This window comes from Erpetoichthys calabaricus, chromosome 8 (genome assembly GCF_900747795.2).
Source record: "Erpetoichthys calabaricus chromosome 8, fErpCal1.3, whole genome shotgun sequence".
NCBI classification, from domain to species: domain Eukaryota; kingdom Metazoa; phylum Chordata; class Cladistia; order Polypteriformes; family Polypteridae; genus Erpetoichthys; species Erpetoichthys calabaricus.
In genome coordinates, this window is record NC_041401.2 from 68,728,844 (window position 1) to 68,864,130 (window position 135,287).

General features: G+C 38.7%; 1 protein-coding gene across 2 annotated transcripts; it reads left to right on the forward strand.

Moving 5' to 3' along the window:
- The first annotated feature begins 20,997 nt into the window (after positions 1-20,997).
- slc43a2b (solute carrier family 43 member 2b) lies at positions 20,998-97,867 on the forward strand. 2 transcript variants are annotated; one of them, XM_051930966.1, is made up of 15 exons: positions 20,998-21,111; positions 25,578-25,787; positions 58,951-59,137; positions 59,871-59,926; positions 60,240-60,316; positions 74,162-74,254; positions 75,428-75,561; positions 79,153-79,355; positions 80,422-80,568; positions 82,239-82,256; positions 86,230-86,368; positions 86,726-86,858; positions 87,373-87,446; positions 93,094-93,217; positions 96,412-97,867. In XM_051930966.1, the coding sequence occupies exons 2-15, from the start codon at positions 25,628-25,630 to the stop codon at positions 96,571-96,573; spliced, it is 1,707 nt and encodes a 568-aa protein (XP_051786926.1). In that variant the 5' UTR covers positions 20,998-21,111; positions 25,578-25,627; the 3' UTR covers positions 96,574-97,867. The 2 variants fall into 2 exon arrangements, with proteins under 2 accessions (XP_051786926.1, XP_028662547.1); XM_028806714.2 differs by lacking the exon at positions 82,239-82,256.
- The last annotated feature ends 37,420 nt before the right edge of the window (positions 97,868-135,287 follow it).

The window sequence follows — 135,287 nt, forward strand, 5'->3', positions numbered from 1 at the left end:
CAGTCTTTTTCTTTTCAGATTCCATTAAAGGAATTTGCCAGTACCCTTTTGTCATGTCAAGCATGGTAAAGTACTTAGCCTTCCCAAGCCACTTAAGGAGAACAAATTTGCATTGAAATTAAGTTTGATCTGAGCAAAGAAGGAGCAAGGTTGTCTGGAGTAGGGATCAGGGTCCCTTTCCTTCCACAGTTTCAACAGGTTCACTTGATAGACTCACTCAGTTGGTTGATGATTTGATTGACGACCATTCCCTTCCTCTCCTTAATTTTACAACAGATTTGACTGCAATGTTGAAATGAGGACAATGACACAAATCCCAGGTTAAAATTCATACAGCGTCATACCATGATCATACCATGCCTGTGCTGACTGTGCATGCTCAGTGTTTTCTTTTATAATAGGTCTAATTTTATCAAATCTATTGCGTAACTGTGCAATATATTCTAGAATATTAGTGGAAGGGATTGCCTCCTCTTCTCAGCCTTCTTTCAAAATGTCTGAGATTCCTCAGGGTGGTTGTCCATATAACAGTTCAAAAGGAGAAAAACCCGTGGAGGCTTATGGGACCTCCTGAAAGGCAAACAACAGGAGGGGGAGTAACTGATCCCAGTTCCACCCATCCTCACTGACCACCTTTTGTAGCATTTGTTTGAGCATTTGATTAAACTGCTCCACCAAGCCATCATTTTGAGGATGATATACTGATGTCTTTAAATGCCTAATCTTGAGTAACTTGGCAACCTCCTTGAACATTTCTTAGGTAAAAGGTGTCTCTTGGTCCATTAGGACTTGTTTAGGGATACTGACTCATGCAAAGACCCTTACGAGTTCCCGTGCAATAGTTTTTGAATTTGACACTCTCAATGGGATGGCTTCTGGATAGCGAGTAGCATAATCCATGAGTACTAATATGTACTTGTGTCCTCTGGCAGAGGATTCAAAGGATCCGACAATATTGGCCCCTATGCGCTCAAAATGAAAGTCAACGAGTGGGACAGGAATGATAGGAGCATGGTCCTTCTTAGGAGTCTGTCTCAATTGACAACTCCAGGTTGGAAGCGGAAAATAAATGGACCTCCTCATAAATTCCTGATCAATAAAATCAGAGCTTAATCCTTTCTAAACCTTTTTCGGCACCCAAGCAGACACTTAGGAAATGGGAGTTAGATAGCTTGCAAACCTGCTGCCGGAAGGTCTGTGGAACTAACAACAACAACCACACATCACATTCATGCTCAGCTACAAGATATAATAAATCGTTCTTTAATGCAAAGTGCAGGCATTGGAGCATGGGAGAATTTGTGCAGTTCCCTTCAATCAGTATTACCGCATTTACGGCAAATTTAAGTGAGTCACCCTTCCATTGTTCCCTTTTAAATGATGCCGGCATTTTCCTAAATTGGAAATGTAATTCTGAGAGAAGATGGAGTGTTCAATGGGTGGGGCAGTGCTCTGCAATGGCTTGCCTTCTGCCTCTGTGGAGGCATCAGAACATGATGTGAGGACATCACTGTTGTCCCACTGAATAACTGCATGACCCCTCCCAGAAACTGGCTGTAAGTGTAAGACTCAGCACCTTAGAAGGGGTGGCCAGTGGTTTTCCACTTTTATTTTGTGACCAGTCTCACCTGATGAACTACTCTCAGATTGGCCAAACAACTTTCCCATTGTCGCGGAAGCACATAAAGTGGGCAACAATAGAAATGTTGCTGCCAGAGTCAATAACTACAGATACTCTGTGCCCATTCACATCCACGTTCTCATTATGTGAAAGAGACAGAGGATTAGCAGTAAAACAGTACCTTTCTCCTTGTGCTCAACTGTAGTCCATTAGCTCACCAAAGAGGGGGGGCAGTTGGGGATTGTATGGCCCAACTCCCTTGGTCGAACCACAAGTTTTGTATCGCAACAAGTAGGTCCAGAGTGAGATTTATGGCTATCAGCCAACCATTCTGCACACTCTACTTGTGAGGCTGCTCAGTGTCACTCAGGGGCTAACAAGAAGTCTAGGTTCATATGCTCTTGTCTCCAGACCAGCTGGGCAAAGTATTTGGGGAGGACATTACTGAGTAGACTGAAGATGACCATCTCAACGATTACCTTAGCTGAATTGACCTCTGGCTTTAACCACTGCCTGACTCTGCCCCAGAGTTTGTACATTTGGGAGTGGGATGGTTCCTCTGGGTCACACACCCACTCATGACATACCCTAGCGAGCTGATCTGGATTGATGACATACCATAGCAGCACCTCGGCTTTTAGTTTGTCATAATCACCAGCCTTCTGCTCACCGAGGTTGTAATAGGCCCGCTATGCCGATCCCCTCAAGTACAGCACTAGTAGGTGTGCCCACTCTGTACACTCCCAGTGATGACAGGTGGCTGTGTGTTTGAACATCAGTAAGTAGGCCTCAATATTGTCATCCAGGTGGAATGGCAGCAAAACCTAGGATAGTTCCATGTGGATCTCTGGCTGGAGGGCAATATGAGTTTAGTTACACACGTCCTCTTCGATAAGCTAGGTCTGTTGTTCCCCCATCTGGACTTTTAATGCCTGGATCTCAGAGGCCATGGCTTGGATGACCATAGAGTCATCCTGGGGTCATCCATCTCTGATACTCCACTTCAAATCTTGCCAACTATGTCTGTAAAAGAAAGCCAGACAATGTAAGTGTTTTGGGGCACCTTGCAGTCAACCCTGTATAATTGAATAAATGATTTTAAAGAAAACACATGTAAAACTCGAAACATGTTTTTTTGTGTCACTCAGGTCAACTGTCACGAAGGTGGCTCTTCCACTTATGAGCCATTTTGCGGGGAAGAGGTAGGTCCAGGTAAGCAGACCCCAGATGTGACATCAAAGGTGGAAAAGCAATCAATCTTCAATCATCCTTTCTGCAGAGGGAGGAAAAGAGAGATTGTTATTACCCTGTGTCACCTTCTGTTTCGGTGGAGAATTACCATCATCCAAGCTGTTAAGGTGTCTCCCATGTACACGCATGTGATAGTGTATAACTGCTGAGAGTTATCTTTATAAGTTTAAACAGACCAATTCAGAAAGCAAGCAGGGCAAATAATAAAAAAAGCTAATTCAAAGAAATACGGCAAATGCCAGTCCTTAAATCTCATTCATGTGACTGCATTGGGAAACAGCACCCAAGTGATACTGGCTAAATAAAAACCCTGTCTACAACTAAAGCTAACTGAATAACGGCAAGCATGGTGCATTGGAATAGCTGCTGCTTTGTAAAAATAGAGACCAGGGTTCAAATCCCACTTGGTCCTTGTGTGGAGTTTATATGTTCTCCCCTTATGATCACTCTGTGATGGGCTGGCACCCTGCCCAATGACTGTTTCTGCTTTGTGCCTGGTGCTTGCTGGGATCGGCTCCCTCTTCCCTGTGAACCTACTCCAGGAAACTGGGTTTAGAAGATGGATGAATGAGGAAAACCATAAAATGTTGGACTCAGGAATGGAGATGGGACCAAACCATACCACTCTTAAAAACTAAATCAATATGCGGACAAAGGTGATCTGCTTTTGCAACCCCTAACGGGAGCACCCGAATGAAGAAGAAGAAGAAGAAGTAGGAAAAAATCAGGTGTTGACTTTAGTCTTTTCTGACTTCCGATTTTGTTTCAGTTTGGTTAAAAGGTAAAACGTTTTCCCGTACAAAGACATTTGCCATGACTTGAATCATACTTTTTTGCCTTGCCCTTAAAGAACACATTAGTTATACTGTCTCTGCAAACTTAAACATAATGCATAGCCTCCCTAAACTCACTTTCACTTGGCCCTTGCTGTATTCTTTTCTGCTGGTCACTCTCAGTGAAAACCATAGGCTGTTCTGCTAATATTCCATGGGATTCCTTTTTCTTTCTCTTCATGGCTTTTCTATTTTTAGTCTTTACCTGCAGTACTAGGGGTGACATGGCAGGTTGTGACCATTTTCCAGCTACCTTAAATAGTGAGATTCTGTAGAAACTGCATGCAGACTGTATTTTCCTACCATAACCCAAGAAGCAAAAGAAGCTCTTTTCAAGGTAACAGTCAAACTACCTTATCAGAAGTTTCCACTGTTCATCTTCAGGGTGTATCATCACTACCCATCCGCATGTTCTGGGATTTGTTAATTACATTCTGGCCTTCTGAGGCAACTTGCCAGCAAGAAATGATAAATTAACAGTGCATAATGTTCTTTTACCTGAAAATATAAACTTAAAATAGGATGCATGCATATAAAGTTGATTTCCAGTCTTTGGCCCAAGGTACAATGATGAACTATCATGGTGTGGTCTTGGTGTTTGTTATGGATAAACAATGGTAACATGAAACTCTAAAATCTATTCACTTCTCTGAATCAGGTTGGGCGCTGTGTCCTTCCAAACACATCTATGTAGAAACATATGCCTGTCAACCACAAGACTCTCCCATATGCCATTAAAGTGCACATTGCTGAACTTAAGGGTATCTGCATACATTTCAGTCACACCATGTATAAATTGCAACACTTTTTATACATGGTCCAGCATTTCAGGGCACTATAATGTCTGGGACAATTGGTGTCAGAGGTGTTTGTGATTACTCAGGTGTATTTCATTGCTTTGTAAGATTCCTAGGCTTGCTTCTACTTACAGACTGACTTTGCAGCTGCCATTGCTCAACATAAGGACAAGAGTTGTGTGAATGAAAGTCAAAGAAGCTATTATGAGGCTGGAAAACAAGAATAAAACCTTTAGAGACATTAGAAAACCGTAGGATTACCTAAATCAACTGTCTGGTATATCATTAAGAAGTAAGAATGCACTGGTGAACTCAGTAATCACAAAGGGACTGGTAGGTCAAGAAAGCCCTTCACTGCTGATGACAGAAAAATTCTCACTATGGTAAAGAAAAAGCCTCAAATGCCTGTCCAACGGGTCAGAAACAGTCTGCAGGAGGCAGATGTGTATGTTTAAGAGATGACTATCTGCAGAAAACCACTAGTTTGCTACAAAAACAGGATGGCCAAATTACAGTTTGAGAAAAAAAGTACTTAAAAGAGCCTGAAAGATTTATGGAAAAAGGTATTGTGGACAGATGTGACAAAGATGAACTTATATCAGAGTGATGGCAAGAGCAAATTGTGGAGATGAAATGGAACTCCCAAGATCCAAAGCATACATCTCATCTTTTAAACATGGTGGAGGAGGTGTTATGGCTTGGGCATGTATGGCTACCACAGGTACTGACACACTTATATTCATTAATAATTTAACTGCTAATGGCAATTGCACATTGAATTCTGAGGTGAATAGAAACATATCCTCAAGTTCCAGTAATTGCCTCCAAATTCATTGGTCGGTGTTTCATCCTAAAACAATTTAATGATCCCAAACAAACTGCTAGGGCAACACAGGAGTTTTTTAAAGATAAAAAAATGAAAAAGTCATGAATGGCTAAGCAACTCACCCGATTTAAATCAAATTGAGTGTGCTTTCCATATAGTGACAAGAAAACGGAAGGGGACAAGCTCCTGAAACAAGCAGAAGTTGAAGATGGCTGAATTAGAGGGTTAGCACAGCATCACCAGAGAAGATCCTCAGCACTTGGCGATGTCTATGAATCGCAGACTTTAAGCAGTCATTGCATGCAAGGGATATGCAGGAAAGTACTGTACTAAATATGAATGATTTAATATACCTGCCATTGCTATCTCCCAAAATTTATTGTGCCCTAAAATGCAGAGACCATGTAGGAAAACTTGTAATTTCTACATGGTGTGATCAAAATGCATGAAAATACCCTTAAATTAAAGTCTGCAAAGTGTGCTTTTATCACATCTGAATTGTTTGATTTGTAATTGTAAACTGTGGAGCAATGGGGTAGGTAAAGGAAAATGTGTATTTGTCCCAAATATTATGGAGAGCACAATAGGCTTGGATTTGGAGTCCCTGGAGGGGGTGCTAGAGGGCATACCTTCTGGGGACTCCCTCGTTCTGCTGGGAGACTTCAATGCTCACGTGGGCAATGACAGTGAGACCTGGAAGGGCGTGATTGGGAGGAATGGCCCCCCCGATCTGAACCCGAGCGGTGTTTTGTTATTGGACTTCTGTGCTCGTCACGGATTGTCCATAACGAACACCATGTTCAAGCATAGGGGTGTTCATATGTGCACTTGGCACCAGGACACCCTAGGCCTCAGTTCGATGATCGACTTTGTGGTCGTGTCGTCGGACTTGCGGCCACATGTCTTGGACACTCGGGTGAAGAGAGGGGCGGAGCTGTCAACTGATCACCACCTGGTGGTGAGTTGGCTTCGATGGTGGGGGAGGATGCCGGTCAGGCGTGGTAGGCCCAAACGTGTTGTGAGGGTCTGCTGGGAACGTCTGGCAGAGCCCCCTGTCAGAAGTAGCTTCAACTCCCACCTCCGGCAGAACTTCGACCATGTCCCGAGGGAGGTGGGGGACATTGAGTCCGAATGGGCCATGTTCCGTGCCTCTATTGTTGAGGCGGCTGACCGGAGTTGTGGCCGTAAGGTGGTCGGTGCCTGTCGTGGCGGCAATCCCCGAACCCGTTGGTGGACACCGGTGGTGAAGGATGCCGTCAAGCTGAAGAAGGAGTCCTACAGGACCCTTTTGTCCTGTGGGACCCTGGAGGCAGCTGATAGGTACCGGCAGGCCAAGCGGAATGCGGCTTTGGTGGTTGCTGAGGCAAAAACTCGGGCGTGGGAGGAGTTTGGGGATGCCATGGAGAACGACTTTCGGATGGCTTCGAGGAGATTCTGGTCCACCATCCGGCGTCTCAGGAAGGGGAAGCAGTGCAGTGTCAACACTGTATATGGTGGGGATGGTGCGCTGCTGACCTCGACTCGGGACGTTGTGGGTCGGTGGGGGGAGTACTTCGAAGACCTCCTCAATCCCATTAACATGCCTTCCAATGAGGAAGCAGAGCCTGGGGACTCAGAGGTGGACTCCCCCATCTCTGGGACTGAGGTCACCGAGGTGGTCAAAAAACTCCTTGGTGGCAGGGCCCCGGGGGTGGATGAGATACGCCCGGAGTTCCTCAAGGCTCTGGATGTTGTAGGACTGTCTTGGTTGACACGCCTCTGCAACATCGCATGGACATCAGGGACAGTGCCTCTGGATTGGCAGACCGGGGTGGTGATCCCCCTCTTTAAGAAGGGGGTTCGGAGGGTGTGTTCCAACTACAGAGGGATCACACTCCTCAGCCTCCCTGGAAAAGTCTATTCAGGGGTCCTGGAGAGGAGGGTCCGTCGGATAGTCGAGCCTCGGATTCAGGAGGAACAGTGTGGTTTTCGTCCTGGTCGCGGAACAGTGGACCAGCTCTATACCCTTAGCAGGGTCCTGGAGGGTGCATGGGAGTTTGCCCAACCAGTCTACATGTGTTTTGTGGACTTGGAAAAGGCATTCGACCGTGTCCCTCGGGGAATCCTGTGGGGGGTACTCCGAGAGTATGGGGTACCGGCCCCCCTGATAAGGGCTGTTCGGTCCCTGTACGATCGGTGCCAGAGCTTGGTCCGCATTGCCGGCAGTAAGTCGAACCCGTTTCCAGTGAGAGTTGGACTCCGCCAGGGCTGCCCTTTGTCACCGATTCTGTTCATAACTTTTATGGACAGAATTTCTAGGCGCAGCCAGGGCGTTGAGGGGGTCCGGTTTGGTGGGCTCAGGATTGGGTCACTGCTTTTTGCAGATGATGTTGTCCTGTTTGCTTCATCAGGCCGTGATCTTCAGCTCTCTCTGGATCGGTTCGCAGCCGAGTGTGAAGCGGCAGGGATGAGAATCAGCACCTCCAAATCCGAGACCATGGTCCTCAGCCGGAAAAGGGTGGAGTGCCCTCTAAGGGTTGGTAGCGAGATCCTGCCTCAAGTGGAGGAGTTCAAGTATCTCGGGATCTTGTTCACGAGTGAGGGAAGAATGGAGCGTGAGATCGACAGGCGGATCGGTGCGGCATCCGCAGTAATGCGGGCGCTGCATCGGTCTGTCGTGGTGAAAAAGGAGCTGAGCCGCAAAGCGAAGCTCTCAATTTACCAGTCGATCTATGTTCCTACCCTCACCTATGGTCATGAACTATGGGTAGTGACCGAAAGAACGAGATCGCGAATACAAGCGGCTGAAATGAGTTTCCTCCGCAGGGTGTCTGGGCTTTCCCTTAAAGATAGGGTGAGAAGATCAGTCATCCGGGAGGGGCTCAGAGTAGAGCCGCTGCTCCTCCGCATCGAGAGGAGTCAGATGAGGTGGCTCGGGCATCTGATCAGGATGCCTCCTGGACGCCTCCCTGGTGAGGTGTTCCGGGCACGTCCAACCGGGAGGAGGCCCCAGGGAAGACCCAGGACACGTTGGAGGGACTATGTCTCTCGACTGGCCTGGGAACGCCTTGGGATTCTCCCGGAAGAGCTAGAAGAAGTGGCCAGGGAGAGGGAAGTCTGGGCATCTCTGCTCAAGCTGCTGCCCCCGCGACCCGACCTCGGATAAGCGGGAGACAATGGATGGATGGATGGACAAAAGGCTTGAACATTTATTTAGCTTTGCAGGATAATGCCAGTGAGAAGAAAAAAGTGCAAGATTACAAGAAAGTGATGTTCAAGAATGGACTGCTGTCCTGGTGTCTTGCTTGAAGAATATATTGATAAAACAACTGCTGCTGGAAAACACAGTGACATTTACTTCTGGATGTGCAGGCATTTGTTTTATAAACTAATGTGGGTTCACAAACATTTATTAATAATTTCCTTGTGTGTTTATAAAGTCTAACTAACGTGAGTTCAAAAATGTATATTTTACATTTCCTTGTGTATTCGAATACACTAATGCTAAGCCAAAATTAACAATAAACACATACCACTGTTTTCTAATGACTATAATACTATTTAGAAAAAAAATGTAAGAGTTGAACCAGTTAAAGAAATGATAATTTTTTAAAATACTTCTCAGTGTGTGATTTATTTATTTATTTTTTTGGATTTGCAATTGTGCATTACAAAGCATTGTTAAAATTCTTTTAAAGTACAAATAGAAAAACTATGATCATCACTTCTGATAACAGCTTAAATTGGGTACAGACTGGCTTGTACCAGCTGTAAAGCCACGTTTTTACAACTTAAGAGTCACACTTTAACTTGGATGTAGTAACACAAACCGGTTTGCTTTCTACGCTGTCAGCTGAATGAATTGCTCAATTGACAATGTTGGCAAGGCTGCTGTAGTCTGAACCTGTGGGCGTGTAAGTTTAACAGGGCATCACAGCCCACAGTCTCAGGCTTAATAAGCCACATGAGATCAGGCAATGATTCCTTTATTTCCATTTTTGTAAGAGCTTGCTTTCCAGATCTTTCTTGGAGGTGGTCAACTTTAAGAGCTTGGTTTGTGGAGTGAATGCAGATGTCATATCCATCTGTATGTCCATTAAACAGATCACTTTCATACTCTTACTCCATTAGGTGCTTGCTAAAGAAGGCATAAAGAATAAACTAGACTGTAACCATAGGAACTGCATGAGGCAAATTATTGATGTAACCAGGATGAAATTATTTAAAAAGAGATTATGGGAAAGGGAGGCTGTACAAGAAGTGCGAGGCTAAGGATGTGGTTGAACAGTATCAAGGTATTTTACTTTCCCATTTTATAACTTGCCAGCTTAACCTGACAGATTAATTCCATTACACCACTCCTCACCTCCCCATCTTGTCATATATTTGTAGTCTTTGTGTGGCACAAATCAAAAGAGTTTCTAGGGCTGTTCTCCCTTTAGTGTATCTTCTTAACATTTTTATTCCAGCCTGTTCAAATTCAATTTCAATAGTCAACTATTACCAGTACATGTGTCATTATTTTTTTTTTGATCTCATTCATTCATTAATATTCCAAAATTGCTTATTCCAATAAAACAGATTATATGATTTTTTAAGTTTTTAAAGATAAAAATTGTTTATATAGTGACTATAAAATGTATTCAGCCTCTTCAATCTTTAGAATATATTATCGTGCTACAAAATAGAATCTTAATGTATTTTTGCCATTGTCCAATATAAAAAGCTAGTATCAAAGTGTATACAAAAGTCTATGATCCTACAGATCAGTTTAAATAAATTATAAAAACCAAATAACTGATTACATAAGTATGTATTCCTCTTGAATGTATTAAATGTATTTTGGGAAAGGTGGTAAGGCTGCTTCCTCCCAGCTACAGAATAAAAGGTATAAAGCCTAAACTGAGCACTGCCTGTATAGATTTTACACGTCCTCTCCATGTCAGCATGATGTTTTTTCAGGATACTCCAGTTTACTCCCACATTTCAAATAATTGGTAAATTTAAACTTGCTCCCTAAGAGTGAATGTGCGTAAATGTGCATACAGAGAGAACAAACAAAGTTAAACAGGACAAGAATTTAACCTCAGTCTCCTGGAGCTACAAGGTATCAGTACTAGTTATGGGCAGTCATAAAAACATTTATTATTTAATAAATCAACTACTGTGTAACAGAAATACTATTGCTAATTTACACTTATCATACAGTAATCCATAGCAGTCATACCACATGCACTTCAGAACAGGTCATCCACCTGAAGCTAAGAATGTTCAGTCCTGGCCAGGATTTGGATGGGAGACCATCTAGGAAAAGTTTGGGTAACTGCTGAAAGAGACATTGGCATGGCCAGCAGGGGGTGCTTACCCTGTGGTCTGAAGGTGGATCCCAATGCCCCAGCACAGTGACGGGATACTGTCCATTGGATGACATAAAATTGAGGTCCTGACTCTCTAGCCATAAAAGGTTCCTGTGCATCCTTGGTAAAAAGCAGGGTATATCCCAATGTCCAGCCTAAATTCCCCACCATGGCCTAGTTATTCTGGCCCCCTAATCATCCTATGTCTCTAATTGACTATCTCTCTCACCACTTCACCACCTAACAGCTAATGTGGGGTGAGCATACTGGTGCAAAAAATGGCTGCCATCAGGTCATCCAGGTGGATGTTGAACATTATTGGTGGCTCCGAACTCACTGAAACACTTTTGAGTAATGAGAAAAAGCGCAATATAAATGTAAAGTATCGTTATTAATCAGATGAATATTATAACTAGTAAAATCCTTATTAAAGAATGTCTAATATATGATGTTTTCTTTCAGATTCCATGTACTGTAATGGGAGGTGTTGTTCTATTTAGTATCCATAAACTCTACAGTTCAAAATTGTATATAGGCTTCTCCAAATGAAGTATACATCTTAATTGTTTTCTAAAGTCATGTTCTGTGAAGCTTGTTGAACCAAAGTAAGTTGCCTTTGGATAAACATGGTTGATTCTATATGAACTACCTGACATCAGTAATTTGCATGATACTTTATCAATAATTTGCCACTGTTCTACTTGTGTCTAGTTTTACTTACCCTTGCCATATATCTTGCTTGTTGTTATTGCAATACTGATTATTCTGGCCAAGGATTGTTTGTAAACTATTTGTCAGCAATCATTAAGCAGGTTCTTTGGGTGACCTGCAGTACAGGTGATATATGTGCTAGCTTAGGTCTTACCCCCAGGGTGACAATGCATATAGCATAGGCAGTTTAGAACATTAGGCTCATAGTGATGATGAAATGTTTATTCCACCTCTACCAGGATGAGGCAGTAATTCAAAACTTGATCAAAGGGAGATGTAAATTTAAAATTTTGAATAGGTCAAGCACCCAACCCATCTACAAGGGCTGAAGCTGTTAAACCAGAAGCCAAGAAGAATCACAGTCTAGCTTTCATCTAGGGTAATTACTGTACTGCAATGATACTTCTTTGATGTTCATTTTTCAAAATTAACAAAACATTGTCCAGCATACAGTATATGTTAAGGCAGCAATAAGAACACGAAAATGTATCTGAACATTATTAACTTGTCATTTATAAATAATACATAATGTGTCAGAGTGAAATAATTTTAAGTTTTGAGTTTCTTCCTGCGGCAGGGAACCTGGTTATATAAATGTCGTCCCAGTAGAAAGAAGCTCTTAGTACACTTTTAATATTCATTTGCAGAATCTTAAACCTTTCAATTTATTCTTCTGATTTAAGCAGAATTGACTCCTGCAAGACTTTATTGTTAACATATTCAAATAGTTAACTTATCTCTCTACAGTTAAATCAAAATAAGCCAGGAAGTATCATACCTAGAACTAAGAAGTATGGCCATAACACTCTCTAGTCACATTGATGGTTTATTACACTTGCTTATAGCTATTTTTAAAGACAATTTTAAAATTCTTCTTTTGACATATAAGTTGTACATGGCCTAGACCCCTTACTTTAGTGCACACATTAATTCCTTAGAGTGTACATTTGAATCACAAAATGCAAGGCTACCTGAACTTTTAAGGAGCCAGAGCCTTTAATTATAGGGAAACCAAACTGTGTTATTGTCTACTTACCAATTTTAGAGAAACCCATCAGTCTCAACATTTAAATGAAGGCTGAAGACTCAATACTTAAGCATATTTTTTCCTTCAGTTTCCTTTCTATGCTCTGAATCCTACCGTGGCACCTGTTTTTTCTTGGAGTGGAAGTGTCATTGTCAATAATTAACCTACGGTCAGATCGTCATAGTATTCTGGGCCTGTGCTATGGTCCACTGCAGACTGTTGCTGAAGTTGCACACTGGAATGTGGGACTCATAGAACAAAAAGGCTACATTTTAATTATATTTTTTACTAGTATCACACACATATGCTGTACATATAAAATATACACAGTATTCTTAGCAATCATTTTATAGATGAGTTACAGAGCCCTCACCTCTTGCTAGCCCATCCTTAAGTTACCTTTGAATGAACACCTTGTCCTCATCTATTAGCCAGGTGCATTCTGCCTGTCTAACAGTACGTCCTGGAACTTTTTGCCAGGATTAGTCTCACTCAAATCTCTTAACATGGTTGTCAAGCTATCACTGTCCTCTAGAGGTGCCTGTTAGACCAAAACTTGCCGTGTGTTACCCAGGAGGTGCACTTACCTGAGGGGACCTTTTAGCGCACTATATTTAAAAATCAAGCATTCAAAGCAGAACTCACTGCATATGAATGTGGGTTTGTTTGATGAATAATACAAAAGTATCACATAAAACAGGAAGTCAGCTATCCTAGCATTCAATTTCCTGGATTTTTAAGTAATCTTTTTTTTTTTCTTCTTATACAATTTCTTGTATTAGGAATTTGTTAGTTTTTGCATACCCCTTGGGGTCAGAGCGCAGGGTCAGCCATTGTACAGCGCCCCTGGAGCAATTACAGGTTAAGGGTCTTGCTCAAGGGCCCAGCGGAGTAGCATCTCATTTGGCAGTGACGGAGATTCTAACCGGCAACCTTCTGGATACCAGCGCAGATCCTTAGCCTCAGAGCCACCACTCCACCCAATACAGTATTCCAAGTAATAATGTAGGAGAAATAAAACAAAATATAACTGGAGTGGAAGGAAAGATGAACACAAGTTGAAAGGTTAGGAACCAACACAGTATGCCCTGTCTTAAATATAAAAACAAATTGTACAAATAAAATATTGTACCACTGCCATTAAAAAATATTTGCCCTCTTTCTCTCTCACACCTTATTTGGAAACTTGCCCAAATAAAAGACACCGACTTCTGTCGGACAGCTCTTTATATATCCTTGAGGGACTGCAGGGCGTGGTCAGGCTACTGACAGCTGTCCTTTGGAGCTGCAGAAGCAAATACAAGGTCGTAAGCCACAGCGCCCCCTCCATTGGTAGTATTGCTTTCATTATTATCACCTTGTAGACGCCCTATATGCTCATGTGTGACACTGTGTGACGCTGAAATCAAATCAAATACAGTAATATATTTTAAACAATTTAATATTAATTATACGGTGATGCTGTGGTTAGCAATGTTGCCTCAACGTTCCAGTATCTTTAGTTCTGGTCATTATTTGTGTGTAGTTTTCATAATTTCCTTGTTTGTGTGAGCAGTTTCTTCCGGGTACTCAAGTTTGCTCCCACATCTCCAGGGATGCGTTGATTAAATTGAATGGTAATTCCAAGCAGTATTTGTGTGTGTGTGTTTGAGTGGGCAATGTGATGACTGGTGCTGTCTAAATATCTGGTTCCCGAATTATACCCAGAGCTGCTCAAAAAGGCTGCATTCCAACGTATTAGACAGGGAATTAAGTTCGCCATCGCAATGTTGTTATATTGTAGTTAGGAACACATGAAAATAAGTGGTTACTGTTACAATTGATGTTTCCACTCTCTCTGCCAAAGGTGACTTCAAATTTCATCTGTAATTATATTCCGTAGCTGGAAAAACAATGGTGATTCGACACAAATCAAATCATTTCAAGATTTTGGGGTTTAGGCTTGGGGGTTTGCAAGCCAACTGTAAAACAAAATTGCATTTTTTGGAGACATGACCATACTGCTACATAAGGTCACATATTATACATTATTCGTAATATAACGTTACAATAAACCCAAATTTCACTTAAAATAACACCTTTAAAACTTTCAAATTCTGAAAAGTACACAAGTTCCGCTAACGATAATGAAATGAGAGAAAACGTTTTTGTCTGCTTATTGTAGATCTGGGTTAATTGTTTTGACAAAGATGCAGTTTAGGTGGGTTGGCGATGCTAAATTTGCCCTTGATGTGTGTATGTGTGTGTTTTCCCTGCGATGGCTATCGTCCTGTACAGTGATTGTCCCGGTCTTGAACAAAATCCCTGTGTCCTTGCTCCTTATAAGTGCGTTTAGACGGATGGATTGATAGAAAGTTGAAGCGATTTACATTCCTATTTATTTCATCAAAGCGATATTGTTGTTTATTAAATATTTCGTCACGGTGGTTTGTTCAAACCGTAGCACCGCTGTTTGCACAGACAGCACATTCAGCCATGAGACGCGGACACACACTTGCGCGCGACTTTGCAGACAAGTACATAGCGGCTCGAGGAGCAGTCTGCCGACGGGAGCGGCTATACGACATGTATGACATGTGAGCCATTCTCCCCCACCCCCTTTAAACTCCACCTATTACAGCTAGCCAAGGTTCAGCTCCTTCTTAGAACTACTACACGATCACAATCTTTGTCCTGCTTTGCGTCTTAAAAATGACTCTTCGGCAGGAGGAGATTCTTTAAGTTTATGTAAAAAATCCATTAGCAGACTCCCGACTTTCGATCCCTGAGCAGACACTTCTTTAACAAAACTGTTTTTTATTGTATGGGGTAATGGAATTTTTGTAGATTGTATTTTGTAATGTGTAAATAAAACTTACTTTTGCAAAAAATGTATGAGTGAGTGACAAATCCATCGTGTTACTCCGCATTATCAAATTATTATCAAACCACCCTTCATAAAGTAAACAGTGTGAGAAACGGAGTCTGTGGGATTAAGAGAGTAAGTGTTGGAAATTGTGTATGTGTAATGTGGAAAGTTGGGAAAACATCTGCATTCTGTTAAAGGTGCTCCGAATTGACGTCCGTGCTGTTGCCCACTTTCATACTCTTGGTGCTCAGGGATACTGTGTAGGAAGCTTAAAACGGGGCTGTGGCTACTTCAGTGTCTGACACGCGCAGACACCGAAAAACACAGAAATATCCAAGGGCGTGGACACATACGCGCAAACACGAAGCACACACACACACACAAACTGCCGCGGCAGAAAAACAGCAGTGACTGCCAACCCCCAGAAGGCGGCGTACTTTTCGCGTATCTGCCATCGCACTGCCCCAAACAGAGTTTTTACATTAATCTTACGAAGATTTCAGAAACCTAAGCAATTTTAGAAAGTAAGATGATCACGTGAAGCAAAGACATCATTAGTCACCCAGGAAAACAGGCAGTTGAGGGTAATGTTCTGCTGTTATCCGGATCATACCAGAACACTGCTTTTGCGGATCAGCGTTTTTTTTTTTGTCATGCTGAAGCCTTCTGCTAAAACCGTTTAAATGTATTTTTTCCATTATCTGACAACACTCAGTACCACAGAATAACAAAGTGAAAACTGGATTTTAGAAATGTTTACCATTCATTAAAAATAGAAAAGTGAAATATCATATTGACAGTTAAGTATTCAGATCCTTTGCTATGGCACTTGAAATTTGGCTCAGATGCAGCCCATTCTATTGATCATCATTGAGATGTTCTGCACCTTGATTGAATTCCACCTGTGGTCAGTTCAATTGATTGGACATGATTAGGAAAGGCACACATCCGTCTATAGGAGGTTCTACAGTTAGATAGATAGATAGATAGATAGATAGATAGATAGATAGATAGATAGATAGATAGATAGATAGATAGATACTTTATTAATCCCAATGGGAAATTCACATTGATAATAATATGATAATCAGTTGATAATGTTAACAGACCAAAAACCAACCCATGAGGTCAAGGGCACTGCCAGCAGAGCTTAAAGACAGGATTGTGTTGAGGCTCTGATCTGAGGAAGGCTACAAACAATTTCGGCACAACTGAAGATTCCCAAGAGCACAGTGACCTCCATAATTCTTAAACAGAAAAAGTTTTGGACAACCATAACTTTTCCTAGAGATAGCTGCCTAGCCAAACTGAGCAATCATGGGAGAAGCATCCTGGTTGAGCTCCAGAGAACCTGTGTGGACTTTGGAAAAACTTCCGGGACAACCACTACTGCAACACCTGATTAATCTGGGCTTTGTAGCAGAGTGTCAGGGTGACACATGAAAGCCTGCTTGAAATTTGCAAAAAGGCACACAAAGGACTCAGGAAACAAGATTATCTGTTCTGTTGAAACAAATAATTAAATTGTTTGGCCTTAGTTCTAAGTGGGACATCTGGAGGAAACTAGGCACACCTCATCACCTGTGTAATACCATTCCAGTGGTTAGTGTGGTGGCAGCATCATTCTGTGGATTTATTTTTGGGAGTGAGAGACTAGTCAAGGTAGAGGGAAGGCTGAACAGAGCAAAGTACAGAGATATACTTTATGTAAACTTGCTCCAGAGTGCAGTGGACCTCAGAATTGGCCGAAGGTTCATCTTCCAACAGGATAATGACATAAAGCAAAGACATCACAAGATTGGCTTAGAGACAACTCTGGGAATGTCTGTAAGATGCCAGCAGGGCCAGGACTTGAACCCAACTGAACATCTCTGAAGAGACCTGAAAATAACTGTCCCCTAATGATCTTCATTCACCCTGGGAGAGTTTGTGAGGATTTTCAGAGAAGAATGACAGAAAATCCAAGTGTGCAAAGCTTGTCACGTCATACCCCAGAACACTCCAGATTGTAATTGCTGTTCAACAAAATAGTAATTATTGGCTCTGAATACTTGTGTCGCCATGATATTTTTTTTAATTCTAAAGAAATTTGCAAACATTTCTAAAATATTACTTTTGCTTTGTTATGCTGGGGTACTGAGTGTTGCTTGATAAATGAAAAATGAATTTAAATGATTTCAGGGCAAGGTTTCAACATAACAAAATGTGTAAAAAGTGAATGAATGGGTCTGACTATTTTCTGAAGGCATGTTTTGACCACTTTTAGGTCTAGCTTAAACTATTAGTATTTTTTTAGCACTTGTTTATAAATAAAAGTTTTAGCAACATTTCAGCCACTTTGTTCACTTTATTATTATTACCATCTTGTTCAAATCTGTTTTGTCTTTATAATATATAACAGTATACCTTTTTTATTGAAACACATCAAGCTACATTCAATATATATGATATATAAATTAATGTAATATTAATAAGCACTGATTAAAATTAATGTTCGATTTCATATTCAAATCTCTCTATATTCTGATCCCTCATTTTTAATAGGTAGGTTATGGTTAGAGTGTCTTGGCAGACTGAGGGGCAAGACAGCAGTGAGCTTTAGATTAGTCACCAGTTTCTCACAATAAAGAATGTAGGTTTAGATTTATGACTTTATACTTGTAAACACATACATAATTTGAGGCTAAAAAGAAAGTAATTAATTTGCCATATACAGATTTGCTTAATCCGGCCTTAGTCGTACACCAGTTTGCCAGTCAGTATAAAGACTATTAGGCTTAAAGTGAAAAAACCTTGAATCCAAGAAATGACACAAAAAATAGTATAGTAACCCAGGACTAAAATATATTATTCTATCAAAGCAGTGCATAATGTACATTTTTAATTTATGTAAATGAACTTTCTGCCTTTGCACCACAAAAAAGAAAATCAAAATTTTGCATTAAATAAAATACAGTGGAAGATATTGTCTAAAATGGATAAAGGAACAATGCTTAACCAATTATATATGTAAAAGGGACTTCACACCTTCTACACGCTTAAAGTTCTTCCTTCATCCTTCCTACGAAATGATATAGTACATCCTTGTTTTTGGCCAAATAAAATGTATACCATAACCCAAAATTTTACTTTCCTATATCTCCTATATCTGACAACAGTTTCAGAAATACCTTTATTTATTTATGTGATGTTTTGAGCGGCAGGTATCTCTTTTAAATAGTCAAAAATACTCAAGTATATGCTGCCAGGCACCACTAAGTCAGCATATTTGGAAGCCTGTTTTCTTGTGATTTTTCCAGTTAGCCGCTGATGTAGTAAACATGTATAAGAGCATTTTTTCCCTTTCAAGAGTTTTACGGACTTTTACATTTTTTTGCCAAAACAAACAAGCGAGGAATGATCACAGGCAGAGCATCCAGCAATAAAAGAAATGACAGGACCACAAGTTAAAACCTTCTTTTACACAGGACCCATCTGCTGTATGCTGGATCTTCTTCTGACTCCCTGATGGTGTACCTACTAACAAGGCTGCTTCATTTTCACCAGTTTCTCATTTTCTCAGATGATTTTTTTTTCACCCGACAGTCAATATTTACCCAAATCATCATCCACCTCCTGAATCTACACTCACTCAAGTTCCGGTTGGTTTTGTGGTAGTTTTTAATCCCTATCCAGAAGTAAACAAGAGCATGAGAATCAAAAGGCTGCATGGCCTTCAGATCACAGCATCTTCTAGAAAGTTCTGGTGTCCCTGCACCCCTCAACACTAAACAACCCTTAACAGTCTGCCTTTTTTTCCCCTACCATCTGCAGCATGTGACGTCTCTTTCAGCTGCTACCAGTTCACCTATAATGTAGATTTCTGCTAACCTCCAGCCTGAGCTTCCTTGACATGCTATGTACACTCAGAGTCTAGCACTGTCAATATACATCTTTCAACCCTGCCATGAGCAGGTACCTTTTAGTTAGCATCTCTCTTGTTGGCTTTGTACCCATTTCATGCTATGTGATGTTGCATGAATATCAGACAAAATGCTTATTTTGTGTGTGACTGCCAATCAATCCTAGGTCTAACTGTGAAACTTCCATCAGTGGTCATGCTGAGGTCACTCTTAAATACTCTTTTTGTTTTCTTTTCTAGTGTAATCCTTTAAATCTGTAACTACATTCCAAGTCTTCTGCATAAACTGAAGAGACTGATACATTGCTGTCCTAGAAATTATCTAAGATACTGTATATTCTTTTTAAACAGTCAAAAGCGCTGATTCTCACTAAACAATTACTGTTACTTGAATACCATGGTACTATAATGGTTGGTGCTGTAGGCTGTTGTTTCCTGGGAGCTGGCTTTGATTGCTGCCAAATCAATTTAGCAGTAGTAGTAGTAGTATTATATAGTATCGTGAAATTCTTAGTTGCAGGACTGATCAACATGCAATATACCACCATTTTCTGGTGCAAATGATAAACAAGAATGTACAGTATTAAAATACAAAACTTAATTTTGTCAAATAGAAAACACAAATCATACCTGATGGATGTGTGTAGATAAAGCTGTGAACCAGGTTGCTGGTTGTCCTCTTACAGGTCACAAGTTTGCTTAAGCTTGTCTAATACCACTAATGATTAATTACTTTAGAAGTCTTACCAGTTTATCACCTATGACACCTATGACACATGTGCATAGGTGGTCTGTGGATACTTTGATTTCCTCCATTGTCCCAAAGAAATCATGTCTTGTTATTTGGCAACTTTCAATTAACCACAAATGTGTGAACAGACTGTTATTATTAAATTATTCTTCAGGTGCCACATGTTTTTATCCTATAATAGAACGTTTCACAGTATACATTACATGAAGTGTATGCAGAGTTAAAGTTCTAAGTATAAAGTAGACAAGAGCATCAGCGTTTGGCTTGGTAAACTTGACAAACTGGGAATTTATAACGACTTGTTATTTTTTCTTCACATATAATGTAATTTTAAACAACAATGTGAATAATAAGGCAAGTAGAAATAAAAGGATAAAGCCAATGTGGTAACACAGGCAATGTTTTAATCAGATAAAAATTAGATTAATGTAATAGTCACAGTCCCGGCATTAAAACACAACAGAAATAAAAATTAGATACCATAACTGCTAGTATTAAAACAGAACACCTTCAAAATATAAAAGCGAAAATATATTTATGAAAGATTTGTGTTAATAATTTTAGCACAGTCTCTTTGGTCCTAACGTTTTATTTTCAATTTGGTTTACTTAATTCCGTGTTTTACTCCGTGACAGAATATATAAAGATAAAGGTGAAATAATACATATTTAGGAGTCTCGGGTTTCTTTCATTCATTTCTTTAATGTAATTGAGCGAAGATTTGCAAATTGACAGATGCATTCCAATGGGATGTTGTATAGCGCACTCTTTAATGCACAGAATATTTCACCCTGATTACTCTGACTGTTCATTTTCTTACTCCAGTTAGAATTGTAGGTGATTTTACTGGGTTTTTTTTAAATATACATTCCACACATACGTTCCAATGAACCAGGAGCCAGGGATCAGATGCCACATAAACATGATTTTAGGCGAAATCTATGAAATAGTGGTCCCTTAGTACATACAAGTAAGCCGAATCCTCGTGTAATGAGTAGTCCTTCATTCATGTCTTTCTTTTTCATTGGCTGTGCCTTGTCTCTGGCTGTTCCTTTCAGCCAATGGGGTCGCCTTCGTGTTTGTGCAACAGCTCGCTCTGCCAAATAAAACCGACAGGCGAAGCGCAAGTCGAGAGAACGGGTATCCGTCTGGTTGGGTGCAAGTGGGTATCAGCGAATCCGCACTGCAATCCTGGAAGGGCAGCCACAGGTAAGAGCATCAAGATGTAAAAGCCACTCGTTAAAAAATCCTACGAATGTAGACATACACAGGGGCGCATGCATTTGGTGTAGCCGAGCAGCGCAACAAAGTGTACAGTCGTCCAAACAGTTGTCATCAATTCCTCTATAAAAGCTCGAACCGATGAGAGAGCTGTTTTTATTTATGACAGAAAGCAAAACCAAACGGAATGTCTCATCCATATTTATAACTGAAATGTTCATGCATTGATAAAATGTGCCATGTTAAAAACATTGTATGAAATGTCAGCGATTCTCTTCAGTAAATTGAGCGGTGGTACCTTTAAAACACACGGCTGCTAATATGTGGGTAACGGGGCTTTCCACATAGATGCGGAATTGATTTCTTAATATTAGCCGTCAACATGATCTTTGTTTTAGAAATGTGTTAAGTCTATAAAGGGTAGTGTGTTATATACGTGAGAGCCTTTGTAAATAAAGTGTAAGGATGTGGCTGTCTTTTAATTTTCTTATCTTTGATACATTCTCTTGAAATAAATAAGGTGAAGCGGGTTTACTTGTTCGTTAAATACACGTTTAAGCTGCTCAACTGACAGCAGAACCGACTGTTGTGAAAACGCTCTGGGCGCATAGAACTCATTAGAACCGTTAAGCGAGAGTTATCTAAATGCGAGCCCGATACTTGTTGAAAGACAAAATGAATGAATGCTGAGGCTTGCAATGGATATTATGCTTCTTCAAGTCATTATTTAATACTTTTAATTTGTTATACTTGTAAGATTTTGTCTCAACACGTCCCATTTCACCCATTACAGAATGCAGTCCGAAAAGACAAAGTCATGGACGAAAACTAGAGGGAGGGAGGTAGGGAGCAGATAAAATAGCAAGGAAGCGGTTAACACAGGGCAAAAAAAGCAGAACCACTTCTTGAAGAAGAGAACTGGAAATCTGAAAAAAAAATCATAGTATCTTGCAAAGCTAAGAGTGTGCTAGCCAGGGTGATGCAGCCCGCCACCAGATGGACTGGTTCAATACTCGCCGATTTAGTACTAGTATGTCAAAAATCCAAAGAAATAAGCCATCGTTTAGAGGCGCATCAAATTTCTAAAACTAAATAAATGCCACTACTTACTCGGATATTCAGTGATGTTCTCCTTTATATAAAATTCAAATCGCACCCACATTTTCTATGTCTGCTGCAGCTACAGTACTGAGGTTGACTTTATTCTGCTTTCTATTAAGTTTTAATATCGCTTAACTCCAACTCGTGCCGTTGACTTATTTAAATTTGGATATTTGTTACAATATTTCTATCGCACAGTTTTATCACATAACGACTTATTGTATTGTCATTCGTTATCATATTGTCTCTTAATTTTGCTCTTCCGTGCTTTCTGAAGTGCCTGAAGCATTACATACAATAACAAGAGGTATTCATCAAAAGCTTCCAGCTGAACAACACAGCGTACGAAAAATACGGTGTTTATTTGTATGTGGGATAAAAAAGGAATACAATAGTCGAAATAGTTAACTACCAGCTCAGTATGCGTGTATTTTACCGGCTTCCAATATAAAGACCGACAAGTATTGCTGTCTACCTAGGCAGCGTTTTGTACTTATTCTCTGATTTCTGCACGATTATATGTCGTATTGAGGTTTGTGTAATGCAAAACCTATTGTCACGGAAGTCTTATTAATAGACTTAACGCTACATTTTTTTACACTAATACACATAAGGCTGCATCTATATTATACCGTATGCTATGTGTAATCGATTTTTGAAATGCTAGATTTAACATTTCGTTTAATTATGAATGTAGAGAAAAGCCAAGCAAAATGACACCTTTTATTGGCTAACTAAAAAGATTACAATATGCAAGCTTTCGAGGCAACTCAGACCCCTTCTTCTGGCAAAACGGGTCATTGTTCCTTCTACTATATTCTCTTTCAGCAGGAGAACAAGCCGATCACACTGTACATCCTGCGATCGGCAGCTTCCTTAAGAGGAGTGCTGGTTTCATAAGCCGCAATTGCCGACGTCCAGATGTGTGTGCATGCGTCATGTACAGCCGCACTCCAATTGTACATGGCGTACCTTCTGCTGTTTACTATCCAGAACTTGTCCGGTTCAAACCAGCTTGTCCACATTTTTAGTTCCCATTTAACTTTCGTATCTCTTGATAGCTTGTCTTCTGTAAACATTGTCATGATTGGTAGTAATGGACATAATGCATTTTGTCAAAAAAAAAAAACAAGCTCCAAGGCGTCTATCAGTTTAACAGTGTTCTCGTCTTGCAGGCAGAAATGGCAACAGAATAGGGCAATGTACTGTACTAAGCAGACGGCATTTTTAAACGCGGCTGTTTGGGGAAAGAAACCATACCAAGTTCCTATTATTGAGCTCCGTTTGCAGACAATATTTACCCAATGCAATTATGAAAACGCACTGACGAAGCTGCAAAGGTTGTCAGAATCTGCTGAATTCACAAAGGCTGGCTTATGAACCTACTTACACCTGCCCGCATACTAGCGAAGAAAGATCTCGCGCCGCGCCGGTTTGAACCGGCCACAAACAAAACGTATTCTTCTTATTACTGCAGATGAAGTTAGCCAATTGCGACCATTCTGAGACACGACCAATGAAAAGAGAAAGGGGGAGGAAGTTTAACAAATAAGAATTGTAAGCTCCCTGAGACGTGTCCAATTGAAAGAAGAGAAGGCGGGACCTTGCGATGTTTATCTCCTTTGCTGTGTAACATGCGCTTACTTGTAAAAGAGTGTCGCTAAATAGGGAAGTGGACAATATGATCAAAAACATTTCCTGTAACGGAAGCTCCTTATACGCATCAGCTTGATTTATCAAATAAAGTCCTAAGCACATCCAGTGCAAAGGTCATAAATTATGTTTCTATTTAGGAATTTAAAATTGTAATAAGATTGGTTCGCCCGTCTTTAATTAAGAATATATTCTACACTGAACGCAATGCAGTGTAGCGGTCCTGCCTAGCATACGCCTTCTCGCCAGATGAAGGCCAGAAAGGCTCTGAAACAAAAAGGGATGTGTGCCTTTACATTGTTTGGAAATGCAGCTGTAAATGAAGACCTGAACAAAAGCAATGTGTCTGTGGGAAACAGATGACAAGTGGTTGTGCACGACAACCTTCTGGTATTTACCATGTAGGATGTTGGAATGGGATTGCAGATGGATGGTGATGATGATGGTGGAGTCATTCCATAGTCTTTTAGTCAAACAGATTATAGGAATTTATCTCATTTTGATCTTTTCATGTGGCAGTATTGACCAGTGTTAGACCATGTTAAGTAATGATGAGACATCAGAAGCAGCCAACATATTTGAAATTCTTCATGAATATTGTGCTCTGTGAATTTTAAACAGAGTAAGGCCTGGGTAAGGAGAGTTTTCCATTGTGCCATTTTCTGCTAAATGCTTTTTAACTATTATGGAAAGAGAACGAAATTCCTTATTGATCTCCATTTTACTTTTTTGTAGATTTGCAAATGTATACATGAAGGCACTGTTGGTCCACCCAGGCTTTGTACTCAAAACTACTGTACATGGATGTTCTGTCTCTATGTAGCTCTATAATAGAATACCATCAATCCATAAACATATCAATTTATATTTTATAGTTATCTAAACATGTTTATAAATGTTTCATTTGACATAAGTTGGTATTTTATCAAGTGTGTAGTTTCACAGCATGCTTTGCAGAGCAAACAAGAAAACAAAATAATTATCCACAGCTCAGCCATGTTAGAGGAAGTGTAAACCACCCAGTGTGTGTGATTTGAGGAGACTGTTAGTGTGAGTGTGTACTGCTATGGTCTGGCGACCCATCCAGTGTAGGTCCCAACCTTCAGGTTGATGGTACCATGATAGGTACTACATCCCCTGACCCTAAACTGAATAAGTGGGTGAAAAAGTGGATGGATGGTGGATGAATGGATAGATGTATGGGAACAATAATCCTGCAAAAGGCCTGACTTCAAAAATAGAGATGATTGTCTTCTGGAAACCAAAAAATGTGTCATGTATAATTCTGTAAAATTGAAATAATCTTGTAATTATTTGCATGGTTTGTGGAGTAGCTAGTCCTGCTACTATCTTACAATGCTGGTAGACATGAGTTCAAATCTAAGCTCAGGGGATGACTGGGTGAAGTTTGCGTGTTCTTTCCATGCCTGTTTTTTCCAGCACTCTGGCCTCTTCACACATCCCAAATAGTTGCAGGTTTGGTTTGGTTGAATCTTGCAAATAATTACATGTTGAAGTGAAAACTGCACTAAGGACAAGGAGTACAAATAATAACTTAAATCTCTCTGACTAAATATTGCCAACATTAAAATAGACATTTAACAAAACTGTTCTGAATATTTATGGAAAGGCATTCATTCATCAAATCTAACTGCACCTAAATATGTCTTCTGGGATTAGCTTTTGGTTCTGTTTTCTAGGGTATTGCGGTATTATTTATTTGAAGAAGGCTCTTCCTGAAAACACTGCCATGGCTCCCACACTTGCCACAGCCCATGCACGACGATGGTGGATGGCAGTCACAGCTGTCATAGAGAATCTGCTTTTTTCTGCAGTGTTACTAGGATGGGGCTCCTTGCTGATTATGTTGAAGTCGGAGGGATTCTACTCCTACCTCTGTCATGAACCAGGTAAACATATGTGTCAATGCTTTGTTCCTTTTTAATTGATATACATAATGACAGAGCAGCAGACACGCAACAGCTACTATAGTGTTTGAGTCAGACTTTACTTATAAGTTGTTCTGAGATCTCTATCCATTCATTACTCTCTTGTCTGCAAAAGTATTGTTATTAAGGGAGCCATGCAGATAAGATAGCAAGTGCACCTTATTATCCAATGGCCTGTGATTTTGAAGCATCAATTAATCCTTAATTTATCCTAGTCATGTTCAGTATAACATTAAACTATAGTAATTGTCATGATAGGCACACTTGTGTATTGTAACACAATGATAAATCCTATTTATTCATATATTTTATATGCACAATATCACTTTGTTTTTGGTAAAACATTTACTGTGCCCAAATCTGCCCTTGATGAGGCACTGGTTGTGGCAGGTAAAAACAGATTTTGTCAATGAGTTGTCCTTGTGACTAGCTTGAATCTGAAAGGCATGTTTATATCAAAAGTGAAATGAGAAACATTCACAGAATGAGAACAGCATTTACGTATGTTTTACCCATCTAGTACACTGGGCTTCTGTGACGTTTCTGTAAACATGTAATTGTCATTCTTGTTCTGTCACTGAGTCATTATTACACTTTAGGTGTTTCTTAAACTTCTGTAATGCCCAGGTTGTGTTGTAGTTTGTTGTATGCAGTGTTTCTCATGTTAGAAATGCCAGGTAACAAGACAGGTGTTTCATACAATAAACTGAGCAAAATACTTGTAATGGTAGTGTTTAGTGAATCAATTCTATATTATTAACATTTCTTTTCAATATTTTGCTTTATGTCCCTTAACTGAAACGCATACTTCCTTTCCCACTGTGTTTAGCATATGTTCTCTTTTTATTTCATATATCTTCTAAATGTATCATAAGTTTGGTTCCTTAGTTACTGTATATGATTCTGTTTGATAAATCTTTCAGTATTTTGCAGATGTTGTCCCAATAAATTCAAAATGCAATGATTTTTATTCATGTTCACACTTTAGCTCTTAGGAAACAAAAACTATTGGCATGTCTTAGTAGTGCTTAGTAATGTCTCTGTAGTGCTTCCTGTGTTCTTGACATTTTTCAGTTTGTCTTTTTGCTTTGTCCTTTAGCTTAATATTTTTGACCATTCAGTGTTAATCTGTCACTTTTATGTACAACTGAAGGCAGCATGGTGGTGGAGTAGTTATTGCTGCAGTTACCTTACAGTGCTGGTAGTCTTGAGTTCAAATCTAAGCTCCGGAGATGACTGTGTGAAGTTTGCATGTTCTTCCCATGCCTGTTTTTTTCCAGCACTCTGGTCTCTTCACACATCCCAAAGAATTGCAGGTTTGGTTGAATCCCAGCTCAGAATTGTCCACTCTGTATGGAAATCTGATGAAGTTTCATTCATTCCTTAAACTTGATGTTACCAGAATTGGCTCTGGTCCTCAATGACCCTAAAATTGGAATACAAATGTTTAAAAATGAACAGATGAATAAAACTATGACTTTGTTTGCATGCTGGTTGCTCTTTTTCATATATTTTCATACCAAACATGTTTATGATATTTTCTCAGTCCTGTTTTTGTCTGACATATACCAGTTTTGTGATGGCCTAATAATAAATATTGTTCACTATATGTCTATCAGTCAGCAGTTTCAAATTCTTTAAAAGATGTTTTGGAAACACATTAAGATACATTAATAATAAATCCAGCAAAAGTAATGTTAGACAATAAAAAGCCTGACTTACTTACAAGTTCTTCTAAATTATTTCAGTTAAATACATACTCTTCTTCCCATTCAAGGCTGGTTTCTTGCCTTATGCTCAATGTTGTCAAGATTGGCATGAACATCCCACCCCACCTCCCTGGACTGTATAAGTGGGTTAGAAAATGAGCTGATGGATATACTGAATAGAGTAATAAAATTCAGGGTCTTAATTGCCTTCCAGTTTTTGCAAACAAGATAATCTAATTTTAGGCATTTCTTAATTATGGATCTTTGAGTCTTGAGGGTTGTGCTGAATTACATACAGAATGCTAGTTTATTCAGCTGTTTTTGGCATCAGACCGTGTCCATGTACCAATATTTGCCAGACACATGCTTCTTCTGTATGTATATTTAAAATTAAATTAAATTAACAAACTGAATGATATGGAATTCAGCTATGTTATGTATGTACTGATTTCACATCAGCAATTTTGTTTTGCTTCTTTCTGAGTGCTGTAACACTACACTTAATATGGTCAGCTGCAGTTAACTGTAAACACAAAGGTATTCACTGCCCTTCAGAATACAGCTGAGTAATCCTGTGTGACATTTAAACTACTGCATCAAAAAATAAAAATAAGTGGCAAGCTACAGTATATATCTGTGAAATTTGCTGTATAAAATACATTTTCTGTGAGCTTACCAGCTATAGTAAAATAGATGTCTCTATGTAAATAGTTGTTAGTAAATCATTGAGCTACAGCATATCAAATCTGGAAAGAATTACAGTGTACAATGATAACACTAGGCAGGGGAGCTTATGTTGCTTCCTACTTTCCCCTTGGTCAAAAACTGGTTTGTCTTTATTTTACAGTTAACAAAATGCTGTAATGGATACTGTTTTCAACCCTGAACAGCAGATGGATTATAATTCAGCTTTTGTTTTGGAAATACACTTTGACATGAGCACAGCCTGTCAGCTGTACAATTGTTGCCCATCTGATGCTTCACCAGAGAGATATAGAGCCACCCCTTGTTTCAGTGTTTCTGCTGAGCTGCTTTTCCAGGGTATGGTTTACTCATGTGCTTATTATGCAAAAGGCATCTGTGATCAAGGCATGCCTGGAGAATGTTCGTTTTATCATCACTGTCAGAAGGTTGGGTGAAACTCTAAGCAGTGCCTATAAAAGTATAAGGCATTGCATTTTGCATTTTAATTACACTTAAACATTTGGGGACAAAAAATTGACATTTGAAAAGAGTTTTTGCCTTTCACTGTGAAAATGTGGTGGTATAAGTATCTATCTATCTATCTATCTATCTATCTATCTATCTATTCACTCAATTTGTTTATTTTAAATCATGGGACTAATATTTGTTTTTTTACATCTCCATAATATATAGCTCTTATCCTAAGGATAATAATACAGATACAGAAATGTAAGTCACGTTTCTGTGAGCTTATGATTTGGAAGAGATCGATAAAACAAACTCTGGTGAACCCATGCCCTTGCTGATGCCTCCCACTGTAATGAGAATTCTTTTGCAAAATAGAATATGCTGTGGGAAAAAATATGAAGGCAATAAATATGAAGGCAAACTAAACCTTGATGGGGACTCTTCTATCAATAATACACCCAATGTCCGAGCTTACAGTCTACACTTACTGTGGCTCTTACCCAGTAGATTACTGAGCCCTCCTTTCTTGAACATCATTGTGTTTTGTATGAATTTAGAAAGGTGGAAATAGGACCAGAAAGTCGACTCAGTGTTGTATGTTACAAACATAGATAATTAAACAACACGATGCATTGCAAGCAGAAATGTTTTTTGAACATTCAAATTAGAAAATGGGGTGGCACGGTGGCGCAGTGGTAGCGCTGCTGCCTCGCAGTAAGGAGACCTGGGTTCGCTTCCTGGGTCCTCCCTGTGTGGAGTTTGCATGTTCTCCCCGTGTCTGCGTGGGTTTCCTCCGGGTACTCCGGTTTCCTCCCACAGTCCAAAGACATACAGGTTAGGTGCATTGGCGATCCTAAATTGTCCCTACTGTGTGTTTGGTGTGTGTGTGTGTGTGTGTGTGCGCGCCCTGTGGTGGGCTGGCAACCTGCCCGGGGTTTGTTTCCTGCCTTGCACCCTGTGTTGGCTGGGATTGGCTCCAGCAGACCCCCGTGACCCTGTAGTTAGGATATAGCAGGTTGGATAATGGATGGATGGAAATTAGAGAATGACATTGTGCCAGTTACTTTACAGTACTGACTAAATTATTATGTACTACATACAAATAATTGTGTTGGTAGAAAAACAAAGATAAAGGACACAAGAACATTTGCAAAAACTCTCGTCGCCCTTATCTCTCCAGTTCTTATTACTGTCCCATAACATACCTGTTTTAACAGCAAAAATAATTGTTTGTGTTTGTTGTTTGTGGGACATAACAAGGTGGCCTACACTGGTAATAAGATTGCTCCTTTGCATACCAGTGATGAAAAACATAGCCCTGTCATGCAGGTAATGTAAATCCTTACAAATAACAGAGCAGGAAGGAGAGAGAAGAGAGAGAGAAAGATTTCCCATGAGGAAACCAGCAACCCACCCCACCATATATACTACAGAGAAGATGATAAAGAGATGCCATAAAGATCTGTAGGAAAGTTTGGTTTGGGGGAAGGGCAGATTTAGTGTCAATGGAGAGACAAAGAAATGAGAGGTGAAAAATTAGTGCTTAGTGAAGTGGAACAGCAAGTGGAGCATCCACCCCACTAGAAAACCAACACAAAGCAGGATCTATTCCTGAGTGGGAGGCCAGTCCACTACTTTGCATAATAGTTCATGCTAGAATTTTTAGATTTAGTTCACAGTAGAATTTTACAATCTACAGTCATAGAAATGGTAGGTTTTTAGAGCATGGAAGGAAATCGACTTGAATATTCACACTCAAAAGTGAACTTTAGTTTTAAAAAAACTTTTTCACAAAGCTTCCAAAATAGAACACTGAGCGTTTTTTTTGTTAAAAGCATGAATGTACAATACATTTACATCTGCATGCAATTGACATATGACAAAGGCCATATTGCTAAAGATTGTGTCACTAATCTCCTTTTCTATTTTTTTTATTTTCTTCATGAATGCAACTGCAGTATGTAAATCTAAAAAAAAGTCAATTCTTACCCCATTGCCGAAACTGCTAATAATAAAGAAGTCCAGTTTCTCCCAGTTTCACCAGCCCAAAATCCTGTTTTGTTGTAAACCATATTGTCCAGCAAAGGCTTATTGTTTAACTTCAGCTCTGAGGGCAAGCAACAATGCTTGAAAGACAATAACCTGTTTATATACATTTGAAGGTGTTTGTCTTTAAAGCTGTGTATTTTCTAATATTTAGTTGATTTTTGAGGATTTCATTGCAGTGAGTGAAGTACATCATAGTAAGGTCTTGTTCAGAACAGATCTTTAAACTATGAGCAACATTTAAATATACTGTATTGACATGAACCGCCTTTTCTGTTTTGGACAACAGAATTTCTTTTCTAGCAGTATTCATATTACTCCCATTTTTTATTTAGACTGTCCTGAATTCACTAATAAGCAGGAAATAATCACTAATTTCCCTGTCAGTCCGATCTCACATATACACACACATACACATATACACACAGTGTATTCTCATTTTATTTTTCGGGATAGTGTATTTTATTTTTTTTTTAATCTCTTGCTTTTTTCTTTGCGAACAAACAAGTTTTTGTAATCTGCTTTTTTTTAAAAGAAAGTAGCTGACACATAATTTTTACCCTTGTCATCAAAATGTCCACAAACATCCTCGGCAGTTCTTCAGTTTACATATTTTTATTACACACACTTATTTATTTAATAAAACAGTTTTATTGCAATGGTGAAAATACGTTTTAGCATAACACATACCCAGGTTTTTCTGCTTTTTTACAATTACATAATCAAGTACATTTTCTATAGCACACATCATCCCCTTATATGTACAGGTAATAGTACTGTTTTACAGTTGGAGCACACAGTTAGACTAGCTGACTTGCTCAGGGTCATAAAGTGTTTCAGAGGCAGGAACTGAATTGGCAACATAAAGTTTAGAGATCTAGTCCCTTAACTGCTACCCTATGCCGCCAACTTCTTACTGTTTTGAATCAATCATTGTTGCCGTCCAGGATCCCGAGTGGCTTTGCTTCTTGGGGGATGCAACAATGTGCTGTATCAGTGCATGCTTCCCAACCTGACCTGATAGAGTCATGTTGGAGCCTTTCCCTAGTTTCACTTAGCAAAAGGCAGAAAGCAACTCTTCAATATGGTTGCATATGGGCAAACATTCACTCTTACATAAACTGGCCCAGTTTTGGGTCACCAATTAAACTAACAAATATATTATTTGAATGTGGGTAAAAAATAGAAAAAAATAGAATGCGGATACTACATATACTTCCGTATCCATGATTGCACTTGAATCCATTGCGCTATTGTGCAACCATCATGCTCGTATAAAAGTCAGACTTGCTTAGATGCTTGTCTTTAAATCTCTCAAGCTAAAGGATAGAGTAAACCAAAGTAGAAATGGCATCTTGCTAAAACTCAGTGAAAATAGCTGGCTCAGCTAAAGGAAAACATATGCTAGTTACACCTCTTCCAGTCTGTGCAAGTTATAGCAGAAAACATGCAGAAAAGCTAACTAGATAGCATAGGGAAATTATTGATAGATCCACATGTAGGTTATAATTCTTCTGTTTGTTCTGTATACATCCCTTGTCTATACTACAGTGACCAAACATTTCAGACAGCATGCTTGTTTATTTGTTTCTGTTAACTGTTACACTAAACAGTTATTTCAAAAGTGTGTATGTCTCTTTTTCAGCATACAACCAGTGAGATCCATTGTTCAACAGGGCAGGACTGTGCCAACCTGAATTAAAAGTTTAGCATGGTTTTCTATCTTCAGCACAGCAATAAATCTCACACTATTTGTGAATCTGGTGCAGAATGTCCTGGAGAAGGAAGGTTTCTTTAGAAAGAAAAGACAAAAAAATCAGTAATTCATTAAAGCGGCATAGTAAAATGCTGGCTATATGGGTCAGACAGCATTCACTAAGAAGATAAAGCACCTCATTGATAGTGAACCCCAATGGATTTGTATTCAGCCTCACTGCATTGCTACCAAATTCCAGGTCTTGGGTCATTAGTTTCCCCTGAGATAAGGCAACAAGTAAATCTGTTTCATCTGTTGGGGAAAAAAAAATCTTATGTTTTTTTGTTCATTGCATGTCAGGATCAGGAACTTTGACTGGGTGCAAAAGGCATTTTAGTGATGCTACAGAAAACCTCAGTTCAATCATAGTACATACACAATTAAAATATATTTGGACTGGCTGGAAGTAGGAGACTCCTTTGATTGTTATGTACAAGAAACCTTTAATGATGAATACTTTTTCTAACTGCTTTATAGACATACTTCTAACATAAAACTGTTCTATCTATCTATCTATCTATCTATCTATCTATCTATCTATCTATCTATCTATCTATGAATTACAGTGAAAATGTATTTATTTTTGAAAGTTAAAGTAATAATACATGTTTTGAGCTAATAGGAATGGTTGATAACATTAGTAATTTTAAAGATAGCACATAAACATTGCCGTGGCTAAATGACATCTGGGTGTTTTGGCCAGGATCAAGTATGGAGTGTGGTGTGGTGAGGGTAATCATTGCCATCTCACTAATCAAGCATTTTGTTTTTGACTCGTGTATTTGGTTGTTGCCATGTTTACTTTTTACATGACGTGTGGGTTTTCCTTCAATTTCAACATCCCTAAAGACAAGTATGTTAGGTTAATTGGTAATTCCTAATTGTCTCTGTATGGGACTTTCCCTGAGTGGGCCCTATCATGGAGTAGCACCCAATCCGGAGTTGTTTTTTGCATTGCTCCAGCCCCATTGTGACCCCAAATTGAATTAAGCTGCTTTTTTTAAGTTTGAGTAATGTTAAAGTAACCCCTTAAAGTGTGTTTATGGATACAGTGTTTTCATGTTTATTATTTCCCATGTGAATGGCTTCCTGCTTGTAGACTACTTTCTTTTCCATAGGTATTTATTTATCAATAATTTAGCTAAAATGGATGTGTTTTGCCCATTCTGAGCATAGAACTGGAAAACCCAACATATGGATTATGTGACACGAGTAACATGAGATTTATTTTTTCAGAGAGTATTTATGTAACAATATTTTAACAAAAAAAGGATGTGCTTTGCACATTCTGAGCATACAACCGGAGAACCTGGCATCACTACAAACCATTTGGGTAATGTAAGATATAATAAAATATAATTTTTGGGTGGCATATTCCTTAAATTTAACAATGGTGAGATTGCTGTGAAGAAATCACACTGATCTATGTGATGGATATTGTATAAGTGCTGTTACCTACACTCTATATACATGACAGTATTACTACTACTACTACTACTACTACTGCTACTACTGCTATTACTACTACTACTACTACTACTACTACATTTTCTTCAGTCATTAACATTAACATTTGTGTGCAAAGCTGTCCATGAAACTTGAGTACAGCAAAACATTCAAAAACATATTGGTGTGTCTTCAATAACCTTCTTCAGATGCTATGAAAAAAATACTGTATGTTATACATACAGAGAAGAATTTGTTTCCTTCTTTTAGGGGAGATTTACAGGTATATACTCTCATTTTGTCTGCTTCATTGGCATACTCTTCAACTTTTCCATAAGAAGAGAGTACTTTGCAGACTATAAGAGTACCAATGTTCATCTTTGTCACTATTTAAGGTTCTGCAGTACAGAGCAGCTTCTGTTAAACCTTAGTAAATATCTGCATCAGTTTGCCCTGAGTTGCAGGTACTCAGTTTTCTAAGCTATGTTCTTTTGTTGCTTCTTGTCTGGTTAGTTGTTTGCTATACCTGTAAATTGTCACTATTGGAAATTACCAGTTGTCCCTCTTTGTCCCAAATAGTAAATTGCTACTGTGTACAGGACTAGTTGCCAGGTTGCATGTTTAGGTTGCAAGTGAAATTCTAAACCAGTACAATTAGATAAAGGGTATTCCCTTTTGAAATGTAACTGTGCTGCATTGCTTATTCAACTGTTGAATCTAACTGAGACCTGGGGTTGAAACAATGGCCTTTTCATATTCTAAATAAGTTTTATAGCTTGACTCAATACAGGTTGCTTAGCTATTCATTATGTGTGAGTTAAAGTAACGTTACTTTAGTCTGAATGAGAAATCTATATGAATCAAAGCCAAAATGGTGTAGTCTGAGCAAGGTAGCAGCCAATATAATGCACTCTCACTTCATTTGGTTTAAAGCAGTTTTTGTTTGTAGACATTTCATATGTAATTTAGAATAAACACTACAGATTAAAATGTAAAACTGTTAAAATGTAATGCTTCATACTTCAAACAGAAAAGTTAAGAATGTAGGGCCATAACTCTAACTAAGAATTTTGCTTTAGAAACAAGTTAAAGCAAAAATAAAAAGCAAAAATACCAAGATTTTTAAGTATTTGTTTTATACTTTATGAAAAGTGTGGAGGAGCCTTGATACATTCATTTCAGAATCCCATTTTTATTTTCCCCACTTTGAATGAAGAAGTTTTACTATTTCATTTGTACGGTGGCTGTTCCACCTTCATTCGCTACATGACTTGCAAACCAGCCTAATCTAGAGTAACATCCTTGAGCAACTTTATCTGCCCTTGCAAAAGTATATCTACTTTTTTTTACTATTCAGTTCAGTTTTAAAATAGTCCTGAATTCAACCTACCAGGAGAAAAGAAGAAACAAGTCTTAGCACGCTAAATTAATCAAACATGCTGCAACATTCTACCCCCTTATAAGCACTCCAAAGAGGATTGCAAGTATATCAAAAGTATTGTTTTCAGCAAAAGCTCAGGAAAGGATGAGCAAATGAAGGAACTAATTTTATCAGTAAAACAACACTATTGTTTTCTGCACCAGTGGGTCTGAGTAATAACACTGTGGCTTGCCTATTTACCCACTTTCATACACCATAATCTATCTTGAACTGTTAATATCTGGTCTCTCTACCTTTCTGTCAAGGAATCTTTGTTGCATACTCTCCTTCTGTGTTCAGATATAATTATTAAGCTGACCTCTGTTCCCACATTACCCCACAAAACCCACTGTATACATATAGTAGTAGCTTTCCAGTTGCCATTATGATTTACTCTTTAAATTAATGGCCCTTGCTGTAATTTCTGATGCCGTTTTGCCTTCTTCATAGGCCTTTTACCTCTTGCTCGCGAGGCAACCCATCACCACACAAATACCAATAACTAATCATACCTACGTATATGTGCACACATACCTTATGGGGCACTGGTACTTTGATATGAGATGTACAGTATTTTATACAGCTTGTGTAACATACGGCTATCATAAAACAAAGAATTGCTGATCTGCCAGAAGGCGGGTGTGCCTGTCTTTGAGATTGCAGTTACTGGTGGGTGCGGTTGGCAAGGTGGTTCAAAGGTAAGTAAGCAGTGCCATTTCTGATTGTGAAATTACTTAGCTCAGCAAAAAAGTAACTAGGAACTTTTTGTCTGCATATGTTTGCACTAAGGACTTCTACATTCATTCACTATAGTGTACATTTTGTACTGCATACTTGTTTTCTCTCTCTCTGTCTCTTTCTTTCTCTATCTACAATCTTTTTCTTTGGACATGACCCGATTGAGTATGCAAGCAGAGATAACTGTCACAAATCAAATTTGTATTTTTTGCATTGCTGAAAGGAACTAGTGTTGAACAATGAATACTTTCACTGCCAAATACCTTTAGATTTCCTAGTTTGAATAAATACTTCCTTGGGATATTTACTCCCCTATTTAAGTGATACATTGTTTGTTGGGTTGAAAAGTGAAAATTTCAGATTTGACAGGGTTTATATATTTCTATTTTGTGTACCTCCATGATAATCTGGTTTCCCATTCAGGGTGAATTCTTACAAATTCCACTGCATTTTCTGGCATAGGTTTGACACTCCCTCAGTCTCTTAGTCCAAAATAAGTTAAAGTAAGTAAAGTTAAATTAACAGATTCATAATAAACAGGGTATAAGATTTTTTTTAATTTTCAATGACTTTATTTCTAAACTGAAATTCCTGTTAAGGTATACTTGTGAAAAAGAACAGATGACCCAGCAGCTGAATTTTAAATTTGATAAAAGATGAATAACAGCCAATATTAGGTGTTCACTATTTTTCTGAAGTACCACCGTGTTCTTTCACTGCTATACAGTGTGCAATTTACACCATTATTATTTTACTGGATTAGTATGAATTACCAAATCAACCTTCTGTGGTTAGAGTCACAGATAGTTTAGACCTACTTCAGCAGTAATGGGCACCAAGCAATACATATATCAGGGTGCATACAATCACAACGGACAGAATTTCCAAACTCTAGGCTCCATTTGTTCGGTTATGACCGTGATACCCATTGTATTACTGTTTGCTGTAAGCTGGAATCTGCAGAATGATATTCTATATTTTCACTTTGCTTTTGATAGAAGCCCAGACTTTCTATACACATTTTCATGCTGCATTTGTTGTTGCAAACCTAGCTTCAAGTGCTACTATCTATACATTTAAGTATTTTCCCACTGGCCCTTTTTAATTGGTGAGGTGTGTTTGATGCCAATGGATCTTTAAATCTTTAAATATGCTTTATTTGTTCCAGTATTGTTTAAGTTGCTTTACAGTACGTAATTTATTATTATAACCTGAAAATTTTTAACGTACAAATTCAGAAATACAAAGCCTGAAATGTTGGCAATAAATACATAACATTTTCAAAGATGTGACAGAAATGTAAGCTTTTCTAAATAGAAAATCTTAAAGGGTGTCTGACAGATAACAATTTCAACCAACCTAAGGCCAAAAGAAAATTCTGGTCATACTTTAGCTACTTATATTCTATTTCCAAATGTGTCAGGAAGTAAATATTTAAGAAACTAGGGGACTCCGCCCCCTGCTCGCCCACCCCCGGTTTGGTTTACCAGATATACAATTTAAAGAGATTGTTATTTTCATGGGAATTGTTACATATGCATTATTTTCACTTTTACTTTAAAACTTTTGTAAAAACAATACTTGTCCTTTATTTCCGGCCCCAGGCATGGTTATATCTTTCTCGCAGCACCTATAACGCTGCTTGTGTTGTGAAGGGTGGCTGGCTGAACGCAGGCTAAGGAGAAGTGGTCGGATCATCTGCTGGCTTCCTGCTGCTGGCAAGCTGCGTGTTCTGCTTGTCGCTTGTCGTTGTTTTAAGAGCTGGGAGCACATGATGTCTGTCTGCCAAAAGCATTCCAACAACTGCTTGGTTAGATGTCCGTGAACTTGTTTTAAATGTTGTCTAACTGCCTTGTCTCGCGTGAAGTTTAAGTGTCTCTTGCGGGATGTCAAATTGTCTTTGCGTGACGTTAAAGTGTCTCTCACCGGATGTCAAATTGTCTTCCAAGAAGATCACGTCTCATCCCCCTAGTCTCCCTCCCAGGATTTTTTTTATAATGGATTACAATTATTGTATTTCTGTCAATAGATGAACATGGAACAAAATATATATGCATGGTTGAACCGATTATTATATAGGTGTTTATTTCCTTTTACAAATAAGTAGTATCACTAAGTATATATCTTTACTGAATCAATAAATCACAGTTGCAGACTACCATTATAAAAAGCATGAACATTCATTACATAATCTACAAGGCGATTCTTTTTTTTCAACCTGTTAGTTAAACTCCCTGAACTGCTGATTAGGCATCTTTCTAATCTGTATTAGGCTTGCTTATCAGCTGAGAAAAACCTTACTCAGAACAGTCTGCTCTACAACTTATGAACTTTCAGTTCTTCATGTTCATCTTTTGTATTTAATGTAGTTCTAAAATGACTAGTGGATGTTTTTTTAAAAGATTACTTTCATTTAACATTTGGCTTGACTATAAAAAGTTTCTCTTCAGGGGTCATTTAAAAATGTGAATTTTGAGAATACAAATACAAATTTCTCTTTACACACACATACACATCAGGTTAGAAAGTGGAATTGATACGAGTCTCTTCTGGTTCATATCAGAACATTGAAAAATGTAATCAAATATATAAGGCACAGTCTCCAAATATTAATCAGTTAGATGTTAAGATGTTTTTCCTTTTAAATCCCTCTCCATATTATAACCCTGAAAACATTTTATGGAGAATAGATTGGTGAATAATTTAAGATCAGAGGTCATTAATTACAGCCAAGTACCTTCCTTCAAGAACTTTTACCTTTGCCCATCACGCAGAACAAAAAGGAGAAACTAATCTTATGGAAACTTGCAGACACATTTAAAATGCTCTTTGAAATCACAAAGTATAAATTTATCTTTAAAAGATGTAAAATGTTAAAATTAATTATAGGAAAACAAATATGTGTTCAAAATTAGGCTTTGTGTTTATGCATTTCCACTTTACACATAGAATAAAACTTAAATTTCCATAAAATTAAATGTGCATTTATTAGGTATACTTTTGCCCCTTTATGACTTTGAATTGGATTCTGCAAAGTGAAGAATGCTGTTGTGTAACATGTAATCTCAGTAATTCACTCAATATTCTTAAAAATCTTGTCAGAACTAAAAACTTTGGTTAATAATAATAAAAGTATACCAAAGGTCAGGCCATCACACATGTAAATGGTTTAGAAGCTGGGACTCGGGTTTTCCAAAATATACTCTCTTTATTTTTATGTTTTTGAATATCAATTTCTAAAGAGCCTGTGATCCTACAGACACATTAGAATATAAATATGTATACCTAAAACACTATAGAACATATAATAACACTGAAAACTTGTATCTTTTTAAAGATATATATCATACATAGACAGTATTTCTAAGCGTGATCATAATTTAAATATAGCAGAAATAAACTCTGCAGGAAGACAATGCAAGCCTGTATGTGTAGTTTTCTGTCAGCTCATACAATAGTTTGATTGGCTGATAGGGATTACATTCAAAATGAAGAGGTGAACAATAGCTGAAATTAAAAGAAACACATGCATATTGTCAGTCTGCAGACAAATATGACATAAAACAGATGTAGTTACAGACAGGAGTGTTGCCAAAACAATAAGAACTTAATGGTCTCAACAACTTTCTTTAATTGCTCTATGTATTTATATTTGTGGTACTCTGTATTCAACCAAGGACTCTGTTAACGTGACTATGTTCACATGCATTGTACTTTCTGTAGCTCTCTTATATTTTTATAAGTACACTTTTCTTTGATTTGACAGCATAGACTTACTTTTCAAGTTGAACACTAGGGAGGAAGAAACCCTGAATGGGGCAGAAGTCCATCACATGGCTCATTAAAGCACACATCTACATGGGACCAATTTAGAATTGTCATTACCTAATAGACTGGTCTTTGTTATATTGAAGGTAAAATATCCATATTACTAACCGAGAATGATAAACCGGATATGGACGCAGGTACATGGCATGCCCATGGACGCAGGAGACATAGTGCGCAGGCGCCGAAAGCGAGCGAAGTCTGATCCACCAAGAACGAAAGAGTCACAGCTCAATGATGAAGGAGCTCAACTGAGCACAGACAATACGGAACCCTAACCGTCCACACTACACAGCATAGTCAAACCCGACATAGTACAAGAAGGTGCGTGCGCCTACAACGCGCGTCTAACACACCGCAGGCAGACCCCCGAGATGTTACAGACGCCCCAGAGATACGGACTCCACAGCATATGTGAATCACATTACAGTAATACAATAATATGAGTACTCACAGACAAAACAAACACAACAGGCTTCGGCGTTCTGCCCCACAATCAAACCGGAGAGAGTATGGCGTCCCCAAACGTCCACAAAACACAGCATAGTCAAACCCAAGATAGTACGGAGGGCGCATGCGCCTACAACGACTACCACATGAAACACACACATGGCACTGGAGCTATAATATTAGCTCAACTAACGTAAATAAGTGGCTACAACGCGTCACGGCTCAAAAACAAAAGGAGCTCAACTAACGTAAATAAGAAATGAAGCAACGTGCCCATAGGTAATGACACAGCCACACAAAAAAGAAGATTCAGCCCCCCACCCCAGAGTGAAACGGAAAAAAGTACGGAGTCCACAAAGGTCCACCATACACAGCATAATAGTACGGAAGGCGCGAGTTAGTACGAAAGCCAAAGGCACCTACAACGCGTAATAAGAATAAACGAACGCTCCGTTTTAAACGTACGTCATCCTCACATGTCCAAACTATACAGCATAAGTGAATCACATTACGGTGATGCATTATTAACAGTACAACCACAGAAAACGCTCCGTATTAACAGTAAGTGCAATTATTCATATTACTAACGGTAAACAACGGAGAACTAATGGAGTCAAACTCATTCAAGGACAACACACCATCTTTACTACAAATGTTGTTCATGAAGACATATTCCAATAAATCTTTGTAATGTGCCATGCTATGTGTTCTTTACTTCCTATGTGCGTCATCTACACCTTTACACTCCGATCTATCTCATACATACATCAATGTATTTCAGGATACCCAACACCAGGGGTTGGCGAGCGAAGCGAGCAAGGGGCGGAGCCCCCTAGTCATACTTATGAACAACAAATTCAAGACACCACAGCATTAACAAATGCACCAGCATTCTATGCAGTTTAACAATCTTCTTCTTCTTTCGGCTGCTCCCGTTAGGGGTTGCTACAGCGGATCATCCAAAATTGTTGTCTGCATTTTGATATGGCAAATGCCCTTCCTGATGTAACCCTCCCCATTTATCCGGGATTGGGACCCGCACGAAGAAACACAGTTTGAAATGAATGAGAATCCTCTACCAATCTCAACCATACCTCAGAAGAAAATATGCAACTGTTGTCTCAGTAAAAAAAAGTGTATAGTATGAAAGTGCAAATAGACAACAGCTTAACCAATGTTTTATTTTTCTGTCAAATTTCAGCAGTATGCTTCAGTTGTGGCAGAGCGAAGATTTAGATATGGTGGAAGAAATTAAAAAGCAAAATAGAGTTAAACATTACAAATTAAACGTGGAACAAGCATTTTCACTACATAACTCCCAAATAAGTTATAGTGGTGTTGTATCAACCCTGTCAATGTCTGTCAGTCAACTTTTACATTTGATGCATAATTTCAGTTTGCCTCTCTCATAGCATAGCAATGGTAATCTGTCTGTAAGAGCTAATAAGTCCAGCAACCCACACTGTGCTTTCTAACAGGTTCCCAAAGCCTGAAGGGTTCTTGGGGCTATAAAATCATAAATTACTTTCAAGTGTACTTTTTTGAAAGTCATTTTCAAATATGTAAGCATGAATGTATACAAAAACAGTCAGCCACTAGGTACAAGTAACTACTGTTTTCTAAAGAAATTGTCAAAATGAAATACCAATTTATTGATTCAAGAAAAAAGGTGTCTCTGGCTTAGATGCATATTAATATTGAGATTGTAGTAGCTTTTGTGTTGTGACATGGTCTATAAAGAAATAAAATAATGGTGGCAGAAGATGTGAGGCAATGGCCTCAATGTGCCTATACTTTCTGGAAGACCAAACTCCTTTTTCTTCACAGCATTAACCAAGGTTAGTTAAGCATGGACTGCGCAAATCCTTCAGTACTGTACATAAAAAAAACAAATGGTGCGGTCACCTTCTTCAGTTGAGTAAGCTCTTATTCCATCTGTGACATTTGAAGATAACTTGGTTTTAGTGTTTAATAAAATCAAATTAGCTTTAATTAAAAGGATGCTATGAGGGAGCTGTATTCTATAGGCAGTATAGCTGATGATAGTAGCAAAATTTAAGACAAAACTTGCAAATAGTTGACAGATTACTACTGTAAATGTCATAATTACATGGGTTTGTTTTTTCATTCCCTATAGCAAGATTTTGAAGGTGACTTAAGTTTTGCCTTCCAGGCAGTACTGTAATTGAGTAATTAATAATAGGTTTATCTAAGGGAGTCACATGCTAGTGGAGGACATGAGGTCTCCATGGCAATGTTTCATGCTGTCGACATGGTAGTGAGTTTCTGTTATGCTGTTGGGGGTCAGAGGTGAATTATTGCAAGCAGTTTCTGTTTTAAAAACTTTTACACTCTGGGTAAACACTTTTACTAGGCTTTTGACATTAACGAAGGCATAGTAATAATATTTTTCAGTGTTTCAATAGAAATAATAAATATTTGATTAAAAGAGCTATACACAGTTTGAAATTCCAGATTCAAATGGTAGAATACTCATACCAATTGTGGGCTTAGCAAAGAATGGTTGAAACTGATAAATCACTGAGTAATTTACTGTCCAGTAGAAGAATCACTCCAAGGAAGAAACCTATAGAATCATTCACTAGTTTCAAAAGCCACAGACGAAAATCTTGGTTCCAGTTTCATTTTCCACATGTCAAAAGGATATCAGAAATTTTACTTAGACTAGCCCAATCATTAAAAATTAAAAAAATAAATATAAATAGAAGAACTGAAGAGAGCAATACAGATTGAATATGTTTCATCCATTTGTTTTCTAACCCTGTTTAATCCAATCCATGATTGTTTGGCTAGATTATACTTAAGTAGCATAGAAATTAAAAAAGAACAATAACCTGAACCGAGTGCCAATCCATCCTAGGTTGCACTTGCTCCCACATCAACATGTAGTGCTAAAAAACTCATGTGGGAGCATGTGTACAGACAAGAGTTTGGGCTAGTATTCCAACTAAGGACTCAGCCTAACACAATTTATGCAATGTCTATTATAATACAGGGTGTGGAATAATAATCCATCAAATGTAAAAGGCATTATAAGGTATGAACAATATATTATTTAATCACACTTTCACTACTGTGGTGTTGACAAGAGATCTGTAATCCAAGGAACCAGAGGTAGCCAGTAATTTCACTCTGTGCTGATTAGGATGCTACGCTTGGTAATCTGAAGCAGCCAGCTGTCTCCAACAATGCTAATCGATGTGTAATCCTTGGAAATCTAAAGCAGCACATCATCTCCATCAGAGCTTAGTGAGGCATGATCCATGAGAATTTATATTAGCAAGCTTTTTCATTTATTGAAAGGCTGTGGTATGTTTCTACACGTAATGGTGTTTAGGGCTAGATTGTTGTTCCAGATCCTTTATTCTGTGAACTGATATTATATAAAATATAATCTTGGCAGTAATGGGCAGAAAAAACATTGGATCCCCAAAAGATATAGCCATGGATGATGACCTGTCCAAAATGTAAAGTTTTGAAATTGCACTTTCTTGCATCAGTTTTTAAGGCGAGGTACTCATAGGTGTCATTCATTATTGGAAAAAAAGTAAACATTACCAAGGTAGCAAAAGAAGAAATTTTGAAATAGAAGCAGAGTTTCCTACCAAAGCTGTTTTTTGCTTTACATATTAAGTTGTATGTTGTGTTTTACTTATGATCATAAAAGATGAATGAAAGGGCAGAAATGATCCTCCTCCTTTCACTTACTCAGTCTGGTTCAGGTGGATTCAGCATTTGAGAAAAGTGCCACGTGGGTGTCTGCCATGGGAGTTGTATCAGGCACAACCTGCTGTATTGAAATCATAAAACACACTCACAATACTTAGGAGGAATTATATCTCTTAGTGTACTGCAGACCATCTAGAGTGACCCTCTGAACAACTTACTCATGGCTTTGTGGAAACAACTACAGCTTTCTCTTGAAGTTTGCTTGAGATACTACCATTGTAAGACAGATTATAAAAAATGAAAAGCCAGCCTACAGAGAGGAAGTGGCAGATATTTTAACAGCAAAAGTAAGAAGCTGGTAGTTGACTTTAAAAAACAGGGGAGGGTGTTATGTTTTATATCATTTGAGTTGCTGTAAAAGTAGGTGGTAGTTTAAAGGTATTTGGACTCACCAGTACTACGATATAACTTGGATTTGGCACATAACTCAATTGATCAACGAGGTTTTTAAGTTCCTCCACTTCCTCAGTTGTCTGACATGTGTTCACATATCCTTTTTTCTACAAATATATAATAGAAAATATACCACTACTCTTAAAGTCTCAAAAGTCAATTGTATAAATCTCTATGTATATAAAATCTAACATCCTTCTGTCTGTCTGTCTGTCTGTATGTCTGTCGACTTTTCATGAGAGGACTACTAGACGGATTTAGATTGGGCTTTTTTCTTTAATTTGCTTGAACATTCCGGTTGATCTGATCGCGCCAAGTATCATAGTTCGCTTGCGGTACCGATTTATTTGCGCAAATCCAAGAGAGACACAGAGGGGAGGGGGGTGGGGCCCTCCTCACTCATGCACCAGCCTTGGGGTATATCTTACATCTGCTTAGCTAGTGAACGAGAGAACTACTTAACAGATTTAGATCGGGTTTTTTTCTAGAATTTGTTTGAACATTCCAGTTGATTTTGTGATTCTCATCGCGCTAAGAATCATAATTCACTTGCAGGAGCGATATATTCACGCTAAGGGAGTCGGTCTACCAAGAAGAGTCTAGCTACAGGTTGCAATGCTTAAGACATACATCAGGTAATGCCCACAATGTCAGTCACAAAGCACCCTTTGACTCAGATAACCCTCCCACAAACCTAACCTTAACCATCATGTAATGGGGCCCTAATGTTAATCATAGTCTAATGCGATGGGTGTTACATGACTGACGTTGAGGGCATTTCGTGATGTTGGGGCATTACATGATTGACCTCATAGGTACTGCGGTCTGCAATTACACTCTGTTGGGTCTACCTCTGTGTTTTGGAGTGTAACCTGACTCCGCTTAGCTAGAGATACCTTTTTGTTTATTGATTTTTAAAGTTTGTCCTATTTCATTACTATGTGGGCAGTGCCGTTCGGAATGACTAGTTTGTAATATAAGAAATTACAGGGAGTGCAGAAAATATTGCATGTAATTATTGAAACAGATTATTTACCAATTTACAGTTAGGTCCATAAATATTTTGACAGAGACAACTTTTTTCTAATTTTGGTTCTGTACATTACCACAATGAATTTTAAATGAAACAACTCAGATGCAGTTGAAGTGCAGACTTTCAGCTTTAATTCAGTAGGGTGAACAAAACGATTGCATAAAAATGTGAGGCAACTAAAGCATTTTTTGAACACAATCCCTTCATTTCAGGGGCTCAAAAGTAATTGGACAAATTAAATAACTGGAAATAAAATGTTCATTTCTAATACTTGGTTGAAAACCCTTTGCTGGCAATGACAGCCTGAAGTATTGAACTCATGGACATCACCAGATGCTGGGTTTCCTCCTTTTTAATGCTCTGCCAGGCCTTTACTGCAGCGGCTTTCAGCTGCTGTTTGTTTGTGGGCCTTTGTGTCTGAAGTTTAGTCTTCAACAAGTGAAATGCATGCTCAATTGGGTTAAGATCAGGTGACTGACTTAGCCATTCAAGAATTTTCCACTTCTTTGCTTTAATAAACTCCAGGGTTGCTTTGGCTGTATGTTTTGGGTCATTGTCCATCTGTATCATGAAATGCCGCCCAATTAATTTGACTGCATTTAGCTGGATTTGAGCAGACAGTATGTCTCTGAACAAATTCATTCAGCTGCTTCTGTCCTGTGTCACATCATCAATAAACACTAGTGTCCCAGTGCCACTGGCAGCCATGCATGCCCAAGCCATCACACTGCCTCCACTGTGTTTTACAGATGATGTGGTATGCTTTGGATAATGAGCTGTTCCACACCTTCTCCATACTTTTTTCTTGCCATCATTCTGGTAGAGGTTGATCTTGGTTTCATCTGTCCAAAGAATGTTTTTCCAGAACTGTGCTGGCTTTTTTAGATGTTCTTTAGCAAAGTCCAATCTAGCCTTTCTGTTCTTGAGGCTTATGAGTGGCTTGCACCTTGCAGTGCACCCTCTGTATTTACTTTCATGCAGTCTCCTCTTTCTTGGATATCGATACGCCTACCCCCTGGAGAGTGGTGTTCACTTGGTTGGCTGTTGTGAAGGGGTTTCTCTTCACCATGGAAATGATTCTGCGATTATCCACCACTGTTGTCTTCCGTGGACGTCCAGGTCTTTTTGCGATGCTGAGTTCCCCAGTGCTTGCTTTCTTTCTCTCGATGTACCAAACTGTAGATTTTGCCACTCGTAATATTGTAGCAATTTCTCGGATGGGTTTTTTTCTGTTTTCGCAGCTTAAGGATGGCTTCTTTCACCTGCATGGAGAGCTCCTTTGACCGCATGTTGTCTGTTCACAGCAAAATCTTCCACATGCAAGCACCACACCTCAAATCAACCCGAGGCCTTTTATCTGCTTAATTGATAATGACATAATGACGGACTTGCCCACATCTGCCCATGAAATATAGCCTTTGAGTCAATTGTCCTATTACTTTTGAGCCCCTGAAATGAAGGGATTGTGTTAAAAAATGCTTTAGTTGCCTCACATTTTTATGCAATCCTTTTGTTCACCCCACTGAATTAAAGCTGAAAGTCTGCACTTCAACTGCATCTGAGTTGTTTCATTTAAAATTCATTGTGGCAATGTACAGAACCAAAATTAGAAAAAAGTTGTCTCTGTCCAAATATTTATGGACCTAACTGTAGATGAATTAATTCCTTCAGGAGAGCAAGTAGCATAACAAATATATGGTTCTACTACCTCATTACTATTTTTTTATTCACCAGTAGCTGTTTTGTAGTGTAAAGACTTTTACTTTCATTTTTTTATGAATGAATTGTGGCTTATTATCTTTGGACACTGTTTCAAATACCTATGGTTTATTCCAAATAGTTCTGTCTGAATATCTGAATCGTTACACCTCTAATGGGGAATGCATTTTTCTAGTTAATCATTTCAAAAGTGCTAGGTCACAGAGGATCTTGCAACTGATGATCAAGTAAGAAATGCTGCCAAGGCAGCATTTAATATTGCAATGTGGTCAAAAACTTTTTTCATAATATGTTTGGGGAGAAAAAAATTTATGCATACCAGTGAATAGTCATGGCAAAATTTATGGCTCATGCCAGTTTAAAATTGACTTCCACTGACTTTTCACATGTATGCAAACATGTAAAGGATGGACATTTTCTTGAGGTTTATTACTTCTTTCTTTGACCCAAATACAGTTGTGAATTTAGTCATCTATGATATGTAACCTAAATAATACCAATACGGAAAATATCAATATGCTTTAATAAATAAAGTCCACATGGAAAGGATCCACAATAACAGTGGACATTGCAAAGAAACAGGCAAATCTGTCAGATATATTCAAGAAGCTCTTTCAGGCTGCTGTGTCTCTGTTGGACAAGGGTAAGTCCAAAAGAACTGATTGACTAGCATGTGGTAGAGATCGAAAAGGTCTTTCTTTAAAGGCAAAACCAAAGAATAGTTACTGTATTATTATTAACAAAGGTCTGAACTCTAAGTTATAGTTGAAACAAAACAAAAGTTGAAATTAAACAGTCTTTCAAACTTATTTGGTTAGTTTATTTTTCTGAATGCTGCTCAATCACTGTCATGAATTTTTTCAACCTTTTCCTTAGCCTATAAAAAAAAATGTAAGTATTGTTGTAGGTGTTTTAGAGGCCATGGAATGAAACTGACAGATAGCTTTTTGATTTAGAATATTTTTAAGGCTGCGGTGGGTTGGCACCCTGCCCGGGATTGGTTCCCTGCCTTGTGCCCTGTGTTGGCTGGGATTGGCTCCAGCAGACCCCCGTGACCCTGTGTTCGGATTCAGCGGGTTGGAAAATGGATGGATGGATGGATATTTTTAAGGATGTTATTTTTAAAATACACCTTCTCATGGTAACATTTTGTTTTAATTATGGGTATCACCATTGTTTTCTGTATGTGATGCAAAGTTGCCAGGCTGTTGCTAGGCAGAACCATCATGAGTGCGTGACATTTTCACCCTGATGGTATAAGGGTCAGCCTCATACATTTACCAGCTGTGCAAGTTTGTGAGTAAATTAAAGCTAAAAAGCACTTCATTATTGCTATGATATCTGAGGTTATTATTTTTTTTTCTGTTCTTTGACTTTCATTTATGTCTCTTGCATTTGGCTTTGGCTATGTGAAATCTACAATTTTGTCTCACATTCTGACCTTTGTTTATTTAATTGCTCTGTTCCTAGTTATAAACCTTGCCTTTTTATTACAATTCTGATCTATCTGATGATTCCATCTTACTTTTCCTTTTGACTGCTGATAGTACATTGTAAACATTTTAAATATTATGGCGCCCATAATGTCATTGGCTATTTTACATATGTCATGCACCTAGCAGTAACATGTGATGGTGGCATATGTGCAACTAAATCCATACGTTGGCAACTATATATATACAGTATATATATATATTGTGGCACGCGGCTGGGGGTGGCACCCAGCCGGGACACCCAGGAAGACAGGAGGAAGGCTCATTCCTCCTCCAGACCGCGAGGGGGCGTCCGCCCTGGTTGTATTGGGGGCCACAGGTACAGGGCTTGGAAGCCCAACCCTGTAGGGGCCCGTGGTCACCGCCAGGGGGCGTCCGCCTGCCTGAAGGACCTGGGCCCCCAGCACTTCCGCCACACCAGGAAGTGCTGGGGGGAAGAAGACTGGGGACACCCGGAGTGCTTCCGGGAGCACAGCCGGCACTTCCGCCACACAGTGGAGTGTCCGCAGAGGAGTGTCGGGAAAGCACCTGGAGCCCATCCGGGCATGTATAAAAGGGGCCACCTCCCTACAAACATGGACTGGAGTCGGGTGAGGAGTGGACAGGGTTCTGAGTGAAGGAGAGTGGAGGTGGCCTGAAGGAAGCAGGCACTGGAAGCGAGCCCTGGACTTTGGGGAGATTGGTGCTGGAGGCACTGGTTTTGTGCACATATGGACCTTGTAAATATGTACAATAAACATGTGGTGGACTTAAGAATGGTGTCCGTCTGTCTGTGTCCGGGCTGCCTCTCACAATATATATATATATATATATATATATATATATACTATGTATGACTATATAAATATTCATAATCAAAAATAACAATTCATAATACATAAAAAATATTTAAAAAATTAAATGTGCTTCTGATACAGGCAGAATGATTTACACTTTTGCATGCACTCCCTTTTACACAAGCAGTCACCCTTCTCATCGTCTCTATTTCTGTCTGTCATCTTTCTTTTTTTGCACCAGTGATCCTTTGCCCCAATTTTTCTTGTTGACTTTAGAACTTCCTCTAGAAGTGCATTGTGTCCTCATGGGTTCACATTAAGTGAAAAGCTCAGGCTTCCTGGGGGTGAAATTCAAAATGACCTCTTTTCCAGTTGGTAGTTATCAAAGAGAAATGTTGCAGGTAACTTTAAAATGAAAATTTGCCAAAATATAACATGACTGAATTTTCTTTTCATTTCATTATATAATATTAAAATATCTGCACAATAAAAGATATTTTATAATCAAGTTTTATTTAATACAATGTAGAATGTGCTTAATTAATTTTCTTTATTTTAATGAAAAAAAGTTAGAGCAAATCTTCCATTGCTTTTTGTATAGATCACAAAGAAAATCAACTGAAAACTCCATTTTCTTAAAAACACTATAGGTTGAAATCCACAGTAACAGATTAGGAAACTATGACATTACACATGGTAACTCTGAAAATTTCTATAGCACATGAACATAGTACCTTTGCACTCTTGGGTGCTCTGTTGGCTTTAGAGTGCTATGACTCCATAACTGCCCATTTTTTTTAACAGAGGTAATATGTACTGTGGCCTGTTGCTGTTCTCCTTGCAGGATTGTAGTGACATTGTGCCAATCATTCTCCTTACATGGGTAACCTCATCCCAATTTTCTCAGTCAGAGACTATGGGATACTACCTGTTGATGTGGTGGTCTTGTAGCTTCTTGTCATACATCCATTCCTTCTCCAACTCTTCCAAGAAGAAGGCAGACACATACAACCCTTGCTGAATGTTCTAGCTTCTCCTAAAGTTTACGGTCATTCCAAAGCAATATTACCTCTTATTGCTCTTGTGTATTTAGTGCTTGTCTTTCCACAGGACTTCACCATTTGCTGTGCTTTTCTGATAATTTCCTTGTCCCTGGCAACCCCCACCCCCAGGACCACTCTCTGTAGCCAAACACACTTATCATCCTGCCGTAGTTTAAAGAAAAGTCATTTTCTGCTTAGCCACGGGAAAAAGAACAATTATGCAGCAAACACAGACAAAAAAACATCCTCTGCTGCTTTGGACTAAATTGGACAACTTTATTGGCTTATCTTAATGTGACTTTTTTTTTAAAAACAGTTATTTACAAAGTTTTATTTATTTTTGCAAAAAAATTGAAATTTTTGACTAAAGTGTCTACTCCAGCTTTACCTGTGATACTGCTAATGCACTCCTATTATTAGATATTACTATAGTAACAAAAGAGGCTTAACTGTTCGCACCCTATGCTAGGAAATAATTGTTTTCACAGACATCTCGAATGTTTGAAAGAGGTTTAGAAAGTTTTGAAAAACTGGCTTTTAGTGAGTCTAACTACAGCTAACTAAGAAGTAATCAGTCACACCTTAGTAAACCCTGTAAGCCTGTAAGAATAGGGCAGATTCAGGGGAGCATTGTTAAACATGCATCACCTGTGTCTCAAGGTCTCTAGAACACTCCCATCACAATATGCGTATTGTTTCCTGGTGTATGAATACCTTCCAGGTGTGGACAGTTTTTTAATCCTGAAGATTTTACTTCAAGTTCTCCTGTAGTGGGTGGTTGCTCATTTTTATAAGAAGTAGATTTTTTACATGATAGAGTTAAAAAATGTAGTTTCCTTGAATTTAAGTTGCAGCCTGTGGGGAATTACAATATTAAGTCTCTTGTAACTTTGGTGAATAACAAATTCTATATTGACGTTTTCTTCTCTATTCTTTTTTATTTCAAAGCATTGAAACTAAAAATTACTTTTTTGCCACAGTATTGTTTTATATTACCAAAAAATCTGTTACAAACCACTGAATTACATAATCTCAAAACAGTGAAGAAACATTTTCCTAATAGTTTGGAAGCAACTTTATCATTAGAGTTTGGTAAAGTCATAGTTCTTTTGCTGACATTTCATTTATTTTGCTTCATTGCACAATCTTACATTTATTGAAGAAATGAATTGCTGAGTAGTGAAACAGAAAGATTAAAGGTTCTTAACATTCATATAGTTTTTTTTAACTTAATGTACTGTACAGTTATTTACAGATGTTATTTATCATCAGAGATACTTGACAGTAAAATGTAATGCTTACAGCATCCACATCTAATGTATTAAATAAAAATTGCTGTACATCAAGCAAAATCTGTTGAAGCTTCTGGGTAAATTGGTGCTATCCTAGCAATAACAAACACAAGGTAGGAGCTGACCCAAGAAGGAATGCCAATACACTACAGAGTGCCTAAAATGCCAGTCACACACATGGAGAGACAAAGGCTAATAAGGCTGACAGTGTTTGGTTTGTAATAGAAGACTGAACTGCCTATAGCTTAATCAGCTGAACATTCATTTTATTTTTTATAACCAACTGAATTTTGAATCTGTGTTTGGAATTACATCGTGACAACGCAACATATAACTGCCCTTGAGTGAATATTGTTTCTTTCTCTCTACAAGAAATGTGTCTGACATAACCACGCAGGACTTTTCCAAATCTCTTTGCATAAGCTCTTGTCGTCTCGCAAGACATGAAAGTGTCTCTGAGACAATCACGTCTCGTCTCCTTCCAAGATTTTTTTTTATAATAGAGAGATAATGTTATCAAAGTTTAAGCCTCAGGATTTATTATCATTATTGGTAATGTCTTGGGGTTATTATTTCTACTGTGAGGGACGGCTGGCATTTCAGTCTGGCTGGGACATCCCTAAACAGAAAGAAGGAGGAAGAGCAGGCTTTTGAAGGCACTGCATCCCCCAGGACGCTAGGTGGCAGCTCCCCTGGACGGCAACGGTTCCTCGGATTACCTCAAAGCATCCTGGGACGTGGAGTCTGTTTCCTCAGCCCTGTTGGGTGCCATGGGTGCCGCCAGGGGGAGTTCACAAAGAACCTGGGGATGCCTACTATTATGACAACGCAGAAGTACTGTGGAGTCACGGGGACCGAAGTCCGCACTACTTCCGGGCTACATGAAAAGGATGATGTGGCGTTTGACCCGGAGAAGGAACACTTCCGGGTTATGAACTATTTAAAGGACTTTGGGAATCCCAGCAAAGAGAGTCGGAGTTGGGTGGTAGAGTGACAGAGTTGCTGGGAGGAATGGAGAATTGATTATTGTATTGATTATTGTTTATTATTATAAGTATTGGAGAATTGTGGAGTGTGTGGTGCTTTGTACACTGTATTGAAGAATTTATTAAAGAAATCTTCTTGGTGCTTTTACACGTGTGTCCTGGATGTCTGTCTGGTGGGTTTAGCGGGGAAACAGCGCTTCTAGCGTCCACACTACCTTAATCTGTTTCTAGTTTTTTGTTCCCTGTTTTGATCCTTCCATTTTCTTTTCATCATGCTATTGTTTTTGACTGTATTCAATGTTACCTTTAAATAATATCTTTAGTGGCAGTTATGTTGTGCGCTGGATTTAGGCCAGACACCCAAAGTGAAGTAAAGGATTGATGCCCTCAAGAATGTGCCAGGTGGTGCGGTCTGCTCACAGTGGATGGGTATGGTAACCGAATCAAACAGAATAAACTGTAGCTCAACTGAGCCAATATACTTAACGCTCTTCCCAAGTCATGTTTATAAAAAATGACACATGTATCATGAAACAAATTGAATGCTGAATATATTTAAAACATTTTAAAGCAGAAGAAGTAGTCATGATTGGATCATTTTGGTAAGTGAAAGACACTATTTCAAACTGCCTGCAGTCTTGCACTACTCCCATAGTGAAAAAATGCATCTTTTCAATCAAATTCACAAGAGGAAGAACTGATCTCATATAAACTAATAAGCACTGTGTCTGTTGCATGTGAAATAACTGCAGAAAAGTATTTAAAAAGGACAAACATATTGATTAAAAAAAGATGGAGCCTTTTGAATAACCTGAAAATTAGTGCTAAGAAGGAGAATGTACATGTTAAAATTTAACTTTTAATGAGAAAGAGTACAGATAAAGAGGGTAATGCTGAACTTGGAATTAGTTTATAAGTGAAGTCCAATAAATCCTTAATCAGCAACAATTTTGTGGACAAGTTGCACTAGCACTTAAGAAATGCAAAAATGTCTAAATACAGTAAGTACAAAATTCAGCTTACTGTACAGATTAAAAAATATTCCTATACAACAGGAAAGAAACTTCAAAAAGAAGGTTGGGGAGTTGATAATGACACTAAAGAAACTTGTCAAATGCAGTAGTCATCTTTCAAGCAGCAAGTAATTAAAGAGAGTAATAAGAAGTTAGCCTATATGACTAAAATAGTATTGAATATATGGTAAATTAAAAAATGTGCTGAAATACTACAATAATCTTATAAGATGATATATAAAACAATGCAAATGCTCTGTTATGCTGTAAGTGCACTCATAATGTAAACCATAAGACTAAAATGTGTGTCAGACCTTAAGAAGCTAAGGGGCTCAGATACACTAAGCAAAGAACACTTTGTGGAAATCTAATCCATTTATCCTTCCATTCTCTTTCTGAAATAAGCACAGGGAGCTGCAATCAAGCCCAGTAGCAATGAAGGCAAGGCAGGAACTACGCTGTCGTGCTAGACCACTCAACATTAGGCATCCCACAAACTACATGCTTTTGAATAGGAGGAAATGAGAATACCCTTTAGAAACATGCACTAACATGAATAATTTGCAGAGTTCAGAATAAAAGCATCAAAGCCAAAAGTAAACTCCCAGTAAATTTTCTAAATACTAGGACAAATAATTTTGAGACATTTCTCAGTTAAATGAAATATTCACTTCTTCATGCTGTTGCCGTATGCATTAGCCAGTCTTTCTTAACATTTCTGATAACTTGATTTGGTAGGAATTGCTCATGAAATCGGTATATTTCCACAAGGCACCCTGGAAGAGTTGGGAAAAACAAATAAGAAACAAAGGCACTAGGTCTACAGGTCATTAAAATGAAACCAGACAGCATCCTTTATGTATAAACAACAGTTTCAAACAAAGACTGTTTGCTGCATTGTTTGATAAACAAGAAGACTGACAATATATTTCAAGTCAAGACCTGATGAGGCATCTATCTGTTAACCTGGCTAGAAGATCGTCAGCCGTGTTTAGGGGTCTGCTGACTAAAATCAGCACTTCCAATACTTTGTTGTGCATTATTTGCTATTTACATGGATTATAAGCCTTTGAAGAAGAAGGAAAAGAAATGTTGTTTTTGAACGATTGCTCAATGTGTTTGATAAAAAAGTGTCACTCTTCAGACAATAGCTACTGCTGTAGCATTAAACATCTGCAGTGTCTGTCATCACCACTGACTCAGCACAGTGGCAGTTTCAAGGCTTACTCAGCAAAAAAAAAAAAAAACCTTTCCTCCAACAGAGATGTTTGTGGAGTTAAAAAAAAAACACCCTTCCCCCTCCATGAATTCTCCGTCCACCATCAGTTTGCACACCAGCTTCCCTCATCTGCAAGAAGCCCAGTATATGGGGGTGGGGAATATGCTTTGGTTACTGCCATATTGATTGAAAAACAAGCAAGGCACTTAAGGAAACTTGTCGGGTTTAATATTGTGCAATAAAGAAGTGCAGTGCAAGGTGCCAAATAATGTCTGCCAGTATGAGGTGTGAGAGTAGCCATGTATAAATAGCTACTGGGTTAATTAGATTGTTTTAATTTATTAACTGCTGTACATTTGTTTTGTAGCTTGTAAAGGTCAGAAAATTGTTACAAATGCAGTTAATATGCAAGTAGCAGTGTACTGTCTAACTGCATTAAATACAGAATCAAAAATTAGGTGTTTATATCATTCAGTGTCTTTTTTAAACTGGATACATTCTTTCTTTAACATTATTATGATTTCATATTATGGGAATCAAATCTCCAGGATACCCCTAGTCTGACGTTTAAAGATGTGCTGAAGAAATTGTGGAATAACTGAATTTGCAAAAGCTCAGAAATCATATATTTAGCATTGCATATATTTGTGTTGCTGACATTTTTGTTTTTAACCTTTCATGGTAAACTCCATTTCAGAAATGCTTTTCAAGATAATTTTTGCAAAGATACATACTGTTACCATTGAAACACAGGTATGTTAAAGGACTTGTGTAGTGTCAAAGAGATAGAACAATGGAGACTTGAATCTGTTATTAGATGTTTGTTCAGCTGTGTGTCCAATGGTTACTACTTATAAGATGCAGTACCAATATCTGGTCATTTCCCATGTAGGAGATTAGAGAATGTCAGGCAGATATAGTAGGCTGTAAGAAATTGGTTTACAATGCACACACAAATAACAGTTCAAATGAACTAATAAAGTACAATCAATGTAAGTTATTTTAAATGCATGATAGCACATATTATATGAACACCAGGAATAGCTAGAAAAATTTAAAATGAGCTGATAATACATAGAAGTAGATTGAACAGAAGGGCCACTAATTAGTACAGTTCAGTAACCATCAGTCCATTAGGTAAATTAGTACAACTCGGTACATAGCCTAACAACTAGTTTTGCGAGTCTTAAATACTAACGGGCACTGATGAGGTTTGAGGCACAATCTGAATACTTAACACTGATGGAGAATAATAGAAAGAGATCTGTTGAAAGCTCCATAGAAACTGGACCTGCAAACTTAAAATAATGTTCACCAAGTTTTGCTCAAATGAATTAAGATTTAGATTATTAGGGGGCTCTGCTCCATGCTCACTTCACTCACCAACCCCCTGGTGGGCACTAAACACTTTGCTGTTCTGCCACTCGTGTATAGAGAAGTGGATGATTTAAACACAATGTTAAAATTGTTACATATGCATAATAGACCTAACTATTTTACATTACAGCGAGTAATTAACCATAGTAAAAAATAGTAAAACGTAATAAATTGAAAGGAAATTATGTTTCATGTTGTGTTAGAGGTATTCGTTATGTTATACATTTTCGTTCTGTTTAGCTTTGAAATTAACATGCCGGTGGAAGACGGATGGTGTTAACGGTTGTAGATATTCTATGGGATATTGTAAGTTGATGTTTTCATCTTTTGCACGATCACCACCAACTTTTTCAGCATAGTCTATTGATACACATTTAACTAATTTGCCATGTAACTGATCGACAATTTTTGTGTTAATTCGTTTGATTTCATCGTTTCTCTGTGCTAGAATTGCCTGTGTACTCATTTCTTCTGTTGATAACCCTATGGGATGAAATTCTTCAATAAGATTTGGACATAATAAGTCTTCTTTTATTGGGAGCTTAAAGTGAGGAAAACGTAAAAAACTATTACACCTGAGAGTGCAGGAACTGTGTCTGACAAAAGCATTCACACGAATGAAAGGTGAGAGGACCGTAGGTGTGGGCCGTTAACCGGAAATGATTGAGAGCAGAGCGGGACTTGAAAAAATCTCTTGGCAATACAGTAGTCTCGTCTTGTCTCAAGATTTTCTTTTATAATAAAGAGATATAAAGCAAGAAATAATTCGATATCAGAGTGGAAGCCATTTTTGTTGCATTAACTAAAAAGTACTTGCTTGCTTGCTTCATTACATTAGGTACAGGGTGATTTAGAAATCTTGAAACAACATTTTAAAACTGTTGCGTTGTGTTAATACTTTGGGAAGACCATTTCAAAGAGAGTTTTACCAGTGTAATTATTTGCTTGATTTATATTGTTTCTTTGATTATTGGGACTTTCATTTAAGGATTTTCAGAGTACATTTGTATTTCCTTCCAAACCAATACAGAAATAACTTCTGTCCCTCTCTTTCCCTCCCTTTCACTGGGCAATGTCAAAAATTGTTTTTTTTTTTTTAGATATCTGGAAACAGTGTTTTAATCAGAAAGCTTGCAAGCAGAAATCTGTTGCTGTTTTATGATAATTGATTAGTATAGTTTATGTTATTAGTGTCTTTGCAGTCATGATGCTTACTCGATGATGATGACATAATGACACAGAATTCTGGATACCGTCCCAGGTACCTCCTGTATGAACTCTGCCCGTTCTCCCTATGTCTGTGCAGATCTTTCCCCAGGTATTCCAGTTTTCCTTCCAAAGACCAAAGAAGTGTGTTTAGGAGTGAATTGGCATCTCCAGTCTGGCCCAACATGATTGTGTTTGGGTATTTATGCAAGCATGTCCTATGATGTTCTTGTTTAGTTCCCAACTTGAGCTCTCTGTTGCCTTTATAGGAAGTGGCTCACTTCAACCCCAAAGTGGAGATTCAGGCTAGGAAATTAAAAAAAATGAGAAAAACTTTAATTGTATAATGTGTGTGCAGTCAAATCTATATTTAACAACATTTAACTTTAAACTCCAGTTGTTTGCCGTTAGATTTGTTTGAATATATGTGCTTGTGGCATTGTGCATATTTGTATCTACATGTAATTGTTTATGTGGAGCCTGCCTGCCATAAATCTGAGCTTGTAAATACAAGATTGTGTGGGTGTTTGGCCCCAGATGTGCTTCTTTCTGCCTGGCAACTCCTCCTGGCTCTATTCTCCCCCAGAAGGGCTGGCTTTGTTCCTTTTGTTGATGTTTTTTTGCTGAAACAAGGTGACCTTTTACCTATTTCCCGCTGTTTTAAGTTCACCCTTCTGGTGTATTTTGCTAAAAGTGCCTAATAAGAGGAAAATGTATGTTGAGACTGGGATTTAGAAATAGAATCTATAGATTTATTTGGTATAAGCAGTTATTTTAGTGCTGTGTTAAATGTGAAAGCCAGCTTTTAGCCAAACATCTGATTTTGTGTGCACCTATCTTGTATTCTGTTTGCTTTTCCTTTAACTTAAGTTTCTAATTATAAGTGTATACTAGGACACAGCTCAGAACCATTTCCTTATCATTGTTATGTTTGACATTCCCTCATATATTTACATATATTACAGGGTATTCTTCAATCCCCAATTCACTGATTTAGGTATTCTTCAGTCTGCTGACTTTGCTGCCTTCAGTTGCATTTACATTCATCTGCATTTTGTACTAAGACCAATGAAACATCTTGGTTTCCTAAATAATTTCACATTTACAAACTGTACAGCTACATTCTACCTACTTAGGTTTCGTGCTGTTTTTCAGGGATTTTTTTTGTCATTGTCTTGGCTTAATTTCTTATAGTTTGTATCTTCTATGAAGTTAATCAGCTTTTTTCAACGTTTTACGTCTACTACTCTGTAACTGGTTTTCATTTTGTCACCTCACACAGATAATAATACAAGTACAAACAGCACTGAACAAGTGGTCCGCGTAAATGGCTGGCTTATTTGCAAGGACCAAGATGAGATGCTGAACCTGGCCTTCACAGTTGGTTCTTTCCTACTCAGTGCCATCACTCTTCCTTTAGGAATTGTTATGGACAAGTATGGGCCCAGAAAATTACGCCTCCTGGGAAGGTGAGTACAGTAGACAAAATTAAATTATCTGACATAGCTTTTTATTTTGAATGAAGAAATAAAGTTCAAGTACGGTTAACTTCAGTTTCATGACAGTGAAATATCTGACCTATTGCATTTCTGTTAAATTGGATGGGTACTGAGAAAGAAAAAAACCCCAAAAGAATTCCCATTTAACATCTGCTGCTGTATCCTGCATGGCATGCTTGTTCTATATGTACCAAAGTATTTATCATGCAAGGAGGAGGGTTGCTTCATCTGTTTGTTGACCAGACATTTACCTGAAGTGATAATATTGTAACATTAATGTTGAGCGTAAAAATGCTATGGATTGTCACCAGCCTACCTGACATCACTGAGCTGGGAAAAAAAATCAAGCTGCGTAAAAAGTGGAAGAAAACTTTCTATTTTCTTACTTTTTATTATTTTCTTTTTGGCAACTAGTTATTGTCATTTTAGGTAACTAATTGTTTTCCAGTTTATCTGCTGAGTAACTGCACAGTCTGGTCAGTAAAAATTAACACTTTTTTGTTTGTTTTTACACCACTTTCTATATATCACCTGCACCAGATACTAAAACTTCAAATTTGACATTGATATATCAAAACAGGAATTTTCAGAGAAAGTTGAGACAATGTGAAATCTGAGCTGCTGGGAAATTTCAACTAATTACATACTTTTCAAATTCAAAAATAAAATGTGACTGTATCATTTCTTTTACTTTGTCTTGCAGTGCCTGCTTTGCTGTGTCCTGTATGCTGATTGCTTATGGAGCCAGCAACCCAAACTGTAAGTGCAATACAACTTTTACTCCTTTCTTCAGAGAATTGATGGGATCTACATAAATAGTTTCAGTTCTAGAAGATTCTTCTAGCTGTCATTAATGAGGCTAAAAGTTTATATAGGTATAATACTTTATTATTAATATAGTAATGGGAAATAGGGGTTCTTTGGGTGAAAATGATTTGATACAGATACAAGTTATCAACAGAGATTCCCACAAAAATCTGTTGGTAATATCTCTTACAATATTAATTAACATTTGTGGCATGATGTGGTGTTAATAACTGAAGACATATCTGTTTCTGTTGTATTTCCACAGCTCTCTCAGTTCTTATTTTTATTGCTCTTTCTTTAAATGGATTTGGTGGAATGTGCATGACATTTACTTCACTTACGGTAAGTTTTACAAACTTACACTGCTTTCATACATAAATGATTTCTTATTTCCAAACATCAGGACGCTAAATTTACTACTTGGTGTGTAGGTGGAACAGCTTTGGCAGGAATTCTTACTTGCACAGACTCAGAACACACTGTCTTTGTGCTATCAAATCCTGCACCAGCACTTCAACACCTACAAAATCTTTCTGGTGACATCCAAGTTCACTGATGAAAGTTGCTCTCCATATATGTGTTGGGTCAGCCATATCTACAGCTATAGCTGTTATATAGACTTTAGCAGAAAGCTGCTTTTTCATAGATTTCGTGTTGGTTGAAAGAATAACATTCTAAAGATGTTTCATGATAATATCAGAAAGGTTGTGAGAAACTTGCATTTCTGGATTAACCATTGCAAATTAAACGACTGATATATTCAATGGCAACATGAAAACCAGAATTAACTTGAGTCTGGGAGTAATATCACAAGCTGAATTAGAAACTGAAAAGCAGCATCACTTGCAGTATAGCAGGTTTGCTAGTCTTTATGGAGTCAAAAGAGTGATGATGGTATGTAATACACAAATGTAAAAAATACGTCAGCCCTGAGATGATAATGTTCTGTTTTAAAAAATTACTGTATTCTCAGGTGTGAGGAAATGTTGAATTACCTGTTCTTGTCAAAAATGGTTCTAAGGTTCTAATTACTGTTAGGTTGACAAAGAAGGGCAATTTAAGGGATTTTGACAATGGCTGTAGTATCGCCCTGTTTTCTGCAAAAATCTTCAGTATTGTCAATACTGTTGCAGCTCAATCTGCACTTGACAAGAATCTACTCATGAAGTGCGTAGGCTTTTAATGTGGATATTTATGCAATGAAAAGTTCTTAAACTGACTAAGAAGTGGGGATCTACTTTTTGGCTTCAGGGAGGCTGATCCAATTTAAAATCCTTGCACAGTAAAAAATCTAAGCCACGTGCAATAGTAAATGTAAATGGGCATGTCTGATTTAGAAGATGAAGACGAGCAAAATGTATTTCCAGTCTCTCTCAGTAGATGATGACAAAAATAAACACAAATGGAAATGGCTGTAAGTTAACTGCCTCCTGGTGTACAGTACTAAATGCTTAGGTTAATCCATGCTGAAGTTTAGAACAGACAACACATCACCATTTTAAGGTCTAAGAGTTAATCGTTTAATCAGCCATTAAATTATTTAATGTAGGTCAGTACTTGTCTCTGACAGATGTTATATGTCTCCGGCCAGGTTTTTCCAGAAGTTTCTGTTTGATCAGCATCTATTGATTTGTCATTGGAGCAAAAAACGAGTCTCCTGGTCAGTAAAGTGTCATATACTGTCTGTCAGCAGGCGGTTGGTGTGGTTACTGTAAACACAGAAGCCATTTGTATTTACGCCTCATTACCTTACTGGGTTCTCTTTCTACTAAAATGAAGGAGATTTGCTGAGTTAAAATTTTTATAATTATCCGTTAATAGAAATGCTTAGCACAAGGTCAGTTCAGATTATACATTAATTTGAACTGCCTGCCTGTTTAATGTACACCAGGTTTCATTCAGCGTCTGGAAAAGATGTAATAAAAGAGTGGAACAAACTCAAAACCTATCCTAGTGATTACCACCAATGAAAAACGTTCTTCAAAAAACATTTGGAACAAGCATGTATAGTACACAATTTATAATTTATGCAAAAAATAATTACATTGTGAACTTGCACAGTATGCAGATATTCAGGCCGAGTCTCAGTAAAGTAATCATACTGATGAAATTTCATTGATCACATTGAAAATTACATTGATGAAAATATAGCATACATATAGTGATGCATGTAAATCAGGTGACATAGACAGCATATATAGTGGTACATATGAACCAGGTGGCATTCAAATATATGTACTTTCTAGAACCAAATGGAATGATAAATTAACAAATAATTTTTCTACAGATTCATATGACACATGCACAGCTTCTTTTTTTTTAAATAGAGGAGGATTATTTAACTTTAGGACAGGCATCAAGTAAGATTTTATCATCCCCATAGTGGAGATACTGTGTTTCCAATGCTCCACACATAACAACAAGGAGTTAAGATCATGGCCTACAACATTCTAAAATTAAGTGTTTGATAACATTTTTCCAAGTTTTACAAGGATAATCTGTATCAGTGAAAACCACATTATCTGTCACAGGGACAAGTGTCAGCTAAGTCATTTGTGGCATTTTGTTATTGCATATCTCTTCTCTCTACTATAATAAAAAAAATCTTGGGACGAGACGAGATTTTTTAGCTTGGGATGAGATGTGACTTTTTCAGAGAGATACTTTCGTGTTCCGGCAAGACAAGACTTTGTGCCAAGAGATTTAACCATGCCCGGGGCCGGAAATAAAAGACAAAGAGTAGATGACAAAGTAGAATGTTGTAAAGAATTCAAAAACATTGGCGCGATACACATGCAGAGCAGGTTAGAGATAATGAAAGTACTAAAATTTGAAAGTCTCAAAAAAATTATAGTAAAGATTGCATTAGCGCAAACAAATGGAAATTATTACTCGGTGAAATAACGGAACAGCAAAAAGAGGTCAAATATATTGTTTGGATTTAAACTTGAAATCGGAGACTTGTAGATCGTCTAATTTGTGTTGCCATCAGGGAAAACTAGTGTTTCTTCCCAATGAAGAGGCATATGTGAGAGAAATAAAAGATTTGTTGTTTGGTGAAAGTGAAATCCACATACGCAAGCGGCAGAGATGCGAAATGTCTGGCATGTAGCATAGGCCGGGGGGTTGGTGAGCGAAGCAAGCAGGGGGCAAAGTCCCCTAGTGTTTATAAAAAATGCTAAAAAATGTACTAGGAAATTGGAAAAGAGAGTTGCAAATTGGAGAGCCTACCATTCTTGAAATCTAGATAATTTTGAGTTCAGTTTGTTTAAAGTAACTGTGTATTGTAGCATCCACCCATTTTCTGAACCTTTCTTTATCCCATCCTGACAGCATTGAGTTTAAGGCAGAAATCATGGCTTTATGAAGTACAAAATTGCTCCACTGACAGACTGAGGAGATCGTTCCTCCCCCACACTATGCGACTCTTCAGTTCCCCCCCGGTGGGGGGGGGGGGGTATAAACGTTAACACTATACAAGATTATTGTCTATTATACCTGCCTTGCACTCTCCACCTTGCTGTTTTTTTTTTTTTTTATCTTGCACTGCGTTTATATTGCTCTTTAATTAATATTGCTTTTATCAGAATGCTGCTGCTTCTGGAGTATGCGAATTTCCCCTTGGGGATTAATAAAGTATCTATCTATCTATCTATCTATCTATCTATCTATCTATCTATCTATCTATCTATCTATCTATCTATCTATCTATCTATCTATCTATCTATCTATCTATCTATCTATCTATCTATCTGTCTATCTATAACTACAAGGGCGTGCTTGTGCTTGCAGACATACATCTATGGTTTCACTTTATGTAAATCTTCAGTTGCTACATACCTTGGAATGCACCTCTTTAGGATATATAAGGTTACAATCTCAGAAAAAAAACATACATAATGACCAGGCTTGGTATTGAGAGAAGTGAGAGGTTTCAGGCAGCAGAAACAATGCATAATTATTAATATATTTTTACTGTTGCCAAAAATGTAAATAACATATATGTATTTGGCTTATGTATACTTTTGTGTACTTTACTTAATTGATAATATACAGTATGTATAAAGCTTGTACACTGAGTGGCTACTTTATTAAGTAAAACTAGTGTACTGTACTTAATAGCAACTTGACTGCACACTTGAGATAAAAGCAGCCTGAATTTATCAGGGCTTGGACTCAAATGTGGTGTGGTGTAATGGCTAAGGCTTTAGACTTTAAACCCTGAGGTTGGGGTTTCAAATCCTGTTACTGTGTGACCTTGACCAAGTCACTTTACCTGTGTGTGCTCAAACTGAAAAAGAATGAGAAATATAACCAATTGTGTCATCAATGGAGGAACCCTGGCTGAAATATAACATTAGTGGCCATTCAGTAAACTCATCCTTTACTCTGTAAAGCCCCCTGACACAACTTTTCCAGCAATTTTTAGTTGCAGATTTCATTTGCATAAACCATAGCAGATCAGAAGCAGTCATGGCACACTCCCCTGACCACCAGTTGTTTAGCAGACATACAAATGAACTCAATCAAAATGGTGTGCGACTCACCCTGACAAAATCAAACAAGTATGACTCATATGTGTGCAAGAGTTGAGAACCAATGAGCACACTCTGCCAGAAGTACAATACATACAGTGCAGCTACAAGGAGTAAGTAATGTAAGTGTTTTGGACCTTGCAAATAGAAGAGAGGCTTGTCTGTCTGATGTCTTGTATTTTATTTACCATGACAGAATAGAAAAAAGGGCAGATCTCAACAGAATTTGCAATACCTGGGATTCTCTCTGCCAGGAAGCATGTTATTGGCTGTATAGAAAAAGAAGGCAAACTCACAATATTCACTACTTGTCACTAAGCAGAATAATTTGTCATTCCTTATGAAAGTTAGTTGTGTAAACTGACATCTTCATTCAATTAAGTCAGCAGCTGCATTTGTCAAGATTACTATCCCCTCTGACTAGAAGTTGTGTAATGTGTCACTGGCTTAAGAGTATGACAATATTTTGGTGCTAAATTAAATTGGGGAGCCAAAAATAGCTGGGTGGCATTAGCTAGTCCTATGAAAAAGAGTTTCTGAGACCAAAGTGGTCATAAGGCTAAAGACTTAACAGACAAAACTGGACAATAGTGTCACTCAGAATGTGAAAATCGATGAAGTAACAAAACATAATAAACTATTCAGGAAACAAAGAGATCATTTATTTTTCTGTAACTCTGAGTTAGAATATTAGTATTAATCAGTGCGAGCGTATGACCCGCACTTACTGGGTATTCCTCGTTCGTGGGGAACAATTGCAAGCCCCGGTCCCCATTACGAATGGGGTTCAACGGCTTACCCACACCTGTCGGCGCCGGGTAGACACAAGTTGATCCATTCAGTGTAGCGTGTGTGCAGTACCGGACATCCAAGGGCATCACATACCTGCTAATGCTCAATCTCACGTGGCTGAAAGCCACTTGTCCCTCTAAGAAGTTGGACGCCGACCGCTTGACGATCGCGTAACTATTTAGCAGTAGGGAGTCTCATTCGTTTTCGGAATTAACCAGACTAATCGCTCCACCAACTAAGTACGGTCATGCAACACCACGCACAGAATCGAGAAAGAGCTATCAATCTGTCAATCCTTTCCATGTCCGGGCAGGGTGAGGTTTCCCGTGTTGAGTCAAATTAAGCAAAATTTGTGTGTGGTGAGTTGTTGCGTCCAAGCACATGAGCAGGCACTGTGAATGCCTTGAGAGCTTGTGTGGACGCGTGCCGGGGAATAATGAGTATCTATATATCTTCTTAGATATAGACAGCGTCTGATAGTTGTGATGGTTTTACACTCCAGTACATTGCGGTGAATGCTGGTAACAGTCAGGCGGGCGGGCAGGCAGGCATTCTCGTCCCATGCTCTTAGAGTTTATGGGTGTGTTTCTCTATCGGTTCGAGTTGATGGGCGGTGCTGTGTCATTTGTATCCCATGGTCGGACAACTTGGTTGATTATATATGGAAATGCAGCTGAAACCAAAAAGAATAATGAAAAGTCAATGTGGCTCAGTGGTGCATGTGTACTGTAGCAGAGACGAAAGCGAGTTGGTGAGTTGTTGCGTCCGGGCACATGAGCAGGCACTGTGAATGCCTTGAGAGCGTGGGTGGACGCGTGCTCGAGTTGGTGGGCGTGAATTGGTGGGCTGGGCTTTGTGAGTTGACTGACATGGCTGTTTTTTGCATATCCCATGGTTGTCTTCCGGCAGTGTGAATGCCTCGAGAGACAGGGCGTCCTTGCTTGGTGAGTTGTTGCAGTTTGTGAGTTAAAAGCTGCGATTGTTTCACACGTTTGGTGAGTTGTTGCAGTGTGTGAGTTAAAAGCTGTGATGGTTTTACATGCTGGTAACAGTCAGGCGGGCGGGCAGGCATTCTCGTCCCATGGTCTTAGAGTTGGTGGGCGTGGCTCTGTAAGTTGTCGGCAAATCCCATCGTCTTAATGTTGGCGGGCGTGGCTATATCGTGCATATCCCATGTTTTACACGCTGCATACAGCGATTCACATCCATGATAAACATGCCTCTTCTTGGATGGTCCTGCCGCGTCCACCCTCGTTCTCGAAGCGTACACATCGCCTGGTCATGCACCTGCTCGCAAGAGCAACTCACAGAGACCCACCCACCAACTCTAAGACCATGGCTTGTAAAACAGTTTGCGATGGTGGACGCAGTCGTGCGTCGTAACCGAAAAGAATAATGAAAAGTCAACATGGCTCAGAGGTGCATGTGGACTGTAGCAGAGACAAACGCGAATGACGCCGTGTTTTGTGAGTTGCTGTGTCCGAGTTGGTGGGCGTGACTCTGCGAGTTTTCGTCGTATCCGATGGTCTTAGAGTTGGTGGGCGTGGCTCCGTCCTGCGTGCTTCCATGGGTGTCTTGCTTACGCAGGCGGCGGCTTAGTGAATTATATATATAGATGTGTAATTCAGTTCAGAACTTGTGTGTGTGTGTGTGTGTGTGTGTGTTATGGGGGGGTAAGGGGGATTTAAGTAGCATTGAATGCAAGCCAGAAACCAGCCTCAGACAAAATGGTAGAATATTTAATAAATATATTACATTAAATATACAGTAAAGTTAAAAAACATCAGTTTTTTGTGTGTGGTAATAGATTATTAGAATATTTTTAAAGTAATAGGTTGCTTCATTTAGAGGCTTACAAAATGTATTAAGTGGATTGCATTCATTTTTATGTTTACTAAAAGAAAGTTTCAGCAGTCTGTTTATCAAATTGTTCAGAAGACATATTTTAGGAATGAGTCCTGTGTGTCTTACTGTTTGAAAGATGGTATGTAACTTCCCCTTTGTTTATTTCTCAAAATGTAAGGCTGACTTTTAAGGTATAAAATGTGCAGTCATCAGGTCAGTTAGGGACGCCTGCTTCTGCCTGTAGCTGGACTCTTAAGAAACTTGACGCCTGATATCGGGATCAGCCAAGGCGCTACTGGCCCTCCCTCACGTTTGTTTTCCATGGCTGCTTGATAGCGAGGCGACACTTCTGTCTTTTCTCTTGTCTGAAGTGCAGCTGCCATGGGATTGCAGCCAGTTCTGAAATATTTTAGGTGCAGCCATCACTCTGAAAATCTGTTTTTAGTCAGTCTGAGTGGCAGAAATTTTCAAGGAGGCTAAGTGCTTTCTGAGGTTCAGATCTCAGTGTGCAGCAAGCACAGAAGGAAGAGGAATTTGTTTACTCTCCTTCTTGTACTGCTGTGTATCTGCTGCCATTCTAGATTTATTCTTTGATGGTTAGTCTTATTTAAGGGTCACTTTACTGACTAAACAGAATTGTCAAATATATTTTGCTGTCAAGGTTAATACAAAGGCTTTGAAGCTTTGGCTTGATTTTCAGAAAGCTTAAGACATGTTGTCTGTTATTCAGCTGTAAATAAAATGAAAATCATTATTTTATAAGAAGTGATTTTTATTTAGAAATTGCATGTAGCAGATCTTGTAAATAATTAAACAACTACCAATAATGTAGTGTAATGATAACAGACTGAAGAACTGTGGATATGTTGTCAAGCCCTCGAACATACTGTAACAAATTTTGTAATTCACTTTAGGTAAAAACATTTGCTAAATCAAAAATAACAACAATGCTAATAATAATAATTTCATGCACTCTGTACACATGTCAATAATGACCCTGTAAACCTATATAATCCTACAGCAATGTGAATTTTTCCATTCTAAAAATAATAAATGTAAAAGAAAAAGATAATTCCACACACAAATTGTGAAAAGAGATAATGCACTCTGGGAAATTAAACCCTTGAATTATGAAAAAAAAATCCAATGCTGTAGAAATTTTGAAAAAACACTATCTTAATGGTATTTACTAACTTGTTTGAACAAGTCAAGGTCCCTGAGTCTGCAGCTTCAAATCAGTGCATAGCTGAGACACATCAGCATCTATAGATGTTCCTCAAGATTTGTAGAGTGTGCAATAAAGCCCATAACAACACACTGAAAAGGTCTGTTTAAATTCACCAAGAAGAAAAACAACATCCACATAAAACCAACAGCTGACGTTGCCTTCTTCTCCTGTCCCCTTCCCCCAACAGAAAAACAACATGTGATCAGCTTTTTGTTACTCAAGATCCTCCAGCTGTTTGTGTGCCTGGAGGGGAGAACTGAGCACACCAGTCAAGTATTACTCAACATAGTTATTTAGGAGGCAGTGTCCTTAGCTCTTATTAAAAGGTATTGACAGTGTTTATGTTTAAAGTTCAGAGTCACCCCTTCTTAAAGGACAAAGACATTCACACACACATATGTGTTTAGGCCAAAATGTGTTTCACGGACAAAAACTATATTTCAGTATTTTGTTAAAAAAAAAAGAAGCAAAGAACAGTCACTTGAAAACTGGCATATTTGGAGAGGCACAGGATTACAGTTTGCACAATCTGGAACAATCAGTAGACATACATAAACAGTATGTAAATTCACCCACATACTGTACACATTTATACGTGTATGTTTAATTTAATCCTTGTCACTTATTTATTAATACTTTATGATGTGTGTGTATATACAAGTTTTTGATTAATATCCAGTAATAAGGTGTGTATGCCTGCACATTTGTCATTTATCCTTTCACACTGCTGCTCTGAACAATACAATACAATACAATTTATTTTTGTATAGCTCGAAATCGCACAAGAAGTGCCACAATGGGCTTTAACAGGCCCTGCCTCTTGACAGTCCCCCAGCCTTGACTCACTAAGAAGAAAAGGAAAAACTCCCAAAAAAACCCTTGTAGGAAAAAAATGGAAGAAACCTTGGGAAAGGCGGTTTAAACCAATCCATGATCTTTTATAGGTCACAATGTGCCATCAAGGGTGTTTTTTAGCATTTCCAAACTATTGGCTTTGATTTTTTTGTATTTGTAGAGGAAGTAAACAACAAACTGTTTCAGAGCACTACATCAGTAGAGAGCAAACTGCGTGATTGTCTAAAAACACACAACCCTACAACTGCCAAAACATTTTTTTCATTTGACTTTGGCATTGTGCCTTAATGTGCTAAATGTTGGAATATGTTTTTATTTTTTGTAATTACAGCTCATCATCTCAAACCACCATCAAGACAAATGGTTTGTTGTCAGTCAACAGTAGTTGGGTAGCTTAACTTATTGTACTTTGTGAAAGAGTCTTTTGCAACTGAAAACATGCTTTTAACTAGGAATATTCGTGACACACATGGATTTTGTCTTACTCAGTCTAGATGATCTGAAACTGACTTCTTTTCTAGTTTCAGCTGTTGCAGGCCCATATAAGATGCTTTCTCCTTAAAAAAGTGTTTTTAATTTTGACCATCATCTAGCACAATATTTATTTTTTTTGTCAGTCACAAAATGTCCTTGCCTTACAATCTTTTAAACTTGCTTCATCTCATTTTTGAATCCATTTACATTGATCTTACTATAATATTGTGAAAGATTGTCTAGAGTTTTCTGTACAATGTGCTGTTCATAATTAGAAAATGTTTCCTTTATTTATATATGGTTGAATAGTTTAAGAGAAAATAAAACAATTTTAAGAATTGAAAACAGGGTAATTTTTCTTCAGAAAAATAAGTAATACAGATTAATAGAGAATATTACTTGACATTACAGACATTCACCACAAAACCAAGTTAAAGGAAAGTGCATTCATAAGTAAAATTTTAACATGGTTTTTAGAGTAATGTAGTTGTCACAGAGGCCGAAATGATTAAAAAAGAAACACTTTGATCAGATGTAAGGACAACTTAACGTAGCTTGTTTTGTTAGCTAATACCTAACAAAACAAGCTTAAGGAACTAAATAGTCTCCTCTTGTTTACAGAATTTATTATGTTCTTATGTAAACGCTCACCATAATCACCACATCCACTCACTATTGTCCTAATCCTTCACCACTGGTGGAACACACCCCAAAAATTAGCAATAATACAGCAGTCACCAGTCTTACCTACTGTATGTGTTAACTTGAGGTAGCAATCCAGAGGAGTACCTAAAACTTGAACTGCAAAGGTCATCTAAAGAAATACTATTGACAATATCTAAGGAAAACAAATGTCACAGAGAAATGTTTCTTTTTTTCCATTTCATATTACATTGTATTGTTCATTCAGGGATTGCTCATTATTCATATGAGGTTTAGTCTAGTGGCTAAGGCATGGATGTTTAAACATAAAACGTGGCCAGTTTCATTCTCACTTCTCTCTGACAGTGTGACCCTAATCAACTTATTATTTTGGCTGTCTGCTACTTGTAAAAAAAAATGTAATTTTACTGTATCTTTTGTGGCCTCCATTGGACACACCAGCTCTCCAAACCCAACACAGACAGACAGTAGGCACAAGTCCAACAACACACACAGCTTTATTTTGATATGGAAAACGCTTTCCATTCGTCTCCCAACAATGCACAGTATAATAAAGCACTAACCACAAATAAAGCAGCACACAGCACTTTGCCTTCTTTTCTTTCTCTTCCTCTTTCTGGATCCTTCCGCCTCCACTCGTCATTGTCATCATCATCGTTGTTGTTGTTGTTGTCCTCCTCCTCTTGACTCTGGTTCTCCAAATGGAAGGCAGGTGGCTCCTTTTATGCTGCACCTAAGAGTACTCCAGGTGGCTTGTTAGTGAGGTCCAGAAGAACTCCTAGGTGTGGCAGAAGCTTGACAGAGTAGGGCTCTGCAGCTCCCCCAGTGACCTCCAGAGAACCCAACATGGCTTCGCCAAACTCCATCTCCCATGGAGCTCTACTGAAATCCCAGGTACTGCTGCAACCCAGGGGGCTGCCATCTAGTGCTCTAGGGGAGGCAGTGACCTGTGCATATCTGCTCCCCCGGTCCTTCCTTTAAGAAGGTATCCCGGCCAGGTAAGGGCTCCATCACACTCTGTACCAGTAAAGTACACTAAGATGGCATTTACTATAGAAAAGTGCTATATAAGATTAAATGTTTGTTTTTGTTGGTAGTCTTTTTGGAAACAGTGTCTAGCCTCAGGCTGAAATTTTAAATTTCATAAAGATATAGGGTGAAACAAGTTCTAAATAACATAATGCTTTATTTATGTGAATTTGAAAACATTAAAATATATATAAAAAGGTAACAACATCTTCACTTGCCACCCAGAATTTATTCTTAATCACTATCATTACTGACAGTTAATACATTTCAGGGGTAGTGTTGTATATGACAATGTATGATTTCATTTTGGACTGCTTGTTCCAGGCGTAGAAGAAGCATTCTATTCCCAGCACTGCAGTGTAACACTGTTAGTGCAGTTTTTATAAGCTGTTTGTATCTTCTCATTTAATTGAACACTAGCTGTGCTATGAGTTGAAATTTAAGTAATCAACGTAGACTTCATGTTTTTTATTTGATACACAAGTTGTCCATTTGGTCTGATATCATAATAAGCACCTGATTCCTTTCATTTGAGGCAGCTTTTTCCTCTTTCCTCTTCCTGATGTAGTGACAGTAACCTAGTCATATTGGGGCTTTGGTTTCCCGACATGCACATCAATTTATTATTATTTACATTCATATATTCCCCACTAAGCAAAGTTATTAGTCATTAGCATTAGAGCAATAAACCTTATTCACTATGCCCCAAATGGGTTGAAGAAAACTGCTACCATGCTGCTGTTGCCACCATAAAATGCTGGATGACAGAATGGGCCGATAAGACCCAGTTTTCTTATTTTTATACCCTTATTTAGATTTTTTATCTTTTCTTTACCCTTCTTCTACATGTTTGGTGTATTGTAAATTTTTTCCTCCAAGCACTAGCAACCAGGCAGATACACAGACACTTGTCCTTTTATTAAGGTGGATAATATCTGCTGAGGCAGTAGAAACTCTGTAACTGATTATTTCACAACTTAACAAAAGAAGACTGGAAATAGAGAGAATGCAGAAAGATATTTAAAGCAAAGCTATACAGAGGTATTACATGACAAACCCTTTCAAATACCTTCAGGTGTTCTGCAAAATTATAAAAAGGTGACAGTTCCATTATTAAGGGATCTATTTTCATTCTATTGGAAGCAATGAGAAGTCAAGCAAAACGACACCCTTTATTGGCTAACTAAAAAGATTACAATATGCAAGCTTTCAAGGCAACTCAGTCCCCTTCTGCAGAAGAAGAAGGGGCTTGAGCTGCTTCGAAAGCTTGCATATTTAATCTAGTTAGCCAGTAAAAGGTGTATTTTTGCTTGACTTCTCATTACATCCATAATGACTAACAACGGTACAACACCCTACTACTATGCTCCGTTGGAAAATTATGAAAAAATTAACAAGAGTGCCTTGGTTTGTTTATTTGTCATGAATCACACTGAAGGCTTACACATATCAGTTTATGAAATCTTTTTTCTTTAATAATAATAAATTAACCGTCCGCCTTGTTTCATTTTCCTTGTGCAGCTCCCTCTCTTTATCATGGTAGTGATCAGCTGCCATGGCTTCTGTTAGCTCTGTTGACAGCTGTATGCACAGAACATCCTGTACTTTCACTGTGAAAGTTGGCGGCAATCAGATCTTTTACTTTGATGAGCCAGCTTCAAATGAAAAGAGGAGGCATGGGTTACGAGAGAAGCTAGAGAAACATCTCCGATGATCCTACCCTTGGAGTGAGAAATGACCTGCTGCAGGGTTTTTCCAATGTTTGGAGAAATCAGGAAAAAACAGTAAACTTGAAAGTCTATTATTTAGCTTTTGTTACTGTTTGTGAAATAGACCCTGAGCCATAGGAAAGAAATCTAAATTTGCTTTTTCTATTTTTTTGGGGTTGGACTCTGAGTACTGTTCTAAATTGAACAAAGAGACCCCTAACTGCCGGTCACAAACTGGCACGTCTATTACAAGGTTAGTTCACACAAAGGCAGCTAGTAAGTGAAGACACGGACCTCACTGCCAATTTTGAAATTTAGTGAAGGACCCTTCTCACAATTTTTATTGTCCCTATGGGCATCCCAATTAAACACCAATAAGCATCTAATTTTAATGGATATTGGACTGTAATTTCTTTAGTAAGGAAATAAAATACGTTTTTTGGTTAAAGGGATATATTTCAATATCTGATATTCGATGAAGTATAGAATCATGAGAGCAAGTCTTTGGCAAAATCAGGATACTAGTGTTCGTTCTTAAGTAAAAAGTGAATGAGTAAGGGAAACTCTGAGAGAGCCCTTTCGTTCTCTAAATTGTTTCCTAAAATGCATTCTATTTTGTTTGTTTAATGATATTAAAATAATTTCAAAAAGTTTGTCATTGGACATAGCAAAGTTAAATCTGCTTGAAAGAAAGACAACTGGGAATGGTAGGCTGATGAAGTTGGGAGGAGTGTCACAACAATTGTATTTCCTTACCTTGACATTATTATATTTTAATTTATATTTGTATATTTATATTGCATGTATAGTTCTGGATCTTGTACTTACTACTGTAGTTTGCACTTTGTATATTTCTGTTACACACTATAATTTATGTGTTACTGTAGCAAGTAAATTTCCCCTCAGACATCAATAAAGTGCAATCTTTCTTCCTATCTATCTGTCTGTTTGGTTGCCATTTAACAAATGCCATCAGCTTTCATTCACATGCTGCTGTGTGACAAGGTTGAGTGACATGTTTTTTTCTGATAAATTTAATATATATTTTTTTCTCCAGCTTCCAAACATGTTTGGTGATCTGCGCTCTACCTTCATTGCCCTGATGATTGGCTCTTATGCGTCATCTGCTGTCACATTTCCAGGGATTAAGGTACAGCCAATCCTACAATTATTTTAATATTTTTTAAATACTTACATTTTTAGATTAAAATTTATCTTGATTATACTTTATATTCAATATTTACAGATTGCGTCCTCTCTCTCTATATTTCCTATTGTATTTTTTATGTCCTCAATGCTTTTCACCTGATAGTTATTCAGTGTTTTTGGTAAAGTTAGATGTGACAGTGGATGGCTTTTATTCCTTAATATACAAAGTCTACAAATTATGAGGTCAAGCATAATTAGATTGCTTGTCCGTCTGGCTCTGCCTTTACCTGTTAACTCTGTGCAGACAAACATCTTCCTTCTATAAATAACCCTTTTTCTTTAAAGAACTCTTAGTAGCTAATGCTGTTATTAAAACCTCCGACTAAAACTCACATGACTAATCTGATGTTACCTCTTTTATGCATCTCTGCTGTGGGTTACAGAGGCTCACAAAGCAGAACTCACTTAAAAATGTGTTTATTTGTACAAGTTGCAAGAGTTAAATATGCAATCCAGAAACTTAAAATTTAAGGCTATTATTGGCCTGTCATTTGGATGAAACTTTGTGATTGGGCAAAACAAGAACTATAGTCAAGAAAGTGCTATAATCTAAACGAGTCATTATCTTGAGTTAGTGAATATCAAAAAGAAATCTATCTTTATCTATGTGTTAGTTGTGCTATTAAGATTTCCCATTTCTGAATTTTTTGCTTTGATTACTCTTACTACAATTTATGGGTTTTGATTTGGGTATTGAAGTTCAATAGGACAGATATTTGGTTTTGACGTACTGCTCATTTACGTTTCCTCTACTTGTCACCCCTTTAAACCTGGTAGCCTTTCCTGTGCAAGGCTAACACCTGTAGTTTCCAGCAACCTCTTAAGGAAAGATGGAAACAAGCTAACCCCAATTCACTTCCATTAACTCATTTCCATTTCAACCAATTCCAACACCCTATCTCCAGTTGTTCTTTTACCTGTTCTCTGCCTCAGAACTATAAATGTATTTTTACTTCTCAGCAACTCTCAACAGATAGATAGATTAAGTCATCATATGAAATACCAAGTTCTTTTATTACACAAGATGTTACGAAAAGTCAATGGAAACTTTTAATGCAGTATACCATCAATATACAAGGAATGTAATCACTAATGTAACAGATGTCATCTCTAGGTCATCTATGACTTGGGTGTCACCTTTATCACTATTCTACTGGTATGGGCAGGCTGTGCTGGACTTGTCTTCCTCAATTGCTTCCTTAATTGGCCACTGGAGCCTTTCCCTGGGCCAGAAGATATGGACTACACGTAAGTCACAGCAGTACTATGCACAAACATGCATACGTATACTCTATCTCTGTAAATTTAATGACAAAAATAAACATTTCTTGTATCAGTTTTAGTTTTTGTGGGATTTCTGTGAAATGTTACCATGCAAAATATGCTTCCTTTGCATTCCCGTACAACACTTCTTTCTTTATAACTTTCAGAAAGATGTAATAGCCTGTAATTTATACTTTATTGACTTGTGGGTGAGTGGCAGAATTATTTAGTGCTGCTGTCTTACAGTTCCAGAGTTCAATGGTGTTAGGTGTTTACATATGTTACTTGTATCTGCATAGATTTTTCCACTGAGTACTCCAGTTATTCTGCCACATCCCAGATCTGTACGTATCGGCAAGTCTAAAGAGGATTTTTCCAGTGTGAGTGAATGTGTGCCTAGTACTGCCAGAAAAGTGAACTGCTACATGTGAGCCTAAACTAGACAAATGGGTTAGAAATGAGTAGAAAGATGAATGGGATGATGATGCAGCAGTTAGAATAAATTCTTCTAAGAGTTGTAGTTTTATACAGTAACAAAGTACTGCCATTGCTTTTCATCTGTTTAAATCTCAAACTCAAACTGATATACTAATTGTTTAGTTTTTACTCAGAATATTTCAATTTGAAGGTAGCATTCGTAGTTGTATTCCGATACAAAATGGTAATGTTACTGTGTGTCTGAATTTAATGAGCTACAATGCTACATATAATCCACAGATAACTAGAAGCCCAGAAAGAATTACCAGTGCATGTTTGCTTAAATTGAATACATATTGTCATAAAGCATATAACATTTTTTTCTTATAGCAATAGAGTTGTCTTATTAGTAAATGAGACTTGATATCCTTGCAAATTCCTTTTTATCTTCTATTCACTTAGAACAAGATCTAATACATCAGCATTTTTCTATTACTGATCCTGGTGACCTGGGGCCTCATGCATAACGCTGTGCGTAGAATTCGCACTATAACATGACGTAAGCACAAAAGCCGAAATGTGCTTACGCACAGAAAAATCCAGATGCAGGAATCTGTGCGTTCGCCCACTTCCGCGCTCTTCTGCTACATAAATCCCGCTCAGCGTGGAAATAAACGAACGTGCACGCGCTTGCTGTCCCGCCCAACTCCTCCCAGAATTACGCCTCTTTGAATATGCAAATTAATATAAATAGCCCTTAAGCCCAGTGTTCTGTGAAAAGGCAATGGTAAAAGTACGAGGAAAAATAGAAGAATTTCAGCGAATACCAAATGGAGGCAAAGAAAAACGTACTATTTGTTGGTTTAAACAGTTATATAAGCAAAAAAAGGAAGTTGATCGAGTGACATAGCATGTCGGAGAAACTCGAAAGCTCAAGTTCACAAAGTCGCACAGTGCCGAAATAAAAAAGTTGTTACATATCAAAGTCGCCGTGAAAAGGCGACTCGTAGCCCACCGTCTGAGTGTCATATGAAAGCTTATTAGGGTACAGTGAAAAAAAAGGCACACAGTGTGAAAAAAGCACGAAATGTCAACTTTAATCTCGAAATTTCCACTTTAGTCACGTAGTTTATTTTGTCATTAAAGTAGAACATCATAAACTTCATCTTAAAATCGTTAAATTTACTAGTTTCTCAAATCCCAACGTAACAAAGTAGCACATTAAATGTTTTGTTGTGTATTTGATCTTATATGTGCTCTATGTGCCTGAATCACTACGTGCTCTTCCTCCGTCAGGACACAGAATCCATTAAGTTCGTAATATTACAGCTCTCTGAATAATTAAAATACTGAGAAGTATACGTGATATCATTTTCATGATGATACAAGTTAAAGCATGTTATTAAACATGGGAACACGGTGGCGCAGTGATTGTTCATGTCTTACAGCAAGATGCTTGCTGCGCCATGCGTGACCTTCAATGAAATGAAGTTAAAGCATGTTATTAAACATGGGAACACGGTGGCGCAGTGATTGTTCATGTCTTACAGCAAGATGCTTGCTGCGCCATGCGTGACCTTCAATGAAATGCTTTATTACAGAAGTTCTGTCTTTTTCAAACGTACTAACCCCCAATTCCTGTCCATACTTTTCTTTCTCCAAATACCCAATCGCCACACAATCAGCTCTGTAATAGACGTTAAGCCATCTGTAAGCTTAGAACGCCAATTCTTCAAAACTTTTAAGGAACATCGAAATTTCTTCGTAATGTTTAATTATTCTATCCATCTATCCTTCCAGTGTTGTGCCAGCCACAGCATGAATACAGCGTGAGGCAGGAACAATCCGTGAACGAAGCTCAAGCTCACTAGCGCTGTGGCACCGTGTAGTTAAAGTTAAAGTTTTATCTGTATAATATAATCAACATATTTTGCTGCATTTCATCTTAAAAATGATATCGTCATCATATGTAAATATGCGCTTTATAAAGTGGCTCAGGTTGTGCAATATTATAACTGTATCATAAGTACAATTACCTCACGGTAACTTGCAAGTACAAACAGTTCTACAAGGAGCACTTGATGGACTGATTGAGTGCGTGTATAGTTCTTGGGATGAAACTGTTTGTGAACCGCGAGGTCCGAACAGGAAAGGCTGTGAAGCGTTGGTCGGATGAGAGTAGTTCAAATAGCGAATGGCTAAGGCAGCAAGTGCTTGATGCTGTATACCGATAATTATCTTTCCAATCTCTGTAGATCTGTGATTCACACTCAGATACAGTGATATAAATACTCTGAGTGGTGCAGTGAGAATAATATGGGAAAAGATGATCCGCTGTGGCAACCCCTAACAGGACCAGCTGAAAGAAGAAAACGAAGGTGCAGTGAGAGTAACAACGCTAAAGCAGTTATGGTATTTAGAATAGTTTGACCATTCTGTGGACCATTATATTGTTACAGGTTAATTACAATCAGATGCATTAAATTTATGAACGATATGCGGTTAATTTCAGTGTATCTGATAAAGCCGCCGTCGTGGATGTGGATCTAAGAAAGGGTAACCACACAGGAACAGTAGTACTGCTTTGACGCTGGGTGCCGCCAGTCTGCAAAACTGAGCGGAGAACTTGCGTACGACAGGGTATGAGGTACCATGGAAAAGTGCGTGACTTTACGCCAAGTGTAGGTTTTATACATCGCAATTTGAACGTGGAAACATTCTTACGCAACATTTTTGTGCATACACACCGTTTATACATGAGGCCCCTGGGCTGTTAGTTTTCATTACCACAGAGTATAATAACTAATTAATGAAATGAATTTGTGTTTGAGAAGAAAAGATGCTTGAAATTCTTGTCTATACTGACAGATATAGCAGGAACCTATGTTTTTTTTTGAAAAAACTACATGCTGTACCTGTAAAGATTTCTTCAGTTTTATGTACAAAAATAATTACCTCATATTTTCATTTTAAATGACCAGAACAATTCTGACATGAAATATCTGCTTAGCCTTAATGCTATTTTAATTTATGCATTAATTAGCTCTACAATAATATGGTTGCAAAGAAAAGGTTCAGACATGGTGAAGTCACTATGGTCACTGTATTATACTGTAGTGTATTTAATGTAATATGTTATATTGTATTTCCACCTGATAGGGTCAAAATTAAATTCAGTTGGTTGGGTTTTGACCACAAAATCACCGGGAAACAGTTCTACAAGCAAGTGACCACGGTAGGCCGAAGACTGAGTGTTGGCAATTCAATGAAGCAGCAACCCAAGGAGCTGGCTGTGCAAGATGGCAACAAGTTATGCTTGTCCACAGTGGATCTTGAAGTCAAGTGTGAACCACAAGCTGAAGGTAAGAAGCACTAATCATGAGGTAAAAAGTACAGGCTTACAAAAACACACCGCTATAAATGATAGCCTCTTTAACAGGCAATAGTTCACAAAGGACATAAAGAACTAGGGAAAAATAAAATGTCAATAAGTTTCTTAGTTTAAATTTGGCAGGGGAAGTTTTAAAAATGATTTAAAGAAAGGCAATTTAATGATTTCTTACCTATAGAAATGTACACTTAAAAACAGATTAAGCCTATTCTGTCCTATTCTTTCTTTCTTTCTGTATGTAGTACTTTATAATTGAAAGCCATATACACGGTGTAATGCATAATGAATAGCTAAAGGTTTTTCATGAAGCATAGGCAATTCTGGTCTTGGATAGTCACATTGGATGTAAATTTTCACTCCAACTGGTCTCTTAATTTGTAGCCAGTCCCTACTGTTAATTGAGCTTCTTATATAATTATAATGCCTGCCCATGTTTTCTGTCTGCAAACTCAAAACATTGTGACATTTGTATGGAACTCCAAAAAAAGCTTACAGTAGTGCTCAGAGGTGTATTTAGTTAATTTATTCTCTTTACTTCAGTTACTTCATTTTGCATCATTTGCTTTTCAAAAATATCGAGTGTGTGTGCCCCCCCCCCCCCCCCCCCACCAACCTGTAGCCAATGAACAATGAGATCTAAGTAATAACATAGCCAAGAGCAGACTTGTACTGTTTGCACTCTTGTGTTCTTCATGGAGGAAATGTTTCAGTAAAATATTTTGAACTATAACTAAGAAAAAAATATTTAAATTAAAAAAATATATTGTTGACTTTATCAGAAAGTAAACTATAAACTGTTTATGTCTAATGTGAAAGAATAAGAGTCAGAACATTTCTTTTAATTAATAATCTGTTCTGCTAGAAGCAAGAAACTTGCAGCTAATGTGTCTCTCCTGGGTCAAAGTTGTCATTGAGAAGTTTTGTACCTAAAATGGTCAAAACAAGAATTAGCAAATTCACATAAAACTTTCCATTAAGCAGAAAAGCAGAAGAAGTTCTCTGAGCTTAAACTTGAAATATTTCCTCTGTTCTTACAGCGACACCCTCTTTCATGCGCAGCATCTTCAGCCCCATATTCCTTCTCAGTCTAATCACCATGTGCGTCACACAGCTCCGCCTCATCTTCTACATGGGTGCCATGAACAACATTCTGGAGTCTCTTGTTGATGGAAACCTTGAAACAGGTAAGCCAAGGAAAGACTTACTTGACTAATCTTTAACTAAGTTTGGAAAATTTCTAGGAAATGGTCTGAGAGCAACTTAGGTTTTATAGCATTGTTGTTTTTGTATTTGGGATATTGTTTCTGAGAGGTTAAGTATAATATTGCCTCGATTCTGCAGATCCTAACCTTAAACTGTTTCTGCTATGGTTTACATTAGTTTAATAAATCACAGTCCAAATATCATTTTATTCACTTATTTGCTGAATCTCTCAAAGTTGGTTATTACCCTAAAATGTGTCTTAGTGTTCTGTAGTGTATATTGAAAACAAGCAGATCTCGGCTTAACTTTTATGTCAAGATTTTGTTTTATCCTGCTTCTTTCATTTACCAAACAGAATTATACATGCATAATTTGTGTTGATTCAAACAAAAGTAAACTTTTCCTTCTAATTTCTCCCTAAACAGAAATTTCACTTTTAAAGGGGACTGCTTGAATGTAGTGTGCATGACAGTGTGGTGTAGTAGTTAAGGTTTTGGACATCAAACCCTAAGGATTGTGGGTTCAAATCCTGGTACTGACACTGTGTGACCATGAGCAAGTCACTGCCTGTGCTCCAATTGGAAAACCAAAAGAAATGTAACCAATTGTATCATAAATGTTGACAGTTGCCTTGGATAAAGACATCAGCTAAATATGTAAATATAGTTGATTAGAACCCAGCCACATATTTTCCAGAATTACATTTTTTCTATAAAATGCCTCAACTTCTAGAACTAGTTTTCTAATGAGCTAGTTGCGAGCTACAGGAAATATGCCTTACATCTGTTGTTTAAGCATTTCAACTGAATGATTTAAAGACTTTGTTTCCTGGTTTTCTTATTATCTCATCTGCACATCCACTGTTTCCTTGAAAATATATTAACAGATTTTCTCCATTGATCAGCACTTTTCTATTCCTCTTGCACATCCAAATCTTTTTTTGGAAAGCATTGAATTTAATGGATGGTTTAAAATAACTGAAGCCTAATTATGCATTCATTCTTTTATTTTCTGGAGTCACTAAACAGGGTAAAAAGAGGTTTGGCAGCATGAGACATTAATCCATCGCAGGGAATTCTGATACACATACTCACACAAACAGTTAAAATAAATAGACATCTTTGAAATCTAATGGGAAAGGTGAAGTGTATAATAATAGTGTGCAAATATCAACATTATTCTGGCACAAAAAAATAGACTATGATAGTAATTTATTATTACAAAGAAGATATGGGAAGGCTTGCTGCACAGATTCAATGAGCATGTGACAAATGACTGTTATCTTGATTCTGAAAACATCTTAAGTTTGGAGAGAATTTTACCTTTCAAGTGAACCTATGTCTTATTCTGTCCTTTATGTAATGTTTCTCTACATCAACAATGTATCTAATCAGCATGAAGAGCCAGTATGCATGCATGCAGCTCTAAATCTTTAAATGTGATCAAACACAATGCCTTTTGGGGAGCAAAATATTTCTTTTATGGAATGTTCTGGGAAGATGGGCATCCCAAAAAAGCAGTTCTTCTATACCTTTCATGTGATTAATGTTCATTAATCTTTCTAATATGTCTTGCTTTCTCTCCCTCTCTCAAATTTATTAACCCTGTGTCTTTGGCTTTATTGCTGCGTCCGTGCTGCTTGTGTTTACAGAGGAAAAGATGAAAATTGGTAAGACTGAAAATATTTAGTCAAATTTAGTCATATAGTATAGTTAGATTAGATATTTGTGCATTATACTAAATTATATACATAGCTGAGTAAATGTTTTAACACACTTTGAGTTTATAATACATCGAGGACTCTGCTTAAATTCAGTACTTACAATTCCAAAAAAGAAAAGTGAATGATATTTAAAAATATATCTGTGCCTGTGTCGCTTTCCTCCCGCAATCCAAAGACATGTGTGTCAGGTGGACTGGTGATGCTAAATTGGCCCCTAATTTTTGTATGTGTTCACCCTGTGATGGGCTGGTTCCCTGTCTATAAATTGTTACTGCCATGCAGTCAAAGCTTGCTGGAATAGGCTCCGGCTTCCCTACAAACCTGCTGTGTATAACTTAGTTAAGAAAATGAATGGATGTCTGGATAATCAAAATATTACAATAACAGTTCAATTACAGTACAGATAAAACAAATTACAAGATCTGTTTTTAACCACGGAATATTCCTATGAAACCAGTAAAGAATACTAACTGTAAATTAATGTGGAAGAGAGTTCATTTGAAATGTGCAGATCTCAATATCAGTGACATGGGATTATCAGTGGGATTATCCTTATTATAATTCCTTTATTTTTGAACTGTTTCAAGAAGCTGGTGCTTCTTTAGACTGGGTACAAAGCAGGAACTAACCCTTAATGGAGTTCTTGTCCATGGCACAAAGCATTCACAACCACACCCATACTGAACTAATTTAGAATATGCAAACTAACAGTGCTAAATAATGTGCCACCATAAGTAATGCAAAAAAGGCTAAAAGATCTTATTGCATCTTCAATAAATGTGTCATTATATACATTTAAAATGATCATATGCCTTTAATATCCAGTTCAATTTTTTACATGAGAAGTTGTTTGAATGACGGTCCATTCATCCAGTTGGACTTTCATTCATAACATGTCAACAGGCTGTAGACTAACAATATCCTACACATGTGTTTTCCTTCCACACATTCAGTTTTTAATTACACTTGAACCCACAGTAGTGCATGAGGGAAAATTACCAAGACAGTCAAGAGTCAGAACAGAAGTAGTTTGAAGTCAAATAACCTTTGACTGAAAAACCAAGAAAGCACCAGAAAGTTTACTTAAATATTAAATATCAAGAAGATAAGAGTATGTGTCATGTGAGAGCATATCCTCAGCTGTTACCAAGAGGATAGAGATGCTGCTAACCAGACTAAAGAGATATGGCCATGAAAGAAAAACAAGGAGACAAACTAGCATTACAGTTTATGGTTATGGGGAGCCAGAGTGAACCCATGCAGTAATGGTAGCAACACAGGACTCATAGACGGGATTATAGGACATTACTGAGCATGCAAACATATTAAGATGTTTGGTGAAAATGAAATCCACAGACGAGAGCAGCAGAGACGCAAAGTGGCTGGTGCACAGCGCAGGCCAGGGGGAGTTGGTGTGCAAAGTGAGCAGGAGGCAAAGCCCCCTAGTGTTTATATAAACAATGTTTTATTCTGTGAAATACAGTGCCAGAAACGAAACATATCATTTGGACTGAGAATACTTTATTATAGATTGTGTACTTGCACAAAAACTCGTTCATTTGTTTTAGCCTTTTGATCAGCAAAGTAATTTGTGCAGTAAGGCATTGGCAAGCAAGTTTAATTAACTTTTGCCCACCGAGGTCTGGGTGGAGTATCAGTTCACTTTTTAAACACAATAATTCAAACCTTATGTCACAATAAAAGAAAGGGCACAAGTAGTTAATTTTTTTATGTGTATTTCATAACACCTTCATGTCATAAACAAAGGAGAGAACCACTGGTGTGCTGCAGGAGGTATGTTGTGTGCCAGACACTGGATTAAGCTGCTCCTCTATGTTCTGACTGCTGGAAAGATCTAAGCAGATAATTAGGACAGATGATCGTTCCAAGATCTGGTCTCCCTTAAGTGACCACAGCAGACCAGGACTGACACATCACACCACTCCATCTGAGAAATCATTTCAGATCTTTTACTAATCTGCTGAAACTACTGGAAGATGCAATTTCCACCTCAATGACAGGATAATTGAGGAACAGGCTTCATGATGCCAGCCTGGGATTACATGTTGCCTGAAGAAGGGACATGAGTTGCCTCGAAAGCTTGCATATTGTAATCTCTTTAGTTAGCCAATAAAAGGTGTCATTTTGCTTGGCTTTTCTCTACATTCATAATGGCTAACACGGTACAACACCCTAGTACTCCAAATATTTAAAATACGTACATATTTAAAAGAAGGAAGGAAGAATTCTTAGAAATCTAAAACCTAAATTCCTGCTTCATGTTGTAAATATTGTGAAATAACAGCTTACTTTAAGGTGTCTAATTAAAAGAAATGGGCTGGGATGAAAACCTGTCGCCGCTGGGGGCCATGAGAACCGAACTTGAGAACCACTGCCATAGAGCACCTTTGGGATCCCATGGGTCAAAATATCAGGAGAAAGATCCCTCTGACAGATAATGGCTGGCATCTTCATCAGGCCCTTCTACTGCACTAGGATAACACTCCATAACTGCAAAATCAGTTATTTATTGGCTGTGTTTGTCTGAGATGTCCAGCAGTGGTGGCCACAAGAAACGGCCATACTGGGTACAGAAGGATTGCAAGACATCTGTTTCTTCTTTCTTTTGTTTTTGTTGTTGTGCTGGTTGTTTTCCTATTATTCTCATTTTTTTCTGTTATTTTAGCAATGAAGGAGAATATTTCAGTCTGACAAAAAGCGTTTCTTTTTCTGTCAGTATATATTTGTCTTAGACACAACATCACATGTGAGTAGGGAATGACATGAGCAGATTTGATCTGACTCAAAACAAGAACAAGAACTTGGTGAAAATAAAGAAATCGTCCAGCCTGGTTAAGCCCAAAGAGTGGCTGTTAAATAATTGGCTGTTGTTTTTGTGGTTGTATTCATTTTCTTATTTCTGTTCGTTGCTACCTAGATTATAGTATAGATTGATATAAAAAAATGCAAATACTGAGTAAACCATCTAAGCACAAATCTGAACCTCATTCTTACTGTATTTATGTTCTGGGTGTTTTCAGTTTGTTTTTGTATTCTTGTACAGTAGAATGGCTGGATTTTTTATTTAATTTGGCCCTTATTTGGGAGAGGCTGTTTCTTTTAGTTAAACATACCTGTACACAATTTAGTCACATTATGTTTTACGTTATGCAGTGTTCTGCGGCGGGCTGGCGCCCTGCCGGGGTTTGATTCCTGCCTTGCTCCCTATGTTGGCTGGGATTGGCTCCAGTAGACGTCCGTAACCCTGTAGTTAGGATATAGCGGGTTGGATAATGGATGGATGGATTATGCAGTGTTTATCAAACCTTTATGCAACATTATTGATTTTAACTTTTTGTTTGTAACAGCTGAAATTATTTGAAAACACGCATTAAAATAATAATCACAGACCTCCTTAATTCAGTTCAAACTAACTGGAGTATGCACATATCCTGGCAGCTTTGGGTGCAAGACAGGTCCCTAGCATGCATGAGAGTATCAGTCCATTGCAGAGTCCATACGTGAACAGGGCCTATGTACAGTAGAATCATGGGAGGAAAACGCCTCACACAGGGTCATAAGGTTCAAACCCAACCACTAGGAGACAAATCATGTCTGACCTTTATGTTATTCACAAGCAAAGTGATTATTTAAAAATTCAACTTTCAATTACTTTTGCTTTACTTAAAGTAGTAGGTCAGTTGGACTTAGATCTCTCCTAACTTATCACACCACGATTTTAAGATTGCACCTAATGTAACCCAGTTATTATTTAATTTCAGTCCGTATATGTTTATATGTATAAATTATGTCATATTACTTGCTGACTAACAACTGTAGATGTTTGACCATTACATTTATTTTTGGAAATCTGTTAATTATTGGTGATGCTTATACTGCTTTTGCTCCTCCTTTCTAGTAAGTCTCTATACATCCATCTTCGGTGTTCTGCAGCTGCTGTGCCTTATCACAGCCCCTGTAATTGGCTACATTATGGACTGGAAGCTCAAGGAGTGTGATGATGGTAATACTGCACCCCAGGAGCAGGAGGACAGAAGGTATGAACAAAGTGAAACACAAGGTTCATCCACAAAAGACACAAAATTTGGTAGGCGGTAGTTAAATCCAAAAGAAAAGCAGCAAGTACACAGAGGAAATACTGTGTAAAGAAAAGTGTATGATTTTTTTAGCAAACCCATAGGCAATGCCAGTAAAATTTAGGAATTAAAGGCAATAGGTGTGCAAATTGGTTAATGTTTTAAGGGGTACTTCCTCAAATAATGCCACAAATGAATTTGGCAGTTATTGATAGAAAAAATTCTTTCCCCATCTGAAGAAGCATTTTAACAGTTTTATCCTATGTGAAAAATGAAGTATTATCAATAATATACATTACATGTTTGATTCTTTTTCAGTGATTCCACCCAACCAAAACGCAGGGATAGGCAAATCCAGAAAATTACAAATGCTACTCGGGCTTTCATTTTCACCAATCTCCTGTTGGTTTTTTTTGGTATTACCTGTGTCATCTCTAGTCTCCCCCTTCAAGTAAGTGTGGCATCCTTAACTCACTCAGAGTAAATCCTAGTGCTGTCTACTGCTATCTTGGTTGACATAATGAAGAATATGGCTCCAGTCACAAAGTTGCTGATCAGTTTCCAGCATTAAAGTTAATTCCTGCAAAGAGATGCCACTAGGTTTATGTTAAAAAAATCTTATATAAAAGTGCCTCCAAAAACACTTAGAAACATATTTAAATGGCAACATCTTTTTGAAAAAAAAGTTCACTCATTCACCATTTTTTACCAAAAGTAATATTATATTTTCCATGGTGTTATATAAGTGACATGCATGTTTTATTAAGCAACAGTACATTTTTTACACTGTCATTTCAAATTAAGTTTTACTGGCCCCTGGTGGTGATTTTGGACTAATACCAAAAGGCAAATGAATTCTGCAAAAGTTATTGGATAATTCCTTTTGTTATGGTAATGCAAGAAAATATGATCAATGCTAATTTATTGCCCCCTTCCTCATACTATTTTATTTTTTGTATTTTCAGATTCTGTCATTTATTTTGCACACAATTGTTAGAGGATTTATCCATTCCGCTGTTGGAGGTCTTTATGCAGCTGTGTAAGTATTTGATGACACAATGGTGTGGTTACCAAGGATGTTAAGTATGCCAAATATTTATTTTAAAAGTCAATTTTTCCAAAGTTTGCTTAAACGCAAAAGCATGCATATATATAATATGTGTGTGTGTTTGTAGTTAAATAAAAGTGCCCATATATTTTACAAGGGATAATGCAAAGTGAGCTACAGCTACTAAGGAAAGGTTTTTAATCATACATAGAAATAACACAAAGTAGAAAGAAACAGAATGAAGCAACAGCCATTGTATAAATACCTTAAGGGTAACTGCACTGTCTCTCAAGTGTTGTGACGTAGCCCCACTTGCCCACCTCCCAAGTACCACACCACCACTCTGAGTTCTCACCTCCTGCTTTTCTCTATTCCCCCACACCCCCCTTTCTTTCTCTGTACCTAAGTTCTTTTCCAGTAGTCAGTTAGCCTTGTCCCTAAGCTCACATCTCACTTTAATGGTATTTTTTAAGCCTAGTCCAGGTCATTTCCATCTCAGGCACAGAATTACTGACAGGGTCAGGACTGGCTTCTGTATGAGCTCTGGGCCTCAAAGACAGGTCCCAGCTACATATTTTTTAAATTAGCAATATAGCCCTGCTCTTTCAAGTCAAGGACAAAGTGCTTCCCCTTATTATATAAGCATAATAGAGCTGTTCTCCTGCTCTTCTCTTAGATGGGCACAATGGTTCCATGTGCTGCAGTTAGGTCCCTCTGAGGTGCCATATACTGTATTTACTGGGAGGCCATTTGTCATCCTAACACTGAAGCCCATGCCCCCAAAACTACCACCATATGGCCTCTCTCTTTCCCTGTGGTGAGGTGGCCTACATGTGTCCACTGCAATACTACACAGAGACACTCTTCCCCTCACCAGCAGTCACTCAGTCTCTCTCAGCTGTGGCCTCTCTTCCTTTTACCATTTCAGTCTTCACTGTAAACGTTTCTATAGACTCTTGAAAGTCTAGTTGTGAGATGACTTCATCCTGGTGTCACCACTGTTGTAAGGGTCTGCCTTAATTCTGCTACATTGACACCAGGCTAGAATGCTCTCTACCAGGCTGTGGGGTTGGTGTGTGTCTAAGCCTTCTGTTTCCTTAAAGAGCTGAGATTCTAAGACAGCCTCCTTCCTTCCTATTCCCTTGGTCTAGAAAATTTACACAGGAAATGTGTTTAGTCTACTGGAGAGAGGCATAGTACTGGTCAACTGTGGAATTTACTGGATTGCAGCTGGAATGGACAGCCTGGCACAAGCGTCTCCAGATATTGGCCCTGTGCTGCCACCTATTGGTATCTCTTTGCCTTGCTCTTTTTGCAGTATCAGATATTTCTATAACCTTTTGGATCATTTGCATTTTAGTGTCTTGGGAAGGTATGACATGATTCTGTTTAGGTAAACCACCCTCACACCCCCCCCCCAGTCTATAAATTGTCCATAACTATTACAATTTTTGGGCAGTTAATACACATATAAAGGACATAACAGCCCCTGCATTCCCACACTAGCATATGCCAGACCTCCCCTATTACGCATGGTGCTCACTTTCATCTCTGGAGGTTTTCTGTGTTACCTAGACCTGTCTCGTGTTATTCCTTTCAGATACAGGTCCCAATTCCCTGACCAAAACTACACAAGTCCTGGGTTCAAGTAGCTTCTTGTTGTTTGCTCCATGGGGATTTGGTGATGCTAAAATGATGCTAGTGTATGTTTGTGCTTGTAGTCACCTGTCCATGGATTGTTTCTGCCTCGTGCCCAATGCATGCTGGAATGGGCGCATCCCTGGATTGATGGATGTAATCATTAAACATCCGTCCTTTTCGGAGGTATTGTGGCAAGGTGTCCTCGGAATTTAATGGATTTTTCAGGCTATTCACAACACAAGGAAGCTGAACATTTTCACACCTTGATGATATCTCTCACTGCCACCTGGTGGAATCTTCCAGATTTACATAAAGGCCCTTCTACTGACTTATAGAGCCCGAAGTACCATTTAGTATGTAGTTGGAAGGAGAGTTTGGGCAAAGGCTCAAGTTGCAGAAGAGGGCCAGGATTGAGAGAGAGAGGAGAAGGGACTGGAAAAGAGTAAGCAAGTGGTTTAGTGATCTTCAGTTGCCGAGGTGTATAAGTTGGATTCAAGGTTAGCTGAGGCAATCCTGAAGAGGTAACAGGGTTTTGTTTTTGCTAATTTTACTTAATGCTTTGTGTCTTCCCTCCTCATACTTAAATGATTACTTTAATAAATTCACCTTTTAGTATATTGTGGCCTTCACAGTGTTAAGAGTGAGTGTGGCAAGTTACAGCAAGTACTCCCTGTCTTGTTACAATTGACATATACATATATTAGATGTACGCATATTGGGGAAAAATATTTGTTAACATACATGAACATATGAAAATGTATTTGTAACTTTAATGGCATCAGTATATGAAGGTGATCTAACAGGTAACATTAATAAACCAGTAACAGCGCACTGCACGATAATGTGTAGTGAATACACTTGACTTGAGCTTTCCTAGTTTTCATCCTCTTTCTCTCTGTGTTTAGCATTTGTTTGCTCATTGGTTGATGCACTTGCTGCTTCCTGAGCAGCTCTTCTTTTCTCCACCCTAGCGGCCCACTTTTTTTCTTCTTTCGTCGGCATCTTTTCACGTTAAAACTGATTAAGTCAGTGTTTCTGTTGTAATTACGTAGTACGTTTTGTTTAATTTTTCACTTAAGCTGACACTTAAGTCTGCCTCAAGAATGATTTAAGATATGAAGAGGTAGGGGAAGAGACGGTGAAAGTGGTAAGGAATGAGAACAGCGCCCGTACACATGTGCCGCACGGCCGTCCTGCTGGCCACTGCCGAGAGTTGATTCTACAATAAAATAAAATAAAAATATAAAAAGAGGAATAACCTTGGAGGTCAATTATCACCCCGAAAGTGGATAGTAGACGCTACGTGACAATAGGTCAAAATGGTTTGCGAGCTACAGGTGATTTAAAATCCTAGACAGACAAACGAACAGCCATGGTAGCGTATTATATATAAAGAAAATTGCAGTTTACAATTATTTTACTCAACAAATGTCAAAGTAATTTCCTAGGTTTAAAAAATACATCTAAGTTCATTGCACAGTGCGAAAATAACGCAATATAAACCATTCTTGCATCTGTCTGTTACTTACATAAAACAGAGCAATCTGCCATCTGTTTGCTTTCAAGCTCCCATTACATTTTGTTAGGACTTACATGTGGGCTTTGACTCATCTATTCTAGAACATTTTATTGATTCCTTTTGCATGATGTTGTGGATTTCTCATGTTTTCTCTTTTGTTTACTTGTTACAAGATCTATTTTGAAATCAACTTTGAATTTTAACAGATGGCCTTACATTTTGCTAATGTGTTCTGTCTACACTGTAGAATTCATAATTGAGCTGGTGACAGTAAGCTTCCCTTGGCCTAAAACAGCAAAGTAATCCCACGACAAAATACTAAAACTAGTGTCCTGTACTTCCTTAATCACAGCCTTCTTAATCACATGCAACATTTTCATACTGAATTCTGAATTTACAATGTTATCAATTTATATATTATCAGCTGTGCTTGCAAAGCAAACTGATGGAAGGTTTCTTTTAACTGCCTTGTCATCCTTTCATTCTCACAGCATCCATCATTTTCAGTTCATTTTTACTGAAGGCCTTAGTAATCTTCTCTTGATTCACCAAGATGATCACAAAGTCCTCTTTGCCTCTAAACATCTATTTTATGATTTTCATTTACAGATCTCCTTTATATTTTCTCCTATACATCATTCTGCAAATTATTCCACATTCTAGTCCTTAAAAGCAGGGATCGCCAGCTCCAGTCCTGGGGGACCGCCGTGGCTGCAGGTTTTCATTCTAACCCTTTTCTTAATGAGTGACCTGTTTTTGCTGATAATTAACTTCTTTTGAACTAATTTTAATCGACTTGTTCTTGAAGATTCAGACCCCTTGATTGTTTCTTTTTCCTTAATTATCAGCCAAGCAATAATGAGATACAAAATGAGCCAAAACAACTGGTGTCCATCATACAATATCTGAAAATAAAGAAAGATTAAGGTCTCAGGAATGTCAATCTGTTCAGGTCCCCAAAACATTTTAACAGTGCTCTTAGAACGAGAAAATCAACAATTTTGGAAATGTCTGCTAATACACCACAAGAGCAGCAACAAACCACAAAATTAGAGAATGGGATTAATTAACGACAAGAATCGGCACCTCATTAAGCAGCTGGTTGGAGTGAAGTTTTAGGGAGTTGAAGGCCCTAACTTAGTTGGTCTTCTGTTGGCTCCCTCACGTCACATTTCATTTCTGTATGGGTGCCATTTAAGGAAAGAAATTAAGCAATCCAGAGGAACGGGAAAGAAATTCAGGGGAACAAATCTGAAAAAAGCAATTCTATTAAACTGAATTTATAAGCAGTTAATTAGCAGCAAAAACAGGACACTCATTAAGGAAATGGTTAGAATGAAAACCTGCAGCCACGGTGGTCCTCCAGGACCAGACTTGGCGACCCCTGCTTAAAAGTGTGTTTTGAATTGAGCATATTCAGTATGAGCCAATTAAAGGAAATAAAACTGTGTCTCTGTCACTACAGTTAGGAACAATGCTAACTGCTTCTGGGTTATTGAAGGAGGTGAGGTAATACGTTACCACTATCGCTACCCAAATATGAGAACGTCCCTTTAGTTTCATTATATTTGACAATGGACTTGTACTGTGTAAGAGCTAGAAAACATGTCAGAGTGTGTTTTTGTGCTAGAAGTAGTAAACCATTAGGGCTGTGGTGTACTTTACACAAAGACTGTCACCTAGAAAAGGCACATGACCTCTGTGACCAGACTTTTATACTTGCTTTTAGCTTATTTAAGTTGTGTGTTAATAACATCAGATTTGTGGCTAAACACAGTGTTGATCTGTTGCTGCCCTAGGAAGAGGAATTGTAAGATTATGTATTTTCTTTTATAGTACAATATCTGCAAAGTTATAATAGTTATTACAGATATTCCCTTTACAAAAGCAATAACATTTATAACAATAAAGACTGTTATCCTATGTGTTTCCTTTTAATTTGTACTACAGTTTAAAAAGATGCACCCATAATGAACAAGTGCTTCATTTTTCTTTGGATTAAGTGCCATCTGCCAGTCTCTGTAACCTTGCATTGGAAAGTCATAGAGACTCCTGTATCTTTACAATTCAACTACTAGTCTCTCTTTCAAGTCCTCCTTATTTTTTAATGTTATTCATGTCTACAGTACCGTATACTTAAAATATTTTAATTATACATGACATGACGAAAAAGAGAAGTGTGCAGCCCTGCTCATGTCATGTAACTGTTGCTGCAGAACATTTTTGACCTTTGCGGACAGATAAGGCATAAATCAGCTTTTACACTGATCATAAGCTGACTGGTGCACCTTAAAGATAATTCAGCTTTCTTCTTAGTTAACATCTCTGTATTTATTTATAAAAATGCTTTGTCGTAGTCCTCATTATGAAGTATAAAATATTATTTAATCTATAATTTATGATTTAATGAAGACTACCCTTTTCTCATTGCTTAAAACTAAATGAATTTCTTTTTTCTTTTATACCTTTGTTCTGTAGTTATCCTTCAACACAGTTTGGCAGTCTGACTGGAATGCAATCTTTGATCAGTGCCCTCTTCGCTTTGCTTCAACAGCCTCTGTTCATGGCCATGATGGGTCCTCTAAATGGAGATCCCCTTTGGGTAAGATTATTGCTCACTTTTTTGAGCTGAAATGCCCAATTATAGCAGAACTCCTTTGATCACTCCTTAATCAAAGACAAGGTGGCGCCTGTTGTCAAAATGTAGAAAAACTGCTTATATTAAACTTAAAAAGAGAAATAGTATGTTGAAATTCTTTCTTGCATTTCTAATCAACTAGAACGTTAGCAGAGTAGAAAAATAGTCAAAATAGTGTACCTACCTTATCTGAGGCTGACTAATAGAGGTTTTCGGATTATAAAGAATATAAAGAAACACTTTTGTTCCCAATATTCATCACTTTCACCACCTTCCACAAGGAACTGCAAACCACAATTGATGAGACTGGAGAGAATTCCCAGACAACAACTGTTGACTGTGTGCTTTACCAGTCACAGCTTTATGGGAGAGTAATAAAGAGAAAGCCAGTTTAAAACAAACAAACAAATGACATCTCAGTGTTTACCAAATGGTACATGGGTAATTTGAAGAAGGTTCTACAGTCTGATGAGACAAAAATTGTAACTTTTTTGATCATCAGACCAAACCCCACACCAAATACTACACAATACCATAACCACACCATTCCTGCCATGAAGTCTGGTGGTGGCAGCATCTCACTTTTGGGATGCTTCTGTGCAGCAGGCTCTGGAATGCTTGTGAAGGTAGTGAGGAAAAAGAACTAAAATAAAAATACAGGGAAATCCTGGCAGGGTGGCACAGTGGTGCAGTGGGTAGCGCTGCTGCCTCGCAGTTGGGAGATCTGGGGACCTGGGTTTGCTTCCCGGGTCCTCCCTGCGTGGAGTTTGCATGTTCTCCCCGTGTCTGCGTGGGTTTCCTCCAGGCGCTCCGGTTTCCTCCCACAGTCCAAAGACATGCAGGTTAGGTGGATTGGCGATTCTAAATTGGCCCTAGTGTGTGCTTGGTGTGTGGGTGTGTTTGTGTGTGTCCTGCGGTGGGTTGGCACCCTGCCCGGGATTGGTTCCTGCCTTGTGCCCTGTGTTGGCTGGGATTGGCTCCAGCAGACCCCCATGACCCTGTGTTTGGATTCAGCGGGTTGGAAAATGGATGGATGGAAATCCTGGCAAATCCTGATGGAGTCTGCAAGAACCCTGTGCCTTGGGAGGAGATTTGTTTTCCAGCAAGACAACATGTCTAACATAAAGAAGAAGCTTCACAAGAATGACTTAAAAATAACAATGCTAATGTCCTTTAGTGGCCAGGTCAGAGTTTAGATGTCAATCCAGTTGAGAATTTGTCACTGGACTTGTAAAGGGCTGTTCGTTTTATTCATTTGCTTGTATGGGTCCTGCCATTTAGTATTTTTGGTTTTCATTAGTTACTACCATTTTGTGTGTCTAGTTGGAAATGATGCTATGTAGTTGCTAGACATGTGATGCATGAATCATGTGACCCATGACATCATGATAGTCATGTTACAAAAGATGACTACATGCATTAAGCAGGGTCTGAACCTTACGACTCTACATTTTACAAGCAATCTCCTGTTCTTTAGTTACTTTGCTCCTGTAATGCCCATGAACATTTCTACCACTTGCTGTAAACATTCAGTCCATTTGGACTTTTATGGGCATTCTTGGTGGTTGTGATAATTCAGGGTTCATTACAGCCCTGAATACATTTTCTAAATTGTCTAAAATAAATCAAAATAACTGATTTAAATATGAAATTTAGTGATGAATATTTTAAACAGAGGCAAAATAAAACACTGTAGGCCAACTGAGCCTCACTATAGACATGCTGGAGTATAGAACTTCATGCTGCATTTTCTTTGTTGCTTCAGTCTCACAATTTATGTCCATTAAAAATCTTTTCTCTGCCCCACTACAACTACAACATCTATTAGGACTACTGCTTGCTAGTGACCCCCATCTACGTACCATAGCAATATGTGTAATATTCATGTGAGTCTTCCTGTTTATTGAAGAATGACAATAAAAGTTCAGTAATATGAATGATTTTTGCGATATTTATTTAATACAAAAAATACATTGCCAGTGAGAATATTACATAAATGAGAAACCAAAACAAGAAACGGTCTCCCACCAACCACCCATCTGTACAAGTAATGGATAAAACTTACCAAATCCATTCACCCACCAAACCCCTTAACTCTTCCCCTACTATTTTACCCTACCTTAAGAAAGATCATAGAAAGAGAAATATTTAGCCAGGCAAGGACATGTCAAAGGACAACCTAAAAAGAAAATAAATGTGCAAAAAAGAAACCAATAAATGCAGATCTATACAAACGCATACACATATCTGTATTCAAACATTCTTCCTCACAACTATACGTACAGTAAATATGAACAATCAAATACACATATATATGTACCTGCATAATTATGCATATATTCACATAAATCTATATTGACACATATCCATAACTACATACTTCATCTATAAATAAAGATTTCAATTCTGTCCTTCTTCTTCCTATCCATGCGCATGGATTGATTACCTCAAGGGTGGTGAGATATGAAAACCTTGAGTTTGCTTGATGCATCTTCTCAGAAATTCAAAGACTTGGATACGGCTTTATTTATACTGTATGTGAAGCAGATTGTTCAAGACCATTAAATTGTGAAATGCTAGTTTCCAAGAGTGGACATTAAGACACTGGGAGGTTTTCCATTTTGATGCTATTATCAGTTTAGTAGCAGTGGTGCCCAGAGAGAAAATCCTAATTTGGTGGTAAGACAGTTTGAAGGACAATAAATCCAAGAGGATATATATAACAGAGGAACTATCATTAAAGAGGATAAAATAAGAGCAATAGATCACCAGAAGGAAAAAAACACAGGGGGACAGGACCAAAATATATGGAGAAAAATATCAGGGACTTTTAATGAACAATGAACACAATGGATCTGGAGAAATGCCTACAAGGGGTAAGATAGAACCTATGCTCTAACTGAAACTGTGTGTACTTGTAGTTAGGACTCTTAGAACATTTTTTAATATTTTTGAGACTATTATTCTAGCATAATGGGGGTCCTCCTGAAAATACATAATTCAACCAAACAAAAACACATGGCGGGGGGGCAGTAGAATGATTTATAAGGAGCGAAGTGAGGACACGTTCTATAGTCTGTTAGCCTTTTCATGGCATTGTGTTCAAAGATTACTGAGGAGTGAGAGAGAGTTTAATATGCATTGCTTTGTCCTTTTAGGTGAACATCGGCCTTTTAGGAGTCAGCATGTTTGGGTTCTGCTTGCCATTTTACCTCATCTGGTTCAGTCGGGATCTCCGCAGAAAGAAGAAGCAAAAGGAAGAGGAAGCAAAACTGTTTGTGAAAATCAATGGTAGCAATAAACTTGAAGCCTTTGTTTAGAAGGCCTTCCTGAACCTTGACAGCTCCCACAGAAATACATTTAAGACTTTGGGACCTTCAGCGATCTTCCTACTACTTTGTCTGTTGGGCATTGAGACCCATGTGCACACTTAAGCACATATCACCTTCTGAGCCACAGTAACACAGTTTTCAAAAGGTGGGAAGACAGGAAGTTGTTCAAAGAGAGACTGTTTATCTGGAACTGTCCATAGAGTTTATGGATCAACCACCTATTTTAAATTTGGGCTGACCTATTTACTAGAAGCAATCTGTTTTTATTATGGGACATTGTTTTAAAATAATTACCAAAAGGGCTGCCAGGCCTTTACAAGTTCAGGATCATGAAAAAAACGTCATTGGAATGTTTTCAGATGAAGTCATACATTGCAGCAGGTTTTGGATTAATCAAAGTCAGGGAAATAGAAAATGGGGCATAATATTTGTATTATACTTAATAATAGTGTGGAAGGTCCCCAGAAGCTCAGCAAATGTCAAGGATTACTACACAAAAAGGGGAAACTCCAGCTGGCTGGGGTTGAAATTCTCCCATGGAACTGTACTGAATATGTCTGCGCCTCAGGAAGTTGACTGTGTCGCTGTGCAATGGCAGTCCTTGTATCTCTAAAGACATTTTACAGGGAAATGCTACAGGCAGGTGAGGCAGAAGATCCCGCAGGGACTGGATGAAAAGTAATCAGTCATTACTGAGCCACACTGGAGTCCAGTGGGTTCAGCAGGGGATGGATCAAGGGTTGCCATACTTTATTCAGTCATAAAGCACCTGGTTTACTCAGGAGGTAACTAGCCATCAACAAGTACTGCTGAAATTACACAAGGGTAGAAAAAGATCACCAGCCATTGTAAGAACTTTCATGTGATAACAGGCAGAGTCGGCTGAGAATTTCAACAAGAGCAGCATGTGTGTGTCTGCTCCCATCTTCCTTTGTAAAGTGTGTCCTGTGCAGTATGTCGTGTGAGTATTAAAAGCCAAACTGAATCTGCAATATGGCGCAGACTCTTCTCCATCCTGTCGTCAATACCCGTCGTTATTTTAGGATCACATGTAAGTGCTTCTTTCCTTGTGAAGGGTGTGTTATTAATAAAACACTTTAGCAGAGCTATATAAGCAGTTTTCATGTACTGTACTGGAGAAGATCTCTCAAATACTTATTCTACATTTAATTTGTTTATCTTTTTCTTATTACCATGGTGCTATTGGAACCACTGATTTAGTTTTTTTTTTGTTTGTTTTTTTAGAAAAATAATAAAAGCAAAACGGTTGGTCTAAAAATTAGTGATGTGTTTTGTCGTGACTCTGTAAGATTCATATATTAAACTGTATTTGAGAATGAAATCACTCTGCAAGGAATCCAAATGCCTTGTTTCACAATTGGATGTGCTGCAGGAGTCTTTGATTGTAGTTTCAGAGTGGAGTTGTATATGTTTTCCAAGAAAGTTATTTTAAAAATCACTTTTATTTCTTTGACAGTAGCCTGTGATTTTTTTATTTTCACTTCATATAAAATTTTATATGGGGCACAGTGACAAGCAGAACACGCAGATCGGCAGCAGCTGATCCGACCGCATCTCCTTAGCGTGCGTTCAGTCCCCCCTTTCACAATGTGAGCGGCAGAAACTCGAAGTGGCCAGCGTGTAACGCGCCCAGGGGGAGGGGGCAAGTATATATATCTATTATAAAAGAAAATCTTGAGACGAGACGAGACTATTGCCAAGAGATTTTTTCAACTCTCACCCTCAACCATTTACGGTTAATGGCCCATGCCCACGGTCCTCTCACCTCTCATTCTTGTGAATGCTTTTGTCAGACACAGTAGCTGTGCTCTCAGTTCTTGTACATTTTTATGTTTTCCTCACTTTAAATTCCCAATAAAAGAAGACTTATTATGTCCAAATCTTATTGAAGAATTTCATCCCGAACGGTCCACGGGCAATCCTAGCACAGAGAAACAATGAAGTCAAATGAATTAACGTGAAAATTGTCGATCAGTTACACGGCAGATTGGTTAAATGCATATCAATAGACTATGCTGAAACAGTTGGTGGTGATCGTGTGGAAGATGAAAACATCAACTTACAATATCCTGTAGAATATTTACAACTGTTAACACCATCCCGTCTTCCACCAGCCGAATTACTGTTGAAAGAAGGATGTATCGTAATGTTATTGCGTATTTTATGTCTGAGTGATGGGCTATGCAATAGGACAAGATTAGTTGTATTCAAAATTGGTCGAACAATTCTGACATGTAAAATTTTAACAGGTGACAAAAAAGGAAATGTAGTACATCTTCCGCGCATAACCTTAGACTCCAAAGGAGATCTTGATATGCCATTCGTATTAAAACATTTACAGTTTGTTAGAATAGCTTTTGCTATGACAATTAACAAATCACAGGGACAAACATTCGAAAAAATCGGTTTATTTATTAGAGAGAAAGAAACGATATTCACTCACGGGCAATTATACGTTACATTGTCACGATGTAAGTCCAACCATAGAGTCAAAATTCAATGCGATATTGACGAAAAGTAAATTGCAACTATTGTTTTTACTGAAGTTTTACTGTAAAAGTATTAAGTTTAAAAAGTATTTGTATGTTAATTTCAAAGCCAAACAGAACAAAAATGTATAACACAACGAATACCTCTAATGCAACATGAAACATAGTATTCTTTCAATTTATTACGTTTTACTAATATTTTTTACTATGGTTAATTATTCGCTGTATTGTAAAATAGTTAGGTCTATTATGCATATGTAACAATTACCATGAAGATAACAATCTGTTTAAATTGTACATCCGTATCCCCATACACAAGCAGCAGATCCGTTAAGTGGCTAGCGATTAGCACCCACCTCGGGGTTGGTGAGCGAAGCAAGCTTTGGAAAGTATTAAGACCTCTTCCCTTTCGCACAATTTATTGTATGGTAGATTTAATTCAATAACTTAAAATGACAAATTGAAAACATGTTTTCAAAGGCTTAACATTTTTTAAAAATTAAACCTGATCTCTCACATTTATATAAATATTTAGACGTTCTGTCATAGTACTACAGATGGTGGTCAGGTGCATCCTCTTTTCTTTAATAATCTCTGAGATGCCTCTAGAACTTCAATGGACTGCACTTGTGGCAAACTGAATTGATTGGACATAGCTTAGAAAGGCACACAATTAAAATGCATGTTGGAATGTAAATAAAGCCATAAACTCCAAGGAACTCTCTGTAGACCTCCATGATCAAATTGTTGTGACAAGGGAGTGAAACCATTTCAAAAGCTTTGAGTGTCCCGAGGGGGCATAGTGTCTTCAATATTTGTGAAATAGAAAAACTATGGAACCAGCAGGACTCTTCCTAGAGTTGGCTGTCCAGCCAAATCTTGTTACTGGACAACAAATATCTTGGTAAGGCAGGTGACAGAGAAACCAATGACCACTCTAACAGAGCTTCAGAAGTGTTCTGCTGAGATGGGAAAACCTGCTAGAATGGTGACCATCTCAGCAGTGCTTCATCAAGCAGGTGTTTATGGTAGAGAGGCTAACTTCTGTTTGGAATTTTCCAAATGACACTTGACATTTAAAGGATTCTGAGAGCATGAGGAATTGGATTTTTTGGTCTGATGAGACAAAAAAATGAACTCTTTGGGCAGACCTCCAAGCACTATGTCTGGCAAAGATCAGACACTGATCATCACCTGCCTAATCCCATCCCTAACGTGAAACAAAGTTGTGGCAGCATCATGCTGAGGGGGTGCTTCTCAGTGGTCCTTAAAGCAAACCTGCTCTAGAGTGCACTTGACCTCAGATTGGGGTGATGGTTCATCTTTCAGCAAGACAATAACCCGAAGCATACAGCCAAGTCAACGCTGCAGAGGCTTCTGGACAAGTCTCTGATTCCCTGTAGGTGGCCCAGCCAAAGCCCAGACTGTTTATTTACTGTAGTACATGTAATTACATTCTTATTATCACTGTTATTCTTTAAAATGCTTCACTCAAATTTCTTAAATAAAAATTATGCATGGGGCTACATAAAATGTCAATTGCGTTTATTCAGTTTTTGTAAGTGTTGTGTTTGTCGGACCTTTCTCTTATTTATTTAAAAACTAGGGGGCTTTGCCTCCTGCTCATTTCACTCACCAACCCCCCTACCCTCACCCCCACCCCCCCGCACTACGCACCAGCCACTTCGTGTCTCTGCCGTGTGGATTTCACTTTCACCAAATAACAAATCTTTTAATTCTTGCGGATACGCCTCTTCATCGGGAACAACAACAACAACAACATTTATTTATATAGCACATTTTCATACAAAAAGTAGCTCAAAGTGCTTTACATAATGAAGAAAAGAAGAATAAAAGACAAAAAAGAAATTAAAATAAGACAACCTTAGTTAACATAATAAGGAGTAAGGTCCGATGGCCAGGGTGGACAGAAAAAACAAAAAAAAACTCCAGAAAGCTGGAGAAAAAAATAAAATCTGTAGGGGTTCCAGGCCACGAGACCGCCCAGTCCCCTTTGGGCATTCTACCTAACATAAATGAAATAGTCCTCTTTGTAGTTAGGGTTCTCACGGAGTCACTTGATGCTGATGGTTATACAGACTTCTGGCTTTTAATCCATCCATCATTGTTGGAACATCATGGTGCTTTGGGTAGATGGTGGTGGCACAAGCCACCACCAATAGGACACCGGAAAAGGAAACAGAAGAGAGAGTAGGGGTTAGTACAAATTTTGAATGAATAGTTATTATAATGAATTGGATATACAGAGTGTCAGGATTAAATTACAGTGAAGTTATGAGAAGGCCATGTTAAAGTAATGTGTTTTCAGTAGTTTTTTAAAGTGCTCCACTGTATTAGCCTGGCGAATTCCTACTGGCAGGCTATTCCAGATTTTAGGTGCATAACAGCAGAAGGCCGCCTCACCACTTCTTTTAAGTTTTGCTCTTGGAATTCTAAGGAGACACTCAGTTGAGGATCTGAGGTTGCGATTTGGAATATAAGGTGTCAGACATTCCGATATATAAGACGGGGCGAGATTATTTAAAGCTTTATAAACCATAAGCAGAATTTTAAAGTCACTTCTGAATGACACAGGTAACCAGTGTAGTGACATCAAAACTGGAGAAATGTGTTCGGATTTTCTTTTCCTGGTAAGGATTCTAGCAGCTACATTCTGCACTAACTGCAAACGATTGATGTCTTTTTTGGGTAGTCCTGAGAGGAGTGCATTACAGTAATCTAGCCGACTAAAGACAAACGCATGAACTAATTTCTCTGCATCTTTCGATGATATAAGAGGTCTAACTTTTGCTATGTTCCTTAGGTGAAAAAATGCTGTCCTAGTGATTTTATTAATATGCGATTTAAAATTCAGATTACAATCAACGGTTACCCCTAAGCTTTTTACCTCCGATTTGACTTTTAATCCTAATGCATCCAGTTTATTTCTAATAGCCTCATTGTATCCATTATTGCCAATCACTAAGATTTCGGTTTTTTCTTTATTTAATTTGAGAAAGTTACTATTCATCCATTCTGAGATACAGGTTAGACATTGTGTTAGCGAATCAAGAGATTTGGGGTCATCAGGTGCTATTGATAAATACAGCTGTGTGTCATCAGCATAGCTGTGGTAGCTCACGTTATGTCCCGAGATAATCTGACCTAATGGAAGCATGTAGATGGAGAAGAGCAGCGGACCCAGGATAGAGCCTTGTGGAACACCATATAGAATATCATGTGTCTTTGAGTTATAATTACCACAACTAACAAAGAATTTTCTCCCTGCCAGGTAGGATTCAAACCAGTTTAAGACACTGCCAGAGAGGCCCACCCATTGACTAAGGCGATTCTTAAGAATATTATGATCAATAGTGTCAAATGCGGCACTCAAATCTAAGAGGATGAGAACAGATAAATGGCCTCTGTCTGCATTTACCCGCAAGTCATTTACTACTTTAACGAGTGCAGTTTCTGTGCTGTGATTTGTTCTAAAACCTGACTGAAATTTATCAAGAATAGCATGTTTATTGAGGTGCTCATTTAACTGCATAATGACTGCCTTCTCTAGAATTTTACTTAAGAAAGGCAGGTTAGAGATGGGTCTATAATTTTCAAGAGCAGAGGGGTCGAGATTATTTTTCTTAAGTAGGGGTTTAACTACCGCAGTCTTAAGACAGTCTGGGAAGACCCCCGTATCTAATGACGAATTTACTATGTCAAGAACATTATCAATAAGCACACCCGATACTTCTTTGAAAAAATTTGTTGGTATTGGGTCAAGGGCACAGGTGGATGGTTTCATTTGAGAAATTATTTTATGTAAATCAGGTAAATCTATCCTAGTGAAAGACTCTAATTTATTTATTATGGAGTACTGGGGTTTCGGGGGATCCTTAGTGTTGGGGAGATATACTATGTTATTTCTAATATCATTAATTTTTTGATTGAAAAATACAGCGATAGCCTCACAGGTTTTACTGGAAGTACTTAGGAGGCATTCCTTTGAGTTACCTGGGTTTAACAGATGATCAATTGTCGAAAATAAGACTCTGGGATTACTAGCATTGTTATTTATAATCTTAGAGAAATAGCAGCGCCTCTCAAGACGGTCTGTGTTATTGTATTCTGTTATTTTAACTTTTAATATCTCATAGTCAATAGTTAGTTTAGTTTTCCTCCATTTACGCTCAGCTCTACGGCATGTTCTCTTTAAATCTGACACTCTTTGGGTCTTCCAAGGTATAACAATGCTAGAAGATTTTTTAACTGTCTTTTCAGGTGCAACTATGTCAACAGCAGCTCTCACTTTAGTATTAAATCTTTCCACCTTACTATTTACATTATCCTCTCTATTATAGTTGGCACTGTAAACAGACTGATTGGTTAGAATGTTTGTAAGTTTTAAAGTTGCTGATGAGTCAAAGAAGCGTTTTTTAACAATATGCTTCTCATGAGTGTTTTCTATCATTATTTCTATATTAAAAAGTAGAAGAAAATGGTCTGATAGACCAATATCAATGACCTGCTTTATATCAACTTTTAGTCCTTTAGTAATCACTGAGTCTAACGTATGACCTGCTTTATGTGTAGGCTGATTAACGAGCTGTCTCAAATCAAAAGAGTCCAGGAGGTTCATAAATTCTTTTATTTTTTGGTCACATTGATTATCTACATGAAAATTAAAGTCGCCGACTATTAAGAGTGTGTCATAGTTCGTAATTAAGATTGACATCAAGTCAGAGAATTCCTCAAAAAAAGACGTGTTGAATTTAGGAGGTCTATACACGGATAATACTAGAACGTGAGAATCTCCCTGAATAATAATGGCGAGATACTCAAAAGACTTGAATTTACCAAAACTGATATTTTTACATTTTAACCTGCTAGAGTAAATGTTTGCTAGCCCTCCACCTCTCTTTCCTTGGCGATCAGCACGAGTAAAACTGTAATCCGGAGGCGCAGATTCGATTAAAACAGCTGCGCCATCTGAGCTAAGCCACGTTTCACTTAGTGCAATAAAATCTATTTTTTTTTCACTAATAATGTCGTTGATAAAAAACGTCTTGTTAGTTAAAGCTCTAATATTTAATAGTGCCATATTCAATGTTTCGGAGGAGCAGAGATGAATACTATGTGCGTTATTGATATAGGGAACCGGAATTAAGTTATTTTTATTAGCGCCGCTCTGTGTGTATTTTTTGTTTAATCTATGATCTGTTTTTACAGTTTTAATACATTGTTCATCTAAAGTAGTAACTTTAATTAAATTATTGGCGTTTATGCCGTATTGCCTAGATTTTCTATGTGCATTAAGATTGGTTAGAAACACTACTTTTCCCTGATGGCAACACGAATTAGATGATCTACAAGTCTCCGACTTAAAGTTGAAATCTGAACAATATATTCGATCTCTTTTCGCTGTTCTGTTATTTCACAGAGTAATAATTTCCGTTTGTTTGCGCTAATGTGATCTTTACTATCAATTTTTTGAGACTTTCGAATTTAGTACTTTCATTATCTCTAACCTGGGCGGCACGGTGGCGCAGTGGGTAGCGCTGCTGCCTCACAGTTGGGAGATCTGGGGACCCGGGAAGTGCCTCCCTGCGTGGAGTTTGCATGTTCTCCCCGTGTCTGCGTGGGTTTCCTCCGGGCGCTCCGGTTTCCTCCCACAGTCCAAAGACATGCAGGTTAGGTGGATTGGCGACTCTAAATTGGCCCTAGTGTGTGCTTGGTATGTGGGTGTGTTTGTGTGTGTCCTGCGGTGGGTTGGCACTCTGCCCGGGATTGGTTCCCTGCCTTGTGCCCTGTGTTGGCTGGGATTGGCTCCAGCAGACCCCCGTGACCCTGTGTTCGGATTCAGCAGGTTGGAAAATGGATGGATGGACTATCTCTAACCTGCTCTGCATGTGTATCATGCCGACATTTTTTAACCTATTTACAACGTTCTACTTTATCATCTACTCTTTGTCTTTTATTTCCGGCTGTGGTTAAATTTCTTGGCACAAAGTCTCACCTCACGGAATTTGAAAGTGTCTCTCTGAAGAGGTCACGTCTTGTCCCAGGCTAAAAAATCTTGTCTCGTCCCAGGATTTTTTTATTATAATAGAGAGAAATACCTGAAGAAGGGTTTCCGTCAGAAAACCGCAAGGGCGTCACCTGCTTGACTTTTTTAGGAGGCGCAGATTTCCTGTCTTCAGGATCTGGGTTGCATACATTAAAAGAAAGGACCACACATTTCAATGAGAGGATGTTGTGGTGAAATTCAATCTTCAGAAAGGCAGTCAGAATTTAGACTTGATTGCACAGCATAGAAAACAATTGCAGAGCACATAAAGCCTGTCTCAGTTCATGAAGTGAGCCTGGTGGTTTGGGTGCGTTTCATTTTTATTTCAGTTCTAATTATAAAATATCCCCATTTCGTATATGTTATCTTCACAATAATGACCTTGTGCTGTACCTGTTTTCATAAAAATTATCTCACCTTGTTAACTTCTTTCCCCTAATAATAATCAATCTTTTTAAAACAATCATTAGGACTTGACTGTCATACTTGCCATCTGGCCCAGAGGTGACCATCATCTGATCATGTTTTACGTTGCTCACATTCCCAATCTTGAGCTAAAAACACTGGAGGCCTTTTAACTGATCGGCACTCATCATTAAGTTGGAACCAGGATGACCCACATATGAAAAACTGAACTGTTCAATTAATAATTGCTTGTTGCACCAGCATCCAGTAAGACTAAAGTCCTAGGCAGCTGTGCTGATAAGCACAGCACACAGCTTCATTGATAAGGGCTGAGCTGCTAGAGCTGAATGCCAACGGCTATTTTGATAATCAGCTCTTGAACTCCTGTATAGCGCAATCATAGCTAACACAATGCAACTTGCTTTTAACTTGCTCATCTAGAATACCCATAAGCATTAATATATAAAATTAAATGCAATTTAAAATGTTGTATATGTTAAAAGTGTTTATGTGCTGGCATGCAAGTTTAGTTCAGGTTTAGGTTTAGGTTTTCAAAACACTTGTTTAGACTTTGATGAGTCCAAAGCAGGCCACATTAAAAACAAAATCAGAGGCCTGTAAAGTAATAGTGCCTGTCTAAGCCACTTAAAAACATGTCAAGCAACTCCTTTTAATAGGCAATAGTTCTAAAACAAATAACGAGGCATATTGATCCTTGATCTAAACCTCAACAAGGAGAGGAAAGGAAGCATCAATAATGCACCTTAAGTTTGTTTGCCAACCACTATAAAATAATAGAAGAAGAAGAAGAAGAAGAAGAAGGAAGCATCATAATAGGCTGGGATTTAACATGACACTCACTGCTATTATTTCACCGAAAGGAAGAACAGATCATCCCTTTTTTTATTCGGTTACACACAGCAGTAGAGCGTTTTGTACTTTTCATCTTTCGGACTGTTATCTGGACTCGCCGGTGAGATTGTTTTGACTGACGTTTCCCAATTGCCCCGTGTGAACTGTGTTTCTACTCTCATATTATCATGTGCATTCTGCCATCTTCCATACCGTGCTTTCATGTTACCTGTGGATGTTTGTTCTTCATTTTGTAATTTATTTATGTTTCATAGTTAAGACAAGGTAGGTTGGGGTCCGTTTCATGCTTTTCACATCATTGTAAATATTTGCATTTACATTGGGTTTGGGGAATTCAGAGTGTGTATAATATATCATCTTTTCTGAAATATTAATTGTACATGTACTTAACGTTTTATCTTTAACTTATTTATCTGTTTTTATCCGTCGACTGTGGTGGGTGACTGAGACATTGAAGGTTAAGTACAGTTTGGCGTATCCGAGCTCGGACTTCACTGCTTAAGTTGCTGCCATCCGAGCGTGAGCGAGATTGTTACAATGTGATAATGAATTATTTGATGAGGTGACTAGACAACTTAAAAATACTCCAACTTTCACACCCGCTAATGCAGCTGTATGTTACGTCATGCATACATTTTCATACTTGTCTAACTTGCTTTGTTCAATTTACATTCTCAAATGTCAGAGTCTATCCCATCAGCACCAAGTAGAAGACTGGAGCCCCCCTCTGGTCTAGCTGTCAATCCATCTCGGGGTCTTGTCACCCACATATGGCCAGTGTGAAGTCACCAGTTACCCCAACCTGCACAACTTTGGAAAGATGGAGGAAAACTGAAGTACACCAGAGAAGAACTGGCAGTCATACAGAAGGAGAGCACACAAACTCCACACAGGCAGTGGCCAGACTGGATGTGAATCCACTCAGCTTGGGTTACTTTAATTCTATACTGAAAAGTATAAGCAATTTATATTGTTTCTATTTGCTATGATAAATACAATCTAAAATATCAACCAACAAATGTAAATTCTTTATCAAAAACAAAAGAAAACCCATTGTGAGCAAATGATCTCCAGCACATCAAGATTATTGTCACTGCCTGGTCTGTTGTGCTGACTGCTTTAATGTCTTATTGTCACTTTCTTCTCTCCATATTATCATTTCTCTAGTTTGCCTGCCTTTTTTCCCCATCACTATGCCACTTGTTGAAAGGTTCATTTTCTTCTTGCCTTGCCTCATTGTTTTCTGTAGAGCAGTTGTTCATTTCATTGTCTTTTGTAATTGTGTCTTAAACTCGTCTCATTTCCTACATGAGATCATCTTACATACGGTGATATTTGCTTCTGCTTTCATTTCATCACCTTGACACTGCCAACCCATTGGTGATCATTTATTAATGAAGTTGTCCCATCGGCCCATTACCCAAATTAAAATCTATTTTTTCTATTTGGCTGCCCTGCTTGCTTTTTCATACGAGTTAAATGTAGCTGTGTGATCCAAACCAACATCTGGAGTGGTCCTTGGATAAGGCCCCACCAGTCATCAGTTTCTTACCTTCAGCAGTTAGGCAGTTCCACTGTACAGTACGTGTGTATCCATTTTTATTTTATGTTATACTTTTTTTAGTTGTCCATTAATTTGTCCACTAATCCTACATGGCCTCTTTCACGCCGGTGAACCCATCATGGATTGGGTGTCTGTCCATTTTAGAGAGAACACTCTACAAACCACTCCAAGCCAATTTACAATCCGTAGTCTACTTATTGTGTGGTAGGAAAATCAAAATAGTATGAACTGAAAGCCATACAGACACGGGGAGAACATGCAAACTCTACGCACACCAAAGAGGAGTTCAGTTATATCAAGATGAATTTCTGGTTTTATTAACTCTAGAGGCATACAGGGAAGGGGATAGAAGAAATGGAATTAATACCAATCCTAAAATAAAAGGCAACAAAGACCCTCCTGCCTTCATGCCCATGGCATCTGATGCAAAGTGAACTCATCTGAATGTGCCTGTCTACCCTTAGGCCAACATTGACAGCAGTTCAGTTTACTTTTGTATTCATTAAGTGCAGGCTCAGAACAGTGTAATAAGCTCTCTAGTAAATGCAGTTTATAAATAACAAGTAAGCCCGCGATTCGCTAGCGAATCGGAAATCCAAGAATGGCAATCAGTTTCTGTTCTGTCTGATATCTGGATGGATGACATATCATGGAGGGTGGATGCGTCTGGGGAAATGTCATTTAACTACATAAGCATATCTGTAGTAAAGCGATCTCGTTTTGTGGAGACGTGATTCCGTTGCCTTTGCTGACACCGACTGCTGGCAGAGTGGAGCACAGCAAGTTCAGTTTACAGGTTGTGGTGTTCGTGTGCCAGCCACTGAGTCTGGGAAGCCGCTGGGTTAGAGTCTGTGACCGTTATGTGATCTATATTACTGGCACAGTGGATTAGAGCAAGTGTAGCTCACAGGTTGTGTTGTTTGGGCGCCACCTACTGACTCTGGGAAGCCGCTGCGTTTTGGGAAGCCGCTGTGTTTGACTCTGGGGCGGGCGCCACGGCGCATTACGTTGTGTTATTTGGGCGCCACCTACTGACTCTGGGAAGCCGCCGTGTTTTGGGAAGTCGCTGCGTTTGACTCTGGGGCGGGCGCCACAGCGTTTTGGGACGCCGCTGCGTTTGACTCTGGACTCTGGGGCGGGCACCAAACTGAATGACCGTTATGTGATCTACATTAATGGCACAGTGGATTAGAGCAAGTCTAGTTTACAGGTGGCGGGCTCGTTGCAGTGTGGCAGTGCGCGTGACATCCGGTTTACAACCTTCTCGTTTCTGTGTTTTCTGTGGCTGTGTCGTTAGCTATGGGCAGGCTCATTGCAGTGCGGCAGTGCGCGTGCGCCTCGATGCACCCTGCGCCCAGCGCCCTGCGTCCATATCTGGTTTACAACCTTCGGTTAGTAATATGGATAAGTTACTAATGACATAATGCATTTACTGCACATGAAGACATATTTGTTTAAACAGACAAGAAGAAAAAAAAACTGTTCCAAAATGATTAACATAAAAGGAGCACAAATATGTCTGTCTATTAACATAAAGGTGGAACTATGGCCAGCTGACAGTGGAAACTATGAAGAAAATGCACTTCTCGGAGGTCAAAGGTAAGTTATAACGGAGAAAGTCAGACACAGTCAGTCCTGGGCATTCTGTACTGGGCTGTCTAATATGATGACAGAATCTTTCTATCTGTTCTTCTCTTTCCCCATCCATTCCATGAGCGAGTTCATTCAGATACCTTCGTAGCTGTTCCCAACTGTCGTCATGGCTTGAAGGGTGTAAAAGACTCTTTCTCCTCATGATCTGGTCTCCTTTGTTTTTTATTCTTTACTTTCTATTTCTAATACAGTATTTATCCCTTGTAAAGAGAAACAGAACACAGTGTAAAGGGTTCAGGATCCGTGCCGTCTATTGTAGGGTTCGCTGAAAGCAAGTAAGTACGCAAGTAAATAAATGAGTAGTCAGAAACGACTGAGTCCTGAAGTAGGCTGACTGCACAGCAAGGCTGTTGGCTTTATATTCCTATGGAAGAGGAAAAGGCGGGTCATCTAGAAGAAAATGGTCATCTGAATGTGTGGTCTGGAATCGAAGGAATGAAGAGATTAGGTCTTACTGCTCCTCTAGGGAAGGAAGAGGAGACATTAGTACACCTGATGACTCTCCTGTGCCTGTTTGTCAGTAGTAGCTAGACCCCCCTGCTGCCTCCCGTATATGTGTGTGTGACACTCTGTATACATTTTCTGAGTGCCATGGTCACCCTCCACTCTCCCAGCAAATTGTGACATGAAACCAGATCTGTCTTCCCAATTCTCTTTGGAATACAAAAAGGCCCTCAGTTAAACGCTCTTGATTAATCTGTGAATCGGACAGGGGTTGGGGGTTGATGTGCTTTTACCTAAATTAGAATTAAACCATAGGTCGTATATTCTTTGTCCGATGTTAAATTGGGTTGGCTTTCGCACAAACCCGCCATTTGCAATGTGGTCTCTTGCCTCTCCCTGTGTTTTTTCCCTTCTCCTCTCAGAGACTGAAATCACATCTCCCCAACTTTTGTCCTCTAACTTCATATGCTTCCATACTCCAGTCTTTTATAACAAAGACCTTCAAACTGCTCATTGATACATGCCTTTTCCATTCTGAGTTTGTCAGAGTTTCAGCACACTTGGAGATATTTTTAAAGACACAGAACATTCCAGTCACTGATATCCATCTTTTCAGTTCCTGTCTTCTTTACCTCCAACCTACGCAGTCATTGAGGTATGTGGAGTTCTGCCATTTTCTTCTTTACTTTTCTTGCTTTTTCTCTCCTCTGCTAGTTTCCTCTGTATTTGGTGCTTTGTCTGCAGCTTTACTTCCCAGTCTTTCCTCCTACAGGTATATTCTGGAATAATCCACATTACTAACCGAGAATAAACCGGATGTGGACGCAGGTGCACGGCGATGGGACCATGAGACGTACTGCGCAGGCGCGTACAGCGCACGTCTCATAAACCGCAAGCGAAGTCGTATCCACCGCGAACAAAGGAGTCACGGCCCAAAAACAAAAGAGCTCAACTGATGTGAATGAGAAATGAAGCAACAATGCGCCCATAGCTAATGACTAACGACACAGCCGCACACAAAAGAGGATTCTGCGCTGCAGCCCAGATTCAAATGGAGGAGGCTACGGAGGCCCCACAGGTCCACAAAGATAGTTCGGAAGGCGCAGGAAAGTACGAAAGGCAGAGGCACCTACAAAGCATAGTGAAACCCGACATAGTACGGAAGGCGCAGGCGTCACCTCCATATTGTGAGTGGCACTACTGCGGAGTGAAGGCGCAGGCGTCACCACCATATTGTGAGTGGCACTACTGCGGAGTGAAGTTAGGAATAATGTGCTGCTTGGGATTGTACAAACTGCTGAATGCTTTACACCAAATTCAAACACAATACAGCTCAACGATACAAACACGAGCCCACCTAGATAAGATCAATGAACGCAGGCGCCTACAATGCACGTCTGAAACTGCGGAAGCAAAGCAGGCACGGGTTCAAAATGAACGAGCTCGACTGACGTATATACAAACACGAGCCCGCCTGGATAAACTCAATGAACGCAGGCGCCTACAACGTGCGTCTGAAATGCCATGGGCAAAGCGGGCACGGCTCCAAAACGAACGAGCTCGACTAATGTATTTCAGGATACCCAACGCTGGGGGTAGGCAAGCGAAGCGAGCAGGGGGCGCAGCCCCCTTGTAGTTTTAAAAAACATCTCACTTTTCACTCAATATTCTGATCATAGGCATATTCAGTTGAAACCTATTGCACCAACGCCTAATCACTAATCATTCAGCAAATTTAAAGGGAAAAATGTAAGGTCAGAAACCAGAAATTAGAAAAAGAAAACTGCATTATGTTTGTTTGTGTTTTTATCCAAATCATGGATACGATTGAATGAGTGTACTGGAGAAATATCCCGCTGCAGTCTGGACAGTTTTAGGCCTCCAACAGATATGAGCCCTTCAGAGACTTTGAGGGCCGGAACCTGTTTGTATCCATGTGAGAAACGCAACATTTATTTTTACCTCTTGTGTAACTGTACATTTAAATAACTTGCTAACTGGATTCAGTAGACACTTTTAATGTGATGCGTTGCTTTACCTTGGAAATTTATTTTGACTTTCTTGTATACGAAGTATAGGGAAAGTATTGTAATCGTCCAAAAATTCCATTTCAAGATTTTGACGAATCTCGATGCTTCAGACCTCCGAGTCCGAAAATGCCATTTTTGGAATTATGTCTGTGTGTCTGTCTGTCTGTGTGTGTGTATATAAACATGATAACTTGAGTACGCTTTCACTTAGGTCAACCAAATTTTGCATACAGGTATTAGGTGCAAAATGTAGATTTCTATCAACTTTTGAGCTATTTCTGTTAACCGGAAGTGGTACTTATTTATTCATGCAGCTGCAGAGTTTGATTTATTCAACTTTACTTTTATAATAATTGTTCAATATATTATTAATTTGATTTGATTTGTTGTTGATGGTTCTTTAATGTACATAATATAAAAATATAATCACTGTCTTGTGGTTTACTCCTCAAATATCCATCCCCCATGTCTGAATATACGAGAAAGTCTAGGGGAGACCACTCCCGATTTTCTCACACAAAAAAAGTTACATTGACTTCTCAAAACATAAATATATACGTATATAAGCCATTAAATTAGATAATAAGTTCCATTAATGGCAAGGTTTGGCTTCTAATTAAGCAAGTGGGCTAGAGAAATTAACTTGGGAATCCCTAGCCAAGATGGTGGAGAAAACAATGGACCAGAAAGTCCTTTACATGTCATCATTTCAGGTAATGTAGCTTCACACTGAGCCACTCAGATTTACAGCTGGGTTGATAGAAGCTACTGTATTATTGTAAATCTGTTAATCTCCCACCATATTCCCCTTATTAAAACCAATAGAAGAATTTCTGAAGGTTTATTATCCCAAACCTATGACCACATTTCCCTGCTGCAAGCCATGGAGGAGGTGTGTGGGAATATTTCACCCGCATCCTGCCAAGTCTGAAGTCGTCATTCCTGGGGACACTTCCTCATTTATTGTGATGCTGATCAAGTTCTCTGACCTCTTGATGTAATGCTACAGTATGGTGTTTGCTTTGCTGCATTGCTGGATGGTGACTTGTAGTATTTATCATTCTTTTTGTTTTTCATGTATGTATGAAAAGATACGTACAGTAAATAATATTGCTGCAAACCATTCTAAGAGCTGTCGCTGTGTCTCACTGTATAATATGTCTGGTATACAGTATATAACTTGCAAAATCACTTATAAGATTAAAAAAACAAAATTGGACAGTGGAAACAATGTTTTTTTTTTTATTTAGAAATGTGTAAATATTAAAGTTATTGTTGGATGATGTTTGTGGTTTTTGAAGCAAAGTGCTGTCTTGTGAGGGCATTGATAGCTTTGAACACAATATAACATTAAGACCAAGATTTCTTCAGTTTTGAGAAAATTAAGAACTGTTTTATTCGATTTGGTGCTTATAATTTTGAGGTAATGAGGCATAATTGCAGAAAATGTGAATAAACATTTGAAGAAAATTGTAAAAAGCCTCTAGTTGCTCTGAGTAAATGGTGTTGTCTACAGCGCACTTTAATCGTAAAAATAAATAAGGAGCTTAATGTTCATGTGAACAAGTGAAAGAGCTCACAAGTTTCATAAACTTGGGCTAAAATAGCCCATCTAAGCCTCTTTGACATAAGTATGCCCATGGATGAAGAGATGCCTGCCAGCTTTTCCCAAAGTTCCCGGCTCTGTGGTTAAAGGCATACCTGGGCACTGGTGGGTGGGTTTCACTCTGTGTAGTGGACACGAGGCAGGCAGCAGGCACATGTGCAGGCAGTTATGGAGTTCACTCGGCCTTCAATATGTCACCTGTCTATTCAATGAGCTATACACTTGTGTATCATGAAGTTTGTCATCTAAACTTCTAAATGTTGTGACAGCTATTCACAAAAGAAGTTTGCGGAAGTGGTTTATGTAACGCAATATCAGCCATACATTCAATATATGTTTAATTTCTACTTGTTATTATGTTACTTTGCTTGTTCTTCTCTATATTACACATTTTTATTGTATTACAGTTCTTTCTCAATCTGTGAGAAAGTACTTCTCTGCCAGAAGAAATGCAAAGAAAGATTTCTAGCAAAAGTTGGAGAGTCTCCTTTTTAAATAGTGATTGGTTATTGTCCATCCATCCATACATTTTCCAACCTGCTGAATCCAAACACAGGGTCACGGGGGATTGGTTATTGTACCAAAACAAAATTAAATTTGTAAAAAGCGTTACCACACCCTTTCACTGAGAGCCTCCCAACAGCTTGGCCCACAAAAGCTGAACTACCTGCTTATCCCTGGGGCTTCTGACTTGCAGTCCTCCACAACTTGCTGCCTTCCAAAACTTCTGATTGCTGTGACACTTGTTCACGAGAGGATTTTTCAGAAGTGGTTTATTTAACAACTAGCTGTGTAAGCCCACGCTGTAAGAAGCCGGGATCCTAGAAACTATTGAAATTGTCAGAAAAAAAAATTTAAATGTAGAAATGTCGGGTAATTGACAGGAACTACTCTGGGCATCTCTCTCCTAGGAGGATTTGTTTTGTTGATGTGCTCACCACGCTTGTGCATTAACGTCAGGAGGAAAAGAAAAAGGAATACCATTTTACCGACGTGCTCTCATTGCTTGTGCATTAGCGGCTAAGTGACTTTGTCTTTCTTCTGAGGTTTCGTTTTGCTGACGTCCTGGCCTCGCTTGTGTTATTAGCGGCTAAGCGAGTTTTCAGTTTCCTCGGAGGTGGAGCCCTTACCTTGACTCCACCTCTCACTTCCGGGCCGGACAGACACACACACTTCCACGCGTAGATGTTAATATATAAACACATGCGTTCAGGACGTTGTGAGCATAGAACTGGACACTTGACATATTAATTTTGTGACACGAGTAAACAGACTTTTTTCATGGACATTTTGATATTATCTGTTGTTGGTTCAGCAAACCTATTGTGTAAGGAACTTGGTGATCTCACTTCTCCATAAAGACATTAGACTCATAATTTTTCCTCAGCCATTTCTGTGGTAAGTAACAGATAAAAAATAAATTGATTTTGTAGGTGGAGAATTCCTTTAAACTTAGGCCAATCCATAATCAATCTAGTGATAATACAGCATGTTCTCCTAACGTCTGTGTACATTTTTCTCCTGGTATTTCAGCCTTTCTCTGTTATGCCAAAGACACGCAGGTGAAGTAATTGGCAACTCTAAATCTGCTGTGAGTGACTGTGCCCTGTGAAAGGCTAGTATTCCATCCTGGGTTTGTTCCTGCCTTGCAACCCATGCCTTGTTACATTTCAGCCCCAGTGAAACTTAATTGGATTAAGATGGTTAGATAGAATGTAAAAGTCACTTTTATATGTAAAGCACATTACATATTTAACTATCCTGCTTAAAACAATAAGCATAATACTTTTTTACTGAGAGTGATAAAAATGAGAAGAAATTTGTAACTGTTGATATTTCACAATCACAGCACAACTGGATAAAAGTGAATGTAAGCCTTCCCACCGTCCACCAGGGGGTGCCCCTCTCAAGGACTCTCCACTGCAGACTAAGGTCACAAAGAGTGGCTGCCTGACAGATGGTGATTAGCAAAGCTGAGGGCAGACACAGACCACAGCAGCCAGCCCCTTGGTGCCCAGCTATTAATTGTGCTCTATTGACAGAAGTTTTTATATAAAAGCCTCTTTCGAAAACAAAGGCCAATTGAGGGTGGGCTACAGATTCTTGGCTGAGAAAAGATTTACTTTTTCTAATTCCTGTTATGGAATCAGACTTAAAACCAATCTGAACAGAGATTAGTACCCTTCAAACCAGATCTGACCAGTTTTACATTGATAAAGCAGCATCCACACAAGCCGCCTTTGTGCTTTGCATGGAAAAAAAAATTGTCCAACGTCCATCTGATTTGTGCTGCCAAGAGAATTCTCCATTAAATACTAACTGGATAATCTGCACACACATGGAGTCAGCCTGGTCTTTATATTTCAGTCGATCGTCTTTTTGCTTTTGTTCCTTTTATTGTGAAATCAAAGTACTCACTTTACATGACTAGTACCCACATACACTGATTGTACAACACATCTATCCATAACGTGCTACAACAGTTATAATGTTGATATGTTATTTGTGTGACTCAGAAGATCTTCATTTATTATCACTTGGATATACATCTGACCACATCAGTGTAGGAATACAGAGATGTCTACATTTGTCACTGTACAGCAACACAGAGCACCTTTAGCCTGAAATTAAATCTCTCTATTATAAAACTAAATCTTGAGACAAGACAAGACTATTGCCAAGAGATTTTATCAAGTCCCACCCTCCTCTCAACCATTTCAGGTTAACGACCCACACCCACAGTCCTCTCACTTCTCATTCATGTGAATGCTTTTGTCAGACACAGTTCCTGCACTCTCAGCTCTTATAAAGTTTTACGTTTTTCTCACTTTAATTTCTCAATAAAAGAAGACTTATCATGTCCAAATCTTTTTGAAGAATTTCATCCCAAAGGGTTATAAACAGAAGAAATGAGTACACGGGCAATCCTAGCACTGAGAAATGATGAAGTCAAACAAATTAACGCGAAAATTATCAATCGGTTACACAGCAAATTGGTTAAATGCATATCAATAGACTAAGCTCAAACAGTTAGTGGTGATCTTGCAGTGGGTTGGCACCCTGCCCAGGACTGGTTCCTGCCTTGTGCCCAGTGTTGGCTGGGATTGGCTCCAGCAGACCCCCATGACCCTGTGTTCGGATTCAGTGGGTTGGAAAATGGATGGATGGAGTTAGTGGTGATGTTGCGGAAGATGAAAACATCAACTTACAATATCCCGTAGAATATCTACTTCAGTTAACACCGTCCAGTATTCCACTGGCCGAATTACTGTTGAAAGAAGGATGTATCGAAATGTTATTCCGTAATTTATGTATGAGTGATGGGCTATGCAATAGGACAAGATTAGTTGTATTCAAAGTTGGTCGAACAATTGTGACATGTAAAATTTTAACAGTCAAGAAGAAAGGTAATGTAGTACATCTTCCGCGGATAACATTAGACACCAAAGGAGATCTTGATATGCCATTCGTATTAAAACGTTTACAGCTTCCCGTTAGAATAGCTTTTGCTCTGATAATTAACAAATCACAGGGGCAAACATTCGAAAAAGTCGGTTTATTTATTAGAGAGAAAGAAACGATTTTCACTCACGGGCAGTTACGTATACGTTGCGTTGTCAAACACGGAATCAAAATTCAATGTGATATTGACAAAAAGTTAATTCCAAATATTGTTTTTACTGACGTTTTACTTTAAACGTGTGAGTTTAAAAAGTATTTGCGTGTTAATTTCAAAGCCAAACAGAACGAAAACGTATAACGCAATGAATACCTCTAACGCAACATGAAACATAATTTTCTTTCTCAATTTATTACATTTTACTATTTTTTATGATGGTTAATTACTCGCTGTAATGTAAAATAGTTAGTTCTGTTATGCATATGTAACAATTTCCATGAAAATAACAATCTGTTGAAATTGTACATCCGCTTCCCCAAACGCGAGCGGCAGATCCGTTAAGTGGTTAGCGATTAAAGCCTGCCTGAGGGTTGGCAAGCAAAGCCAGCAGGGGCAGAGCCCCCCAGTATCCAAAGAGATTGAACTTACCTTCATTCATCCATTTACTTGTATATATGGCCAGAACTGCCTACCCAGTTAGGAGATCTGAGAATACTGAACATGATACCACTGTGGAAGTGGTCAAAGAAAACGACACAGAAAGAACATGCAAACTGTACACAGACAGGAATCATTCTGGGGATTCATCCCAGGGTCCTGGAGCTGTGAGGTGCCTGTGCTAACCTGTGCAGCACTAAAGCTAATCTAACTAATCAGTAACTAACAGGAATCAACCCTGGATAAAGCAGATGTCAATTGCAGGGCCTTCTCATGCACACACAAACACAAGAACTATTTGGATTCACAAGTAAAGACAACTGACATATTTGTGGGAGGATACCAGAAACAACTGAGAAAAATAATCAATATTGGGAGAACAAGCAAATTCCATACAGTCAATGATAAGGCAATCTGTGAGCATGACATTGTTGTCGCCATGTTGAATTATGGTTTTATAAAGCTTAAAACTGAATTAACACAAAGTGTAAATAAAAACAAAATGCCCTCATAGTGTTTCATATTTGTCTGTTAAGATGGCTCACCCACCTATCCACCCACAATTAAATGGCATTGTCCCTCAGCTTCTGGCATCTTTGCACTCTTCTCTATCTATGAAGCTTTACCCCAATTTATCCCCCAAGTCTAAATTAATTTGGTTCCCCTTCTGGAGGAAATGTTGAGTTCCCACTGGGGTGAAGAGAGACCATAAGATAGCCTGAGGCGTATCACTCAGATGGCCTCTCCTATGGATAGCAGACCCTCATCTGACCCTTGGTGGGATTACTCTCTCCCATTTGATGAACTCAGATAATAATGCTGGCTGCCCTCTGCTCTTAAACTGGCACTTCTTCTTACAGGGTGCCTCCTACTGCCATACTGCTTTAACCTACTGTGATGAGCAGGATGGGGAAGCAGCCTAAATATAAAAGGCTAAGCATCAAAAGCACAAATATTTAAAACTACATGGCTTTTATTTAAGGAAAACATAAACAGGGAAAAGGAAGAGCACCAAAATTTTTATTATTAACATATTATCCTTTCTTCTTTTTTGCTATCTTAGAAAAAAACTGCATCCAAAAAATATTTTCTATATGTTGTGTGACAGATTTAGGATCCCCGTGACCCCTTGAACCCTCAGAGCACACGTCAGACACCAGGTAAAAGTCCAAATATTATATTTATTTAGACAAAACGTGCACAAAGCACCCTCTTCTCCACAATATTCAAATAAATACACAATAAACAATCACTAATCAATAATAACAATAATCCTCCTCACTCCCAGACGCGTTGCCACCCTTCCACCCAGCTCAGCTCAGCATCTGGGATTTCCCATCAGCCTTTTATATTCCCTGACCCGGAAGTGGTTCCAACCCTACAGTCCATGTGATTCCTTATCACTTCCGGGTCAGATGAAAAGTCCTTTTCTTCATCCCGGAAGCACGTCATTTTCTTTGTCGCCTTGTCTACGACGTACTTCCGGGTTATAGGGCACAAACAACTCTCTGGGCCTCCCTGCAGCGTCATCTGTTGGCCCCTGTGGTATCCAGCAGGGCTGTAAAGGAAAACTCCATCGTCCATGATTCCCTGTTGGTATTCAGGGCACTTCCATGCTGTAGGGAGAGCTCCATCTGGCGGCCTGGGGGTGTTGGCCGGGATGACAGGCCGGCCATATCCGACAGTTGTTTATTTTGAGATTTTGAATTGAAGACCTACCTCTTCTGGTCATTCATTGCTCGAGAGTCCTGTCTTAAGTTCTAAAGCTCGTTCCTATGTGAATGCGCTTGTATTATTTAACATTATTTTAGCAAAAATGATTGTGTTTTACCAGCTGTCAGCATACAACTGGATTTGACATGTGGATTATGTGACACGAGTAATGCAAGATTTTTTTCATACATATTTTTATATTATTTGCAGTGGTCCATTGTTGGTCTCCATAGACCCCTATTCTATCAGAGAATTGTCTCTGTTCAGTCATCACTACAAACCACATGGTTTAAGTAACATATAAAAACAAAGTGAAATGCATTTAATCATTATCTAAGCCATTTTACCCAATTAAGGGTTATGAAGCTGCAGCCTGGCAGTCTTGGCAGAATCAAGTGTAACAGCTGACACATCACTGGCTGCAGCACCAGTTCAATGTTCAGCACACCCAGATACTCATACAGAGTCAATTTAGAGACTCCAAGTAATCGGTCATAATCTTTGGGATATGGGAAGAAAAACAGAGAAAGAATTTGTGTCTGGTAGTCATCAGCCCCCTGCACTTGCTAACTTACTCTTCCTATGGTATAGCTCCGAACCACGTGAATTTGGCAGGATGACTACTGGATACTCAAGATGGTGGCACATTGGGTAGCTTTGGCAACTCACCTCACCTGTAATCCAGTTAGATTCCCTGCTCTGAAGTATGCGTGTCCTCTGAGGACTCTGGCTTCCACCTTCACTACAGAGGAGATTGGCCATGATAAATTGGCTTGGTGTGTGCATGATTGTGCCCTGGAATGGACCAGCAATCTTTCCAAAGGTGATTTCGACATTGGCAACATAGGATATGGTTCAGCACAACCATGTGCAGTGAACAGCAGCTACAGAAAACAGATGGCATGTCAACAAGGTGGATGGTAATGGATTAATGGTGGCAACAAGACAGTAGGGTAACAAAAGAAGGGCCATAAATGAGGGTGGCACTGTCTCAACAACCTGTTTTGATTCAGAGCTTTTCCATTCCACCATTCTCCAAACTGGAGTCAGGAGACACCATAAGATGTCCTGGAGCATTACACTCAGATGACCTCTCCTATGGACAGCAGACTCCCATCTGACATTTGAAGGGAGTCTGGCAGCCATTCAGCCCTCTGCTGGACACCTTTACTTACCTTAAACCATTATTACCTTACCAGACTAGTTAATGCCAGTTACTTTCCTCTTCAGGTTGTGAACGCCAGGTGTCATTGTTGTCCCTTTAATCTCAACAGACAGACACTCTGGACACAAAGTAAAAGCACCCAGAAGACTTTTAATAATTTTCTTCTCAGAATCGTGCCTTAAGCACCACAGCCACCACTAAACGGGCAATACAATAATAATAAGAAGAATATAAATAAACAATAAATTAACACTATTCTCTCCTCCACACCTCCCAGCAAGCTCTGTGTTCTACCTCTCAACTCCGGCTCGCTTGCTGGGTCTCCAACAGTCCTTTATATAGTCCTTAACCCGGAAGTGCTTCTGCCCATCAGTCCACATGACTTGCTAGCACTTCTGGGTTAGGTGGAGAACTGGCTTTTCTTCAGCCCAGAAGTACATCAGAGCTCCCATCCTCATGACCTGTGAGTACTTCTGGGCTATGAATGAGGCATGGCTGCTTTGGCCGTGTTACAGCTCCTCCTGGAGGCACCCAAAGTACCCAACAGGGCTGAGAAAATGCACTCCAAGTCCCAGGATGCCCTGCGGGAATCCGGGGCACTGTTATATTCCAGGGGAGCTGCCATCTAGCGTTTTGGGGGAGACAGTGTCCAAAAGTCGCTGCCTCTCCCCATCCTTCCATCCTCAGGGCGTCCCGACCAGGATGAGCTGTCGGCCATCTACTACAAGGTTTAACTCACATGCCAAAAATGGAATTTAATGTTATTTACTGAGTTTAAATTTTCTAACCTATTTGTCCAAATACAGGGTCACAGGGAGCTACCAGTGGCATAGCTTGAGTTCGGGCCGAGGAGGTGCTTCAATTTGCCGCCCTCCAACATATCTGAATATGTTAACCTATTTAAATAGAAAATTAAAATGACATATAAAGAAAAATTAAGATACATTTTGCATAGTTTTATTCATATATAGAGAAACAGCAATAATTTTTCACTTATAATTATTTATAAGCATCAACTAGACAAGAATATAGTATAGACGCACTGATAAGCCATGTTCTCATTATTAGTTTAATATACTGTAATTACGCTGCAAAAACCAGAACTAGTGTAGTGTACAACTGATAGGTGGGGATGTTTTCTGTGCAGAGCATGAATGCATTCGGATTGACAACGAAACAAAATTATAAATGGTAAATTAGTTATTTATCTTCCTAGAAATTTTTATTGATGTAATGTTAATGTTTATTTTTGTTATTGCCTCATAAATTTCAACTGCTGTGTCTGATGCTGTCACAGAACAGTGTGAAAATTATTTTTGAAGCATTTGTGGGTAAAAATCAGAGAATTTTACTCTTTTCATTCATGAGTGATATTTTTCCAAACCCTGCTGCTTACACACGAATTGTACTGAGCATTTTGGCCAATAATGCCTCCCCCAAAAGTGTGCCGCCTGGGGCGGACCTTCCCCTCTGCCCTCCCTTAGCTACGCCACTGGCCAGGACTGGATGGGGTGCCAGTTGAACACAATGTACACTGACACACTCCATGTCAGTTTAGAGATGCCAGTTAACATGAGGTGCAAATCTTTGGGATGCCAAAGACAGTGGAGTAACCAGAACAACCCTGTAAAGACACAGTGAGAACATGCAAACTCCACACTGACTGTCAGATAGCTGGAAATCATACATGGGCCCATTGAGACATGAGGCATTGCCCCATCACAATGCATGGCAAGCTTTTCAACATTCTCAGAGACATTCAGAAATTTAGAGGAACTGTATCTAAAGATGCAAACTGGAAACTACTACTTCACATAAAGAATCATGGAATTCTGAGAACGGCTATCAAGTTATGCAGCTGAAGTGATGATGCTGATGTCTGGATGAGCTAGTGGGACAAGTTAGTGAAGTGAATGTGAGGAGCAGCATGGTGGATGGACTCTTTTATGCTGCACTCTCTTTTTGTGTCTTAGGTTTACAATTTATTTTCTCCTAGTACACCTCACACTAAACAGGAATGTCAAGTCCTTCAGAGAGATTAATCCCCAATTGCATTAACAAGTAAGAGAAACTGAATGAATACCTTGCTTATTATTGTTTTTTGAGCTCTGATATGTTTCATCTAAAATTTGTATCCACTTTTTGTCTAATAATAAGACATGTAGCTATTCAATCCCCTGTTGGACACCCTCACTTACCTTAAACCATTGTCAGTTTTGCAGACTAGTTAATGCCTGTGACACACAGGCACATTAAATAAGTTACAGAGTGGTGTTGTGGAGAGAAGGACTTTAGGGACCTTCAACACTTGATGTTATTGTAGAGAAATAGGATTGGATAAGATTGGCGTGCTTTGCTGGGTTGAATGACCTGTTCTCTTCAAAATGTTTGTAATGTACTAATGAGATGTTGTAAACAGCTGTCCTCCTGATGTCCCCATGTGGCCTCTGTTGCTTGCTGTGACAGATAATGCGTACGTTTCCCCATAAGGTGGCAGAGTGGCTCTGTTTGTGAGGTTACTGTCCAAAGGACCTCAAGATCTACTGCCTTGGTCTTTCAAGACGAAGACATTGGATTGAATGACCCTGTTATGTCCACGGGACAGCTTGGAGATTAGAATTAGAAGAAATTAGAATTAGAAGCCTTTGTTGTCATTATACCTTGTGTAACGAAATTATAGAGCAGCTACCGCTTCAGATTCTATGAGGAACAATCAATCATTTACACAGTAACTATAAAAGTACAGCGTATAAAACTACTACTCATAAATAAAAAGTATAAAAAATACTAATGTTTAACAAAGTAAAATAATACAGTTAATAAGTAACAATGTGGTATTGCTAAGCGACAAATGCTGTATTGCCAGACAAGAAATATTACTGATAATGCAAGCATTGCACAATGAATATTCAATGGTAATAATATTACACAGAGAATACTAATAATGTACAATTTTGCACATATACCAAATGGAGCAAATATTGCACATGTTTGTAATTATTACACAGAAGATTATTGTACATCCAGAGAAAAGGTGAGTGGTCGGGGTGATCAGAGAGAGAGAGAGAAGGAGAGAGAAAAAGAGAGAGAAAAGAGACAGAGACACATAGAGAGATGCTCAGTGCAGGTTGAGATTCAGTGTATTTATAGCTCTGGGAAAAAAGCCAGCCCTGAGTCTGTTTGTCTTTGATGTGATGGACCTGTAGCACCTACCAGAGGGCAACAGCTCAAACAGGTGAAAACCAGGATGTGAGAGTTCCTTCAATATGTTTTTTGCCCTTCCAAGGCAGCAGGAAGTGTGCAAGTCCCCCTCCGATATGCTACAGTGCAGCTTCTGTACCATACTGTGATACTGCATGTCAGCACACTCTATGGAGGAGCAGTAAAAGTTCACCAGCAGCTTTTGATCCAAATCATTCTTCCTTAGCAGTCTCAGGAAGTGAAGTCACTGCTGCGCCTTTTTAATGACTAACTTGGTGTTTGCAGTCCAAGACAGGTCAGCAGAGATGAAGGTACCCAAGAATTTGAAGGCTTGGACCCTCTCCACACAATCACTGTTGATATAGAGGAGGGCAGGTCTGCTCTGTTTTTCTTGAGGTCAAAGTGATTTCCTTTGTTTTCATGGTATTTAGTGAACTCCAAGTTGACAATTTCATTATCTCCCCTCTGTAGGCAGACTTGTTCTGAGTCCAACCACCATAATGTTATCAGCAAATCTGACGATGTTGTTATTAAGGTGGGCTAGGCTGCAGTCATGGGTTTAGAGGGCAAACAGCAGTGGACTCAGCACACAGCCTTGTGGAGAACTGGTGTGGAGTATGCAAGTTGAGGAAAAGTGAGGGCCAAGTTTTACTGTCTGAGGACGGTTGAAGAGAAAGTCCTTTATCCAGACGCAGATTAGTGGGGAGAGACAGTTTACTGACTAGAATGTTCAAAATAATTGCATTAAAAGCTGAGCTATTGTCAGTAAAAAGCATCCTCACATAGCTCCCCTGGTGTTCCAAGTGGCTTAGTGCGGTGTGGAGAGCTGTGGCTAAGGCATCCTCAGTGGAAAGGTTTACTCTGTAAACAAACTGGTGTGTGTCGAAAGTGGGAAGGAGACAGACTTTGATGTAGTGAGAAACCAACCTCTCGAAGCACTTCATGACAAGAGATGTAAGTGCTATCAGGCAATAGTATTTGAGACTGTCAGTGGCTGATTTCTTAGTATAGGAATGATGGCAGCTGTCATCAGACAGCATGGGATAAAGGCTTCTCTCACGGACTGATTGAAGGTGCTGGTTAAAACGTGTGAGAGCAGGGCAGCTCATGCTTTTTGCACCTTCCCAGGTATCCCATTGGGACCAGCTGCCTTCCTCGGGTTCACTGACCTGAGCACTCTCCTCACTTGATACTCTGACTTCAGTTCAGGCCTTTAATGATGCAGCGCTTTTCTTAGCGGAGAAGACAAACAGAAATGCAAGTGCCTGAGGGCAGAACAGGAAGTCCTGATTGTGTCTCATCTAATTCCTGCACTGGTTATACCGGTTAGGGTGGCACCCACAGTCATTGGCACACCTTGTTAAGAGTCCAGTCAAAACTGATTTATAAAACTGGTGTCTCAAGAGCTGGCTAGCAAATTAGGTGCTTAGCTGGCATCAATATGATTCCTCCCATTGTAGAACCCAATCTCTCTTGGATTTGCGCAAATAAATCAGTACCACAAGCAAACTTTGATACTTAGTGCAGTGAAATGCTGAATCAAATTATAGAAAAAAACCCGATCTAAATCCGTTAAGTAGTTCTCTCGTGAAAAGCAGACAGACATAAAGACATACAGACAGACACTGGATTTTATATATTTATCTATTATATATCTTAGGCGTGAGTGAGAAGGTGAGTCCCAAAATAATTGGGGTACCAACCAGGAAAATATTCTTTTTAATTTGCAACAAAAACAGGGCAAAAAAATTTAACAGACACACGATGGAGCTTGCAAACAGAAACAGGCAAAAGCCTGTTGTCGCCATCTAGTAAGAATCAAGCTTTGGAGAAGTTCTCAGGTCCAAATGGGACACCACCTTCCAGGAATGTCTCCCTTTACATCGCCTGACCCGGAAGGGGCAGAGCTACTCAGGCTCTGTTGCCCTCAATGGGCAGTTTCTCAGCACTGTGAGGAAAAAGGGAAGACAAGACCTTTAATGAAAACACTCCTTGTCCCAGGACGGTACTGCATACCTTAGACAAGCCTGGAAGGCGACACTCTGGCACACATGCATGATAATATATATATATATATGAACAGGTGTCCCGCCAGGATTGGTTCCTTTTCATTAAATTGCCAAGAGGCCAATATGACAGAAAAATGGACAGAGGCTTCATTTCAAAACTATATGCCTCTCCAACCTGCTAGATGGCAGCATCCCTGGGCTTCGAGACCCATTCTGACACCCTGCAAGGAATTATGGGTCTTGTGGTGCAGTGAAGCAGCCCTGCTGGGAACCATGAGTGCCACCAGTTGGCACTACAAGGAGTTAAGCTTCCTGTTTTAGGGAACTTCCAATTGACTCGAAAGTACTTCTATCAGGCTGTGCATCCTTACCATCAATTTTCACTAAGTTACCTGTGCTGCTGTAGCTCATGCACGACAGGAACATCAGAGATCTGCCTCCATGTTTCACTGTAAGGATGGTGTATTTTTCGTCATGGGCCTTGCTGCGTCTTCTCCAAACATAGCGTTTATGGTTGTGACCATAAAGTTCAATTTTGGTCTCATCACTCCAAAGGACTTTGTTCCAGAAGTTTTGAGGCTTGTCTAGATGCTGTTTGGCATATCATAAGTGGGCTGTTTTGTGGCCTTGGCTTTTTTCTTGCAATTTGACCATGCAGGCCATTTTTGTTCAAGTACCTCCTTATTGTGTGTGCATCTTGAAACAGCAACACCACTTATTGGCAGAGAAGCCAATATTTCAGCTGAAGTGGCTTGTGGGTTTTCTTGGCATCTCAACAAACGATCTTGGCAGTTGTGGCTGAAATCTTGGCTGGTCTACCTAACTGTGGCTTGGTAACAGCAGAACCCCTAACTTTCCACTTTTTTATGAGTTTGATAACTACTGACAGGCATTTTCAGATTTCTAGATATCTTTTTATATTCTTTTCTTGATCTATACATTTCAACAACCGTTTCTCATAGGTCCTTTGACAGTTCTTTTCCTTTAACCATGGCTCAGTATCCAGCAAAGTCAATGATGCTCTGTACGAATTTAACTTGACTATATACAGACACTGATTACAAACAAAGAGGTTACAAGTGTGGACACTCTTCCTTAACTACCCTTAAGTTGAACCTCTATGTGTCAACTTGTGTGTATATTATCAGCCTCAAACATTCAAGGGTATGTAAACTTTTGATCAGGTATCATTATGATTTGAAAACAGCACACACAATTATGTGATAATATAAATTAAAATTAAAAATAAAGAAAACTTCTGACTTAGCTGTCACAGTCACAGTGAGGCATTATGCAGACATATTGTTGCTGCTATAAAGGAGCTGCAGTCACATTTCTTGACACACTTCTGCTGAATAAAGCATTGGCTGAAAGTCCTCAGTGTTAGTGTGTCAGAGAAAGGATGTGCAGCATTGTTCATAATGCCTACTACCTCCAGGGGGTAGTCATGCAAGTCAACCAAAGCATTAGAAGTCTTTTCCATTAGCACCAGTGACTGGTTACTAAGTAAGAAAATGGCTGAAATTACATTCTGCTGCCACTGTGGCCCCCGAGGGTCTGAGTTTGACACCCATGGTCTAGTCATGCTATCTCAACTGATTCTAATTGTATAATATAAAATTTGAATTGATTTAGTCCAATGTTATGATCATGAAATAAGCCAGATGCCAGTATTGTAAGGATACCAGTCCATCCCAGGATACACACACAATTTAGAGGTGTCTTCACATACTACGATCCTTAAAAACAGATATTCTTTTTGGAGTTGACTGCAGGTTTTCTTTCCAACTGAACACTAAATTAGATGCAAACACTTGATGTTAATCAAACGTGAGATGGAGTGAGATGGCGAGTTCCCATTCATATTTCACTTTTCTGAGGACATTAACAAAATGTATAGCGTGTACTAGCTGACCAGTTCCCCTTGGTTCACTACGCACACAGATGTTATTAAGGGAGCTGGCTAGCTGTTATCTTATCTTATTTGCTTAAGAGGTAACTGAGAGTCTGGAATCTCAAGAAAATGAACCAAGCGAAACCAGAGAACAAAGTATTAAAGGAACAAAACACAGTAAGTGCATTTCTGACTTTCATGGAGAAATCCACTATAAGACATGTGATCGTCTCTTTACCCAGGCCTTATTCCTGCCTTGCTCCAACTCCTTCTTATGTTTTAAGGAAGGAGGCAAATTCAGAAAATGAATGGACAAATCCATCCAATGCTATTGGTAATTTTACAAACTGCAGAGAGGGAGCGTTAAAGTGAAATTTCAACATGGTGCTCAAGAAACCTGAGACTCGTGCTGAGAAGCATACTGTATTGGACAGGGTGGAAATTAAAGCATCCAAAAAGAGAGACAACTAAGGGCCCAATAAATAAATTTAGAGTATTTTAGGGATGCTTTCTGGACTTTGGCTAAGAGACAGAGAGGCAAATCAATATCGCCAGCCATTTTTCACACATTGCCATGACAGGGTCATAACAAGCATAAGATTATTCCAGAGGCGTCAGGCATGAGACCAGAGCCAACCCTGGAAGGGATGGCAGTTTTAAAAAAATCCATATTTGCTGCTCATGCAGGATCAATTCAATCTCCAGTCCACCTATCGTGTATTCTTGTGATATAGAAGGAATTTGGAGTATATGGAAGATACCTATTTGCACACGAGGAGAGGGTGGTTTAATATTGTCATCATTCGTCCATCTTCCTAACCCACTTATCCAGGGCAAGTCACTGGGCAGCTGGAGTCTATTTGAGCAAGCATCAGGCACCTGGACAGGATGCCAGCCCATCACAGCATGAACACACACACAACAACACACACATTGGCCAATTTAGCAATGCCAGTCCATCTAACCTGCAAGTCTTAAGACTGTAGGAGATAACTTGATGAAACCTGCGCAGAGACACAGAGAACATGCAAACTCCACATAAGGAACATCTGGGATGTGAACCCTGGTCCTCTTACTGTGAGGCAGTAGCAGTGGCAGTAGCCATCCTAGTATTGTTGTCTTATTCTATGTAAAGATTTTTCAAAAATAGGTTTCAAGCATCAACTCAAAAATGACTGAAATAGACTGAGTCTGAGAATTTACTCTTCAGTTTTGAATTCTGAGATAACTTCATTCACTTATTCATTCATGTTGTAAACCTGCTTATGCAGTTCAGGTTTGAGGGTGTGTAGAGCCTACACCAGCATCATCGAGCATGAGGCAGGAACCAAACCTGGACAGTAACACTCATGTGTTTAGAATGTTTAAAGGTGAAGTTGAGGTCCTGCCGAATTGTCCATACAAACATGAATGAAGAATGAGCAAAAGCCACAGCGATGGTGCCATGGGTCAGGACTGGAGTCCCCTCTCCTACGTTATGTATATAGACATAAGGCATAGAGTACGCTTATGCTATTAGGACTGAATTTCATAGCAAAGTTAAGCAAACAGCATTAAGACGGCAGGCAGAAAGCAGAGATAAGCTGTCTAATAAAATGAAGTGTTCAGTTAGAAGCAGGAATTTGCTCTGTCTTCATTTCATTTCTTACTCCTTTTCTATGTTAACTAATGTTGTCTTATTTTAATTTGTTATTTTGTCTTTTATTTTTCTTTTCTTCGTTACAGTATGTAAAGCACTTTGAGCTACTTTTTATATGAAAATGTGCTATATAAATAAATGTTGTTGTTGTATAAAAAATCATTGTATACTGAAATAAAATGTATTAGTATTTGTAGTAGTAGTAGTACTAGAAGTAGTAGTAGTATTAATAGACAGTTCATTCCCACTTTCTGTCTTCAGTTTCTACAACATTCAACTCTAATGTCATTAGCATACTCCGTCCATTATTGAGTCTGCTTAAGATAGTTCAGAGTCAAGGAGGATGCGCCTATGCCAGCAAAACTGGGTGCAGACCACAAACCATACCAGGCCTGCGCTCCAGTCAGCCATGGAGCACATGCCATACGCGGTCAATTTAAAGATGGCCATTAATCTAAAGTACACACAGGAAGAAAGTCTGAATGCCTGGAGAAAACCTTACACAGACAAAGCAAGAAATGCAAAGTCAGCTTCTATGATACTGAGTACTGCTCTGCAATCTTTCTTTCTTTTCTCCATTTTTGTTCTTAACTTTTTGCCTTAATCAGCAGGCAGTTACCAAGGAGGCGAGAATATGAAGATAGCTGACAGTGGAGCATTCAATCTGCTTGAATGTATTCATTAGAAACTTTCATTGTGAATAACATGTTTACAGAGAAATAAGGAAAAAAAATTGAAGATTGGTCAATCCTGAAATAAGTTGTTGGATAAAATACTTCGGTGATCTTCAATGACAGGATGTTCTGATGTTCCTTGAGAAGATCTGGACTATACTGTCTCTGGTTTCATTAACAGCAACAGTTTGCTTTCTATCAAGAAATTAGTTAGAACTGAAATTGGGCTGCACTTCGATGATAAGCAGGAGATGCCAGTGAACCACTACGTTTCCAAGATGAACGTTGCCACCTCTGACATCAGCTCTGCTATAGTGGAAGAGCTTCACTGTGAAGGCACAAGTCTGTCAGGGTAATTCTGTGTGAGGTGTGTCTGTACATTCATGGTTAAAGGTAAATGTCCTAGCATGTGACTAATGGTGACACGCCTCGTGTTTCTAGGTGGGTCACTACAACTGTCACTATCCATTGGGTTGATGTCTGTTTACGCTGCTTTTGAATGTTCACAAAGTGTTACAATAACATTTTCTTTTACGGGGTGGAGCAGTAGTTAGTGCTTCTGCCTTACACTACTAAAGACTCAGGTTCAGATCCTGGACTGGTCCAATCCTGAATGGAATTTATATATTCTACATATGTCCTCATGGGTTTTTTATGTATTTGAGCTTTTCTCCCATATCCCAAAGACATGTAGTTCAAACTGATAGGCTTTTATCCTATTTTTTTATGACTACAAGAATGAAATCATTTTGTACTTTATGTTAAAGCACTACACCTTTGGTGCTATTCTGATAATTCTGTAAGTTCTAGTTAAAAAAGAACATAAGTGAATGTGGTTGTGTATGTGAATGTCCTAACCTTCCAGGGTTGGTTTAACTAGTGGGAAAGGTTCCAGTCCTATATGACCCCAGTTCTGGGTGAAATAAATTTGAAAATAGGAAAATGGATGAAAAAAAAAGCAAAGCTTTAATTTTACTGCCACAAAAAGAAATTACAACTCACATTTGACATTAACAAAAAAGCAATCCAAGCTGTTAAAATCGGGTCTCAGATGGAACAAGCCCGTTGAGGACAACAGACAGCCTCACAGTCAGAAGGCCACCGATCCTCATGGTATGACAGGAAAGATCCTAAAGGACTGTGCAGACCAGCTCTCTGTGATCTTCACAAAGATCTTCAATCTATTCCTGTCTAGATCCACCATCCCACGCTGCCTGATGTCTACTTCAGTCATCCAAGTGCCAAAAAAGGCCATCATCAGTGACTACAATTATCGGCAGTAGCACTCAAACCAATTATAATGAAGTACTTTGAGAGCTGAGTACTCCAATCCAACATCCCACTTACTTTTGATCCGTACCAGTTTGCCAATTGAGCAAACAGGTCTGCAGAAGATGCCATCGCCACTGCCCCTCACACAGCACTATCCTACCTTGAACACAGGGGGGCTTTATGAGGATGCTTTTCTTAGACTTCAGCTCTGCCTTTAATACTGTCGTTCCAGGTACTGTATACTGATTGCCAGACTCACTGGCCTTGGACTTTCCCAAACCATCTGCCACTGGATCAAGGACTTTTTGACAAACTGCCCCCAGACTGTTAGATTAGGCCCACACCTCTCCAATACTATCACACTGGGCTGTGTAGTTCACTCCTTTATGCCCTTTATACCCACAATTGTGTTTCGGCCTGCTCTATCAATGCTATCATCAAGTTTGTGGACGACATAACTGTGGTTGGACTCATCTCAGGAGGTCCAGAGACTGACAAGGTCGTGTTCGGTGAACAGTCTAGTTCTGAATTCTGTAAATAAAAAAAGGAACTCATAATAGATTTCAGGAAGAGCAATGCCCTACTATACTTCAATGGCAACTGTGTAGTTAGAGTTTTGGCTTTTAAGTTCTTGGGCATGCTGATAGATAAGGACTTTTCCTGGACTACTAATACCATCACAGTAATGAAAAAGGCACAGCAGAGACTTTATTTTCTGAGGGATCTCAGTAAACAACAATCTGCAGGACAAAATACCGGCATCCTTCTACTGCTGCTCTACTGAAAGTGTGATGACATATGGTATTTCTGTATGGTTTGCCAGTTGCACAGCAGCAGATAGGAGAGCCCTTCAAAGGGTCATTAACACAGCCCAAAGGATTAGTGGCTGCTCTCTGCCATCACTGGAGGATCTGTTCAGCAGTTAGTGTCTTAGCCGAGCAGCCCATGTACTAAAACACATATCCCACCCGGGGCATCATCTGTTTGACCTGCTGACCTTGGGCAGACGCTATTGGTGTATTATAGCAAGGACTAACAGATTTAAGAACAGTTTTTATCCCGGAGCTACAGGGAAACTGAACAGCAGAAACAGAACCATCAATAATCTGTTATGGTGAAAGGTGATTTTTTTATCAATAAAGTACAATAATACTAACAGAACATCGATCACATGTTTTAATTTCATTGGTAATTTAATTTATTCATTTAATTGTGCAATAACTGGTGGTGCAATACTTCATTAGTTATTTTTAAATGGGTGTACATGCATGTACAGTTAGGTCCATAAATATTTGGACAGAGACAACTTTTTTCTAATTTTGGTTCTGTACAGTACCACAATGAATTTTAAATGAAACAACTCAGATACAGTTGAAGTGCAGACTTTCAGCTTTAATTCAGTGGGGTGAACAAAACGATTGCATAAAAATGTGAGGCAACTAAAGCATTTTTTGAACACAATCCTTTCATTTCAGGAGCTCAAAAGTAATTGGACAATTGACTCAAAGGCCATTTCATGGGCAGGTGTGGGCAAGCCCGTCGTTATGTCATTATCAATTAAACAGATAAAAGCCCTGGAGTTGATTTGAGGTGTGGTGCTTGCATGTGGAAGATTTTGGGGTGAACAGACAACATGCGGTCAAAGGAGCTCTCCATGCAGGTGAAAGAAGCCATCCTTAAGCTGCAAAAACAGAAAAAACCCATAGGAGAAATTGCTACAATATTACAACTGGCAAAATCTACAGTTTGGTACATCCTGAGAAAGAAAGCAAGCACTGGTGAACTCAGCAACGCAAAAAGACCTGGACATCCACGGGAGACAACAGTGGTGGATGATCACAGAATCATTTCCATGGTGAAGAGAAACCCCTTCACAACAGCCAACCAAGTGAACAACACTCTCCAGGGGGTAGGCATATCGATATCCAAGTCTACCAGAAAGAGAAGACTGCATGAAAGTAAATACAGAGGGTGCACTGCAAGGTGCAAGCCACTCATAAGCCTCAAGAATAGAAAGGCTAGATTGGACTTTGCTAAAGAACATCTAAAAAAGCCAGCACCGTTCTGGAAAAACATTCTTTGGACAGATGAAACCAAGATCAACCTCTACCAGAATGATGGCAAGAAAAAAGTATGGAGAAGGCATGGAACAGCTCATTATCCAAAGCATACCACATCATCTGTTAAACACGGTGGAGGCAGTGTGATGGCTTGGGCATGCATGGCTGCCAGTGGCACTGGGACACCAGTGTTTATTGATGATGTGACACAGGACAGAAGCAGCCGAATGAATTCTGAGGTGTTCAGAGACATACTGTCTGCTCAAATCCAGCAAAATGCAGTCAAATTGATTGGGTGGCGTTTCATGATACAGATGGACAATGACCCAAAACATACAGCCAAAGCAACCCAGGAGTTTATTAAAGCAAAGAAGTGGAAAATTCTTGAATGGCCAAGTCAGTCACCTGATCTTAACCCAATTGAGCATGCATTTCACTTGTTGAAGACTAAACTTTGGACAGAAAGGCCCACAAACAAACAGCAACTGAAAGCCGCTGCAGTAAAGGCCTGGCAGAGCATTAAAAAGGAGGAAACCCAGCATCTGGTGATGTCCATGAGTTCAAGACTTCAGCCTGTCATTGCCAGCAAAGGGTTTTCAACCAAGTATTAGAAATGAACATTTTATTTCCAGTTATTTAATTTGTCCAATTACTTTTGAGCCCCTGAAATGAAGGGATTGTGTTCAAAAAATGCTTTAGTTGCCTCACATTTTTATGCAATCGTTTTGTTCACCCCACTGAATTAAAGCTGAAAGTCTGCACTTCAACTGCATCTGAGTTGTTTCATTTAAAATTCATTGTGGTAATGTACAGAACCAAAATTAGAAAAAAGTTGTCTCTGTCCAAATATTTATGGACCTAACTGTATGTGTATAAGTGTATGTATGTGGGTATAGATGTACTGTATGTATGCATGTGTGTATATGTATATGTACATATAATTTCAAAAGAAGAGCAACTAGGCTGTGAGGTTTGAGCTATTAGGAAGGACTAAAGAAGGTGAACCATTTCAGTTTACCAGAGATTAGGAGGTGTCATGATTGAAGTGTTTAAATTATAAAGAGAACTAGTACATTTTTCAACAAAAGATGGGAATTTGTTAAGAGTTTATTTTACTCAAACATTTTAACGTTTTCTTCACACAGAGGCCCACAGACACATGGAATGAAATATCAAGTAGTGTGGTGGAGAAAGTAAGGACCTTTAAAACTTGACTCAGTGTCAGAACTTATCTAATGGAATATAGGCTTGTGGGCCTAATGTCATGTTCTCATCAGAGTGGTTGTAATGTTCTAATGACCGTGCCTTGTCTAGGTGTGGCACTTTTGGAGCTTAGTCTGGCCTCCAGTAAAACCTCCAGTAAAAACTGAAAATGTACACCTTAGAATTGACCTGCAATGAGTAAATGTGGAGAAATAGCATCCTGCCCTTGATTGGCTTCTACATTGTGCCAAATTTTGTCAGAATTGACTCAGCACCCCCCCCCCAACCCCAAACTCAAAAGATGAGTTCCAGGTGTTTTTGCTGGATGTCAGATTATGCTTTAATTTTAATATACTGTCCTGAACTGTATTAAGGACATTCAGTGGACAGACAGATGGATGGATGGATGGAATGATGGAGAAACGCAGCTCATAAGAATAAACTGATCTCAATGGAAATGAATATTGAATTTTCAATGCTCAAGAATAAGCTTTTCATTCTGAGCACTACATCGTAAAACAGTCACCGCTAGAGTGGCTTCTTGTTGAGGATAATCAGCGGTGAGGCGAACGTTGGCAGATTGTTCATGGCTGAGAGATACTTAACTAGTAAACTTGAGTGAAGCAGATAGAGACTGCCGGGAAGAGATTAGTGATGTTATGC

Coding starts and splice junctions, on each gene's coding strand:
- slc43a2b (XM_051930966.1), top strand. CDS start 25,628: ATGGCTCCCACACTTGCCACAGCCCATGCACGACGATGGTGGATGGCA. Junction 59,138..59,870: donor AAATTACGCCTCCTGGGAAG/GTGAGTACAGTA, acceptor TTTGTCTTGCAG/TGCCTGCTTTGCTGTGTCCT. Junction 86,859..87,372: donor TCTCTAGTCTCCCCCTTCAA/GTAAGTGTGGCA, acceptor TTGTATTTTCAG/ATTCTGTCATTTATTTTGCA.